Here is a 143,262-nt window from a genome sequence, read left to right on the forward strand (position 1 = left end):
TAAATAAATAAATAAATAAATAAATAAAAATAGGGCTAGGGGTATAGCTCTGAGCTAGAATGCCCCTGGGTTTCACCCCCAGTACCACAAATAAGTAAATAAATAAAAATAGGGCTGGGAGCCGGGTGTGGTGGCACACGCTTGTAATCTTAGCATTTGGGAGGCTGAGACAGGAGGACTGCAGTTCAAGGACAGCCTCAGCTACTTAGTGAGTCCCTTTGCAACTCAGTGAGACCCTGTTTCAAAATAAAAAAATAGGGCTGGAGGTGTAGCTCAGAGGTAGAATGCCCCTGGGTTTCATCCCCAATAACTAACACACACACACACACACACACACACACACACACACACACTCACATTCACATTCCACCTTCAAGATACTTATTCTCCTGACTTCTGGGTGGTGCTCTCAGCTGGGAGCTGGGAAGCAAAGGCTGAGAAGGATGGTCTTGGCTCCTCAGAGCTGCTGTTGGGTTCCAGAGAAAGATCTCAATTGGCTAGAACGAGCAAATGTCAGTGTCTTCCGGCCTGGGCCTAGCAACCGGCCTAGTGTCATTTCTGCCTGCTGCCTTCTTCCTTCCTTCCCGTCCCATCCCTTTCTCTTTTCTTATGCTGGAGGCCAACGCCAAAGCCTCATGCGTGCTGGGCAAGTCCTCTTCCACCGACTGCCTGTGCAGCTGCCGGGCTCTGTACCAGTACAATGTGATGAAAGGCTCTTGAGATTTTATTCCTCTTCTCAAAGAGGTGAGAGGGGAGAAGGCAAGAGAGCCAACCTCCCTGAGCAAAAGTTAGCTCTTCCTTTTATTACAGGCTTACAGTTGAGGCCGGGTCGTTAAATCACTGTCTCTGGGTAAGGAGTAGAGCAAATGCTTTAGGAGATAAGTTGTTTCTGGGAGTTTTGCAGATGGGCAGAGGTTGCTGCCTTCAGCTCCCTCCTTACGCAGAGCAACCCAAAAGTACAGTAAAACAGGAGGACACGGCAAAGGGGCACGGGAGCCGCTGTCCTGAGTGTCCTCAGGAAAGGCCGTCTTCTGCCACAGCAGGCAAGAAGCCGTAAGTCCGGAAGCCAATGTTGTTTAGACTTACGACAGCTTCCCACACGCAATCTTTGGCTGTATTCTTTTGGTCACAAAATCTAGATTCCAAGCGAGGGGCCCCCACTGACGGCAGAGTGTCAAAGACTCGGCTTCCCTTCCTGTGCAAATGCTTGTGATACATGGCATGTTACTCCCCTGGGCGTACCTTGGCTCGTCTCAGATTGAGACCAATTAGAAGTTAGTCTGGTGGAGGAGTCAGGAAGTAATTAAATAAACACTCAAATAAATTCCAAATTATGCCATCATTCAAGTAAATAAAATTATAGCTATAAAAATGCCAAGAAAGGAATGAGAAGAATTATGCATGTGTGCATGTGTGTATGTGTGGTACTGGGGATTGAGCTCAGGGGCATTCTACCTATGAGCTGTACCCCCAGCCTATTTTATTTTATTTGCAGTACTGGGGATGGAACCCAGGGGCATTCTACCTCCAACCTATACCCCCAACCCTATTTTTTATTCTTTATTTTGAAAGAGGGTCTCGAGCTAGGCGTGGTGGCACATGCTTGTAATCCTAGCATTCAGGAGGCAGAGATGGAAGATTATGGTTTGCGGACCTCACACCTGTGATCCTCCTGTCTCAGCCTCCCAAATTTGGGATTACAAGCATGAGACCCTGTTTCAAAATAAAGACTAAAAAATAGGGCTGGGGTATAGCTTGGAGGTAAAATGCTCCTGGTTTCTATTCCCAGTGCTGCAAAAATAAAAAAAAAAAAAAAAAAAAAAAAAAAAAAAAGAAAGAAAAAAAAGAAAGGAAGAAAGAAAGGGTGGTGGTGCATGCTTGTAACCCCAGCATTTGGGAGGCGGAGACAGAAAGATCTGGGTTTGCCAACAGCCTCAGCTACTTACTGAGGCCCTTTGCAATTCAGTGAGACTCTGTTTCAAAATAAAGAATAGAAAATAGGGCTGGGGGTGTTGCACAGAAGTAGAATCCCTCCTGGGTATCATCCCTAGTACAGAAAAAAAAAAAAAAAGAGGGTCTCACTAAGTTGCAAAGGGTCTCACTAAGTAGCTGAGGCTGTCAGCGAACCACGATCTTCCTGTTTCAGCCTCTCAAATGCTAGAATTACAAGTGTGCACCACCGCACCCAGCTTATTTTATTTTATTTTGAAACAGAGTCTTGTTAGGTTGATGAGAGTCTCACTACTTGCTGAGGCTGTCCTCGAACCTGCAGTCCTCTGTTTCAGCCTCCCAAGTACTGGGATTACAGGCATGTGCCACCACACCCATCTGAGAATTTAAAGGGTAATTTAGCTCAGTGTGGGCTGAGCTTTTGTTGAAGGGGAAGCTTCTTTGAGGAAGTGATGTTTCAGGTAAAGACTATGAAGATAAAAGGAGGCACTGAGCAGAGGAGATGGGCAGGTGAGTGGGAAAGGGTTCTAGAAAGCAGAAATAGTACGTGCACAGCTTCTGGGGTGAAAGGAGTTAGCATGTCGGGCGTGGTGGGCACGCTTGTCATCCCTGCGCTTGGGAGGCGGAGACAGGAGGATCGGGCAGGTTTGAAGCCAGCCGCGCGCTGGCTTAGGAGACCCGTTTCCAAAATGAAAATGTAAAAATAGGTCTGGGAGTGTAGCCCGGAGGTAGAAGGGCTTCCAGGAACCCCAGTACCACCAAAAAAAAAAAAATTAAAAATTAAAAAAAAAGGAGTTAGCATGTCAGAAAAGAAAAAGAAGTTGGGTGTGGTGGTGTGTGCCTGTAATTCCAGTATTTGAGAGGCTGAGACAGGAGGATTGCAGTTTGGAGGCGAGCCTCAGCTATTTAGCAAGACTCTAAGCAAATTAGACCCTGTTTCAAAATAAAAAGTAAAAGCCGGGCGTGGTGGCGCACGTTTGTAATCCCAGCCTTAGGGAGGCTGAGACCTGAGATAGCCTCAGCTACTTAGTGAGGCCCTCTGCAACTCAGTGAGACCCTGTTTGAAAATAAAGACTAAAAAACAGGGCAGGAGGTGTAGCTCGGAGGTCCAATGCCCCTGAGTTTCATCTCCAGACCCGCAAAAAAAATAAAATAGAGTTGGGGTGTGGCACAAAGGTAGAACACCCCTGGGTTTCTAGTAATCCCTAGTAATGCATGCATACACACACACACACACACACACACACACACACACACACACACACACAAAGCAAAAAAAGATTACACAAGTGTGGCGGTACATGCCAGTAATTTCAGTATTTGGGAGAGTGAGACAGGAGGACTACAGCCTCAGTAATTATTGAGGACCTCAGCACTTAGTGAGGCCCTGTTTCAACAATAAAAAATGAAATAAGGCTGGGGGGTGTAACTCAGAGGTAAAATGCCCCTGAGTTCAATCCCCAGAACAGCAACAACAAAAAAGAGGGGGGGACAGCAGAGGGAGAGGAGGAAAAGGAAAAGAAAGAGGAACTTACAGGGCATCGTAGGCCATGCCAAGGACTTTCATGACTTTTATCCTGAGGGTAAAAGAAAGCTCCTGAAATATTTGTAAACAAGAGGGTGACACAATCTAATTTGTGTCTTTTTTTGGTATGTTTGTGGTAGTGGGAGTGGAACCCAGGGGCCTTCTACCTCTGGGCTACACCCCCAGCCCTATTTTATTTTTTATTTGGAAACAAGGTCTCACTAAGTTGCTGAGCGTCTCAATTGCTGAGGTTGACTTCAAACCTGCCATCTTCCTGTCTCAGCCTCCTCCCAAGCACTGGGATTACAGGCGTGCACCACACACTCTTGCTAATGTATGCTTTGAAAAGCTCTCTCAGGTTGCATTGAGGGGACCCAGTAGAGATGCACAGAAACTACTTAGGCTACTGCAGGAGAGTGGACGGTCGCTTTGGAGTCAGATGGTATCAGAGGAGATGAAAAGAGAAGGTTTAGGATGTTCTGGAGTTAAAACTGACAGGGCTTAAAGACAGAGTGGATATGGGGAAAAGGGACCAACGTGTTTTGGTCGCCCATGGCTACAAACAATCATAGCATGTAATGGCTTAAAACAGCAATCGTGTTTTTATTTACTCACAGCTGTGCAGTCTGAGCATATCTGCTCCACCCACCAGCTAGGTGACACAAACATCTCAGCTGGGATTCTTGCTGTCAGCTCTGCTGCTTGGTTCTCCATTGGTTAGAGAGCAGTGTCAGGCTGGTCACATTTACATGGTGGCTCTCCTCCCTGCCAGGTGCAAAAACAGAAACTGCCAGTTTTGTCACCTTCTATTAGTTGAAGAAAATCAAAGTCCAGCCAGACTGGAAAGGGGAACCACAAGGGCATGAAGATTAGATGTGGTCCACTGAGGAAGGCCAAATTCGGTCTCCTATACAGGCGCCTGGGTCTTTAGTTTTGTACTTGGATGGATGGGTGTGGTGCTGCTCATGGGAATGGAAGCATGGGTGTGGGGTCCATGTTCCTCCACTTAAAAAGAAATCACTCAGCCGGGCGTGGTGGCGCATGCTTGTGATCCCAGTACTTGGGAGGCTGAGACAGGAGGATCGCAGGCTCATAGCCAGCCTCAGCTACTTAGTGAGACTCTGTAATTTAGTGAGACCCTGTTTCAAAATAAAAAATAAAATGGGTTGGGGGTGTAGCTTGGAGATAGAATGCCCCTGGGTTCCATTCCCAGTATCACAAAAAAGAAAGAAAGAAAGAAAGAAAGAAAGAAAGAAAGAAAGAAAGAAAGAGAGAAATCACTCAAGCCAGGCGTGGTGGTGCACTCTTGTAATCCCAGCGCTTGGGAGCCTGAGACAGGAGGATCACACAGGTTCGAAGCCAGCCTCAGCTACTTAGTGAGGCTCTCAGCAGCTTTGTGAGACCCTGTTTCCAAATAAAATATAAAATAGGTCTGGGAATATAGCCTGGAGGTAGAAAAGTCCCATAGGCTCCATCCCCAATACCACCAAAAAAAAAAAAAAAAAATCACTCAAAGAATGGTGATTACATGTCAAGTCTCTCTTCCTCAGAGTAGCATTCACTAATCTCTCCTCCTGGGTTAAATCTGTTACTGGGTTTCTGTGTCCCTACTGTCTCCCCCTTTGACCTTTTGAGGAACATTGTCTAGAGCTTTGCTTCTCCACTAGACATCTGCTCTGGGATCCTTGGGGCTGGGTCTCACTTGTACTCTAATCTGTATCCCAAAAGTTCGGCCTGCCTGGCACATAGAAAGTTCTCAAACTTGGCTATATCTGGGCATGGTGGCACACACCTGAAGTCCCAATACTTGGGAGGCTGAGTCAGGATTGCAGGTTTGAGGCCTGCCTCAGCAACTTAGACCCTGTTTCAAAAAAAAAATTTTTTTTAACAAAAAGCTGGGAGTATAGCTTATAGGTAGAATGTGTCTATGTATGTTCAATTCCCAGCAACAAAAACAAAACAAACAAAAATACATTGCTGAATTGAATCTAATGTCCACTTTGTTTTTTCCAAGTGAAAATTATCATGGCCAGTTAGGTTCATGCAAATACCATAAATTGTATTGTATTGTATTGTATTGTATTGTTTTTTCTTTTGTTACTTTTGCAGTGCTGGAGATTGAACCCAGTGAGATTCTATCTCCAAGTTACTCCCCAGCCCTATTTTTTATTTTGAAACAGGGTCTCATTAAGTTGCAGAGGGCATCACTAAGTAGCTGAGGCTGGTTGCAAACTTGTGATCCTATCTCAGCCTCCCAAGTACTGGGATTTCAGGCCTGTGCCACCATTTCCAACATGAATTGTATTTTTATTTTTATATTTATTTATTTATATTTATTTTATTTTTTATTTTTGCAGTACTAGGGGTGGAACCCAGGGACATTCTACCCCTGAGCTACATCCCCAGCCCAATTTTTTATTCTTTATTTGAAACAGGGACTCTGAGTTGCGGAAGACCTCACTAAGTAGCTGAGGCTGGCTGAGAACTATTATCCTCCTGTTTTAGCCTCCTGAATGCTGGGATTACAAGTGTGCACCACCAATGCCCAGCTTATTTATTTATTTATTTATTTATTTATTTATTTATTTATTTATTTTTGTGGTGCTGGGGATTGAACCTCTGAGCTATACCTCCTGCCCTATTTTTTATTCCATATTTTGAAACAGGGTCTCACTAAATTGTAGAGAGCCTCACTAAGTAGCTGAGGCTGGTCCCAAACCCGGATCCTCCTGTCTCAGCCTCTAAGTACTGTGATTACAAGTGTGGGCCACCACACCTGGCTTATGAATTGTATTTTTATTTTTATTTTTATTTTTTTGGTGGTACTGGGGGTGGAACCCAGAGGCTTTCTACCTCTGGGCTATACTCCCAGACCTATTTTATATTTTATTTGGAAACAGGGTCTCAATACGTTTCTGAGAGCCTCACTAAGTAGCTGAGGCTGGCTTCAAAGCTACGGGATCCTCCTGTCTCAGCCTCCCAAGCGCGGGGATTACAAGCGTATGCCACCACGCCTGGCATGAATTGTATTTTTAAATGAAGATGTTCCCAAATATGGGCGACTGGGAATAAAGTGAGCAAGGAATGGGTATTATACTGGATATCTCTTTTTTTCTCTCTTTTCTACCACTGAGTTATACCCCCAAAACCCTTTTTTTTCCCCACAGTATTGGGGATTGAACCCAGAGGTATTCTACCTCTGAACTACACCCCCAGCCCTTTTTTGTTGTTGTTGTTGTTGTTATTGTTTTTAAATAGGGTCTCTGGGTTGTTGAGAGCCTAGTCAGGTTGCTGAGGCTGGTCTTGAACCTGCAGACCTCTTGTCTCAGCCTCCCAAGTATTGGAATTAAAGGCATGTGTCACCACACCTGGCTTCTCCAACCCTTTTTATTTTTTATTTTGAAACAGGGTCTCATGATATTGTTTAGGCTGGCCTTGAACCTGCAATCCTCCTGTCTCAGCCTTCTAAACCCTGGGATTACAGGTGCATGCCACCATGCCTGGCTCCTAATGTTAACTGTAGTTCTTTTTTTTTTTTTTTCTTTTTCTTTTCTATGTGGTACTGGGGGTTGAACCCAGGGCATTCTACCTGTGAGCTATACCCCCAGCCCTATTTTTATTTTTAAATTTTGAAACAGGGTTTCACTAAATTGCAGAGGGCCTAGCTACATTGCTGAGGCTGGCTGTGTACCTGCAATCCTTTTGTCTCAGTTCCCAGGTACTGGGATTACAGGTGTGTATCTCCATGCCCAGCTTTAACTGTAGCCTCAGTCTGTAGATTGGCTGGGCTATGCTGCAGCTACCTTTATGTGATAGAAAATATGAGATCCACGACAGAGCAATGCTATGTACTGTTCTAAACACAAACAACCCCACTGATAGATGGGGGAACCTGGAGCACAGGTCAACAGCTTCTCTAGTCCCGTGGTTCTTCTTGTGGTCCTGGCGAAGCAACTCAGGGACGTTCTACCCCCAGGCCGCACCCCCAGCCCTTACTTTTATTTGGAACAGAATCTCACTAGGTTGATTAGTCTCAGTACTTGCTGAGGCTGTCCTCAAGCCTCGATCCTCCTGTCTCACCCCCACCCCCGTACTGGGATTACGAGCGTGCACCACCACGCGCGGCTGTTCCGGTGGTCCTAAGGGAGTCAAGCATGCGCAGTGCCCAAGGATGCCGAGGCAGAGATGAAAGAAAAAAAAAAAAAGGCCGTTCCTTTTACATAAAACCATTTAATGTTTTTCTTTGTTAAAATACACTTGACTAGATGCATCAGATCAGGTGACCAGATTTTTCAAGATCCTTACCCCGCCAGGCGCTGGTTTCATGGTCATCCCTGACTCTGGTCACAGGACACTCACATCTTTAATTCCAAATACTGAGTGTGATGTGAGTGACGTAATCAACATGAACACATGGGTACAGGGAGCTGGTGGCCACTGCGTGAGGGATCGACGATGCAGGCTCGAAAAGTACGATATATAGTCACTTGGCTCTTTCCAAAAGTAAATATGACACTAAGCTGACACCTTGAGTGAGTCCAAAGTAAATACAAGTTGCGAGCTCCCGGGAGGTGCAGCGCATGCAGAGAGGACGGGCTTGGACTAGCGGCCACCTCACCGCAGCTGCTGGAAGCCCAGCGCTCCCCGGGTGCAAGCTGCGCGTGCGCACGGAGCCCACGAGCGCGGGGCTGCCCGCCTGTCCCCCGGCTGCGGAGCTCTAAGAGTTAACAACAGAAAGCAAGGCAGTGTTATTTCTTACTCTGTGAGGCCTGGAGCTGATCGAGGAAGCACTGGCGTTTTCCCGGTTTGAGCAGAGGAACCCCGGGCTGTGAACCTGGTGGCGTGGCCCCGCCAAGTCGCACCATGGTTCTGTGCTGGGGGTTTTCCTCCCCTCCTCCTCCCCTGACCAAGTGGGGCAGGACAGCGTCCTCGTTTGAATGCCATCTGCGCGAGCCCAAGCCCGCTTTCTTAGCCTCACTACCAACATGTCTCCAGTCTGCAATAACGTTCCAAGCAACAGTCCTGAGCCCTGTGCCAAGTTATGACAGCATGAACAGCCTTACCTCAAGAGCTTATATACCAGCAGGAAATCTTCCAAAGGATGTAGGCAAGAGGAAAAAGCTTATTTTACCACCATGCGGAGTACCCATCTAAAATATAACCAAGGAAATTAGAGCTTAATATTATTCCGGATACAAGCAAATAGATTAAACTATCCTTCCGCCAAGAGTAACTATGGTTCCCTTGAGAAAAGGATGTTGTGGTTTATTAGTAGTAAACAAAATGCCATCAATGCTATAAAGTGTGACAATGAGTGGAGTTATATTGCGTCTATCTGGTATCATCACAGATAAGCCATTGCTACCACAACGTCCACAAAATGTTTGACTGTGTTATTCATGGGGATCTAGAGCAGGATCTTTTAACTTGTCAAATTGGTTTCATCATACCCCCCCTTTTTTTACAGTACTAGGAATTAAACCCAGGGCTGCATGAATGCTAGGGAAGTGCTCAACCACTGAGCTCCAAACCCAACCCTTCTGAGATAGAATCTCACCGAGTTGCCCAGTTGTTGTAGTTGGCCTCTCACTTTTGATCCTCCTGCCTCAGCCTCCTGAGTGGATGGAGACGTCCACTAGACAGCACCCAGCTATGACCCATTTTCTAGCAGAGGTAGCTAGGGAGAGGAGAGCTTTGATTTGTGTGTCTAAGAATGTTCTATGCCAGAGCTAGGAATGGTGATGCATACCTGTAATCCCAGTACTTGGGAGATGAAGACAGGAGGATCATGGATTTGAGGCCGGCCTCAGCAATTTAGCAAGGTCCTCAGCAACTTAATGAGAACCGCTTTAGGTTTGCAGATGTAGCTCAGAGGTAGCTCAGCAAGACGCTCAACAACTTATGGAGACCCTGTTTCAAAATAAAATAGTAACAGAGGTAGAATGCCCCTGGGCTCAATCCCTAGTACCACAATAAAGTAAAAACAAAGAAATAAACAAACAAAAACAAACTTTCGATGGTGGGCCTCGTGGCACACGCCAATAATCCCAGTATTCGGGAGGGTGAGACAAGAGAATAGCAGGTTCAAGGCCAGCCTCAGCAAGTCAGCAAGACCCTTAACAACCTATGGAGACCCTGTTTCGAAATAAAAAAGTAACATCCCTGGGGCTGGGTGTGGTGGTGCATGTCATCCTAGTACTTGGGAGGCTGAGATGGGAGGATCCACATTCACAGCCAGCCTCAGCTACTTAGTGAGGCCTGTTTCAAAATAAAGAATCAAAAAATAAAACAGGGCTGGGGGTGTAGATCGGAGGTAAAATGCTCCTGGGTTCGATCCCCAGTACTGCAAAGGGGGAAAAAAAAATAACCTTGGTGTGGTGGGGCATGCTTTTAATACCAGTACTTGGGAGGCTGGGGCAGAAGTATCACATGTTCAAGGTCAGCCTCAGCAATTAGTGAGGCTCGCATCAACGCAGCAAGACTGTTACAAAATAAAAACAGGGATAAGGGTAGAGCTCAGACATAGAATGCCCCTGAGTTCAATCCTTAGTACTAAAAAATTAAAAATTAAAAAGGTAGAAAGTGCTGGGGATATATGTTGAAGGTAGAATGCCCCTGGGTTCAATTCCCAGTACCAAACAAAACACTTTCCATAATTGTTTACGGGCACAGTTTTTTTTCTGGGGGTTCTGGGAATTGAACCCAGAGGCATCCTACTGTGAGCTACACCCCAGCCTTTCTCTTTTATCTTTTTTAGTTTGAAACAGGGTCTCAGTAAGTTGCTGAGACTAGCCTTGAACTTGCCTCCCAAGTACTGGGATGACTGCAGGGGTGCGCTGGCGAGGACAGAGGCTTCCTTGAGAAAGACTCCGCTTTGCCAGTCCGGCTAGAACCACCTGAGAAGCGAGGGTGATCTCTCACTTCCACTTGATCATCAGCCTACCGACCTGCTCTACCCTGGTCTACCATCCTCTCCAGGCCAAGGTTCTCATTCATAAAAACAAAGGTAATATATCTCCACGCAGTTATGGGGTATCATTGGTTAAAAATAAAGTATGCGAGCCCTGCTGCCCTGCAGGCACTCGATGAGTGCTGAGTGTATGAAAAGGCCTCTCGTCACAAACAGTATGCTCTGGGCCACACGAGACGACTGCTGGGCCAACGCCAGCTCCTGCGGGCAAAGAGGCTCCTCCCCTCCCATCCCTAGGCGGGCTGGCGTGCCTCCTCTTGGATCTGACCCCTGTGCCTCTGTGGCTGCAGCACCCAGCTCAAGAGTGGTGATACCGGGGCAACGACAGGACACTCCCTGGGCTCGTGGAGGGACTGGGGCATCTACGCTAAGCAGGAGAAATCCATGCTGCGTTTCACTTTCTCCCTCGGCCGTTTCCTGCTGCTGTGCGCTGCCTCACAGTCCAACAGTTTTCGAGTTCTGAACCCTCTACGAGGGAGACAAGGAAACGATAGACCCTCAAAGTAGGCAGTTTGCTAATGCTCCTGACTGAACAGGAATTGGGATAATAGGAAACTACTGGCTAAATAGTTTAAATATTTCCACATTCCCCCTAGACAATGGGAAGCTAGTAGGCATATGTTCCAAAGGCTGGATGCTGGAGGAGGTGATGACTAATGAGGGAGAGGTGTCGTTTTTGGTAGACATCATAAATAACAGAAAGCTGCTTTGGCTAAGCTTAGGAATGCCTGGTAATGAAACTTCAATGAAGGAGAAGAGGAGGAAGAAAGTGTGGCTCTGCTTTGGGATGCCTGCGGCTACAATCACAGAGGCAGGGTGCACATGGGGCAGGGTGAGTGAAATGCTTTGCCATCACCCAGCCTGGACGAGCCGTTCATGCCGGGGCCACTCTCTGGGAAGGACTCCATGATGACAAGTCTGGCTCCATGCTGGAGCTCCTTCAACTCTGCCCAACAAGGTTAGCGAGTAGTAAAGTGTTCACCGTTTCCTGATTTTGTATTATAAAATGGAAGTAGGAACATAAATAATAACATGTAACAAAACCCCAACCCTGTGCAGACCATCCTTCTCAGCCGCCTCTGCGGAGGCCGATAATTTTGGAAAGTTTTTCACAGTTTTCAAGCTTCAGCGACTCTGCTTTCTGTTTCAATCGTTCATCTCTGTATAATCCTGCCAAATTTGTTAACTCCGACTCTGAAAGATAAAAGAGGCAACCAATTCATCAAGAGAGTTGAGCTCTTTTGTTTCATTTCAATATTTCTGGAATCAAAATGCCTTTTATTTTAATGCTTCTTCTTTCCTGTAACCCTCCCCACCCACCCCCACCCCCGGTACTGGGGATGGAACAAAGGGGCATTCTAGCTCTGAGCCATACCCCCAGCCCTATTTTTTTATTCTTTATTATTATTATTAATTTATTAATTTATTATTTTTTTTGGTGGTACTGGGGTTCCTGGAAGCCCTTCTACCTCTGGGCTACACTCCCAGACCTATTTTTACATTTTTATTTGGAAACAGGGTCTCCTAAGCCAGTGCACACGGCTGGCTTCGAACCTGCGCAATCCTCCTGTCTCTGCCTCCCAAGCGTGGGGATTACAAGCGTGCGCCACCACGCCCGGCTTTATTCTTTATTTTGAAACAGGGTCTCACTGAGTTGTAAGGGCCTCACTAAGTAGCTCAGGCTGGCTGCGAACCTGGATCCTCCTGTCTCAGCCTCCCAAATGCTGGGATTACAAGCATGCGCCACTACACCCAGCTTCCTTCCTGCAAATTTAAGCAACATTGACTCATTTATTCAAGAAACACATATTAGCTCCTACACCAGGTGCCGAGGATTAAAGGACTACAGTCTCTGCTCTCTATTATAAAAGCACTGGCCTTAGTTTTTACCAATAAAACATTTGGCACCAGATTTAGGAAACAGGCACGTGTGCAGTAAGAGGAGACTGTCGCCGTCTTCCTACCAATGGTATTCAGATGGCAATTGGAGAGACCAGAGTCCAACTGCCCATTCCTGTCATCTGCAGCAAAGACAGCTGCTTGTTCTTTCCCTGGCACGGCTGGATCGTCACTCACAGGGGACACAGGCCTACCTCTGCGGGCGAGCGCCCTGCGAGGCCAGCCTGCGGGCGGCTCTTCATTCCCTCCCCGTGTACGGTCCCCGACTCAAAGGCCAAGGCAGCTGAGCTCTTTTACAAGTGAAGTCATCTGGAACTGGTGATCTTTGTCTCCTTGACTAAATGAATTTCATTTTATTTTCTCTCTGTGGTAGAGAAGGTCATTCTATTTTTAACTAGAATATAATCTCTGCCGTACTTCCAGACCCCATGGTGGCCTGGCTGCCTTGATTTTTATTCTTTTGTGAGGCTTCATAGCTGTTCTGAGGAGGAACGCCTCAAGAGCACCTTCAGAGGTGTGTTGCATATTAACAGGACGACACGCTTGGCTGGCCCGGGACTTCCCGGACCTCCAACAGCAAGCAGCTAAGCCACGTTTAAAGGAACACACTTGTGAAAATGCTGTTTTAATAATTTTGAAAGCCGGGCGTGGTGGCGCACGCTTGTAATCCCAGCATTTGGGAGGCTGAGACTGGAGGATCGTGGTTCGTGGACAGCCTCAGCTACCTAATGAGGCCCTTTGCAACTCAGTGAGACCCTGTTTCAAAATAAGAATAAGCCAGGTGTGGTGGCGCACGCTTCTAATCCCTGTGCTTGGGAGGTGGAGACAGAAGGATCACGCTGGTTCGGAGCCAGCTGCGCTGGTTTAAGAGACCATGTTTCCATATTAAAAAAAGCATAAAAATAGGTCTGGGAGTGTAGCCCGTGGGAGTGTAGCTGGAGGTAGAAGGGCTTCCAGGAACCCCAGTACCACCAAAAAAAAAAAAAAAAAAAAAGGCTGGGGGTATAGCTCAGAAGTAGAATGCCCCTGGGTTCTATTTTTTTTTTTAAATATGCATTCCCATTCTTAATTATCTTGCTTACAGATTTTGTTTTTCTTGGTGGAATGGGAGGCACCTGTCTGATTAATTAGCAAACTGCCTGAAAACAGGAATTAATATTTAGCCAGGAAGAACAATGGGCAATGCTTTCTGAATAAGTTTCTATCAACACAAAACACTATCTAGCATTTCTGTGCACAATGATTCTATTTACACCGGGTAAGACCCAAAGTGCAATTAAGTGCAGGACTCCAGGGTGAGGGTGGACATGCATGAAAACCCTCCTTCTACAATGGGCTGCGGAGCCTGGGCTCCAGCCCAGCCGCGCTTGGCGAGCAGCAGGTCCCCAGGCCCCTGAACAATGTGCTCCCCCACGGTGAGGGTGTCCGCAGTGCCTGCTGGCCAGGGCTCGCCTTGGCACAGTCCTCGGCGCAGGTGATGGGCTGGGTGGAAGGTCATGTGCTTCACCCAACTGGAAAGTCTCTGCTCCTGAGTCCTGTCTAGGGTTCAGCACCAACTCCATTTCTCAGGCTTCTATGGCCTGTGGGAAATAAAGCCTCCGTGAAATCAGTCTACGCCTTTGGTCCTTTAGCATAACACCAGTAACTGGAACAGATTCTGTGGCTTTACTTCTTGTGGAAATAACTCATTGCCTTAGGTTGTTTGTTTGTTTGTTCTTTTGTTTACTGATATTTTCTAAATGTTTCATTCTCCTGGGGTCTCAAATCCAGAAAACATTAAAGGCTACTAGTTCAGGCTGGGCGTGGTGGCCCATGCTTGTAATCCCAGCATTCAGGAGGCAGAGACTGGAGGATCACAGCCTCAGCTACTTAGCCCCTTCGCAACTCAGCGAGACCCTGTTTCAAAATAAAGAATAAAAAAATAGGACTGGGGTTGTAGCTTGGAGGTACAATGCCCCTGGGTTCCATCCCCAGTATCGCAAAATAAAATAAAATAAAATAAAATAAAGGCTATTAATTCATAATATTTTCTATATTGAAGACCACTATAATGAGCTAATGAAAGATAACTGCATATGTATGAATGCTTTTCTCAAAACATCACATTGAGTAGAGCATGGTGGCACACGTTTGGAATCCCAAGACTTGGAGGGCTAAGACAGTAGGATCGCAGGTTCAAGGTCAGCCTCAGCAATTTAGTGAAAGCTCAGCAACTTAATGAGGCTATGTTTCAAAATAAAAAATAAAAGGGACTGGTGGTGTAACTAGAAGGTAGAATGCCCCTGGTTTCAATCCCAGTACCCAAACAAAAACATGAAACAATAACAAAACACATCAAAGTGCTTCTCATAAAGCTACTGAAACCAGGTCCAAGAATCCTTCTCCAGAGCAATGGCCCTACACGTGGTTTCAAGGAACTGTCCCTATACCCCACTACCACACTTAGAGAACTTCTCTCGAAACTGCCAACGGATCCTTTCACCCTTCAATAAGCAAAGGGTCAATTCAAAGAACTCGTTATTTTTGACAAGTTCTGTTACTCTTCAGTAACTTTTAAGGAACTGAAAGGTATCTTTGGAGGGGCAGGATCAAGAGAACACCTTTTCTTCCTAACATTCTCTTGCCTCGGACACTAGTGTAACAGATAGACAGAGCACTGAGCCTTGAAGGTAAAGGGACTCCAGCAGACTGTCAAGAGAGGCAAGGCCCAGCCTTTCCCAAGAACACTCTGAACAAGAGCTCAGATGGGAGTGTGACAGCTGGGAGGCCCCACAAATGCCCACTCCCCTGATGATCCAGCCCAGGGGGTGCGCTCTCCAGCCTACGGCACAGGCTTTGTGAAGCCCGACCTGTCCAGAGTCAGCATTCACTGCTTCGTGCCACCCACACCACCTTCCCAGGAGGAAGAGTCTGTCCCCAAGCCCGGGCCTCAGCTGCTACTACTCTCTCTGCCAACCTGCTCAAGGTATGAAGAAGGCTGCCGCACCACTCAGGCCAGGGCCCTGGCCAGCCCCACTAGGCCAGGCGGCGGTTCCCACCCAGCCTCAGGTTTATTATGCAAATGCAGCTGTGAAGGCGTAAAGGAGTACACAGGACAATTAGTGTTCGGTGTCACAGTAAGGAATTATTTATAAAATTCATACAGACTAAGCATTCTAAGGAAGAATAGAGAAAAGAAATAAACAAAATATTTAAAAAGACAATGGCTAACTTTGATTAAAACATTTCCATTCGGAATTTTGCCAAGAGCGAACTTTGTTCTCAAGTGGGTTTATTTTTACAGCCTCCACGTGCTAAATTTAACCTTGTTGGCTGCATTTGCTTCTGGACTCAGAGGGCAGATGCTGCCTCTTCTCAAATGGCACTCAGGTGGCACGGAGGCTCCATACGGCCATTGTACTTACGAGCCAGAAATAGGATCCTAAGGGGTCTGTGCTATTAACCCGTCAGGCCCCATGAGTGTGTGTATCACGCTTACTTAATAGATTTTATTTATTTATTTATTTATTTATTTATTTATTTATTTATTTTGGTGGTATTGGGGTTCCTGGAAGCCCTTCTACCTCCGGGCTACACTCCCAGACCTATTTTTACATTTTCATTTTTGGAAACAGGGTCTCCTAAGCCAGCGCGCGCGGCTGGCTTCGAACCTGCGCGATCCTCCTGTCTCTGCCTCCCAAGCGCGGGGATTACAAGCGTGCGCCACCACGCCCAGCAACTTAATAGATTTTACTTGTACTTGAAAGTGCCAAAGCTCTGACACCAGACCTTGTGTGGGTGGGAAGCTTAAAAGACCCTTCAGTGCAATTCTTACTGTGAGCTCTTCCCATAGCGCTAACATCTTGTTTTTGTTGTTGTTAGAACTGGGGATTGAACCCAGAGGCCTTCTACCTCTAGGCCACACCACCAGACCTATTTTATTTTATATTTGGAAAAAGAGTCTCACTAAGTTGCTGAGAGCCTCACTAAGTAGCTGAGGCTGGCTGCAAACCTAGATCCTCCTGTCTCAGCCTCCCACCACCATGCCTGGCTTGGAGCTAACAATCTTAATGCCAGAGAGAGGGTGTGTGTGTGTGTGTGTGTGTGTGTGTGTGTGTGTGTGTGTGTGTGTGTGTGTACAGGATACGGTGCACATGTGTATGTGTGTTTGAAGATATGAAATACAGGTTTTCACCCATTTCTTGCAGAGAGCAACAGATTCAAAACTTTCCCAATACCCAGAACAAAGGAGATGTTTAGGACATTATACTGTGGCTGTCACCTAATTTGGATCCATATGTGTACCCTCTTTTAGCCTAAGGCCTTTATCTTGTTCCAAAATTCTTTCCTGAGTGTGTGTGTGTGTGTGTGTGTGTGTGTGTGTGTGTGTGTGTTGAACCCAGGGTGTTGTACCTCTAAGATACACCCCCAGCCCTATTTTATTTTTTATCTTGAAACAGGGTCTCACTAACTTGTTGAAGCTGGCCTCAAACATGTGATCCTTCTGTCTTAGCCTCCCAAGTACTGGGATTACAGATGTGTGCCACAGTGCCCAGTTTTTATTTTACTTTGAAACGGGGTCTCATTAAGTTGCTGAGGCTGGGCTTGAACCTGGGATCCTCCTGTCTTAGCCTCCCAAGTACCGGGATTACAGGTCTGAGCCAACTGCTGGCTAACACTGCACGTTAATTCATCATCCTCAGCATATGCATTGCTTTCCAGCCCTGAGAAGCTTCTCTTCTCTAAAGACATTTGTTAAGCACCTGTCTGAAGCAAGGACTGTGCCAGCAGCCCAGGACATAAAATTAGTAATGAACGGTCTTATTTTCAGAAAGGAGCAGTCCTGCAGGGGAGACTAACAGGCACCTATGGAACACTAGTACTGTGTGATCAGTATCATGCTAGCAAGAAGAACAAAATGCTTTAAGAACACAGAGGTAGAACAGATTAACTTAGGGGTAGAACTGGGAATATGCAATAGGTCAGCAAGGATGTAGCATTACTCTGACCAAAGAACTAATTTTATCAGATACTGTTAGACGTTTAATAATACCCAGTAATAAGATTTAAAAGATGAATTAGAGTTTGCTTTGAAAAAAATCAACCAAACCCAAGTTTTACTAAGATGCAATTACTGATGGTATGTGTGTGTGTGCGTGTGTGTGTGTGTGTGTGTGTGTGTGTGTGTGTTAGAATAAAAAGTGAAGCCAGGCATGGTGGCGCACGCTTGTAATCCCTGTGCTTAGGAGGCTGAGACAGGAGGATTGCATGGGTTCAAAGCCAGCCTCAGCTACTTAGTGAGGCTCTCAGCAGCTTTGTGAGACCCTGTTTCCAAATAAAATATAAAACAGGTCTGGGAGTGTAGCCTGGGGGTAGAAAGCCCCTGGGTTCCACCCCCAGTACCACAAAAAAAAAAAAAAAAAAGAAAAAGGAAAGGAAAAGAAAAAAAAGTGAAGCTATTGGAGGGACAGGGCTACCTCTGCTGCCACACTTCCTAATAACAACTGCTATTGTAAGCCAAGTGGCAGACTCCGTCATCTCCACTGTCTCTAGACAAAAAGAGAGTGGAGACTTGCTCAACACTCATCCTATTTTTGTTTGTTTTTGCAGTACTAGGGAATGAACTCAGGGGCATTTTACCTCTGAGCTACACCTTCTGACCTATTTTTTTTAATTATTATTATTTATTATTATTATTATTATTATTATTATTATTATTAATTATTTACTTTTTTTGTGGTACTGGGGGTGGAATCCAGGGGCTTTTTTCTACCTCTGGGCTATACTCCCAGACCTTTTTTATACTTTATTTGGAAAGAGGGACTCACTAAGTTACCGAGAGCCTCACTAAGTAGGTGAGGCTGGCTTCGAACCTGTGTGATCCTCCTGTCTCAGCTTCCCAAGCACTGAGATTACAAGCGTGTACCACCATGCACCGGCTGACCTATTTTTATTTTGAAATAGGGTCTCACTAGGTTGATGAGAGAGTCTTATACTTGCTGAATCTGTCCTTAAACCTGCAATCCTGCCAGGTATGGCAGCGCACGCTTATAATCCCTGTGCTTGGGAGGTGGAGACAGGAGGATTGCGCAGGTTCGAAGCCAGCCACGCTGGCTTAAGAGACCCTCTTTCCAAATAAAAATATAAAATAGGTCTGGGAGTGTAGCCCAGAGGTAGAAGGGTTTCCAGGAACCCCAGTACCACAAAAAAATAAAAAATAAAAAATAAAATAAAACCTGTGATCCTTCTCCTGCCTCAGCCCCCCAAGTATTGGGTGGAATTATAGGTAGGTCACAGAGTCTTACTAAACTGCTGAGGCTGTTCTCGAACCTGGGATGCTCCTGTCTCAGCCTCCCAAGTACTGGGATTACAAGCGTGCGCCACCACGCCTGGCTGACCTATTTTTATTTTGAAATAGGGTCTCACTAGGTTGATGAGAGTCTTCCTACTTGCTAAATCTGTCCTTAAACCACCATCACATTCATCCTATTGAAGAGGCAGGCCATGGGGGTCACTTGTTCTGTGTGGCCACAGCCAACAAACATGAAGGTAGGGGACACCTGACTCACGGCAACCTGTAAACTCTTTTTTTCGTGGTACTGCGGATGCAACCCAAAGGCCTTCTACCTCCAGGTTACACCCCCAGACCTATTTTATTTTTTTAATCTGGAAACAGGGTCTTGATAAGTTGCTCAGGCTGACTTTGAACCTGTGATCCTCCTGTTTCTGCCTCCCAAGTACTGGGACTGCAAGCATCTGCCACCAAACCTGGCTACCTGTGAACTTTTGGTTTGGCTAAAAAGCTAGGCTGGCTTCATCTGCTTACCCACTAGGGAATGTGAAATTTAGAAGTTATAGACAAACCAGCTGTCACCATGAGCGTCACCAGGAGGCTGTGATGGAGAAGGGGCGGTGACCGATGGGCACTGGGAGGTTAGGAGAGCAACATGGAGGGCACTAATTGCAAGAGCCCACACCAAAGCACAGGCATGAAGGGATGCTGGAGGGGACAGAGGGAGGGAAGGGGAAGAAATGGAGTGCAGCAGTTGGGCAGAGAGAGGCAGAGACCCACAGTGAGACAGACAGGCAGGCAGGCAACAAGCGCTACCTAAGTTCCCACAATTTCCAAGTCCTGGCCATATTACACTGTAAATAAATTTCCCCCCTTTTTTTGTAATATCCTGAATGGGCTTCTGTTCTCTACCTCTGTTCATATAAACACATATGATCTGAACAAAGAGAGAGGAAGGATGGCGCCGCTAGGGACGCCTCAAGCTGGGCGCCATGTCAAAGCCCTTTCCATAGCATCTTACTTTGCTGTTTCTCCTTCCAACAACTCGTCTGGATGTAATCGATGTAGTCCTTCTCTATTGTCTTCTCTAGGTCATGCAAAGAAGCTCCTCTGTAGGCCTTGTCAAAGTTTTTATCCACAAAGTAAGGCACCTGCAGGTTCTGGGTTTCTCTAGAAATGGTGTAGCCCAAGGACCTGAAAGAGAGAGGACCAGAGAACTTGTAATTTCTGGCAATATCACTCTTAGGTCTGGCTTCTCGAACACCATCATCACTATCACCTCTTCACTATTCAGATAAAGGTACCTTTTATTTAAATGATACTGGAGCCGGGCGTGGTGGTGCACGCTTGTAATCCCCGCGCTTGGGAGGCGGAGACAGGAGGATCGCGCAGGTTCGAAGCCAGCCGCGCTGGTGTAAGAGACCCTGTTTCAAAAATATAAAAAATAGGTCTGGGAGTGTAGCCCGGAGGTAGAAGGGCTTCCAGGAACCCCAGTACCACCAAAAAGAAAAAGAAAAATAAATTAAAAAAAATAAATGATACTGGGGCCGGGCGTGGTGGCGCATGCTAGTAATCCCTGCGCTTGGGAGGTGGAGACAGGAGGACCATGCCGGTTCGAAGCCAGCCATGCTGGCTTAAGAGACCCTGTTTCCAAATTTAAAAAAAAGTATAAAAATAGGTCTGGGAGTGTAGCCCGGAGGTAGAAGGGTTTCCAGGAACCCCAATACCACCAAAAAAAAAAAAAAAAAAAGATACTGGGGCTTGAACCAAGGGGTGTTCTACCTCTGAGCTACACCCCAGCCCTATTTTATTTATTTATTTTTTAAAATAGGGTCACTAAGTTGTAGAGGGCACCGCTAAATAGCTGAGGCTGGCCACAAACCTGTGATCCTCCTGTCTCAGCCTTCCACAGACTGAGATTAGCGTGTGCCACCACGCCCAGCCTCAGATATCATTTTCTATTATACCCAAACATTTATTTCCCTGGCAAAGTAGTTATCAGAAAGTCGTCACCCTCAGTCACTACATGAGCAAGTTCATACTGTGAATTCAGCTTTAGTATATTATTTTCTTCAAGGATTCATCTTGCTGATATTGTTCTCTATGTGAAAAGGAGAATGCTGAATGCTCAAGAAAACAATTTGTGCATTGTGTAGGACTTAAAATGGTTCTTGAAAAATCGGGCAAAGTTTAATGTTAGTTGTAGCCAGGCGTGGTGGCCCACACCTGTAATCTCAGTACTTGGGAAGTTGAAACAGGAGGAGCTACAGGTTCAAGACAAGTCTCAGCAATTAGTGAGATTCTCAGCAACCTAGAAAGACCCTGTTTAAAAAACAAAAAATAAGCCAGGCGAGGTTGTACATACTTATAATCCCACTACTTGGGAGGCTGAGATAGAAGCATCACAGCTCCTCAACCAGCCTCAGCTACTTAATGAAGGCCTCTGCAACTTAGTTAGACCCTGTTACAAAATAAAAACCAACAAGCCAGCGCAGATTGTAATCCCAGTATTTGGAAGGTTGAGACTGGAAGGATCTCAGGTTCGCGGCCAGCCTCAGCTATTTAGTGAGGCTCTCTGCAACTTAATGAGACCCTGTTTCAAAATAAAGAATAGCCGGGCATGGTGGCATGCTTGTAATCCCTGTGCTTGGGAGGCGGAGACAGGAGGATCACGCAGGTTCAAAGCCAGCTGTGCTGGCTTAAGAGACCCTGTTTCCAAATAAAAAAGTATAAAAATAGATCTGGGAGCGTAACCCGGAGGTAGAAGGGTTTCCAGGAACCCCAGGACCACCAAAAAAATAAATAAATAAAGAATAAAATATAGCCAGGCGTGGTGTCACACACTTGTAATCCCAGTACTTGGGAGGCTGAGACAAGAGGATCGCAGGTTCGCAGACAGCGTCAGCCACTTAGTGAGGCCCCCTGCAACTTAGTGAGGACCTGTCTCAGAATAAAGAATAGCTGGGCATGGTAGCGCACACTTGTAATCCCAGTATTTGGGAGGCTGAGACAGGAAGATGGTGTAGGTTCGAAGCCAGCCTCAGTTACTTAGTGAGGCTCTCAGCAACCTAGTGAAAAAACCCTGTTTCCAAATAAGATATAAAATAGGTCTGGGAGTATAGCCTGGAGACAGAAAGCCCCTAGGTTCCATCCCCAGTACCCCCCCACACTATATATGTGTATATATATTTATGTATATATGTATATATAAAATCTGACACTAGCCAGGTGTGGTGGTGCATGCTTGTAATCCCCGCGCTTGGGAGGCTGAGACAGGAGGATCGGACATGTTCGAAGCCAGCCTCAGCTACTTAGTGAGGCTCTCAGCAACTTAGTGAGACCCTGTTTCCAAATAAAATATAAAAATAGGTCTGGGAGTATAGCCCAGAGGTAGAAAGCCTCTAGGTTCCACACCCAGTACCACAAAAAAAAAAAAAAAATCTGACACCCAGAAACTCTGAATATCTGGGTTGGCTAAACTCTAATCATAAGCAAATATAGGAGGAAGCTCAAATTCAAGTTAAAGCAATGTATAAAAATCAGTGCATTCGCCGGGCGTGGTGGCGCACACTTGTAATCCCCGCGCTTGGGAGGCTGAGACAGGAGGATCGCGCAGGTTCGAAGCCAGCCGCGTGTGCTGGCTTAGGAGACCCTGTTTCCAAATTAAAAAAATGTAAAAATAGGTCTGGGAGTGTAGCCCGGAGATAGAAGGGCTTCCAGGAACCCCAGTACCACCAAAAAAAAAAAAAAAAAAAAAAAAAAAAATCAGTGCATTCTATCTCTGAGCTATACTCTCAGCTCTATTTTTTATTCTTTTTTATTTTATTTTATTTTATTTTTTTTGCAGTACTGGGGATGGAACCCAGGGACATTCTACCACCAAACTATACCCCCAGCTCAATTCTATATATTGAAACAAGGTCTTACTAAGTTTTGGAGGGCCTCACTAAGTAGCTGAGGCTATCTATGGACTTGATCCTCCTGTCTCAGCCTTCCAAGTATTGGGATTACAAACATGTTTTATTTAATATTTAGTATTTTGAAATAGGGTCTTGCTAAATTGCCAAGGCTGGAAATGAACTTGTGATCCTCCTGTCTCAGCCTTGCAAGTACTGGTATTACAAGTGTGTACTCCACATCCAGCCCTATTTTATTCTAAAACACAGTCTCACTAAGTTGCGGAGAGCCTCACTAAGTTGCTGAAGCTGGCTATGAATTTGCAAACTTCCTGTCTCAGCCTCTCAAGTACTGGGATTACAGGCATTCACCACCATACCTGGCTTTGCATTTTTTGTTTTGTTCTGTTTTGTTTTGGGTACTGGGGATGGAACCAGGGGTATTCTATCTCCAAGCTACATCCCTAGCCTTATTTTTAATTCTTTATTTTGAAACAGGGTCTCACTAAGTTTTGGAGGGCTTCTCTAAGTAGCTGAGGCTGGCTGTGAGCCTGCGATCCTCCTGTCTCAACCTCCCAAGTACTGAGATTACAAGCATGAACCACCGCGCCAGGCTTGCAGTTTTTTTAAACTGAAAATAATCACGAGGTCTCAGTTACTTTTCTCCCAAGTTGCTGAGGTCTAGTTGCCTTTAGCATCCTTTCTAATTCTACCATGATGAGATAATGATTTACTTTGAACCCTTCATTCTTCAGAAACCAGTGTTGCTGTTCTGAAGCTGACCAGATGATGTCACTGTAGAACAAAGCAATCCATCTTCTGAGGCTCACAGGAGACTGCCTACAGTATTTTTGAGACTCTGCTATTACTACTTTGGCTATTCCTTTAAACATAAAATCAATGCTTTCTATAGTGAAAGGTGAAATGAAATGTTACTAATATATCAGCAAAACATTCAAGTCTTTCGTCTTCCAGGTTGTTATTAAGAGATTTATTAAGTATTTGACTTACGATTTATAGAAGAGACTGTATGGGGGATTAGCAGCCAGCAGCTGAGTAATAACAGATATAATCACAATCACAAGAACTGGGAGTAACTGAATAAATGCGGAATATGTTGTCTAAAAAAGAAAAGAAACATTTAGTGTGACTATTCTTTATCAACATAAAGCTTACTGAAAGCACAAATGCAAAGAAAACCCACAGGAAATACAAGTTAGCAGGGCATGGCACAGGCGGGACTGAAAAGCCAAGGCTTTTCTGGGAAGGCTGTACCTGCAGCTAAGAAGTACCAAATGGCTGTTATTCTCCCTGCTGAGGAGGCTGAAGGAGGCCTCATCACACCTGGACCGAAACCCAGGAACCTCCTGCAGTCCACTTTACCAAGACTGATGAAGCAGACATTACCAGGTAAGTCTGCGCAGCCTCTGACTCCCACAGGGTGGGGCTAGGGGACCTGTTAGTGTCATCAGCTCTCTTGCCTTGGCCACAGCTGACGGGACTGAAGGCCAGCTAACTCTAGCAGGGATAACCATGTTCTCCCTCCTTGGGAATTTGGGGCTGAGGCTTATCACCCTTCACCACTAGGCCATCATTTGAAAAAATGACACAAACTCTCAGACACTGAAAATTAGCCATTTGCAAAGGGAAGCAGAACAAGCTAGACTGCTTTAAAAAAGACAAGACAGAGGCAGAGTGGGAGGAAAACTGGAGGCAATCTGGCCCCAAAGTCATGGTGAGCAGAGCTGCCTGGGAGCCGGGCAGCACCCAATTCCTGGCTCTTGTGTGTCAGGAGGCCCAGCTATGCTCCTGGCCCTGGAGCTTCATGAGACACCCTTGGTCACTTACCTTGAAACCCCTTTTAGTTCTGAGGGTTTATTTTTATTTTTTGGCAGTACTGGAGATTGAACCTAGGGGCACTTTATCACTGAGATGTATCCCTATCTCTCTCTCTCTTTATTTCAGTATTGTGGATAGAACCCAGGGGCATTCTACCTCCAAGCTAAATCCCCAGCCCCATTTTTTATTCTATTTTGAAATAGGGTCTACACCCCAAACACTATTTTTCATTATTTGGAAACAGTCTTGCAAGGTTGATGAGAGTCTCACTACTTGCTGAGACTGTCCTTGAACCTTCAGAATCCTCCTGTTTCAGCCTCCCAAGTACTGGGGTTACAAGCGTGCGCTACCATGCCTAGAAACATATCTCAAGTTTAACTTCTAGGACTTGGCCATGCACCAAAAAGTCAGGCCCACACCACTGTGTATGAACAGAGGCCCTCCCTCCTCCCCAGCCACCTGAGGTTTAGCTGCTTCTTCTTCCTTTCGAGTCTGCGTCCTCTCATGTCGGTGTCTCCGGCGGTAATAATGAGTGTCATCTGTCACATTTGAAAACATATGAATATTTCCTGGAAAAAAAAGAAAAGACACACTTAGTAGGAGATATGACACGCACTCCTGCCTTCCCTCATTCAATGTTCTAGGTCCCAACAAGGATTTTCAAGGACAGAATATTGCTCTATTTTATCTAATTAGAAACGGAAGACAGTAGGGAAGCCAAGAGAGCCAGCTCAGATGGATGGACTGAGCCAGGAGCACACTTGTAATCCCCGCACTTGGGAGGCTGAGACAGGAGGATCGCACAGGTTTGAAGCCAGCCTCAGCTACTGAGTGAGGCTCTCAGCAACTTAGTGAGACCCTGTTTCCAAATAAAATATAAAATAGGTCTGGGAGTATAGCCCGGAGGTAGAAAGCCTCTGGATTCCACCCCCAGTACTACAAAATAAATAAATAAATAAATAGTCCTTTTAGTCAGGCGTGGTGGCTCATCTTGGGAAGCTGAGATAGGAGGATCACAGGTTTGATTACGGCCTTAGCAAAGAGTGACACTTCCATCAACCTAGAGACCTTCTTCCAAAAGAAAAATAACAAATAGGGCTAGGGATTTAGTTTGGAGGTAGAATGCCCTCCTAGTGCTACAATAAACAAACACATAAAAGTAATAACCAGTCTTTTTTGTATGTGTGGTAGTGGGGATTGAACCCGGGTGCATTCTACCTCTGAGCTACAACCCTAGTCCTATTTTATTATTTACTTTGAAACAGGGTCTCACTAAGTTGCTGATGGCCTGCTAGGCTGCTGAGGCTGGCCTTGAACCTGCGATCCTACTGTTTCAACCTCCCATGTACTAAGATTATAGGCAAGTGCCACAATGTCTGGCTCTCAATAGTCCTTTGATATTAGTGAGGGAGGGACCTCTGAAAGGCTTGAGAGAGAACATTTGGGCTGTGAATCCTACCTGGCATGTTCATGTCTGCTTCCGAGCCCAATACCAGATTGTGTTACTTTTATCTTTAGTAGCAACTTGTAAAATTCAATTTCTAGGACTGGGGGCATACCTCAGAGGCAGAGCACTTGCCTTGGAATGTGCTAAACACACACACAGGCGCGAGAGAGAGCTAGGATTAAACCTAGGGGTATTCTACCTCTGGCTACACCCCTAGTCCTATTTTATTTTTTTTATTTGGAAATAGAGTCTCACTAAGTTGCTGAGGCTGGCTTAAAATGTGTGATTCTCTTGTTTCAGTCTCCCAAGTACTGAGATTATAGGAATGCTGATAATCACGCCTAGCGAATTATTCCAATTTCTTTTTTTTTTTTTTGCAGGTCTGGGGATGGAACCCAGGGGCATTTGACCTCTGAGCTACAGCCCCTGCCCTATTTTTTATTCTTTATTTTGAAACCGGGTCTCACTGAGTTGCCGAGGACCTCACTAAGTAGCTGAGGCTGTCCGTGAACTGCGATCCTCCAGGTCTCAGCCTCCTGAATGCTGGGATTACAAGCGCGTGCCACCACGCCCGGCCAAATTATTCCAATTTCTAACTCTCTAGAGACTTCGTTCCTCTTTCCCTTCCTTCCTTCTTTCTCAGGGGCATTCTAACTCTGAGCTATACTCCCAGCCATATATTTTATTTTTTTGGTGATACTAGGGATTGAAACCAGGAGCATTCGACCTCCGACCTTTTTTTTCGACCTTTTTTTTTTTTTTTAATCTTGAAACAGGGTATCATTAGGTTGCTGAGAGTCAGACTACTTGTTGAGGCTATCCTCAAATCTGCGATCCTCTTATCTCAGCCTCCCAAGTACTAGGATTACAAGTGTATGACACCACACCTAGATTGATTGATTTTTTTTTGGGGGGGTGGTGGTACTGGGGTTCCTGGAAGCCCTTCTACCTCCGGGCTACACTCCCAGACCTATTTTTACATTTTTATTTGGAAACAGGGTCTCCTAAGCCAGCACTCGCGGCTGGCTTCGAACCTGCGTGATCCTCCTGTCTCTGCCTCCCAAGCGCGGGGATTACAAGCGTGCGCCACCACGCCCGGCTTTGATATATTTATATTTATTGCGGTACAGGGGACGGAACTCAGCAGCATTCTACCCCCAACCTACACCCCTAGCCCCATATTTTATTCTTTATTCTGAAATAGCATCTCACTGAATTGCAAAGGACCTCACTAAGTAGCTGAGGCTGTCCATGAACCACAATCCTCCCAAATGCTGGGATTACAAATGTGTGCCACCATGCCCAGCTCCTAGCTTTATTTTTAATGTGAAACAGGGTCTCACTAAATTGCTGAGGGCCTTTTTAAATTACTAAGGCTGGCTTTAAACTTGTGATTTTCTGTCTCAGCCTCCCAAGTACTGAAGATTATAGGCAGGTACCACCATGCCTGGCTTGGTACTTTTTTAAAGTTTTTGTTTTATTTTAACTTACAACATAAAATTGGATGTTCATTGGTCAATTAATTAATTATTTAGTGTGTGGTACTGGGGATTGAGCCCCAGAGAATTCTACTTCTGAGCTACTCCTCCAGCCCTACTTTATTTTTATTTTGAAACAGGGTCTTGCTAGATTGATGAGTCTTACTATTTGCTGAGACTGTTCTCCAACCTACGATCCTCTTGTCTCAGCCTCCCAAAGTACTAGGATTATAGTCATACATCGCCATACCCAGCTTATTTATTTTTGAGAGGGTCTCACTATTGCCCTGGCTAGTTTTGAACTTGTGTATTCAAGTGATCCTTCTACCTCAGCCTCCTGAGTAGCTGAGATTATAGTCATATGCCACCAGGACTGGCCCAGGGGAGATTTTTCTAACTTTTTTTTTTTGGGTGATGGAACCCAAGGGCATTCTATCTCTGAGCTATACTCCAGCCCTTTTTATTTTTTTTTGTTTTTGAAACAAGTTCTTGCTAGTCTGCTGGGAGTCTCTTCTACATTGCTGAGGCTGTTTTTGAACCTTTGATTCTTCTGTCTCATCTTCCCAAGTACTGAAATTACAGGCTTGCACCACCACACCCAGCTCTAACTTATCTTTTATAACTGCTATTTTGTAATAAAGATAACAAGCATTTTTTTTCCCTGCGGTACTGGGGATGGAACCCAGCGGTTTCTACCTTGAACTACACCCCCAGCCCTATTTTTTATTCTTTATTTTGAAACAGGGTCTCATTGAGTTGCAAAGGGCCTCACTAAGTAGCTGAGGCTAGCTGCAAACCATAATCCTCCTGTTTCAGCCTCCCAAATGCTGGGATTACAAGTGTGCGCCACCATGCCCGGCTGGCGTGTGTGTGTGTGTGTGTGTGTGTGTGTGTGTGTGTGTGCGTGTTTGTGTGTGTGTACTGGGAATTAAACCCAGGGGCATTTTCTGACTCTGTCCTACACCCCCAGCCCATTTTATTTTTTATTTTGAAACTGGATCTAAGTTTCTGATGGTCTCCCTAAGATGCTGAGGCTTGGCCTCAAACCTATGATACTCCTGCCTCCGCCTCTGAAATACAAGGGTTATAGCATGACTCACCTCATCCAACTATAACAGGACTTTGCTATTGATTGATAAAGTACTTAATATCTAATCTTCACAGCAACCTTGTGAAGTAGATATTATTATCAGTTCTATTTTTTTTGTACTTGGGGTTGAACCCAGGTACATTTTACCTTTAAACTATTTTTAAAATTGTATCAGTGACATTCTTTTATGTAAGGAATTAAGATGATAGCTGGGCATGGTGGTGCACACCTGTACTTGTAATCTCAGTACTTGGGAGGCTGAGACAGGAGGATCACAGGGTTTTCGCTAGCCTCAGCAACTGATGAGGCTCTCCACAACTTAGTGAGACTCTGTTTCAAAATAAAGAATAAAAAAATCAGGCTGGGGATGGAGCTCAGAGGTAGAATGCCCCTGGATTCAATCCCTGGTAACACAGACACAGAAACTAAGATGAGAAAAATCAAATTATTTGATTAAAATTATTCACAGCTAAACCAGGTGCAGTGGCACCTATAATTCCAGCAACTCAGAAGGCCAAGGCAGGAGGATTGAAAATTGTAGGCCAGCCTGGGCAACTTAGACCCTATTTCAAAATAAAAATAAAGCCAGATTGGTGGTACATGCATGTAATCTCAGTACTTAGGAGGCCAAGACAGGAGGATCATAGGTTTGAAGCCAGCATCAGCAACTTAGTGAGGCTCTTAGAAATTAAGGAGATCACATTTCCAAACAAGAAATAAAATAGGGCTAGGAGCTATAGCTCAGAGGCAGAAAGTCCCTGGGCTCAATTCCCAACACCACAAAAACAAAACAAACAAATAAATAAAACTGGGGACGTATGTCAGTGGTAAAACACTCCTAGGTTCAATCCCCAATATTGCCAAAACAAAAACAAAAATTATGCTTAGCTAGAGTCTGGAGACCTGCCTAAACTCCTATTCAACTAATTTAAAATTTCTGCAGTTTCTACCAACCGACTGTCCCTCTATATTCAAACCCTTAAATAGGAGCTTGCTGAGTAGCATATAACCTTGGAGCTAGATGTGGTGGCGGACGCCTATAATCCCAGTAGCTGGGAGACTGAAAAAGGAGGATCCCAGGTTCATGGCCAGACTCAGCTACTTAGTGAGGTCCTCTGCAACCTGTTTCAAAATAAAAAAATTAGCATGGGCATGGTGGTACATGCTTGTAATCCCAGCATTCAGGAGGCTGAGAGAGGCGGATCACAGTTCGAGGAGAGTCTCAACTATTTATTGAGGCCCTTTGCAACTCAATGAGACCCTGTTTCAAAATAAAGAATAAAAAATAGGACTGGGGTGTGGCTTGAAGGTAGAATCCCCCTGGGTTCCATCCCCAGGACACACACACACACACACACACACACACACACACACACAAATTAGCCGGGCGTGGTGATGCACGCTTGTAATCCCTGCACTTGGGAGGCTGAATTTGTAACTCTCCTGCCTCAGCGCTGACTTCCCAGTAGCTAGGATTACAGAATATGCCACTGCACAGGTTTGAAGCCAGCCTCAGCTACTTAGTGAGATTCTCAGCAACTTAGTAAGACCCTGTTTCCGAGCTGGGTGTGGTGGTGCACGCTTGCCATCCCAGTGCTTAGGAGGCTGAAACAGGAGGATCATGTAGGTTCGAAGCCAGCCTCAGCTACTTAGTGAGGCTCTCAGCAACTTAGTGAGACCCAGTTTCCAGATAAAGTATAAAATAAGACTGGGAGTATAGCCTGGAGGCAGAAAAGCCCCTGGGTACTACCCCAAGTACAATCAAAATAAATAAATAAATACAAATTTTAAAAATTAAAAATTAAAAGTAAGGCTGGGGTGTAGCTCAGAGGAAGAATGTCCCTGGGTTCAATCCGCAGGTACAGCAAAAATACAAAAAGAATAATAACTTTGGGATACTCACCTGTAGGGAAATGTCCTCCAAAGAAGACATTGAATAGCTCTTCTGGAGTGATGTCGGCTTCAAAGTCCCTGTAATAATGATAAGGTCTGGCCCGAGGTGCAGCAAAGGTCACCTGCTCATCTCCGTATTCATCATAGCGGAGCCTCTTGTTAGGATTGCTCAGGACCGCAAAGGCATTTCCTATTGCTACAACCAACAAGAAGCACATGAGCACAGCCTTTGCTGTGGCTGAGAGTGATCGCAGCAGCAGTGACAAGGAGCCTAGAATAAACTGAAGCTAGACGACGTCACAGGGACCAAGGAGAGGTTCTTGGGCTGAGAAGTTCCCCAGATGTTTGCCTTGGAGATTTCCCATAATCCATTTTGGTAAGCTAGAAACAACACTGGAATCAAACAAACTAAAAATTACTGCCTAAGAGAGTTCATTCCTAATCAAAAGTTCTTGAAACTGGGTGCAATGGCTACTGGGCTGAGGCAGGGTTACAAATTCAGGATCAGCCTGGGCAACTCAATGTGACCCTTTCTTGAAGATATAATAAAAAATTTTAAATAGGGCTGGAAGGCTGGGTATGGTTGAAGACGCTTGTAATCCCAGTACTTGGAGGCTGAGAGGAGGATTGCAGGTTCATGGCCAGCCTCAGCAATAGCAAGACCCTCTGCAATTTTGTGAAATCCTGTTTCAAACTAAAAAATGAAAAGGGCTAAGGATATAGCTAAAAGCTAGAACACCTCTGGGTTCAATCCCTAGTTTCAAAACAATAAGTTTGGAGGCTGGGCGTGGTAATGCACACCTGTAATCTAAGTACTTGGGAGGATGGAAGGTTTAAGGCTAGTCTCAGCAATTTAGCAAGGCCCTCAGCAACTATGTGAGACCCTGTTTCAAAATAAAATAAAATAGCTGGGCGTGGTGGTGCACGCTTATAATCCCTGCGCTTGGGAGGCTGAGACAGGAGCATTGCACGGGTTCGAAGCCAGCCTCAGCTACTTAATGAGGCTTTCAGCAACTTAGTGAGACCCTGTTTCCAAATAAAATATAAAAAAGGTCTGGGAGTATAGCCCAGAGGTAGAAAGCCTCTGGGTTCCACCCCCAGTACCACCAAAAAACAAACAAAAAACAAACCCAAAATAAAATAAAATAGGGTTGGGGGTGTAGCACAGAGACAAAGTGCCCCTAGGTTCAATCCCAATATCAAAAAATAAATAAATAATTTTTTTTTGTGGTTCTGGGGGTGGAACCCAGAGGCTTTCTACCTCCGGGCTATACTCCCAGACCCATTTTATTTGGAAACAGGGTCTCACTAAGTTGCTAAGAGCCTCACTAAATAACTGAGGCTGGCTTCGAACCTGTGCGATCCTCCTGTCTCAGCCTCCCAAGCGCAAGGATTACAAGCGTGTGCTACCACGCCCAGCTAAATTAATTAATTTTTTAAAAAGGGCTGGGGTGTGGCTCTGTGGTAGAGAGAGCACTTGCCTAGCATGTGAAAGAAAGAAAAAAAAAGAAAGGAAGGAAGGGAAGAAAGGAAAAAAAGAAGCCAAATCTTTGTTTTTATTTATTTATTTATTTTGCAGGTCTGCAGCCAGGCGTGGTGGCGCACGCTTGTAATCCCAGCGCTTGGGAGCCTGAGACAGGAGGATCATGCAGGTTCGAAGCCAGCCTCAGCTACTTAGTGAGGCTCTCAGCAACTTAGTGAGGCTCTCAGCAACTTAGTGAGACCCTGTTTCCAAATAAAATATAAAAATAGGTCTGGGAGTATAGCCCGGAGGTAGAAAGCCTCTGGGTTCCACCCCCAGTACCACCAAAAAAAAAAAAAAAAAAGTATTTTGCAGGTCTGGGGATGAAACCCAGGGGCATTCGACCTCCGTAAACCCCCTGCCCTATTTTTTATTCTTTATTTTGAAACCAGGTCTCACTGAGTTGCAGAGGGCCTCACTAAGTAGCTGAGGCTGTCTGCGAACCGTGATCCTCCAGTCTCAGTCTCCTGAATGCTGGGATTACAAGCGTGCGCCACCATGCCCAGCTCAGCTCAAATTTTTGTTTTTAAAAGAAATCAAGGTTGCTGGTCAATCCCAGTACTTGGGAGGCTGAGACATGAGGATCACAGGTTTGAGGATAGCCTCAGCAACTTAGTGAGGCTCTTAACAATCTAGTGAGACTGCTTCAAAACAAAACCATTAAAAGTGGGGTTTGAGGAGCCGGGTGTGGTGGTGCATGCTTGTAATCCCAATACTTGGGAGGCTAAGACAGGAAGATTGTAGGTTTATGGACAGCCTCAGCTATTTAGTTAGGCCCTCTGCAACTTAGTCAGACCCTGTTTCAAAATAGAGAATAAAAACATAGGGCTGGGGGGTGTAGCCCAGAGGTAGAATGCCCCTGGGTTCTATCCCCAGTACAATACACACACACACACACACACACACACTCAAAATCAGGGTTAAGTAGATAAAGGCAGGAGAAAATTATGCTGATAATTACTATTTAACAGTTGTAGCAAGGAAAAAACTCTGTTTACGGCCTTATAAAGTAAACGCAAGGAAGGCTGAAAACATTTGGTTATGACCAGCCATCATCACCAGGACACGATTAAGCATTAAATCAAAACCAGACCTTTGAAAGCATCCGTTGCTCCGGGAGCACAGTTCTTGTCAGGATGAAACTTCAGTGCAAGTTTTCTGTAAGCTTTCTTAAGCTCTTCGTCACTGGCATTTCGAGAAACTCCCAGAATTTCATAGTAATTTCTGCATTTCTTGATCCTAGAAAAAAAAAATCAGAAATAATGAATGCCTACAAAGGCTCCTTTTATACAATTAGCTGCAAAATAATTTATCAATTCCTCAATTTGTGAAACCCAAACAACTTTTTTTTTTTTTTTTTGTGTGTGTGTGTGTGGTACCAGGGCTGGAACTCAGGGGAATTCTACCTCCAAGCTATATCTCCAGCCCTAGTTTGAATTTTTTATTTTGAAACAGGGTCCTCACTAAGTTGTGGAGGGCCTCACTAAGTAATTGAGGTTGGCTGTGAACCTGTGATCCTCCTGTCTCAGCCTCCCAAGTACTGGAATTATAAGTGTGCGCCACCACACCTGGCTTCCAAACAACCTTTAAAGAAAATTAGTTTAGCCATCACAAAGCACTCAATTTGTGTAATTGAAGCTTCCCGCTGTTATCTGGAATTGGTGGCAAAGCTCAGCTTTGTGTAGTGTTTTCTAAAGTATATTAAAATAAAAAAGAAACTATTGCTACAAAAAAAATTAGTGAGTCCATTTAATGAAACATTAAAATAATCTGGGCAAGCCGGGCGTGGTGGCGCACGCTTGTAATCCCAGCATTTGGGAGGCTGAGACCAGAGGATCATGGTTTGCGGACAGCCTCAGCTACTTAGTGAAGCCCTCTGCAACTCAGTGAGACCTGGTTTCAAAATAAAGAATAAAAAATAGGGCAGGGGGTGTAGCTCAGAGGTTGAATGCCCCTGGGTTCCATCACCAGACCTGCAGGAAAAAAAAAAAAAAATCAGCTGGGTATGGTGGCACATCTTGTAACCCAGTACTTGGCAGGCTGAGACAGGAGGATCGCAGGTTCATGGCCATCCTCAGCTACTTAGTGAGGACTTCTGCAACTTAGTGAGACCTTGTTTCAAAATAAAAAATCAGAGTAGGGATGTAGCTCAGAGGTAGAATGACCCTGGGTTCAATCCCCAGCACCACAAAAAGAAAGAAAGAAAGAAAGAAAGAAAGAAAGAAAGAAAGAAAGAAAGAAAGAAAGAATATTACAGCCCTCCAACCTAGACTTTAATGCTTCTTTCTCTGTCTCTGTTTTATTTTATTTATTTTTGTGGGTCTGGGAATGGAACCCAGAGGCATTTGACCTCCGAGCTACACTCCCTGCCCTGTTTGTGGGTTTTTTTTTTTTGCAGGTCTGGGGATGGAACCCAGGGGCATTAGACCTCCAAGCTACACACCCTGCCCTATTTTTTTTATTCTTTGTTTTGAAACTGGGTCTCACTGAGTTGCAGAGGGTCTCACTAAGTAGCTGAGGCTGTCTGTGAACTGCAATCCTCCGGTCTCAGCCTCCCAAATGCTGGGATTACAAGCGTGTGCCACCACACCCGGCTTCTCTGTCTCTCTTATTTTTTTAAATTTACTTGGCACTGTGGATTAAACCCAGGGGCATTCTCTCTCTAAGCTATATCCCTAGACTATTTATTTATTTATTAGATTGAACCCAGGGCATTCTACCTCTGAGCTACACTCCCAGCCTTATTTTATTTTTATTTTATTTGTCTGGGGATGGAACCCAGGGGCACTTGATCTTCAAGCTACACCTCATCCTATTTTTTATTCTGTTATACATATATATATATATATATATATATATATATATATATATATATAATTTTTTTTTTTTTGTGGTACCGGGGTTCCTGGAAACCCTTCTACCTCTGGGCTACACTCCCAGACACCTATTTTTTGTATTTTTATTTGGAAACAGGATCTCTTAATCCAGCAAGGCTGGCTTTGAACCTGTGTGATCCTCCTATCTCCGCCTCCCAAGCACAGGGATTACAAGTGTGCGCCACCACTCCCGGCTTATTCTGTATTTTGAAACAGGGCCTCACTAAGTTGCAGAGGGCCTCACTAAGTAGCCGAGGCTGTCTGCGAACCGAGATCCTCTGGTCTCAGCCTCCCAAATGCTGGGATTACAAACATGTGCCACCACGCCCAGCCTATTTTTTTTTTTTTTTGAAATAGATCTCACTAAGTTGTGGAGCACCTAAGTGGCTGAGGCTGGGGGTGAACCTGTGATCCTCCTGTCTCAGACTTCCCAGTATTGGGATTATAGGTGCGCACCATCATGCCTGGCTCTTAATATATTTCAAAGTACTTATACATCTACTGTTTTCTTCTTTCTATATTACTTTAAATGGGTAAAAGAAGGATGCCAATCCTCAATGAAGGCTCAGGTTAAGATCTGAACTATAGCACAGCAAAGCTAGAAAGAACAACTTACTACTCTATTTGGAATTTTTTCTTTCTCATTTTCCTTATTGCTTTTTAAAACTGTGTTTATAAAAAGTTAATATATACACACAGAAGATACAGTCAACATTAAGTCAGGTGTGGTGGTGCACGCTTGTAATCCTAGTACCCAGGAGGCTAAGTCAGGAGGATCGCAGATTTGCAGCCAGCCTCAGATACTTGATGAGGCCTTCTGCAACTCAGTGAGCCCCTGTTTCAGAATAAATAATAAAATAGGGCTGGGGGTGCAGCTTGGAGATAGAATGCTCCTGGATTCCATTCCTAGTACCACACATACACAAAAAAAGAAAATATAGCCAACAGTACTAAAGTCCATATAATAAAAAAATCTTACTGCTTCCTCATTCCCACCTCAGGGACAACCACCATTAGAAGTCTGTGGCCTGGAGTGGAGGCACAGGCCTGCAATCCCAGTACTTAGAAGGGTGAGACAGGAGGACTGCAATTTTAAGGCCAACCCCAGCCCTGTTTTCGTTTTCTTAATTTGAAACAGGGCCTAAGTTGCTGAGAGCCTAAGTTGCTGAAGCTGTCCTTGAACCCGGGATCCTCCTATCTCTGCCTCTCAAGTACTGAGATGAGAGGTGTGAGCTACTATGCTTGGCTCTTTTGCTGTGTGTGTGTGTGGTGGGGGGGGGGTACTGGGGATGGAACCCAGGGACATTCTACCTCCGAGCTACACTCCCAGCCCTATTTTTTATTCTTTATTTTGAAACAGGTCTCACTAAGTTGCAGAGGGCCTAAGTAGCTGAGGTTGTCCGCAAACTGCAATCCTCTGGTCTCAGCCTCCCGAATGCTGGGATTACAAGAGTGCAAGAGTGTGCCACCACAACCGGCCACCTTCAGCCCTATTTTAATCTTTTATTTTGAAACAGGATCTCACTAACTTGCAAATGGCCTAAGTTGCTGAGCCTGGCCACGAACCTGCAATCCTCCTGTCTCTGCCTCTCAAGTACTGGGATTACAAGAGTGCCCTACCATGCCCCGCTATCTTGCTGGTTTTTAAGCTAATAATTAATTTTGGAAACTGATCCATAACATTAGAGATGTGAAGAAGTATAGAGTAAGAGTTTAGACTAGATAACAGTTTAGACTAGAATGGGAATTCTGCACTTTTTGATCTCATAATTGTGTGTGTGCGTGCATGTGTGTGTTATAGGGGATTGAACTTAAGAGTGGTCTACCTCCAAGCTATACCCTAGCCTCTTCTGTGTGTGGGGGCTGGGGGGGCAGGGTCTCCCTAGGTTGCTGAGAGTCCCGCTATGTTGCTGAGGCTTGAAATCCTCCTGTCTCAGCCTCTAAAGTACTGGGATTATAGGCATGTGCCACCACATCTGGTTTCAGAAATCTTTTTGTGTATGTGTGTGTGTGGTACTGGACATGGAACCCAGGAGCATTCTACTTCCGAGCTACACCCCTAGCCCTATTTTTTAGTATTTTTATTTTTTAAATAGGGTCTCACTGAGTTGTGAAGTGCCCTGCTAAGTACCTGAGGCTGTCTGTGAACCATGATCCTCTGGTCTCAGCTTCCCAAATGCTGGGATTACAAGTGTGCGCCACCACACCCGGCTCATAAATCTTTTATACTCGTAAAAATTAATAAAAATCCTGAAAGAGCTTTTGTTTTAGCAGTTATATCTACCAATATTTAATATAATAAAAAATTAAAAACAGTGATGTCAGGCGCAATGGTGCACGACTATAATCATGCTATTCAGGCAACTGAGGCAGGAGGATTGCAAGTTCAAGGCCAGCCTGGGCAATCATCAAGACCTTGTCCCAAAAGTGCCTCAAAATTTTTCATTTTGGAGAAAATAAGCTGGGTATGGTGGTGCATGCTTGTAATCCCGTTACTTGAAGGCTGAGACAGGAGGATCACAGTTTGTGGCCAGCCTCAGCTACTTAATGAAGTCCTCCACAACTTAGTGAGACTCTATTTAAAAAAAAAAAATTAGGCTGGGGATGAAGCTTTGTAGGTAGAATGTCCCTGGGTTCAATCCCAAGTACAGCAAAAAGATAGATATATAGATGATAGATAGATAGATAGATAGATAGATAGATAGATAGATAGATAGGATGGAGATACAGCTCAGTGGTAAAGGACACCTGGTTTCAATCCCCAATACAAAAAAAAAAAAAAAAATTAAAAAACAAGCTGAATGTGGTGAAGCACTCCCATAACCCAGTACTTGGAAGTCTGAGACAAGAGGCTAGCAGGTTGAAGGCCAACCTCAGCAATTTAGTAAGACCCCATTTCCAAATAAAATGTAAACACGGCTGGAGGTATAGCTCAGAAGTAGAATGCTCCTGGTTTCAATCTCCAGTAAAAAAAAAAAAAAAATAGAAATAAAAAACGAAAAAGAAAAGCCGGGCATAGCTCAGCAAGTTGTGAGACCTTATCAGCCTAGTGAGACCTTATTTCAAAATTGAAATACTTTCAAAATAAAAATAAAGAGAGTGGGGCATGGTGGTGCACACTTGTGATCTTACTTTGGGAGGCTGAGACAGGGAGATCTCAAGTTCATGAGCATCTTCAGCAATTTACTGAGACCCTCTGCAACTTAGTGAGACCCTATTTCAAAATAAAAAATAAAAGCCAGGCTTGGTCGTGTATGCCCAAATCCCAGTATTTGGGAGGCCGAAACAGAAAGATCGCAACTTGAAGTCAACTTCAGCAACTCAGCAAGGATCACAGGAACTTAGTGAAACTCTGTTTCCAAATAAAAAAGAAAAATAGGGCTTGAGGGTAAGTAGCATGCCCCTGAGGGTAAGTAGCATGCCCCTGAGTTCAACCCTCAGTACCACAAAAACACAAAACAAAACAAAAAAACCAAAAAAACCCAGCATCTTAGCGAGGCCTTCCAAACTTAATGAGACTCTGTTTCCAAATAAGAAATAAAACCTGCCGGGAGTGGTGGTGCACGCTTGTAATCCCCGCGCTTGGGAGGCGGAGACAGGAGGATCGCACAGGTTCGAAGCCAGCCATGCTGGCTTAAGAGACCCTGTTTCCAAATTTAAAAAGTATAAAAATAGGTCTGGGAGTGTAGCCCAGAGGTAGAAGGGCTTCCAGGAACCCCAGTACCACCAAAAAAAAAAAAAAAAAGAAAGAAAGAAAGAAAACCTGGTTGGGGGTATAACTTGGAGGTAGAATGCCTCTGGGTTCAATCCCCAGTACCAAAAATAAATAAAATAAAATAAAATAAAATAGGACTAGGGATATGGCTCTGAAGTACAATGCCCCAGGGCTCAATCCCCAGTATCAAACACACACACACACACACACACACACACACACACACACACACACAGAGAGAAAAACAGAGCAATGATGTGATTATGCCATGTAGGCTTTCAAAAACTTCACTCTTGAGTCAACCGTGGTGGCGCATGCCTCTAATCCGGGAATTTAGAAGGCTGAGCCAGGAAGATGACAGGTTCAAGAGTAGCCTCAGCATTTTAGACTCTCAGTGACCTAGCAAGACCCTGTGTCAAAATAAAAAGGGCTGGGAGTGTAACTTGGAGGTGGAATGCCCCAGGGTTTAATCTCCAATACTCCCCCACCAAAAAAAGAAAAAAAGAATTATCATTATATAGGGTTAGCCAGGCCTGGTGGCACACACTTGTAATCCCAGTACTTGAGAGGCTGAGACAAGAGAATCTACTTAGTGAGGTCCTTTGCAATTCAGTGAGATACTGTTTCAAAATAAAGACTAAAAAGCCAGGTGTGGTGGCACACACTTGTAATCCCAGTACTTGAGAGGCTTTTCTGACTTTTTAATTATAGCCATCTTAGTGGGTATGAAGTTGTACGGTACCTCATTATAGTTATGTGTGTGTGTGTCTGTCTGTTTGTGTTCAGTACTGTAGACTGAGCCCAGGAGCTTTTTACCTCTGAGCTACATCCCTACCCCTATTTATTTATTTATTTATTTATTTATTTATTTATTTATTTATTGGACTGAACCCAGGGGTATCCTACCTCCAAGATACAACCTCAGCCCTATCTTATTTTTTACAGTACTGGGAATTGAATCCAGGGGCATTCTACCTCCAAGTTATACCTCTAGCCCTAGTTTTAATTTTTTATTTTGAAAAAGGGTCTTACTAAATTGCAAAGGACCTCACTAAGTAGATTCTCCTGTCTCAGCCTCCCAAGTACTGGGATTACAAGTGTGCACCACCACACCCAGCTTCATTTATTTATTTATTTATTGAAGCATTGGGGATTGAACCCAGAGGCATTCTACCTCTTGGCTACATCCTCAGCCCTACTTTTTTTTTCTTTTTTCTTTTTGAGGTACTAGAGATTGAATCTAGGGGCACTCTACCTCTGAGCTACACCCCCAGCCCAATTTTTTTATTCTTTATTTTGAAACAGGGTCTCATAAGTTGCAGAGGGCCTCACTAAGTAGCTGAGGCTGGCTGCAAACCTGTGATCCTCCTGTCTCAGCCTCCCAAGTACTGGGATTGCAAGCGTGCGCCACCATGCCCAGCTCTCCTTGCCTTTCTTGGAGCTGAAGCAGGTGGGAGACAGAGACTGGAGGATCATAGGCTCTAGATAGCTTGGGAAATTTAGTAAGACCTATTTCAAAATAAAAGATAAGGCTAGGCGTGGTAGTGCACACCTATGATCCCAGTACTTGGGAGGCTGAGATAGGAGGATCCCAGGTTCAAGTACAGCCTCAGCAAATAGTGAGATTGTCATCAAACTAGTGAGACCCAAAATAAAAATAAAATAGGGCTAGGGTGTAGCTCAAAGGTAGAGTGCCCCTGGGTTCAATCTCCATTATCACTAAATAAATAAATAAATAAATAATAAATAAATAAAGGGTTAAAGGTATAGCTCAGAGCTAGAATGCCCTTGGATCCAATTTCTATGACCACACACACACTGATAGCTCATATTTTATCCTACTACTCTACTTTTATCCAGTCTTCTTCCTGAGGTCAAGTTTATTTTCTTTACAAGTAAAACTACTGTTTCAATAATAATAATGATGACAATGATGATGATATAGTACATCCTCTGGGTGCAGCATCTGTCCAAGCGCTTCACACAAAACTGCTTTTATTCCCACCATATGCTTACCTTTGTACCCCAAGCAGCTGTTCCTCGGTGTAAGTGGAGCTCCCCTCACCCTGCCGGGTCTGACTCCGCTCATTCTCACACTTCTTTTCCTTTTGTGCCTTCATGCAGTTACAGCAACCACAGGGGCCATGACTCTCAGGAGGTCTGTCTTCTGGGTATTTGTTTCTTCTAACTGCGTCAATGTAAGCTGCAAAGCAACAGCCCTTCTGATAGGCCTCCACCTGACCCTGCAAATTAACTTTGCTATCTGCCTTGACTCTCTGGAAGGCTGCTTGAAGGAATGAACAGGTATTAAGAATAGGCTTAGGCTGGGCGTGGTGGCGCATGCTTGCAGTCCCCGCGCTTGGGAGGCAGAGACAGGAGGATAGCGCAGGTTCGAAGCCAGCCTTGCTGGCTTAAGAGACCCTGTTTCCAAATAAAAATATAAAAAAATAGGTGTCTGAGAGTGTAGCATGGAGGTAGAAGGGTTTCCAGGAACTCTAGTACCACCACCAAAAAAAAAAAAAAAATAGGCTTAGGACATCATGGTGTGTGTGTGTGTGTGTGTGTGTGTGTGTGTGTGTGTGTGTGTGTTACTAGGAATTGAACCCAAGACTTTGTGCATGCTAGGCAAGCATTCTACCATTGAGCTTGCCAAGCATGCACAGCTGAATAAACATCTGAAAAAAACTATTATGTAAAATATAAGAAGCACCCAAGAAAAACTTATAAATGCTAGAAACATGGAGCACAGTAAATCCATCCTACTTACTGTACTCACAGCAAATAATCTCGACTTAGAGACAGAAAAGGACCTGCAGTGACATCTTCCCAAAACCCCACCTTTAGTGTGCAGCATGGGGAAAGTGTCTTTGTGTTCCATGGTCAGAAGTGACAGTGCTCATAAAATAATACTTTTTGTTGCAATGCCTCCTACTTCTAAGACTTAAAAGGGAAAGGTATACAGTTCTTTTAAACTAACATTTATAGAATGAACATATACCAAGACACTTGTCTGGATAGATCAGAAGGATGCTAAGACTTGCTCCTAACCACAAAGAGATTACAGCTTAATAGGGGAGGATTCAATAAATCAGCCTGCAGAATGTAAAGAGGGTTACATGCAATCCAGTCAAGGAGGGCAAATGATGCATGCCTTACCTGGAGAATCTGGGAAAGACTTTAAAAACATCTTTCGCAAGCTTAACATCTCTCAGTGTCTACCCACTGCTCCTTGGCACTCTTCCTATATCAGCCTAGCTAACTCCAACGCATCCTTCATATTATCGTATGTAACACTTTCTCCATGAAGCCTCCTGCTGGGTGCCTTGTCAGTGTGCTCCCTGGACCCCAACCTTGCTGTGTTAGTACAGGACTTGCTGGCCCTGTTTTGTAATTAGCTGATAACCCATCAAACTCTCTGTGGACTGACAGTTCTGTGGGCTCATGTCTGTCTAATCTCTGCTGCAGGTTTAACATAAGAGGGGCACTAAAAGGTATTGGATCAATGCTTTCTGCCTGACTATAGGATGGAAATCGGTCCTGATGCGGACCGAGGGGCCAGATCAAACCCGGACTGAGCGTCACGCGGCCCAGTTCGGTGGAGTTACAGATACCGGCTGGGTAAGCAATCCGCGGGAGGCTGCAGCACCCGCGGGCCCCCAGCTGCCCCGCGTAGGAGGGGCCGGGCGGCCAGCCAGGGCGGGGCGGGCCGGGGCGGGGCCGGGGTGACAAATGGTCGCGCTCCAGCTGGAGCCGCCGTCGGGGTTTCCAGATGCTGGCCTCTGCCGGGGCGGTCCTCCACCACACCGAAGCCTGCACGGGCTCAGCATCTTCACAGGCCTGCACCCTTCGCCTCGGGCGCAGGAGCTCAGCCCTTCTCAGGCTCCTTCAGGAGCCGGGTCCCGATCCTCCGGACGCTGCCTTACCCCACCCTGCGGCCAGGATCCGTACCTTGGGTCCATCGCTCGCCGCTGCCCAGAGTGGCCGCCATATCTGTTGCGGTCAGCAGTCAGCCGCGCGTCCTCGGCGCCCCAGGCTGAAAGAGAAGGGGCGCGGCGCGCGGAGCACGCCGGTCATTGTAGTTGAGGCTGCGGGGCTGCGGCCGGACTACAGCTCCCAGCAGGCCGCGCGGCCGGGAGGGCTCCGCCCCCGGGCTGCGGTTGCCACTCCTCCAGTGCAGCGAGCCGGCAGGACCCTGGGGCCTGGAGGGGTGCCCGTGCTGCTCTGCCACAAAGGGCTGCGCACGTTCCAGGCTAGAGGGTGACAGTGTGACCCGGAGAGGGTTTCACCTAGAGTTTCAACCTAGAGGGTGACAATTTGACAGTTTCTCCTCAGGGTTGTCCTTTTAAATACACACCAATGCCTGTCCTGTGCGAAATCTGTGATAGGCCCCAGAGATTCAGAAATGGTTTTGGGGATTCCGAATCCAGCTCTGAGAAGCTTAGGAGCCACAAAGTTAGAAAAATGAGGTAGAAGCGGGCGTGGTGGCACACGCCTGTAATTTCAGTACAGAATTTATCTACTGTAATTTCAGTACAGAAGGATCACAGGTTCGAATACAGCACACAGTCATTTAGCAAGATTCTGTTGCAAAGTTAGAACATAAAGTAGGTCTAGGGGTGTCGCTCAGAGGTAGAACGCCTTTGGGTTCAATCTCCAGCACGAAGGAAGGAAAAAGAAAGGAAGGGAGAAGAGAGAGGGAAAAAGAGAAAGAAGAGAGGAGAAAAGAAAGAAAAAAAGAGGCCGGGCGTGGTGGCGCACGCTTGTAATCCCCGCGCTTGGCAGGCAGAGACAGGAGGATCGCGCAGGTTCTAAGCCAGCCGCGCGGGCTGGCTTTGGAGACCCTGTTTCCAAATAAAAATGTAAAAATAGGTCTGGGAGTGTAGCCCTGAGGTAGAAGGGCTTCCAAGAACCCCAGTACCAAAAAAAAAAAAAAGAAAGAAAGAAAGGTAGGTAAGGTAGAGCCATGTGCTGTGTTGCATGCCTCTGGTCCCAGTTACTCTGGAGGCTGAGGGGGGAAGATCCCTTGAATCCAGGAACTGGAGACTAGCAAGACGTAGCAAGACGACTGTATTAAAAAAAAAAAAAAAAAAAAAAAAAAAAAAAGCCGGGCGTGGTGACACACGCTTGTAATCCCCGCGCTTGGGAGGCTGAGACAGGAGGATCACACAGGTTTGAAGCCAGCCTCAGCTACTTAGTGAGGCTCTCAGCAACTTAGACCCTGTTTCCAAATAAAGTATAAAATAGGTTTGGGAGTGTAGCCTGGAAATAGAAAAACTCCAGGGTTCCACCCCCAGTAACACACACACACACACACCCCTCTTTTAGGGTTAGAGGGAAGTCTGGTTATGCCTCTCCAGCCCAGCTGCTCAGGCATAGGAGGAACCACCAGGAGTGAGAGGTAAAGAAAAAAGAAAAAGGAGATAGGTTTCCATTTCCATGATCTATACTGTTCTGTTCCATGACTCTTCTACCACTTTTCTGTTTCATCCCAGTCATTTCCTTTGCCCATCCCTTTTCTTTTTCTTTTTTATATTTGTTATGGTACTGCATCCAGGGGCATTCTACCTCTGAGCTACACCTCCATCTCCCCCACACACACCTTTTTTTCCTTATTTTGAAACAGGTCTTACTAAGTTGCTGAGACTGGCTGCGAACCTGCGATCCTTCTGTCTCAGCCTCCCAAGTACTGGGATTACAAGTGTGTACCACCATGCCTGGCCATTTCTTTCTTTTCTGTAGGACCAGAACTAAGAAGTTAGTGAAAAGAAAATGAAAAACTATTTCTATGTCTGCCCCATTTTGTAAGGAGTCTAGCAAAGAATAAAAGCAACTCATTGACCCCATTCCCAGGTGAATGGCTATGGTGGCTTCATTCCCTGACTCATGCATGCAGGAAGATGTGGGTGGTTGTGATTGCCAATGATTAGGTTTACACAAGGGCAAAAATGATTATGCTCATCTTCAAACAAAAAATTACCTGAAGCCGGCCGTGGTGGCGCATGCATGTAATCCCAGCACTTGGGAGGCTGAGACAGGAGGATCGTGCAGGTTCAAAGCCTGCCTCAGCTATTTAGTGAGACCCTGTTTCCAAATAAAATATAAAATAGGTCTGGAAGTGTAGCCTGGAGGTAGAAGGCCCCTAGATTTCATCCTCAGCAACACACACACACACACACACACACACACACACACACACACACAAAATTACCTGAAAAAAGTTACTCAGAACTAGAATTTACTCAGATCTTACCCCAAATGACAAGGTCAATTATGATATCAATCAGTAGAAACTTAGGCTGTTGAGGGAATGGGGTGGCTGTGGGGATGTATAGCTCTGGACACAAAGCCCAGAAGGCATGCAGTTCTCTTTCTTGCAGTAAGAGCCCTGCTATTAGTGAGGTCATTTTCACTTGGCCTTTCCATGGGAAAAGCACTGGTCTAGAAGTTAGATATGGGTTATAGTTGGGGTTTTGCCAGAAATCATTGTGTGACTTTGACCAACTCCCTTCTTCTTTGACCCAAGTCTTCTCACCTATAAGATGACAAAGTTCGATTGGTAGTGTTATTTTTTTTTTTTTCAGTGCTGGGTATTTAACCCAGGGCCTCATATTATAATCTAGGTAAGCTCTGTACCACTAAGCTATATCCCTGGGCTCCCCAGGTGCTGGGGATTCAACCCAGCAGTGCTCTACCTCTGAACCATACTCCCAGTCTTATTTTATTTTTTTATTTGGAAACAGGGTTTTGCTAAGTAGCTGAGTGCCTCACTAAGTTCCTGAGGCTGGCTTTGAACTTGCAATCCTCCTGTCTCAGCTCCCAAATACTGGAATTACAGGTGTACACCACTGTGCCTAGCTCCCAGCCCTTTATTTTCATTTTTATTTTTTTAGGTACTGGGGATGGAACCCAGGAGCATTCTACCTCTGAGCTACACCCCCAGCCCTATTTTAGTCTTTATTTTGAGATAAGGTCTCATTAAGTTGTGGAGGGCCTCATTAAGTAGCTAAGGCTGGCAACAAGCCTGTAATCCTCCTGTCTCAGCCTCTCAAGTACTGGGATTACAAGTGTACACCACCATGCCCAACATCTTGTGTGTGTGTGGGGGGGGTACTGGGGATGGAACCCAGTGGCATTCTACCTCCAAGCTACACCTCCAGCCCTATTTTTAATTCTTTATTTTGAAACAGGGTCTCACTGAGTCGCAAAGGGCCTCACTAAGTAGCTGAGGCTGCCTGTAAACCGTGATCCTCCTGTCTCAGCCTCCCGAATGCTGGGGTTACAAGCATGTGCCACCACACCTGGCCTTTTTTTTCTTTTTCATTATTTTGAGATAGGATCTTAGTAATTTTCTCAGGCTGGTCTCAGCCCTGATATCCTCCTACCCCAGCCTCCTAAGTAGCTGGGGTTACAAGTGTGTGCCACTGTGCACAACTGAGATACCATTTTGGGGATTTTGACATTGCAAAGTAGAGGTGGTATGAACTGGATATGTGATCTGGCCCTGGATATGTCTAACTAGATCCCCATGCTCATATATGTGGCAATCCTTACTGCAAGTATGACAGGATGCATAACAATACCAAAAAGGACTGCGAGCTGCTTTTCCCTGCACTGTAGTCTCTGCATCCAGCTGCCAAAGCTGGTGATCTTCCCCCTCTTTCCAAAAGAGCAGAGGACAGCAAAAGTGAACCAGTATGAGGGTTGTCTATCATAATCAGATAGATTGTTATACTCTTAAATTTGAGAGGCAAGGGAGGTAACAAAACCATGGGATGTCTCAAAGGCCCAGCTCTGGGGCTGTGAACCTAAGACTAACCCATTTATTCCAGGCAGCAGTGTGATTAGAAAAGAGTAGATCCTAGCCAGGATTACATACTTGTAATCCCAGTACTTGAGAGACTGAGACAGGAAGATTGCAGGTTTGAGGACAGCGTCAGCAAGTATTGAGAATTTCATTAACCTAGTGAGACCCTGTTTCAAAAAAAAAAAAGGGCGGGGGAGCCTGGGTATGTAGCTTGTAGGAAGAAGTTACTGGGCTCAACCCCCAGTGCTCTCCCGGACACATACAAAAAGACTAAATCCTGAAGGAGCTACTCGTGGTCTGTGGCTGAGGGACCTTTCATCAGATGTTGTACATAATAGGGAAGTTTTTCTGGTTTGGGGAGGGTAGACAGCCTGCTCCAGGACATGGTCAGCTGGGGTGGGGTGCTCCTTGTAGCCCAAGAGCACAGGGCTCAGGTCTGCAGGTACGCAGAGATGTTTGAGAGTCGGGAAGCCAGAAGCTGACAGGAGGGGCTGGATTGAGAAGGAATGCCATGAATTATTAGAAGCAGAGTTCAGGTTGGCTGGGCAAGGTTGGGCATGGTCGTACATTTTCATAATCTTATTTATGTATGTAGCCAAGGCAGGAGGATTGTCTGAAGCCAGCCTGGGCAACTTAACAAGACCCTGCCTCAAAATAAAAAAAAAAATAAAAGGACTGAGATGTAGCTCAGTGGTAGAGCACTTGCCTAGCATGCACAAGGTTCTGGTTTTAATCTCCAGTTCTGGGGGAAAAAAAAAAAAAGGCATCCATTAAACCCAGGAAAGAGCCTGGCATGGTGGCGCACGCTTGTAATCCCAGCATTCGGAAGGCTGAGACCGGAGGATCGCAGTTCATGGACAGCCTCAGCTACTTAGCGAGCCCCTCTACAACTCAATGAGACCCTGTCTCAAACTAAAGAATAAAAAAATAAAATGAAATAAATCAGGCTACAGGTGTAGCTCAGAGATAGAATGCCCCTGGGTTCCATTCCCAGTGCTTGGAAAAAAAAAAAAAAAAAACAGGAAAGAACTAATAAACAGATCCAGAAAAGTTTTTCAATAGAGGCACCAAGAATTTAGTAGGACTAGCCTGGCTTTGAGGAATTCTGTGCCAGCCTTAAGACAAGAGTGCCTGAAACCAGGTTTCTATCAGTTTTCTCTACTTAAATTTTTAAAAATACCTGTTGAACGTAGTGAGTTTTGGCTGGTGATACTCAGATTAAGGGCTTCCCTATCCAGGTCTGAAAGAAAGATACTGAACAAATATGATCCTCCTGTGTAATGGGGTCTGTGTGCCTGCCGTGTTGCTTGCCTTCCCATAGATGGGGAAGAAATGGGAAGACCCTCCACACAAGCCCACCCCATGCCACCTGTTCCTGCCTTAGGACCCTGTAGTTCTGTGTAGAAAAGGGAGGAAGTTGTCTTATAAATGGACACCATCCTGTTGTCTAGACATCAAGGAAGAGACGAGGGCTCAGGAAAGCTGCAAGGATAGCAGAAGGCTGCGCTCGGATTTCCTGTCAGAGGTGGGGTCCTGTATTTACATAAATAGTGGAATGCCCCCAGAACCCCCTCAAGAGGAGAACTCAAGAGGAGAATTAATCTCTAACCCCTTCCCAAAGGATAAAGTTACTTAGCAACCAGAAAATCACCTCGGCTAACGTGGTACTACAGTGTCAGCAGCAGGCGAAGAGCCTTTCAGTCTCAAAGATGTTAATACCAGTTCCCCCTCTTACCCCACATATAAATACCTTATGACTAACAGCTCATATTTGCAGGACATTGTCCAGAGTTAAGGGGAAATTTGTGGCCTTGTAATGGAGACATCAACTGAGTTACCTAGAGTGAAACCCATGCTCTTGACCTGAATAGTCCAGTTTGCTAAGCAGCTGAACAAAGTGCCCAGGGAAGTCAGAATAATAGCGACATCAAACAGAACCCGGGACTTCTAGACATTGTTATGTCACCTGGAGGGTTCTATCCCGATGACAGAGTTTTGCACTGGAACTAGAAAGTTGATGCCTTTTGTGGGTATGTGTATATGATACTGGGGTAGAACCCAGGGGCATTCTATCTCTGAGCTACACCCCCAGACCTATTTTTTTTTTTTTTTGGTGGTACTGGGGTTCCTGGAAGCCCTTCTACCTCCGGGCTACACTCCCAGACCTATTTTTTATATTTTTTTATTTGGAAACAGGGTCTCTTAAGCCAGCGAGGCTGGCTTCAAACCAGCATGATCCTCCTGTCTCTACCTCCCAAGCGTGGGGATTACAAGCGTGCACCACCACACCTGGCTCCCAGACCTATTTTATTTATTTATCTATTTTTATTTTGAAACAGGGTCTCACTAAGTTGCAGAAGACCTCACCAAGTTGCCGAGGCCAGCCATGAACCTGAGATCCTCCTGTGTCAGTCTCCCAAGTACTGGGATTACAAATGTGCACTGCCATACCTGGATAAACCATGTGTCTTTTTTTTTTTTTTTCGGGTCTGGGGATGGAACCCAGAGGCATTGGACCTCCGAGCTACACCCCCTGCCCTATTTTCTATTCTTTATTTTGAAACAGGGTCTCACTGAGTTGTGGAGGGCCTCACTAAGTAGCTGAGGCTGTCGTTGAACCACGATCCTCCAGTCTCAGCGTCCACCATGCCCGGCTAGCCACGTGCCTTTCGCAGTGTAGTTTAAGTCAAATGACTATTTTTGTGTGTGTGTATGTGTGGTACTGGGGATGGAACCCAGGGGCTTTCTACCTCTGGGCTATACTCCCAGACTTATTTTATACTTTATTTGGAAACAGGGTCTCACTAAGTTGATGAGAGCATCACTAAGTAGCCGAGGCTACCTTTGAACCTGCGTGATCTTTCTGTCTCAGCCTCCCAAGTACCGGGATTATGAACTTGTGCCACCACGCCTGGCTTGAATTATTTTTAAATACAATAGTATTTCTATGTAGGTTGGATACTCTGGGAAATACGACTCTGAGATGCTGAGATTTGCACACCAAAGGTTTATTGATGAGTGCCTCCGGCAACAAAGCTGTGAGGAGTAAGGAAAGCGGGATGGGGGGGATTGAGGCAAGGGGTCCAGTTCTTCACCCCACCCTCACCCCAACTACCAGTCATCAGCCAGCCTAGACCCTTTAGTAGCCAACACTCCCCACAGCTGGGAAAAAACACCTGCTCCTGCAGTGGACCTGGTTGTGCTGCTTCAGACTCTGCTGCATTTGCCAATGAGTAATGTTAAGTCCCAACTATCTCCACATTTGTTATTTCCTCTTACCTACCCAGCAGCCTGTGAGATACACAAGGCCAGGTGGACATCATTCTCCTCTGTTAACACCCAGAAAAAGGAAGTCCAGAGAATGTCAAAGCCTTGCCCGAGCCACCTGGGGCTTCCTGCTGGCCCCACCCACAGGGATCTCTACTCACAGATTGCATTCAGTTCTTCTTACATCTAGAGTTTATGTAACTACGGAGCTGTCAGAGGAGCTAGGGAAGGCCCAGAAGTCCACCCATCTATTTTTTTGGTGGTGGCGATTGAATCTAGGGCCTTGTATATGCTAAGCAGGTGCTCTACCACTAAGATACACCCCCAGTCACCTCATTTTGGGGGGGGGGGTACTGAGCATAGACCCCAGGGGCATTCTACCTCTGAGCTACTCCCCCAGCTCTCTTTACTTTTTTTTCATTTTACAGGTGTGTGTGTGTGTGTGTGTGTGTGTGTGTGTGTGTGTGTTTACTGGGGATTGAACCCCCAGGAGCATTCTACCTCCAGCCCAGTTTTTTAAATTTTATTTAGAATAGGGTCTTGCTAGGTTGATGAAAGTCTCACTACATTGCTGTAGTGGTAGTACACAAATCTCAGTACTTGGGAGGCTGAGACCGGAGGATAGCAGGTTTGAGCCAGCCTCAACAACTTAGTGAGGCCCTTAGCAACTTAGTAAGATCCTGTTTCAAAATAAAAATATAGCGCCGGGCGTGGTGGCGCACGCTTGTAATCCCCGCGCTTGGGAGGCGGAGACAGGAGGATCGCGCAGGTTCGAAGCCAGCCGCGCGCGCTGGCTTAGGAGACCCTCTTTCTAAATAAAAATATAAAAATAGGTCTGGGAGTGTAGCCCAGAGGTAGAAGGGCTTCCAGGAACCCCAGTACCACCAAAAAAATAATAATAATAAATAAATAAATAAAATAAAAATATAAGCTGGGCATGGTGGTGCATGCTCACTTGGGAGGTTGAGACAGGAGGATCACAGGTTGGAGGACAGCCTCAGCAAGTCGTGAGATTCTCATCAACCTAGTGAGACCCTGTTTCAAACTAAAAATAAAATTGGGCTGGGGATGTAGCTCAGAGGTAGAATACCCCTGGATTTAATCCCTAGTACCAAAAAAAAAAAAAAAAAAAAAAACCAGCTAGGCATGGTGGGCACACTTGCACCAGCTTCAGCAATTTAGTTAGGCAATTCACAACTTAGTGAGACCCTGTTTCAAAATAAAAGAATAAAATAGGGCTCTACCTCTGAGCTATACCCCTAACCCCATTTTATTTTGAAACAGGGTCTTGCTAGGTTGTTGAGAGTCTCACCAAGTTGCTGAGGCTGGTCCTCCTATCTCAGCCTCCCAAGTGCTGAGATCACAAGTGTGTGTCACCATACTCATCTCACATTAACAGATTGATTGATTGATTGATTGATTTTGCGGGTCTGAGGATGGAACCCCTCCGGTCTCAGCCTCCCGAATGCTGGAATTACAAGCGTGCGCCACCACGCCGGGCTTAATAGTTTTAAGAAAGACAGGGAAAATGAAACTGTTTGTCCTGGACTTCCTTTCTCTTATCACTTTGTGAAGTCTAAGCCAGACGAAAATAGCATATTGCTGCAGGGTGAGTAAGCTATGTTCCCCCTGTGTTCTAAACTACCAAGTAGCAGATGATGATAAAAGTAAACGCTCCCTAGAGACACACAGATGACTCTGCCCTAGGTTTTTCCCAACAGAGATTCATTTCCAAACCAATGTCATGATAGACATCCTGAGAAAACACAGATTTTCTTTCTTTTCCTTCAATTTATTTATTTATTTATTTATTTATTTATTTATTTATTGTGTGTGTGTGTGTGTGTTACCAAAGATTGAATCCAGGAGTGTTCTACAGCCAAGCTACACCCCCAGGCATATTTTTTTATTTTATTTTTTGCAGTACTAAAGATGGAACCCAGGGGTATTCTACCTGAGCTACACTCCCCATCCTGTTTTTAAGTCTTTATTTTGAAACAAGGTCTCACTAAGTAGCTGAGGCTGGCAGTGGATCTGGGATCCTCCTGTCTTAGCTTCCCAAATACTGGGATTACAGGCATGAACCACCACACCCAGCCTTTTTTATTTTTATTTTGAAATAGGGTCTCTCTCTCTCTCTCTCTCTCTCTCTCTCTCTCTCTCTCTTTGGTGGTACTGGGGTTCCTGGAAACCCTCTACCTCCGGGCTACACTCCCAGACCTATTTTATAGTTTTTATTTGGAAACAGGATCTCTTACACCAGCGCGGCTGGCTTCGAACCTGCGTGATCCTCCTGTCTCCGCCTCCCAAGCGTGGGGATTACAAGCGTGCACCACCATGCCTGGCTGAAATAGGGTCTCTGTGATCCTCCTATCTCTCAGTCTTCCAAATACTGGAATTGCAGGCCTGTACCCCCACTCTCTCCTCTTCTCTTCTCTTCTCTTCTCTTCTCTTCTCTTCTCTTCTCTTCTCTTCTCTCCTCTCCTCTCCTCCTCCTCCTCCTCCTTCTTCTTTCTCCCTCTCTCTCTCTCTCTCTCTCTCTCTCTCTCTCTCTCTCTCTCTCTCTCTCTCTCCCCCCCCTCCCTCCCTTCCTCTCTCCCTTTCTCTCTGTCTCTGGTATTAGGGATGGAACTCAGGAACATTATACTTCTGAATTATACCCTAAGACCTAGCTTATTCTTTTTGAAACAGGGTCTCACAAAGTTGCAGAGGGTGCCCAAGAACCTGCGATCCTCCTGTCTCAGCCTCCCAAGTACTGGGATTACAAATGTGCACACCACACTCAGCTTCTTCTTTCTTCTTAAATGACTTCACAATATATCCGCAATCTTTTCTTCTATTTCTAGGACACAAATATAACAGCTGTATAGGGTAAACTTGGTGGGTTTTATTCCACAATGAGGACCAAAGTGATACCTGTCCACCCTCGGTCAGGCCCAGGTCACCAATGTCCTCCGTTTTATCCAGCTCTTACCACTGAAGTTCCCTGGTTAAAATGGGTTGTGTTTCCCATGTTCACTCTGTAGATTTACTGATGACCAGTCACTGCTTCAAGCCTCTTGTTTCTCTTATAGATATGGTTGGTCAGTTACCTCAACTCTACTTAATAACCCAGGTGAACAGAGGCCGACCTGGCCCAAAGTCCCCTTTCCCTTCCGAGTTCCTCAAGGAGCTACCCACAGGGCAGACACATGCATTCATGCCTGGCCTAGGAAAGAAGACCCAAATCTGCTAGAACATTCTGTCAGAAGGGGCGCAAGATTAGCCAGGCCTGGCGGCACACACCTGTAATCCCGGTATTTAGGAGGCCAAGACTGGAGGATCACAGGTTTTAAGAGCAGCCTCAGCAACTTAACACGAGTCTCAGCAACCTAGTAAGACCCTTTCAAAATAAAGAATAAAGAGGGCTGGGGGCTAGCTCAGAATTAGACTGCCCCGGGATTCAAACCACAGTACCAAAAGGAGAAGAAAAAGATGTGCGTAAGAGCCAGGCACGGTGGCACACACCTGTAATCCTGGTACTTGGGAGGCTGAAACAGGAGGATCACAATTTTGAGGCTAGCCTCAGCAATTTAGTGAGATCTTTTAGCAACTTCAGTGAGACCCTGTTTCAAAATAAAAACAAGACTGGGGTATATCTTGGAGGTAGAATGCCCCAGGGTTCAATCCCTGAAATTAAATAAATAAATAAATGTGTGTATTGTGCAAGGAAGCGCCTGGGGATGTAGCTCAGTGGTAGAATGTTTGCCCAGCACGCACAACTAGTTCAGTCCCCAAGATGAGGAAATAAAAGAGAAAAGATGCGTGGTGCTGGTACTGTGTCTATAATACCACTTACTCAGGCCGAGGCAAGAGGATCACACATTCAAGACCAGTTTGGGCTACTTAGTAAGGCCCTGTTTCAAAATAAAAAGGGCTGGGGTGCGGCTCAGTGCTAGAACGCTTGCCTACCCTGTGTGAGGCTCTGGGTTTGATCCCCAACACTACACAAATAAAGAAATGTGCCGGGCATGGTGGCGCACGCTTGTAATCCCCGCGCTTGAGAGGCAGAGACAGGAGGATCGCGCAGGTTCGAAGCCAGCCTCAGCTACTTAGTGAGGCTCTCAGCAACTCAGTGGGACCCTGTTTCCAAATAAAATATTAAAAAGGTCTGGGAGTATAGCCCGGAGGTAGAAAGCCCCTGGGTTCCACCCCCAGTACCACCAAAAAAAAAAAAAAAAAAGAAAGAAAGGAAGGAAGAAAGAAAGAAAGAAAGAAAGAAGGAAAGAAAGAAACGTGCATTAGAATGTAGACCTTAAAAACAACTAGACTGCAGACCAGAAATAATTTTAATGCAAGTAGAAAGGATTGGTCCATCCCATCGTCTTCCTCTTGCTCTACAGACCCGTTTCCTATGACTCTGGGAGGGCGGGAGGAGCAGGCCCTATTTCTAGAGTGGCTGTCCTTGTAGGAAGGAGTCTCTCCTGCTGGAAGCCTGCTCCCAGGTCTGGAGGAGCACCAGAGTCCTTTAGACTGGGAGCAGACATGAAACAAGAAAATAATTTATGTGTGGTATGTTGCATCCACCAATCCCCTCTCTTCCTCACAGTCACGGGCAGCTGTGTCATCCTTGAATCCATGGGGACCCAATGTCACTTTTAAAGAACCTGCAAAATAAAAAGTAAAAAAAAAAAAAAAAAAAGTGAAGAGTGAACTGCTTGGGAGAGGCAGAGTAGGGAAGAGGGGAGAAGAGCCTGAGTTTTTTTGTTTTGTTTTGGTGGTACTGGGGTTCCCAGAAGGCCTTCTACCTCCGGGCTACACTCCCACACCTATCTTATGTTTTATTTGGAAACCGGGTCTCACTAAGTTGCTGAGAGCCTCACCAAGTAGCTGAGGCTGGCTTCGAACCTGTGCGATCCTCCTGTCTCAGCCTCCCAAGCGCGGGGATTACAAGCGTGCGCCGCCACGCCCGGCGAGCCTGAGTTTTGAAAGTATCTCCTTCCTGGCTAACACAGCAGAGGCTGAGTTTAGGAGCAGGAGCAGAGAAGGCGAATTTGGGAAAGGAAGGAAGGAGAAAGCACCTTCTCTGCCGAGGGGACTTTGCTGTTGTTCGTGTTGACATTCTTCATGGAGATGAGGGTGATGCTGTCTTTTTTTCCATCGGCCGTGGAGCAGCTGCGGTGGAAAGGGAGTCTGGGTTACAAAAAGGACAAAGGAGCGCAAAAGGGGAAACTGTGTGTGTGTAGTAACCTCAGACCTTTTGTTTAAAATAATTTATAGAAACCAGGTGTGATGGCACACACCTATAATTCCAGTACTTGGGAGTCTAAGGCAGGAGGATCAGGATTCGTGGCCAGTCTCAGTTACTTAGTGAGGAAATCCGAAACTTAGCAAGACCCTGTTTTAAAATAAAGGATAGACTTCCGGGAAGATGGCGACGGAGAAAAGCGGGGCTTACGAGCCCCGCTAACAACCAATCTCTATTACCACAAAATCAGCGCCTTTCATAGCCAGAAAACACCATCAGCAGAGAAACAAAAAATGTAATTTCAAGGGACAGAGAAAAAGAGGGCTGGAAAAACGAGACACCAGAAACCAGACCGCAGTGCTGCAGCCGGAGCCGCAGCGTGAAGCGGCGGGCACCATTTTCCCTTGCAGCACCAGGCTCCAGAGAGGAAGGGAACTCATAACTCAGCTCAGAGCCACAGAGGAGATACGCCGGCCTCACGGCCGAGGACGCAGTAACAGTGCCTTATTGCCGGCGGCAGCGGCGAGCTCACCAGACGGCACCAGACCAACGCACTCAACAGCCCACCAGGCTCCAGAGAGGAGCAGTGGACAGCGAGCCAAGGTGAGCGGCTGCGGATCAGCCGGGAGGAATTTGGCAGATTTCTCGGCACAGGGAGCATCTAAAACTCCCAGTGGCTGGGCTCAGCACACCCTGCAGGGACTCAGAACGGAGCTCAAAAACAGAAAAGAAATACTCCAGCCTCACGGCCGAGGGCGTGGCAGCAGCGTCATATTGCCACTGGAGGCAGCAGCAACGAATTCACCGAGTACACGACAGCTCCATCTGTGCACTCAACAACAATGAGTCAAATTGTGGCCTCTAGAGGAGAAATCCCAGTACTGTACTCCCAGGGACTTGATCCAGTGGGGGAGTGGTGGTGGCAGAGATATCACACCATAGGAGAACACTAATCTGGCACGCCCCCATGGTCTAAAGCAGCCTCCATTGACTCCCAGGGTCTGAGACTCTGTGATACAACCCAGTAAAGGAGTTGTGGGAACTGAGATACCATAGACTCGAGATCCAGAGCACCTTAAGTGAAGTCGTAGTGACCCAGGGAAGAATCCAGAGAAGGCACAAACTTCCGAAATCATGGGAAAGAGGCATAACAATGGAGCACTGAATGCCCACAACCCCACAACATCAGAACCTGATAAAACAGAAATTCAGAGATTTCTACAAGATCAAATCAGGAAAATAACTGTAGAAATAATAGAGGTGTTTTGAAAAGAATTCAAAGAGAGCCAAAGAGAGATAAAGGATGCAATTAATGAAATAAAGGCCTCAATTCAAAGTACAAACAACCGATTAGACCACATGGAGAATAGAATCTCGCCTAGAAGATGATCATTCAAAAAATGAACGCATAGTTTCTAATTTAGAAAAAAAAAATCCGACAGCAGGAATCTGACATTGAAGAAATATGGGCCCATTTTAAGAGAACTAACCTAAGAATAATTGGAATAGAGGAGAGAAAAGAAGGTGAAACCAAAGGGATCAACAATTCAAGGAAGTAATAGCAGAAAATTTTCCAAACGTAGAGCAAGAGGTCGATACACAGGTCCAGGAAACTTATAGAACTCCCTTTAGAGAGGATCAGAGAAGAGGATCCCCACGCCACATAATTGTCAAAATGACCAATGTGGAAGCCAAGCAGAGAATCTTAAAGGCAACAAAAACATAGGGCCAAGTGACATTCAGAGGCAAACCAATTCGAATCACTCCAGACTTCCCAAACCAAGTCATGAGAGCCAGAAGGGCTTGGAGTAACATATTCCAAAATCTGAAAGAAAACAACTTCCAGTCAAAAATTTCCTACCCAGCAAAACTTTCTATCAAATTAGATAGGAAAATAAGAAGCTTCCATGACAAACAGAAACTGAAGGAATTTATGTCTTCAAAATCAGCGCTTGAGAAAATACTCAAAGAGATTAACTACAAAGAAGAAATAGGTAACACACACCAGAACCAGAGAAACAAGATTTTCCATCCAACAGACAACTAAGATTGGTTATCTGTGGAGATTCATTATTTATGTTAGTCTTTTACCTATCTCTAAATTGTATTGTTTGCTTTTATTGTTGCTAATTTTTAGGATTTCTAGTTGGAATATTAATATACCTTCAGATATAGCATTTGGAAATATTTTATCCCATTCTATCAGTAACTTTTAACTCTGTTTACATTGTCTTTGGATATTATATATATATATATATATATATATATATATATATATATATATATATATATAGTGGTACTGGGGTTCCCGGAAGCCCTTCTACCTCCGGGCTACACTCCCAGAACTATTTTTACATTTTTTTATTTGGAAACAGGGTCTCCTAAGCCAGCGCGCGTGGCTGGCTTTGAACCTGCGTGATCCTCCTGTCTCTGCCTCCCAAGCACGGGAATTACAAGCGTGCGCCACCACGCCCGGCTATTTTTTTTATTTTTTAGGGAGTTTATTTACCCTTTTGTTGCCTGTGCCATTGAAATCATATCCAAGAAATCACTGCCAATTTCAATGTTGTGAGGTTTTATAACCCAGATTTTCTTCTAAAAGTTTATAGTATTAAGATATATATTTAGCTCTTTTATCTATTTTGAGTTAATATTTGTATATGTGTTAGGTAAGGGTCCAATTTTATTCTTTTTCATGTAATTATTATTTTTCAACAATATTTAGTTAAAAGATTAGTATTTCCTCCACCAAATGTTCGTGGAAACCTTGTCAAAAATAACTTGACAATATATGGTAGAATTTATCTCTAGGCTTTTATTTAACTCAAATGGTTTATATATCTGCCTTTATAAGAGTACTACACTGTTTCAATTATTGTAGCTTTATATGGTTTGAACTCAAAAAATATACATCTTCTAGTTTTGTTCTTCTTCGAGATTGTTTTGGGTATCTAGAGTCCATATTCCATATCAGGATAGATTTTTTCTGAAAAATAAATAAATAAATGTATGATAGTTTCACCTAAAAAAAAAGAAAAAAAAATATTCTCTGGTAAGAAAGAAAGCAAAAAGAAATATTGAAATGTTATCTTTAAGTCATCAAAAGCTTGGTATCAAACAAATGAAACTGTTCTGTGAGATTATCATCGTTAATATTGGATAAATTGCTATAATACTAGATGTCAACCACTAAGCCAAGCATGGGAAGGAGGGATGGGGAGGGAACGGGGTGGGGATTGGGTAGGGGCTAACTGGGCGATGTGTGCATATATGTCTACAAAAGTATTTTCTTTATACCATTATGATGTATGAATACCTTGCACCAATAAAAAAACAAATTAAAAAAATAAAAAATAAAATAAAATAATATAAAGGATAAAAAGAAAAAAATTGAGCTAGGGTGTAGCTCAGAGGTAGTGTGCGCCTGGTTCAATCCCCAGCAACACCACAAAATAAATAAATAAATAAATAAATAAATAAATAAATAAATAATATGGCTGGGGGTGTGGCTTGGAAGTAGAATACCCCTAGGTTCATTCTCCAGTAACACTTAACACACACACACACACACACACACACACACACATACACACACACACACACACACACACACACACGAAAAAATATCTATATTTAGGTGGTGCACCATAGTAGAATGACAGTTGTATTTTGAAGCCCCCAAAACTTGCGTTTAAACTTTGCTTTTACTACCTGCTACTTGTTTGCTCTTGACCAACTTACAACTTCTCTTAAGCCTCAATGTTTTCAATATATAAAATGAAGTCACAGCCTGGTACGGTGGCTCACGCTTGTAATCCCAGCATTTGGGAGGCTGAGACAGGAGGATCCGGGTTTGAGGACAGCCTCAGCTACTTAGGCTCTTTGCAACTCAGTGACACCCTGTTTCAAAATAAAGAATAAAAACTAGGGCTGGGGATATATCTTGGAGGTAGAATGACCCTGGGTTCCATCCCCAATACTGAAAAATAAATAAAATAAAATAAAATGAAGTCACATCTACCTTGAAGAACTGCTCTAAGAATTTGTGATAATAGCCGGGCGTAGTGGTGCACACTTGTGATCCTAGCGCTTAGGAGGCTGAGACAGGAGAATCGCATGGATTCAAAGCCAGCTTCAGGTACTTAGCGAGGCTCGCAGCAACTTAGTGAGACCCTGTTCCAAATAAAATATAAAATAGGTCTGGGAGTATAGACCAAAGGTAGAAAAGCCCCTAGGTCCCACCCCCAGTACCACATAAATTTTTTTTATAATATTGCAAGTTATATATCATCATGCATAGCACATAGTAGGGATTCAATAAGGGGTTTCTAAGCTTAGTGGAGAGGTAATAGAATAGAATCTGCATTCTGGGATGGACATGTGGTGCATGCTTATAATCTCAGTACTGGGGAGGCTGAAACAGGAGATCACAGATTCACAGCCAGCCTCAGCTACTTGGTGAGGTCCTCTGCAATTTCATGAGACCCTGTTTCAAAATAAAGAATTTAAAAAAAAAAAAAACAGGGCTGGTTTGTAGCTCAGAGGTAGAATGCCCCTGAGTTCAGTCCCCAATAATGAAAAATAATCTGCATCCCTAACTTAGCAAGACCCTGTTACAAAATAAAAAATAAAAAGGGCTGGGGGGTATAGCTCAGAGGTAGAATGCCCCTGGGTCCAATATCTAGTACATAAAAAAGAAAATATAAGAGGAAGAAATCTGCATTCTCACACTTGTCATGGAGGGGTTACAGCAGCTTCACCCTGGGGCTGAGGAGTTCCAACCCATCCATTGTCACCTGACTGTCTCCTTTCAGATCTGCCCACCCCTGCCTCTGGTGTTGGTGGAGGCTACAGGATTGTGGTGTGTGTGTGTGTGTGTGTGTGTGTGTGTGTGTGTAGGCAATAAATGTTGCTTTCCTCTTGGAGTGAAGGAATGGGGGTGTCAGAAGATGCCTCTCTTGGGCTGCTGACAGTCTTACCTTTCAGATAGCCCCGAGCTCCCTGGTTTCTGGGGATCTGTGAAAACCCAAGGGCACAGACTAGGGTCACAGGCTGTAACTCAGAAGCCCAGCCTTCCCCTCACAGCCCACCCGAAGGCAGCTCCCCGCTCATCAGGGTGCTTGTGTGCCATTCCCTCCCCCAGCCTGGTCCCCAGCAGGGGAAGACGGTACCTTCAGACTCCTTGTTCTTCCGGCACTTAAACCTTAGACTAACCACGCTGACCAGGATGATCACCACAACCACCAGGATGACAATGAAGCTGATGACACCTGAACAGGGAAGAGATCAGGGTGAGGGGAGGCAGGGAAGGGGTGAGCGGGACCGCAGGAGCCCTGAATTCCCTTCCAGGCCAAGGGCTCTACAGACAGGCTCTGGGAATGGAGTGAATTGCCCTTCTCTGCTGAACAAATGCACTGCGGCCCCTGGGCAGCTGCACCCTCTGTAAGATGCGGGAGCCCAGCAGAGCCAAGAAGAGCTGGCTGGAGGGCCAGGGCCTTTCCGTCAGGGCCTCCCACACCAGCCAGCCCTCCGGGAGCAAATGGGTGAGATCTGAACCCGTGCTCCCAGACCCAGAGTCCAGGTCAATTGCAGGGGTGCGGCCCCCTCCCACAGCACAGCCCACCTCCTCACCAAAGGCGGCCACGGTGAGCACTGTCTCTGATGTGGGGCTGGGCAGGATGCTCAAGTCTTCCCTCATCCTCGGGCTTGTGGTGATTGGGTTAGGAGAAGCCTTTTGAGATGTTTCTGAAAGGCAGTGGGGTTTGCATCAGTGAAGGGCCTACCAGAGACCACTAGTCTCCCTTCTGCTCCTCCCAGGAAAGAGTGCGCACCCTACAAAAAGGATTTCCTCCCTGCCACTCTGCCCAGTGGCCCTGTGAGGTGTGGGGTCATCTGAAGGGCACTGCTCATGTTCCAGAGGACTCTGGAGGTCCTGATGTTTCAGCCCTCGGAGCCTTAATGCTGCGGAGTCAGGAGCCAGGCAGGGCTAGGCAGAGTTGTCTGTGTTTTGGCAAGGGCTGGATGGGAGGGAAGGAGGCCCCATGCTTATCTTCGGGTATATCCCACAAGCCAGGCCAGTTAAGGGGCACGGGCCCGGCCCTCCTAAAAAGTGGTATGTCCTCCTTCCTTCCCCTGTTCAACTCTTTGTATTTGAGGCACAACTACTGCTCGGTGTTCTCGTCTCCCCTCACCTCCCTCCCAAACAAGTCTGGGAGAGTAAAACACCTGAGAACCAAGGGGTAGCTTGAGAAGCGGGGCACAGATGCCTCCCTCCTCATTTTGTGTTGTTCTGGTACTGGGGATGGAACCTAGGAGCCTTCTACCTCTGGACTATAACCCACACCTATTTTATTTAGAGGGTCTCTCTAAGTTGCTGAGAGCCTCACTAAGTTGCTGAGGCTGGCTTCCAACCTGGGATCCTCCAGTCACAGCCTCCCAAGTACTAGGATTCCAAGCGTGCACCACCACACCTGGCTCATCCCTCCTCCTCATTGTGAGCATACAGGGCATACCTTCCCTTTTGCTGCCGTGACTGCCGCCGCCTTCACCACTGCTACGGGGAGCATCCGTGCCTGCTCCTGAAACAGGTGGCCATGATGGAGGGCGCCCGCCCTCCCCGCCTGCTGTGAGAGGCCAAGCCCCCCCCCTTTCCTGCCTCCCTGCCCCTTCCCCATTCTCCCTCCCCTTTACACCTTTTTCCATTCCAAGCTCAGGCTCCTTTTGCCTTCTTGGTGACCAGGCCCAATTTCCTGTTGCTACTCCTTTCCAACCCTCATTATTTCCTGAACCAGCACCCTGCTGATGCAGCACCTGACCTCAAGACCCCCCGCTCCTGGGTCTCCTGAGGAGGGGAGGAGGGACACCTCCCAGACACAGCTCAGGGTCCCTCACACCCTGTCCCCACCCTGGGTACTCACCAAGTCCCAACGTGTATTTCTGAGGCTGAGACTGAGTCTGGCCCAGCAAGGACGGCGAGTACCCATCCAGGGTGCCCGGCTTGAGCGTTACAGGCTTCCTGGGTCCCGGGGGGCCCTGCGAGGCCTTCTGTGGAGCTGCTGTGGGTTAGGAAGCATGCGTGGCCTGCTCAACACCTCAGCCGGCGTTGGTGCAGAGAGGGCCCTTGGCCCCAGAGTGCCCTCTCTTCGCTGCCTTCACTTCCAGAAGGGCCATTTTCTGGCCCACCTTTGGGCCTTTGCCCTTGATGTTCATTCTGCCTGGAACATGACCCACAACCCTCCACCCCATAACCCACACCTGCTCATCTATCTCCTTCTCAGGCTTGGCTTTGGAGGCCCATCGCTCTGGGAACCATCCCAAGTTCAAAGTGGCTGACGTTTGCCTTGTCTTCCCAGCACCTTCTACTCCTGCTGTGAGACCCCTCCCCTGCTTTGTAATTGCCACTGTGAGGTCCTGTCGGCTTGCCCCCCAGGTCTACACTCTTCTTAGAGCAGACTGTGTCTGGTTCTTCCCTGGGTAGCATTTGCAGGCTCAATGGCAGAGTACCTGGGGTGCTGATGCTAGGCGGAAGCTTTGGGCTGCCAGGCTCTGAGAAAGACTTTTCTCCTGCAAGGACAGAGGCAGATGGGTGGTTAGAGATGGAGCATGTTTGGTGGCACCTTGCCCCCTGGCCCACCAAGAAAACTTAGGCTTCCAGCAGTATGAAAGGATGGTGGGAAGAGGCTGGCCCCTGGGGACACACTCACTCACCTGTGTTGGGAGAAGTTGGCTCTATCACCAGACTCAGACTACTGAAGGCTCCTGCAACAGACCATCTGAGGCTGAAGTGTCTGCTACCTCCTATGGCTCTGTCCCCCTCTTTTTTTCCCTCTATCTGGTATTTTATGGTCTTTCTCCTTGCTGCTCCCATCCCAACCACTCATTCCTCTCTCTCTTTCTTTGCTTTCTCTTTCCTTCCTTCCTTCCTTTCTTTTCTTCTTTCTTTCATACTGGGGATTGAACCCAGGGGCTTTCTAACTCCGGGCTATACTCCCAGACCTATTTTATATTTTATTTGGAAACAGGGTCTCACTATGATGCTGAGAACCTCACTAAGTAGCTGAGGCTGGCTTCAAACCTGTACAGTCCTCCTGTCTCAGCCTCCCAAGTACTGGGACTAAAAGCATGCACCACCACACCTGGCTCATTTTCCCCTCTTTCAAGCCATGCTAGATTGGGCCAGGCTGGGAAAAAAAAATCCCATAGTAAACTCAGTTTTAGATGAGCTCCCGAGAACTCTGGCCCCAGCCCCCTGAAGTCATGTTTAACACGCCTCTTGTACCCTTCCTGTGCTCATTAACCCAAATGCTGGAGTAGCCCCTGGGAGTTGTCTTACCCCGAGAGGTCTGGGTTATCGTGGGCTGGGAGTTGTGACCTGCAAGAGAAAGTAAAGCATATAGACCGGCTTGGAACCTGCTGCAGCAGAGCCCATAGAGGACCCAGGCCTTTTGGCCCAGGCCCCCATGCCTGAAGGTAGGCACGCTTGGCAGAGGGCCAAAGGATGTAGGCTCTCGCTCGTTGGAGCTGGCTTCCTCTGAGACTGTGACTCCATTGCAACACCACCGCTACGTCACCGTTCAGAGTCCCAGAGTCCTTTCCTGTCTTCCCGTCTCTCTCATCCAAGTGCATCACCAGCCTGACACAAGGTCAGGGGAAGTTCTTGTTTATTGTTTTTACTGCACTGGGGATTGAACCCAGGGTCCAGGTAAGTGCACTACCACTGAGCCACATCCCAGCCCAGGGCTAGGGTCATTCTACACTGGTGACAGGTCCAAAGGCAGAGGACCAATGACTTGCCGAAACTGGACAAGGACCCAGGACTAATGTTCATCCTATGCTGATGCTGGGTGATTCATTTTCCCCTGTGAAGATGATCATCCTGGCCCTGCCCTGAGGGGAGGGGAAGGAAAGATGGGAAGGTAAATAAAGTGGGTGTAGGGCTTGAAGAGGGCTGTTTCTGCCTTGCCCAGTGGGGGCAGGGTCTGCACAGAAGCAAGTCCTGAGGCCTGTCCGGAAGCACAGGGAGCCCTCAAAGGACCTAGCTAGCAGTCTGCTCACACAGCAGCTCCGGAAATGGTCATCACTGACCCAGCCCAGAGAGGAGTCGGTTACCAGGAGTCCCCAGAGCCCTTGGCAGGCATTTTGTATGTGCACGTGTGTGTCTGTGGGTGTCTACGCAGCTGTGTGTGCGTTTGTGTGCCCCTGTGGTGTCCCGCTGTGCATGTGGGACCTCAAAGGTCAGGCTGGGTTTGCTCACTTTCCACAATGAAGTCATTCTTGAAACCTGTGAACAATGTGAAAGGAAAGCAGCGTGGGGAAGTGGAGCCGCCCAGCCGGGTTCCCGTCCCTGCTCAGGCTGGGGCTGCAGCCCGTCGCCCTGCTGCCCGGGCCTGGTGCTCAGAGTGGCCGGGTGCCAGGGCCAGGCAGCAGGGGCAGCCTGCTGGTTTGTTTATTTTCCTTAACCACTGCCTTCCTCTATGTGACTGTCACTTGGATAGTGTAGAATCAACTGTGTCTGACTCCCAGCTGGCCCAGACCCTGTGCCGCACCTTTCCAGCTCTCTCTCTCTAACAGCCCCATTCCCTTGTGGGTAGAGGGTCCAGAAAGGAGTTAAAAGTTGTAGGAACCCAGGATAAAGAGAACCTTTTCTGAACCAGGCATGGTGGCACACACTTGTAATCCCAGCATTTGGGAGGCTAAGACCGGAGGATTGCATTTTAAGGGCAGCCTCAACTGCGTAGTGAGGCCCTCTGCAATGCAGTGAAGACCCTGTTTCAAAATAAAGAATAAAAGGTCGCGCATGGTGGCGCACGCTTGTAATCCCAGCGCTTAGGAGGCTGAGACAAGAGGATCGCACAGGTTCGAAGCCAGCCTCAGCTACCTAGTGAGGCTCTCAGCAACTTAGTGAGACCCTGTTTCCAAATAAAGTATAAAATAGGTCTGGGAGTATAGCCTGGAGGTAGAAAAAGGCCCTACCAGTTACTGATCCAGCACATTTTATAGGCCATCTAAGTGCTATGAGGGGTAGAAAGGCAAATATTAGCAGCTTGGGAGGAGTCCAAAGTCACCAGCTTCAAGCTTTATTCCCTGCCTTCTCTGTCTCCAGCTTCGTCTTTCTCCCCTAACTTGTCACCTATAAAGATTCTTCTGGCCGGGCATGGTGGCGCACGCCTGCAATCCCCGCGCTTGGGAGGCGGAGACAGGAGGATCGCGCAGGTTCGAAGCCAGCCGTGCTGGCATAAGAGACCCTGTTTCAAAAATATAAAAAATAGGTCTGGGAGTGTAGCCCGGAGGAAGAAGGGCTTCCAGGAACCCCAGTACAACCAAAAAAAAAAAAAAAAAGATTCTTCTGTAAGTAGGGGAAGCACTTTTTTGTGGTGCTGAGGATTGAACCCAGGGGTGTTCTATCTCCAAGCTACACACCCAGCCCTATTTTATTTATTATTTGGAAACAGAGTCTTGCTAAGTTTCTGTGAGCCTTGCTAAATGGTGGAAGCTGGCTTTGAACCGGAGACCTCCTGTCTCAGTCTCTCAAGTATTGGGACTACAGGCTTGCACCACCACGCCTGGCCGGAAGCATCTCTTTCTGCAGGTCAGGTACCTCTGACCACTGGCATGTAGACACCCAAAGAACTCTGGCCACAGGAATCTCTGATTTTTCTGGTCTCTATTCCCTAATCCCTCCTTGTTTCATTTCCTTCCAGGCTGTCCCCCTCCCCTGACCCTCTGTCTTTCCCAGAAACATAGTTTTATAGTTAAAATCATGGGTAGTACAGTCTGATGGGCTGGGTCTGACTTGGTCCTCAGTTATCTATCATCTATCTATCTATCTATCTATCTATCTATCTATCATCTATCATCTATTTCTTTTATCTTGTGATACTGGGGATGGAATCTAGGGGCAGTCTACCTCTGAGCTTTACTCCCAGCCCTATTTTTTTTTTTTTTTTTTTGTCTTGAAACAGGGTCCCACTAAGTTGCTGAGACTGGCCATGAACCTGTTATCCTCCTGTCTTAGCCTTAGCCTTCCAGGTACTGGGATTACAAGCATGTGCCACCATGCCCAGCTATTTTTCTCTTCTTTAAAATGCAAGTGAACTGAGCATGCTTGTAATCCCAGTGTTTGGGAGGCTGAGACAGGAGAATTCCAGGCTTAAGGTCAACCTTAATAAGTAGTGAGACTCTCATTTAACCTAGTGAGACCCTGTTTCAAAATACAATAGCGCTGGGGTATAGCTTGGCAGTAGGTAGGGCTCATATGCCTACATGAGCGAGGCCCTAGGCTCAGCCTCCATTGCAAATAAATAAAGCAGATATTAGGACCTCATAGATTATGAGGAAAAGAAAATGCCTATAGTCCCTTGTGGTGGTGCAGATCTATAATCCTAGCTCCTTAGGAGGCTGAGGCAGGAGGATCACAAGTTCAAGGTCAACTGGATAGCTTAGTGAGACCCTGTTTCAAATTAAAAATTAGAAGGAGATTGGGCGTGGTGGCGCACACTTGTAATCCCAGCATTTGGGAAGCTGAGACCAGAGGATCGTGGTTCGTGGACAGCCTCAGCTGCTTGGCGAGGCCCTTTGCAACTCATTGAGACCCTGTTTAAAAAAAAAAAAAAAAAAAAACTAACTAAAAAACAAGACTGGGAGTGTAGCCTGGAGTCAGAATGCCCCGGGTTCCATCCCCAGTACCAGAAAAAAAATTAAAAAAAAAAAAAGGGCTGGAGATGTGGCTCAGTGGTAGAGTGCCCTGGGTTCTATTTCCCCCCCACACACACACAAAGTATATATCAGCATATACTACATTTAGCATGGAACCTGACTGCTCAATCAATGCTAGACATTTTAATTTGGGGTGGGGGGTACTGAAAATTGAACTCAAAAGCATTCTACCTTCTAGCTATACCCCAACCCTATTTTATTTTTTTGAAACAGGGCCTAGCTAGGCTGATGAGAGTCTCACTGCGTGCCGAAGCCGTCCTCAAACCTGTGATCCTCCTGTCTAAGCCTCCCAAGTAATCACAAGGATTACAGTCATGTACCACCACGCCCGGCTGACATTTTAATTTTTGCACCTTTTCTCAAACCCTCCAAGTCTCTTCCCTGACTTCTTCCATCATGCTCCGGTTGGGAGCCTGGATATGCTCAAAAGGATTCCTCAGTCCACCAAAACGAAGGGCAAGGGTGCTAGCGGCTAGGCAGAGTGCACCCAGGCCTGGGGCAGCTGTGGCTCGAGCCTGGGGGCCTGGAACAGGGCTCGGGGGAACTCCCTGAAGTTTCCCCCACAGCCTCACAGTGCTCAGCCATCAACTCTACCATCTATTATGTGCAGGACGGGAGGGCTGGTCAGAGTCTGACCGCAGCCACTGGGCTTTCAGAGGAACGTCCAGCCTCCCCAGGAGGCACCCCGGCCCCACCACCCCACTGCCAAGCAGGGCCAGCCCTTCCCCGTCGCACACTCATCTCTTGCTTGCTTTCTGCTGCACTGAGCTCGCTGACGCTGCCTCACAAATCTCCCAGCGGGCTTGGAAGCTGGGGGATTGGCCAAAGGGAAGTCACTGCCCTGTGAGTCAGAGTGTCCTGGACTTCTCACGGTTCCCAGCAACTGCTCCGTAATTACAGGGCCCTCGGCAGCTGCTCCATGACTCCTGGCTGGCAGAGCCCCGTCGTCTCCCTGGAGGTCATCTCGTCCAGCCTCCTGGGTGAGAAGGCTGTACCTATCCTCCTTGCTAAATAGTCTCCAGTATCTAACCTGGTATAGCTTAAAGTTAGCATTTAGAATTCCCAGGCTGTTACTCCTCACAGGAAAGAAGAATAAAGGTCACCTGTAGATTCCCAAGGCACAAACTACTTTGTGCTAGAACATGGCACCCAGGCCAGCGGGAGCGGGTCAATGGGGCAGCCGTAGGCGTCTCCTGCCCACGCACCCTCTGGAAGGAACTCTCCAGCCCCAGGCTCACACCAAGCCAGCCGCTGCCTACATTTCAGGGGGCCTGCCTCTGTGAGGGACCCGGCTCACCCTGGAAAATTCCCCACAAATGGGTTTAAGAGTCTCTGTTCTACCCCTGCCCGGTAATGACCACCCCCAGTCTGCCAGAACCCTTTTAGGGATAGAGTCTGGAACTTCCCTCCCTCGGGCAGAGCCCTGGGTGAGGGGTATGTGTGATATGTGTCCTGAAGGAGGGACAGGCAGGAATTGCTGAAGGACAACAGCGGGCACCCCTTACCTTGGAGGAACTGCAAGCCGAGGATCGCCCAACACAGCATCGTGGCTCCGATGGTCCCCATGTCAGCTGGGCGTGTGGCCGGGCGGCTGCTCCGCGGTGGCTCTGTCCATAGTGGAGAAGAGAGAGGGAGTGCTGGGCTGGGGGCGGGGGGGCGGCTCTCCAGGAGTTTCCTGTCAAAGAATAGAAGGAAACAGATTGGGCCTGGCTCCAGGGGCCCTGCTCAGCTCGCAGCCCAGATGAGGATGTGAGGCTGAGCAGCAGCCGCTGTGTGTCCTGGCCAGTGCAGCTCTAGTCTCCCCTAGTTGCCGTGCACAGTGAGCATCCCCACCTTCCCCTCCCGGGGCCTCCGGTTCCCCACCACCACCACCACCACCTACAGGTTCCCCTGGAGTCCACTGTTTCAGACCAGGTTTCTTCTCTTGGGATTAAGCCCAAAACTCAGCCCACCAGCCACCCATGCTCTGTAGACTCTGAATTCTCCACATTCCTCTCCCTCCTTAGGGCTCCCAATGCAGATGGGAAGTCCAGCATCTTCCAGGGAGGCCTTACAAACATTACTAAGAGAAAAACAAGAGTACCACATTCCAGGCGTCCCTCCCTCTACCCCCAACCCTGAGTTCCAGCTGCACCCTGTTCTTAGCCTACATCCTGCACTCAACTGCCTCCCATGAATCTCTCCTGCGGACGACAGGTCAGCGTGGTTATTTTTCCAGTATCCTTAGAACTTAGAACCTGGTACAATGCCTGATGCCTGCCATATAGCAGTTCCTCAGCACATCTTTTTTTTTTTTTTTTTTTTTTTTTTTGTACTGTGGATGGAACCCAGGGGCATTCTACCTCTGAATTACACCCCTGAGCCCTATTTTTTTATTTTTTTTTGGTGGTACTGGGGTTCCTGGAAAGCCTCTACCTCCGGGCTACACTCCCAGACCTATTTTATACTTTTATTTGGAAACAGGGTCTCTTAAGCCAGCAAGGCTGGCTTCGAACCTGTGCGATCCTCCTGACTCCGCCTCCCAAGCACGAGGATTACAAGCATGCGCCACCGTGCTGGGCTTTATTTTTTACTTTGAAACAGGGTCTCACTGAGTTGCAAAGGGCCTCACTAAGTAGCTGAGGCTGTCCACGAGACACGATCCTCCTGTTCCAGGCTCCCAAATGCTGGGATTACAAGCCTGCGCCACCACAACCGGCAGCACATCTTCTTCTTTTTTCCCTGGTGGTAGTGGCACTGAGGATGGAACCCAGGGGCATTCTACCTCTGAGCCATACCCCCAACCTAATTTTATTATTTATTTATTTATTTATTTATTTACGTCACTGGGGATGGAAGCCAGGGGCATTCTACCTCCAAGATATACCCCCAGCCCTATTTTTTATTCTTAATTTTGAAACAGGGTCTCACCAAATTCCAAAGGGCCTCGCTAAGTAGCTGAGGCTATCCTCAAACCATGATCATCCCATCTCAGCCTCCCAAATGCTGGGATTACAAGCATGTGCCACCACGCCTGGCTCTATTTTTTATTTCTGAAATAGGGTCTTGCTAAGTTGCTGAAGGCCTCACTAAGTTGCTAAGGCTGGCCTCAAACCTCCAATCCTCCTATCTCAGCCTTCCAAGAACTAGAATTACAAAGGTGCATCACTACGCCCAACTCTACTTACTGACCTCTGAAATGGGGTCTTGCTAGATTGCTGAGATTCTTGCTAAATTGACGAGGCTGGTCAGGAACCTGCAACTCTCCTCTCCCAGCCTTCCAAGTACTGGAAGTACAGGCATGTGCCACCTGCCCAGCTTCTTTAGCGCATCTTTATTGAACTAAACTAAAAAAAATTAGGAGCATGGGATAAACCCCATCACAAAACAATAAATTAAATTAAAGCAGAGAAATAGTGTACACAGTTTACATATTAATATATCAGCCCAGGAACTGCAGTACATGCCTATAATCCCGTCTACTTGTGAGGCTAAGTTAGGAGAATCACAAGTTCAAGGTCAGCCTGGGCAATTTAGTGAGACCCTATTTCAAAAGATCACTCCTCTAATCCTAGTATTTGGAAGATGGGAAGATCACAGGTTTGAGGTCAGCCATAGCAATTTAGTGAGACACTCAGCAACTTACCAAGACTGTTTCAAAATAAAAAATAAAAAAGAATTGGAGAAAGCCAGTGTGGTAGCACACGCTTGTAATCCCAGTACTTGGGAGGCTGAGACAGGAGGATCATAGGTTCCAGGACAGCCTCAGCAAATAGTGAGACTCTCATTAACCTAATGAGACCCTGTTTCAAAATAAAAAATAAAAATAGGGCTGAGGGTGTAGCTCAGAGGTAGAAAGTCCCTGGGTTCAATCCCCAGTATCAAAAAAAAAAAAAAAAAGAGAGACCAAGAGAAAGAATTGGGGGTAAAATATGTAATTTATAGGGAAATAGATGAAACTAGAGAACATTATGCTAAGTGAGATTAGTCAGTCACAAAAAGTAAAATATCAGATGCTCTTCCTAAGATGTGAAAGCTAGGGAATAAAAGGGTCATAAGGAAGAACTCTAGGCAAAGAAGGAGAAACCACAGATGAGCAAAAAAGGTGACCTAACTGAGGTGGATGGGACAGGGAAGGAGGGACATTCCCCAATGTACATGATGTACATTCAAAACATCAAAGTCAATCACTAAGCCAAACTTGAGGAGGGAGGGGGAGAGAATGGGGTGAAAATTAGGTAAGGGCTAACTGAGTGATGTGTGCATGTATGCTTCCCCCATCCTGTACTCCACTAAGATATATGACTACAGTGCACCAATAAAAAATAAAAAAAAGGATTGGGGGGCCGGACATGGTGAGACACTCCTGTAATCTCAATACTTGGGAAGCTAAGACAGGATTGCAGGTTCCAGGCCAGCCTCAGCAACTTAGGCTCTTAGTAACTAGAGAAACCCTATTTCCAAAGAAAAAATAAAAAGGGCTAGGGGTGTAGCCCAGAGGTAGAATGCTTTCAGGTTCATTCCCCACCACAAAAAAACAATAATAAATAAAAAATAAATGGTGGGAAGTAACTTGGGCCTTACTATGTAGCAGAGGCTAGCCACAAACCTGGGATCCTCCTGTCTCTGCCTCCCAAGTACTGAGATTACCAGCATGTACCACCACACTAGGTTTAATAAATAAATAAATAATTATATTATATATTATATATAATTTTAAATATATTTTTGTTTTTTGCCCCTTCTTGAAATGTAACAAATATTATATTTTGAAGCAACCACAAATGTATATAAAATTTGAAAGTACATTATACAAAACTTTTTTCCCTGAACCAGTTAGTAATAAATTATCAGCCTGGTGTGGAAACCTATGCCTATAATCCCAGTACTTGGGAGGCTAAGATAGGAGGATCATAAGTTCACAGCCAATCTCAGAAATTTAGCAAGGCTTTCAGCAACTTAGCGAGTCCTTGTTTCCAAATAAAAAATTTTAAAAATAGGTCTGGGGGTATATCTCAGAGGTAGAATACTCCTGGGCTCAATCCCCATTAACACGGGGAGGGGGGGGGATATGAACAAATCTGGTGGGGCCACCAATCAGCCCACAGTAGCCAGCTTTCTTGACTAAAGTTTATACTTTTTTTCTTTGTAATTAGTGGGTGTTTTGTGGGGAGAGACTTAGAAACTATGTAAATAATTTCATTCCTCATCAAATTTTCAACTTATTTTATTTATTTATTTATTTATTTATTCATTTATTCATTTATTTATTTATTTGTGGTACTGGGGTTCCAGGAAACCCTTCTACCTCTGGGCTATACTCCCAGACCTATTTTATACTTTTTAAAATTTGGAAACAGGGTCTCTTAAGCCAGCACAGCTGGCTTCAAACCTGCGCAATCCTTCTGTCTCTGCCTCCCAAGCGATTACATGTGTACGCCACCATGCCCGGCTTATTTATTTATTTTTGCAGTTCTGGGGATGGAACCCAGGGGCACTGTACCTCCAAGCTACACCCCCAGCCCTATTTTTTAGTCTTTTATTTATTTATTTATTTTGGTGGTACTGGGGGTGGAACCTAGGGCCTTTTCTACCTCCAGGCTATACTTCCAGACCTATTTTTTAATACTTTATTTGGAAACAGGGTCTCACTAAGTAAGTTGGGCCTTACTATGTAGCAGAGGCTAGCCACAAACCTGGGATCCTCCTGTCTCTGCCTCCCAAGTACTGAGATTACCAGCATGTACCACCACACTAGGTTTAATAAATAAATAAATAATTATATTATATATTATATATAATAATATATATAATTATATATATAATATAATTATATATATATAATAGCTGAGGCTGTCCGTGAACCATGATCCTTTGATCTCAGCCCAGAATGCTGGGATTACAAGCATGCACCACCACTCCCGGCGTATTTATTTTTTATTTATATCTTTATGGAGTCATGTATTCCAATTTAATCAGTGGGCTATAATGCATTATAGTCATGCAATTCAAATGGCCCCCATTTTGGCCACCAGGACCCCTTTGATCTGGTTTCTGAGTTGTTGGGGTTTTTTTGTTTTGTTTTGTTTTGTTTTTTTCAGCACTGGGGATGAAACCCAGAGGCATTCTATCTCCAAGCGACACCCCTAGCCCTGTTTTTTATTATTTATTTTGAAACAGGGTCTCACTGAGTTGCACAGGGCCTCACTTAGCTGAGGCTGTCTGCAAACCGCTATCCTCCTGTCTCAGCCTCCCAAATGCTGTGATTACAAGTGTGTGCCACCACACCTGGCTTTCTGAGTCCTTTTAAGATGGTTCCATCATGTTTTGAGCACTTCTTTCTAGCATAATAAGATAGTCCAAGTATATCTTGTACTTGACCTGCCCCAGCCCTGGAATCAGCTATTTCTCCAAGAAATACTAATTTCTTTTACTTGCAAATGATGTCTAGAGACAGAGATCTGAAGAGCGTAACCTCAACTACTCAGGAGGCTGAAGCAGGAGGATCACCACTTCAAAGACAGCCTGGGTAATTAGCAGGACTCTGTCTCAAAATAAAAATTAAAGCCGGGCGTGGTGGCGCACGCTTGTAATCCCCGCGCTTGGGAGGCAGAAACAGGAGGATCGGCGCAGGTTCGAAGCTAGCCCCGCGCGCTGGCTTAGGAGACCCTGTTTCCAAATAAAAATGCAAAAATAGGTCTGGGAGTGTAGCCCGGAGGTAGAAGGGCTTCCAGGAACCCCAGTACCACCAAAAAAAAAAAATAAAAAAAAAATAAAAAGGCCTAAGGAGTTCAGTGATAAAGTGCCCCTGGGTTCAGGCTTCAGTACTGTAAAACAAAAGCAAACAGCCAGGCATTGTGGTGCACACCTCTGATCCCAGTACTTGAAAGTCTGAAACAAGAGGACTGCAGGTTCATTGTCAGCCTCTGAAACTTAGCGAGACCCTCAACAACTTACTGTTTCAAAATAAAAAATAAATAAATAAACAGGGCTAGGGATGCATCTTGGAGGCAGAAAGTCCCTTGGCTAAATAACCAGTGCCACAAGAACAGACAAATAGCAGCAGCTGCCAAAAACTGAGGTCTGGGTGGTAGCCGTGCTCACGGGGTGGCAGGTGTGCTCCCTGGTACGCAGGGGTAGCTTCTCCAAGGCTCTTCTCTGAAATCTGGCTCACATACCCTTAAAATGTTTACTTTTGATCACTTTCCCTCTAGTAACCGAGTAACTCTGTCACTACCCCTTATCTCCAGGGTGCCTTTCACACCCCACTCAGGCTCTGACAGACCTTCCACCACCATATGGATACCTGACTTACCTCATTGAAAGTGTAGATTCAGCCAGGCATGGTGGCGCACGCTTGTAATCCCAGCATTTGGGAGGCTGAGATAGGAGGATCGTGGTTCAAGGACAGCCTCAGCTACTTAGTGAGGCCCTTTGAAACTCAGTGAGACCCTGTTTCAAAATAAAGAATAAAAAATAAGGCTGGGGGGTAGAGCTCGGAGGAAGAATTCCCTTGGGTTCCATCCCCAGACTACACACATCAAAAAAAAAAAGTGTAAAATTCAGTGGTTTTCTTTTCTTTCTCTTTTTTCTTTTTCTTTTTCTTTTTTCCCTTTTTTCTTTATTTTTTATTTGTGTGTGTGTGTGTGTGTGTGTGTGTGTGTGTGTGTGTGTGTGTGTGTTACTGGGGATGGAACCCAGGGGCATTCTATCTCTGAGCTACACCCCCCAGCCCTATTTTTTATTCTTTATTTTGAAACAGGGTCTCACTGAGTTGCAAAGGGCCTCACTAAGTAGTAGCTAAGGCTGTCTGCGAATCGTGATCCTCCTGTTTCAGCCCCTCAAATGCTGGGCTTACAAGCGTGTGCCACCACACCCACTGGTGGTTTTAGTACATTCAGACAGTTATGCAATCATCACATCTAAGATCAATTTTAGAATGTTTTTATTATCCCAAAAAGAATCTCTACACCCCTTATAGATTTATAACTATAAATCTATAGTTTTATAAGTAGTCTAGAAGTGGAGAGTGGTTGCGGTAGCCCCGGCTCATGGGGTTCGCCTAGTGGCCCAGAGCTTGAGAGGAGCCCAGAAAGTCAATGGGTTCTCAGACCTCTGCGGAGTCTGAGTTGGCAATCCTCTGGCTGCTCAGGATGTCCCCATAAACTCCTGTCCTTTGGCTCCATCTACAGACTCCCAAAGGTGACTTACTTCAGTAAGGACAGGGAGAGGGATACAGAGCAGTTCCTGCCCTGTCTTCCTTAGGCCGACAAAGCCATTTCTGTCCTCCCTGGGGAGTTGGAAAGGAGAAGTGACTCCAATTTCCAGGGCGCATCAGGGGCCCCCAGTCCCAAGGAGTAAGGTGAAGAGGGTCCCAGAGTCTTCATCTTTGATTCCAGAATTTAAGCCTCAAAAGCCAGGGCTTTTGTTTTCTATGAAATCAGAGCAGACTGAGCTGAGTGTGGTGGTGCACACCTGAAATCCCAGGACTTGGGAGGCTGAGACAGGAGGATCACAGGTTTGTGGACAGCCTCAGCAACATAGCCAAGACTCTCAGCAACCAAGTGAGACCTTGTTTCAAAACAAAAAAATTAAAAAGGGCTGAGGGTGTAGCTCAGAGGTAAAATACTCCTGGGACAGAGAAAGAGAAAGAGGGAGGGAGAGAGAGACAGAGACAGAGACAGAGAGAGAGAGTGCTGCTTGTACTCTCAGTGCTTGAGAGGTTGAGACAAGAGACTCAGATTCTGTGGGCACTGTGAGTTCTGACTGTGAGGCCTGGCTGGAGGAGGTCAAGAACAAAAGAACTTCTGAAAAGGCAGAAAAATGCCTCTAATACCCACCCCCCACCCCCCACCCCCGCCACCACTAGCCCATAAATTTATCTGCCCTGCCCTGGCCACTGTCAAGCTTACCAATCGGAGAAATACATGACTGCTTTGCTCTCCTAACACCCTTTAAAAAGCCCCTAATCAGGCCGGGCGTGGTGGTGCACCCTTGTAATCCTTGAGCTTGGGAGGAGGAGACAGGAAGATCGCGCAGGTTGGAAGCCAGCCGGTTTAAGAGACCCTGTTTCAAAATATTTAAAAAAAAAAAAAATAGGGCCGGGCGTGGTGGCACACGCTTGTAATCCCCACGCTTAGGAGGCAGAGACAGGAGGATCACACTGGTTCGAAGCCAGCCGCGCTGGCTTAAGAGACCGTTTCCAAATAAAAAAATAAAATAGGTCTGGGAGTGTAGCCCGGAGGTAGAAGGGTTTCCAGGAACCCCAGTACCACCAAAAAAAATAATAATGATAATAAAATAAAATAGGTCCTGGGGTAGAGCTCAGAGGTAGAATGCCCCTTAGTTGGATCCCCAACGCCAGGAAAAAACAAAACAAACGAACAAAAAGTAACAAAGTACAAAATGGATAGAACTGGGGATTGGGCTGCAGATGTTTAGAGATTTATTACATTTATAATATATAAGCAGTGTATGATAATCTACACTTTCCACTGTGTTTGAGAAAAAGTTCAAAGGACAATAACTTCAGGAAACTGGTGGGGGTGGTCTTGCTGTGGACGCACAGGGAGGAGGGCTGACGGGGCTGGGCTCTGATGGAGGAGGAGTGGGCAGGCAGGTTGCTCCTAACGCTGGCAGGCAGTAGGAACGGCGCTGCCAAGGAGGAAGATCAAGGTACTGAGTTAAGGGTTGGACAGGGTAGCCCAGATATTCCCGGAAGTGCAAGCGCGGGAAAGAGCAGTTAAGATGTGTGCAGAGGGTGTGTGCCCGGGGAGACGTGGCAGCTCGGGGTAGGGGCTGAGCGGGGGAAGCCAGATCTCCCTTGCCCAGCTGGCCTCCGGTACCGAGGGAGACTTGCACCAATCCCGGACAATGCACCAGGTAGACTCTTGCTCCCCTTCCTGCCAGGCTGCCCTGACCCCGGCAGGGGCCCGGGGCTCCCCAGCCCTGGGTTTCCCTTCCTCCTGTGCTTCCGGAGCTGCTTTCCTGTCACCTGCCTGGGAGCCCTGTGGCCAGGCCCAGCCAGCTCAGAGAGGGGCTGTGAGTATTGGGCTTTCCATGTGCAAAGGGACACATGTGGAGATGGGATGGAGTGGACAGTGTAACCGAGGGACCTTTCCTGGGCCTCAACTGCCTACCAATGGGGAGGGCCAGGCTGAGGGCTCAGGGATGGGGGCGCCCATCCTCTAAGGCAGGATGGTCCTGCTGGGGAGGAGGAGCCAGGGAGAAAAGGTTTCTCAGCTTGTGATGCCCTCACTAACGCTAAGGTTACAGTTTTAAGATTTGCTTCCTTCTCTGTGATCACCCCACTTCCACTCCCATCCAGCAGAGTGGAGACAGACAGAGGTAGGGATCGTTGTCCCCGCTTTTTGGAGGAGGACATGGGGACGCTGACAGTGGAAGATTGGCACAGGGGCTTCTCAGCCACTCTTGGCAGAACCTGGAATCCTCATTGGGCACTGCCCCTTTCCAGACCCCCAGAACTTGATCCTGAGGCCGAGGGCAGGGGCAGAGTGAAGGGATGAGGCATCCGCCCCCACCTCACCCCAAGCTTCTGGGGTTCTTGTCCCCTCTTCCTGTTCCCCCTCCCCAGGGTGCTACCTTTCTGCCCTCCAGTGATTCCAGAGTAGGGCGCCTTGGAGGCTGGACAATGATTCCCTTTTTCTAGGACTTTAAGAAGCAGCTGAGCTGGGCGTGGTGGGCACGCTTGTAATCCCAGCATTCGGGAGGCTGAGACCGGAGGATCACAGTTCACTGACAGCCTCAGCTATTTAGCGAGGCCCTTAGGAACTCAGTGAGACCCTGTTTCAAAAATAAAAAAGACCTTGAAAAAATATGGCTGGAGCCGGGCGTCGTGGCGCACGCTTGTAATCCCCGCTCTTAGGAGGCTGAGACAGGAGGATCACACAGGTTCGAAGCCAGCCTCAGCTACTTGGTGAGGCTCTCAGCAACTTAGTGAGACCCTGTTTCCAAATAAAATATAAAATAGGTCTGGGAGTATAGCCCGGAGGTAGAAAACCTCTGGGTTCTACCCCCAGTACCACACACACACACACACACACACACACACACACACACACTATATATATATATATATATATATATATATATATATATATATATATGGCTGGGGGATTATCTCAGAGGTAGAATGCCCCTGGGTTCCATCCCCAGTACTGGGGAAAAAAAAAAAAAGCAGCTGCTCTCTGTCCCCTGCTCAAGATGCTGACCTAGGACACAGGATCTATTTAGGAATCTTGCTGGAGACCTGGGAAGAGGGGGCAATGGGAGGGGACTTTGTGGCCAAATTAACAGCCCAAGTATAATGAAGTCCATGTATTTGCCCCTTTCTGAAGGACTTTAACTCCCTGTTATTCTGTTTCTTTGTCTGTTTTTCTTCTCTTTTCCTCTGTGTCTTTTTTCTGTATCTCTCTTTTTTCTTTTCTTTTCTTTTTTTCTTCTCTTTTTTAATTTTTTTAATTATTTATTTATTTATTTATTTATTTGGTGGTACTGGGGTTCCTGAAAGCCCTTCTTCCACCGGGCTACACTCCCAGACCTATTTTATATTTTTGAAACAGGGTCTCTTACGCCAGCGCGGCTGGCTTCGAACCTGCGCGATCCTCCTGTCTCCGCCTCCCAAGTGCGGGGATTACAAGCGTGCGCCACCACGCCCGGCTCTTTTTTTATTTTTTAATGAAGCTTATCTTCTTTAAGCATATTCCTAAGCATATTCCTAAGCGCTGGCTTAGGAGACCCTGTTTCCAAATTAAAATGTAAAAATAGGTCTGGGAGTGTATCCCAGAGGTAGAAGGGCTTCCAGGAACCCCAGTACCACCAAAAAAAAAAAAAGAAAAAGATTCAACATCTTTTTCTTTTCTTTTTTTTTTTTTTGCTGGTCTGGGGGTGGAACCCAGGAGCATTCTACCTCTGAGCTACCCCCCCTGCCCTACTTTTTATTCTTTTACTTTTGAAACCGGGTCTCACTGAGTAGCGAAGGGCGTCACTAAGTAGCTGAGGCTGTCCGCGAACCATGATCCTCTGGTCTCAGCCTTCTGAATGCTGGGATTCAAGCGTGTGCCACCACGCCTGGATTTCTTTTCTTTTTGTGCAGTACTGGGGATTGAACCCAGGGACATTCTACCTTTGAGCTACACTCCTAGCCCTATTTTTTTTTTTTTTTTTTTTTTTTTTTTGGTGGTACTGGGGTTCCCGGAAGCTCTTCTACCTCTGGGCTACACTCCCAGACCTATTTTTATATTTTTATTTGGAAACAGGGTCTCTTAAGACAGTGAGGCTGGCTTCAAACCAGCACGATCCTCCTGTCTCTGCCTCCCAAGCACGGGGATTATAAGCGCACGCCACCACACCCAGCTCCTATTTTTTATTTTAAAACAAGGTCTCACTAAGTTGCGGAGAGACTCGCTAAGTAGCTAAGGCTGGCCGTGAACCTGCGATCCTCCTATCTCAACCTCCCAAGTACTGGGCTTACAAGCGTGGCCACCATGCCTAGCTTTCTTTGTCTTTTATTCTCTCTGTTGCTGTGCATGTGTTCAGCTCTACACTTCTGTTTCTATTTTTTTCTCTCTCCCTCTCTACTGTCTTTGTCTCTGATTCTGTCTCTCCCTGGGGCCCTCTGTCTCTGTTTTCTTTGGGTATCCATCTCTCTATTTTGGTCTTTTTCCATGTGTACACACCCATGTTATCCTCTCTCTTTGCCACTCCCTCCCAGGTTGGCCCCTCTCCCTCGCCTTCTCCAGCTGTGAACAGTTCCTTGGAGCAGGAGCCCCAGAGGCAGCTCCCAGAGATGTGGGCCGGAGTCTGGGAGCCACCTCGAGGGGACGGGCTGCCGCCGCTCACCATCATTGTGGCTGTCTTTGTCCTGCTGGCAGTCTGTATCGTGGTGGCTGTCCACTTTGGCCCAAGGCTGCACCAGGGACATGCCACTCTCCCCACAGAGCCACCAGCCCCAAAGCCAGAGGATGGCATCTATCTCATTCACTGGCGGCTGCTGGGCCCCCAGGACAGTCACAAAGAGGCCCAGCAGGGGCCTCTGGCTCCTGACTCTGGCCCTGCTCCAGATGGGCCTGGGCCCACCATCCACGAAGTCACTTATCTGTAAGAGGAAGATTTGGAAAGTTCAACTGACCTGGCTCAAAACCAGAAACTGGACTGAGAATTAGAGCAAAAGCACATGGGAGCCTGGGCATCAGAGCTGCAGAAGGGCCCCCTGGACTCAGCCGGAGCGGCCCTCTTAGGTTGTGGAGAGGGCCCTGTTGCAGACAGGAGGCAAGTGAAGAGCTCAGAGGCCTGCACAGAGACCTGCTGAGGGATTCCCATGCCCAAGACCATCTTGACAAAGTTACACTGTCCCCAGGAACCTCCAGACCCAGAACTTCCTTTTCCAAGCCTCCTCTCTCCTTGCACACCTGAACCTCCTTCCTCTTTGTTGTAAAGCGAATCCAGCATGGAAGATTCCATCACTCACCCCACCCAAGCAGGACTGTCAGAGGCCCCATGGACCCCTCAGAATCCTGTGAAAGCCCAGCCACAGAGAGCTGAGGCACAGAACCATGGCTGCCTTCTCTGAGAGGTGGAGGACTGAAGGAAGGAGTATCTGTCACCTGTCACCCACCAGAGGGCAGCCCTTCAGCTGTCAGGGCCTAAGCCTTGTTGACAACCTCAAAGTCTTTGGAAACCCCTGAATATCATTTATAGTTCAAAGATTGGCTTTGAATGATTCAGTCTCGCCTTATCAGGATATGATGGAGGGGGTTGGGGGCTCTCATTACCTCGCTCTTTCTGTGTGTATGGGCCTGCTAGAACGAGCCTAGAATTTACCACAAGACACCTCCTAGCTGGGTGCTGTGACGCATGTCAGGTATCTCAGCAACTCAGGAGGCTGAGTCAGGAAGACTGAAAGTTTGAGGCTGGGTGTGGTGGCACATGCCTGTTAATCCCAGTACTTGGGAGGCTGAGACAGGAATATCACAGGTTTGAGACTAGCCTCATAAGCTTAGCAAGACTCTCTCCAACCTAGTAAGACCCTATTTCAAAACAAAAATAAAAGGGGCTGGGGTTGTAGCTCAGAGGTAGATTGCCCCTTGATTCAATCTCCAAGAAAGAACAAGAGAGAGAAAGAAAGAAAGAAAGAAAGAAAGAAAGAAAGAATGAATGAATGAATTTGAGGCCAGCTTGGGCAACTTAGGGAGATTCTGTCTCAAAATAAACAATAAAATAGGGCTAGGGATATAGCTCAGAGGTAAAATGTCCCTAGGTTCAATTCCCAGTATAGTGAGTGAATGAATGAATGAATGAATAAATGAGCTGGGGAAGGCATTGAGCAGGGCATGTAGCTCAGTGGTAGAACACCTTTGGGTTCAATTCCCAGTACTGAAAAAAAAAAGAAGAAGAAGAAAAACCACCCAGTTGGGTGTGGCAGTACACACCTGTAATCCCAGCATTTGGGAAGCTAAAACAGGAGGATTGCAGATTAGAGGCCAGACTCAGCAACTTAATGAGGCCCTCTGTAACTTAGTGAGACTCTGTTTAAAAATAAAAAATAAAATAAAACAGGGAAGATGGAGCCATGCATGGTGGCTCACACTTGCATTCCTAGTACTTGGAAGGCTGAGACAGGAAGATCACAGGTTCATGGCCAATTTCAGGAACTTAGTGAGGCCCTCTGCAACTTAGTGAGACCCTGTTTCAAAATAAAAAATAAGAGCCAGGTGTGGTAGTGCACGTTGTAATCTCAGTACTTGGTAGGCTAAGAAAGAAGGATCCAGGTTCGTAGTCAGCCTCAGCTACTTAGTGAGGCCATCCGCAACTTAGACCCTGTTTTGAAATAAAGAATAAAAAATTGGGCTGGAGTTGTAGCTCAGAGGTAGAATGCCCACAGGTTCCATTCCCAGAACCACAAAAAACAAAAACAAAAAACTGGGCATGGTGATACATGCTTATAATCCTACTACTTGGGAGACTGAGACAGGAGGCTACAGGTTCACAGCCAGCCTCAGCTACTCAGTGAGGCTCTCCCCAACTTAATGGGACCCTGTTTCAAAATAAAGAATAAAAAATAGGGCTGGGGGTATAACTCAGTGGTAGAATGTGCCTGGGTTCAATCCTTGGTACTACAAAATAAATAAGTAAATATAAATAAAATAGGGCTTGTACTGTAGTTTAAAAAAAAAAATCCAGATCTAGAACTTTCTAGCTGGTGAATAAACAGGAAAGGAAAAAGAGCTCCAGGCAACTTGTCTGTGAAGGAATAAGTATAGAGGGTACCCCTCCCTGTAGGGGGAGAACAGAAGGAAATCGGGGGTGGGGGGGGTCAGGAAGATGTTAGCAGAGGCCAGGAAGACAAAACTGGTCCTCCTGGTGACTCGCTGGAAAGGCACCCTTTCCCCTGACACTTTAAGAACCTCACTCATGCAGACAGACATTTATAGAGAGACCTCTGTTGCTTAACCTAAGGAATTTTTTAGGGTAATCAACCCTGAGGTCCTGCTCAGTGAAACCCCAACAGTCAGGGAGGCACAGAAATAGCTGAACATGGAGTGGAGCAGAGGTGGGGTGCCAGGTATTTGAAGGACAGGCTTGCCTCCTATGGGACTGAGAGGAGCTATGCTGTGCACTCACATGAGTGTGTATGTGTGTGTGTGTGTGTGTGTGTGTGTGTGTGTGTGCGCGCGCGCGCACTCGCACGCAATACTGGGGACTGAACACAGGGGCATCCTACTGCTGAGCTACACCTCCAGCCCTTTTTTTATTTTTTATTTTAGTTTTGTGGAACTGAGGACTGAACCCAGGGGCATTCTACCTCCGAACTACATCACCAGCCTGATTTTTTATTTATTATTTTGAAACAGGGTCTCATTGAATTGCAGAGGGCCTCAATAGGTAGCTGAGGCTGGCCAAGAAGCTACAGTCTGCCTGTCAGCCTCCCAAGTATTGGGATTACAAGCATGCACCACTACACCCTGCTTTATTTTTATTTTATTTTATTTTATTATTATTATTATTATTATTATTATTATTATTATTATTATTTTGGTGGTACTGGGGTTCCTGGAAGCCCTTCTACCTCCAGGATACACTCCCACAGGCTACACTCCCAGACCTATTTTATATATTTTTTATTTGGAAACAGGGTCTCTTAAGCCAGCGGGGCTGGCTCCGAACCAGCGCGATCCTCCTGTCTCCGCCTCCCAAGCGCAGGGATTACAAGCGTGCGCCACCACGCCCGGCTATTTTTATTTTAAAACATGGTCTTGGAGCCAGGCGTGTTGGCACATGCCTGTATACCCAGTTCTTGAGTGGCTAAGACTGGAAGATCACAGGTTTGAAGCCAGTGGTAACTTAGCAAGACCCTATTTTGAAATTAAAAATAAAATAGAGCCGGTGTGATGGCTCACACTTGTAATCCCAGTACATGAGAGGTTGAGACAGGAGGATTGCAGGTTCACGGTTAGCCTCAGCTACTTAGTGAGGCCCTCTGCAACTTAGTGAGACGTTTCAAATTTAAGAATAAAAAATAGGGCTGGGGGTGTAGCTTGGAGGTAGAATGCCCCTTGGTTCCATCCCCAGTACTGCAAAAAATAAAAGAATAAATAAAAGAATAGCTGGGCGTGGTGGCACATGCTTGTAATCCCAGCATTTAGGAGGCTGATACAGAAGGATCGCAGTTCTCAGCCAGCCTCAGCTGCTTAGTGAGGTCCTTTGCAACTCAGTGAGACCCTGTTTCAAACTTAAGAATAAAAAGTAGGGCTGGGTGTAGCTGAGAGGTAGAGTGCCCCAGGGTTCCATCCCCAGTATCAGAAAAAAATAAAATAAAATAAATAAAATAATATAGGGCTAGAGGTGTAGCTTAGAGGTAGAGTGCTTCTGGATTCAATCCCCAGCACCACAAAAAGTAAATAAGTTAACTAAGTTAACTAAATAAAATACCTGGTGTGATGGCACACACTTGCAATCCCAGTACTGGGAGGCTGAGACAGGAGGATTGCAGATTTGCAGCTAGCTCAGCAACTTAGTAAGGCCCTCCACAACTTAGTGAGACCCTGTTTAAAAAAAAAAAAAAATAGAGCTAGGTATGTAGCTCATAGGTAAAATGTCTCAGGGTTCCATCTTCAGTATCAAAAAATAAAATAAAATAAAATAGGGCTGTCTTAAGAGACCCTGTTTCCAAATAAAATATTAAAAAATAGGTCTGAGAGTGTAGCCCGGAGGTAGAAGAGTTCTATCTCCAGTACCACTCAAAAAAAAAAAAAAAAAAAGGATAAAAAATAGGGCTGGAAGTGCAGCTCAGAGGTAGAATGCCTCTTGGGTCCATCTCCAGTACCACACAAAAATAAATAAATAAATAAATAAATAAATAAATAAATAAATACAAAAAAATCGAGCTGGGAGTATAGCTCGGAGGTAGAATGCCCTTGGCTGCAATAAATAAATAAATAAATATAAAAAGACAAAAAAAAAATAGGGCTGGGGGTGCTGGCGGTATAGGTTGGAGGTAGAACGCCTCTGGGTTCCATCCCTGGTACGGCAAAAAAAAAAAAAAAAAAAAAAAAAGCGTTGGAGGTGTAGCTTAATTGCAGGGTTCTCTAGGTTCAATCTTTGGTGCTATGTAAAAAAGAAGAAAGAGAAGGGAGAAAGGCAGGAGAGAAACCCAGGCAGCACATAGTCTCTTCCCTAAGTCAGGGTAGAGTCAGACTTTGAACCTGGGCCCATCAGACCCAGCTGGGAGCTGAGGGGAGGAGCAATGCCAAGCTGGGAGGCCTTTGTTTCTGGGCTGGTTTCTGGGGTGACTGTGAGAGATCTGAGGGCAAGGTGACCAGGATGGCGGAGGAGGGGAAGTTTCCCTCTAGGCTCCTGCCTGGAGCATTTCTCCAGAGCAATGCACACTCAGAAATACCTACTGAGCTCTGTGACAGAAAGGTGGAGGGAGGGAGGGAGTCCATTGGGCTAGGGGACTAGAAGAGATGAGATGCAAGCTATACCTCTAAGCCTTTTTATTTTTTATTTTGAAACATGGTCTCACTAAGTTGCTGAGGCTGGCCTTGAACCTGTGATCCTCCTCCCAAGGACCTTCCAGGACATGCAATCCTGTCTCAGCCTCCCAAAAACTGTGATCACAGGCATGGGTCTCCACGCCCGGCTCCCCGTCCTGATCCTTTTGCAGGGATCTGGAGACATTCATTCAGAGGCCCCTGGTCTTGAGAGTGGCCCCTTGCCCAGGATGCAGCTGCATACCACTCAAGGCCCCTGTGTGCTGCTCGGCCCCTGCCCGCCAAGCCACACTGAGACACTGACACGGCAGGTGTGGGGGACGGTACTGCCCGACTCTAAGCCCTCCATCCAACTGTGGGCTCTGTCCAGATTGAAATGGCACCCATCCCCCAACTCCCCTGCAGGGGGATGAAGTGGGATACAAGGAAGCACACATGTGCAAGCAGATTTGGACACAGTGGGTAATACATGACAATCTCTTTTATCTGTCAGAGTCTAGTAGCAAAAGATGACACGCTCACATTGGGTAATCTGAGGAGTATTTTTATTTTAATTTAATTCATTTATTTTTGTGGTACTATGAATTGAAACCAGAGTCATTCTACCTCCAAAACTGCACCTCCCAGCTTGATTTTATTTCTTATTTGGAAACAGGATCTCACTAGGTTGCTGAGAGCCTCACAAAGTTGCCATGGCTGGTTTTGAACCTGCGATCCTCCTGTCTCAGCCTCCCAAGTCCTGGGATTACAAGCATATGCTACCATGCCCAGCTCTGAGGAGTGTTATTTCTTTATTTCTTTATTTTGGTGGTACTGGGGTTCCTGGAAACCCTTCTATCTCCGGGATATACTCCCAGACCTACTTTTTATATATTTTTTTATTTGGAAACAGGGTCTCTTAAGCCAGTGATGCTGGCTTCAAACCAGCGCAATCCTCCTGTCTCCGCCTCCCAAGCACGGGGATTACAAGCGTGCGCCACCACCCGGCTCTGAGGAGTGTTTGTAAAAAGGATTATTAAAAAGACTATTGAGAAAGGGAAGGATATAAGGAAACCACAAGAGAGAGTGCTCCAGTACAGAGCCAAGACCACTGTAGGGGAAGGGGGGGGGGGCAGTGCCAGAAACCTGGGGGTGGACAGGTTTATTAAGAAGGTCACTGGCAGGAGAGCCCACAGTGACCGTAGTACTGCTGTGAGGATCCTGGGGGGCAAACACCTCAAGCTCGCCCTCCTCCTCTCTTCATTCTCCTGCTGGAGCTCCCCATGGACCAAACACAAGCAGAAGCCCAAACACAGGGGAGTTCGCTGACACCATCCAGAAAGGTCAGCGCCCCGGGCAGAGAAGGCCTGGAGGGTCCAATGAAGCCACCTGGAATTTCAAGTTTATGAAAGACTAACTCACGTGTGTCGTCCTCACAACAGCCCTGTGAGGTGGGGCAACAATTATAATCACATTTCACGAATGAGGAGACAGGCTCAGAGAGAGGAAGTGGCTTGCCCAAGCATATAGAATTCATCTGGAGACGTCAAGTCCAGGGCCCTTCTCCTCCCTGTGGCAGGAAATGTCTCTGCTGGACATCCACCTGCTGAAGAAAGCCCCCAACCCAGTGTTTGGGATCACTGGAGGCACAGGCAAGCTGACCTCAGAAGTCTGTGCGGAGTGGCAGAGGCTGTTCCATACCGCTGATGAGGAGCTTGGGCTCCTGGGACAGTGTGGAGGAATGGGGCACCACGGGGGTCCCTGAGCTGCTCACAGGAACCTCCTCCCTTTCCTCCTGTCGCAGGTGCCGGAGAACCTCCTGTGACAGTGAGAAGCTGCTCCCCTCTGCAGGTTCTAAAATGAGGACATGGGAGAGAGGGTGAGGACCTTATGCACCCCTACTAGAACACACCCAAAGGGGCTACTGGGAGGCATCACCCCTCCCCACCCACCCTGCAGCTGCTGGGAGTCATGGAAGCCTTGAGCCACAAGTGCTCTTAGGGGTGATGGAATGCCACCCTCTTGCTTTTAGAGATTGATGCTCAGAACAGGCAGAGACCTGTCCAAGGTCTCCTAGAGAGGGCATGGCGGGTCTCCTAGCGAGGGCATGGCAGAGCCGAGGCTGCAGGCTTGCTCTTTTGTGCCAGGGATTCTCTGCTCCCTGCAGCACCCCTAGACAAATGAGGGACTCCTAGAAGCCAGCTCTTCAGGTTCCACCCATGATCCATAAACCAAAGACCACTGAGAGCAATCTAGGGGCCCCAGGTGATGCTGAGACCTCTCCCAGGGCTGTACCTCCCTGACCACTCAGGAAAGCCCAGGAATGGTACTGCCATCTGTCCTCTCACTCTGCCCGCTACCCCGGGACCCTGGAGACTTCCTGTCCTCCAGCTTATCAAGTCCTCACCCTGGTAGACAATGAGGCGGCAGTTGTTTTGAGACTCAGGGTCATCTGCCAGGATGCCCGCAAGTGTCTGGCAGAAGAGTTTGGCCTGCTCAAGTCGATCCTCCCGACTAAAGCCAGCTCTGCCATCCTGCGACATGGCAAACAAGGTCTGCAAGGGGGTGGCGTACTCCAGGACACAGGTGCCTGCCTGGAAGGGGTGGGGGAAGACCAGATTGAGCAGGGTCCTGGCAGACAGACTCTGGACCACATGTGGCACTGTGGGCTGAGACTCTGTCCCTAGATCTGCAGAGGCGGCGTCCTGGGAGGTGACCACCCTGACCAGGGTCTATGCTGTCTCATCTGCCTTCGCCCTGACATCTCCCTCCTGAAGTCAGGGCGAGGCTGGGCAAAATTTACCCTTCACAAATCCTTCTCCCAAGATCTCAAGATGAGGCCTCCAGCATTAGGCTGTCAACTGCTCCAGCTGAAAACCAACACTGGGGGTCTGGACTTCAGCTGTGGTCAGGGTTTCCCCAGGCCCACAGGAAATCTTTGCACAGCCTTCATCAAGGGCAGCTTGCTGGCTAAGCATGGCATCTTCAAGCTGAAATTGTGTACTTTCTCACTGTGCTCTGAACCTCAGTTCCCTCCTTTGTAAGGTAGGCATCAGAACGGTCCCTAACCCGCAGGGTGCTGGAGAGGACTCAACAGGGCGGTCATACGATGCAGCCAGAACGGCATCTGGCATGCAGTCAGTGCTCAGTAAGTGCCACGTGTCATCATTATTCAGATCTGAACCCTGCTGAGCTCTGGGACCGAGGGGAAACTGAGGCTCAGAGAAGGGCCTTGCATTTTTACCAGTGCTTGTCAGGGCTCAGGGTTCTGGGAGCCCTGATCCCACCCAGGGACCCGCATCTCCCTGCGCCCTCACCGGCTGCCCATTCTCCAGAAGCTCATAGACGCTGTTGGAGTAAACCCGACCCTTGATGCCGGCACGGTCAGAGATCTGCTGGGGCAGCATATGCAGGAAGCGAATGTTGGGGTCGGCCACACTCAGGTCATCGGGCACCCCGCAGTCCAATGGGAAGAGGATGCACAGCCGTCGGCTCCCTGCGCCCCGCAGCATGTTGTTGTGGAGCTGATTATAAATCCGGATCCGAGCCCAGAGTCCTGGGTTAAGGCAGTCCAATGAGTCATTCCTGTTAACCCTTCTCCCCCCAATCCAGGACTGAGACCCAGGCCACTGCCCCCCCCCAGTGTGGGGTACAAGAGAAACGAGGGAATAGCCTGCTCTCACTGTACAGGAGGCAGAACTCAGGGACCCTCTGCTGCCCCCACCACCCTCTTCTCCTTTTTCTTCCTTTCCCAGATTTCTGTGCCAACCACCCCTTCCCACCATAGCTTTGGGGGCTCTGGGAGATGAACAGAGCCCTGGGAGGTGCTGTTTCTAGTATCCCCAGGCGTCTCTAGCTCCAGAACCACTCCCTAGCAGAAGCCCAGGTCAAAGGAAGGCAGCGACAAGGTGTGGACGACCGCAGCCGTGGCCCCAGCCCGCGGACTGATACGCACAGCTCCCCAGAGTGGGCAAGGGCCCGGCTCCCGACAGGCCTGAGTCCAATCCTGTTTCCACCTCCCACTAATCTCTTAGAATCACTGTTCTTGTCTCCAGAATAGGGATGCTGGCTATCCCTTCCTCACAGAATATGAATAAAAAGAAAAAAGGCACGTGAGAGGCACCGGGAACGGGGTGGCTATTTATCAAAAACATTCACAGATGACCTTGGGCAGGTCGCTGAATGGCTTTCAGACCCGTGTTCCTTATTGCCAGCCAGGCAAAGTAATAACATACTTCATGCTGATGGGGATGCTTTGGGAATACAGTAATTTGGTAGATCGGAAAATGCTTTGAAAGCCAGACGTGGTGGCTCACACTATAATCCCAGTACTTGGGAGGTTGAGACAGGAGAATCAAAGGTTTAAGGTCAGCCTCAGCAACTTAGTGAGGCCTTTCACAACTTAGTGAGACCCTGTTTCAAAATAAACAATAAAGGCAGGGCGTGGTGGCACGCGCTTGTAATCCCAGCATTCGGGAGGCAGAGACCAGAGGATCTGAGGATCTTTTGAGGACAGCCTCAGCTACTTAGCAAGGCCCTTCACAACTCAGTGAGACCTTGTTTCAAAAAATAAAAAGACTAAAAAGAAATAGGGTAGGGGGTGTAACTCAGAGGTAGAATGCCCCAGGGTTGCATCCCCAGTACCGCAAATAATAATAAGAATAAAGAATAAAAAATAAAAGCCGGATGTGGTGGTGCACGCTTGTAATCTCAGCATTCAGGAGGCTGAGACAGGAGGATTGTGGTTAGCGGACAGCCTCAGCTACTTAGTGAGGCCCTGTGCAACTGTGAGACCCTGTTTCACAATAAGGAATATAAAATAGGCCTGGGGATGTACATCAGAGGTAGAATGCCCCTGGATTCCATCCCCAGTACCAAAATATATATATATGGTGTATCTCAGAGATAGAATGTCCCTGAGTTTAATCCCCAATACCACATACACACACACACACACACACACACACACACACACACACACACACAAATAAATAAATAAAAAGCTTTGAAAAGTATACAAGTTCCAGAAACACAGAGGCTATGTACCTTTTTCTCTGTTTGTTTGTTTGGTACTGGGGATTGAACTTAGGGGTTTTTACCATTGACCTACACCCCCAATTCTTTATTTATTTTTTATTGTATGTTATGTGTGTATGTGTGTGTGTGTGTGTGTGTGTGTGTGTGTGTGTGTGTGTTACTGGGAACTTAACCTAGGGGAATATAGCTCTACCTCTGAGCTATACCCCCAACCCAATTTTATATGTATGTATGTATGTATGTATGTATGTATGTATTTTTGTGGTACCAGGGTTGGAACCCAGAGGCATTGTACTTCCAAGCTATACCCCAGTCCTATTTTTTATGCTTTATTATTTGAAACAGGGTCTCAATGAGTTGCAAAAGGCCTCACTAAGTAGCTGAAGCTGGCTTTGAACTGCAATCCTCCTGTCTCAGCCTCCCAAATGCTGAGATTACAAGTGTGTGCCACCATGCCTGGCTGCCAATTTTATTTTTATATTAATTAATTAATTTATTTATTTTTGTAGTAGTGGGAATTGAACCCAGGGGCATTCTATACTCAGCCTATTTTTTATTTGAAACAGGGTCTTGCTAAGTTACTGAAAGCCTCACTAAATTGCTGAAGCTGATCTAGAACCTGCAATCCTCCCATCTCAGCCTTTCAAGTAATGAGGCTATGTACCATATTGTCTTGAAATGGGGGCATAGAGAGCCAGGCATGGTGGTATATGCATGCAATCCCAGTACTTGGGAAGCTAAGAGCATCACAGTTCGCGGCCAGCCTCAGCTACTTAGTGAGGCCCTCAGCAACTTAGTGAGACCCTGTTTTAAAATAAAGAATAAAAAACAGGACTGGGGGTATAGCTTGGAGGTACAATGCCCCTGGGTTCAACCCCAAGTCCCACAAAAATAAAAAAGAAAGGAAAGAAGGAAGAAAGAAATGGGGACACAGAGGGTGGCCCACCTGGCAAAATCAACCTCAAGTACCCGATGTAATATGACCATGCCAGTCCGTGGGCAACATTGAAGTTCCTTTTCTCACAGACTGCAGAGATTTCAGCTGGGGCCAGGCTCTGTGGACAGCAGGATGGGGCTGAAGGGCCTCCATGATGGGCTCCCAGAGCCCCCTCCTCCAAGAAGCTTTCCCAACCTGTTGGCAACTTGCTCCCTTCTCTGCTGCCTCTGAACCCACCATCCCAGGACATCACACCCCACTCCTAGAACTCCAACCTTTAATCTCATCCCACTTCAGTAATGAGCTCAAGCAGGTCCCAGCATCCACAGGACGGGTTGGCCAGACCTTCTCTCTCCCTGTGCATCATACCTGGAGGCCCAGGAGGATGTTCAGGGCCTGCGAGAGGCCCAAGAGGGCAAGCATCCAACTGACGGGCAGGCCAGTGGTGTTTGGGAGGTAGTAGTAGAAATAGCAGGAGAGCAGCAGCACAGCCCCATGGCGGATGGGGCAGCCCAGGCAGGCCCGCATAGCCTTCCAGTAGCTACCCTGGTACCTGCAGAGAACAGCCCAGCTCAGCCAGATAAGGCCCAGGAGGGGCAGAGCCAGGAGTCAAGGGAGTGATGCGTGTGGATACCAATCGCCAGGAGGATTGCAAGGACTCACCTGGAGTGGATGTGGCACAGTTCCTCAGCCAGACAGCAGACCCCCTTGAACACCAGTCCCAGCTGCAGGGAGGCCAGGTGGAACACCAGGCACCGGAGGGTGTGGTCTGGCGGCTCCCCCAGACCCCAAAGGGCCACCAGGCAGGCCCCCAGCAGGCCCAAGGCCATGTACTGAGCCCGGAGACCCCTGGGACGCGGGATGGATGGATGCAGGCTAGAGTATGGCATCTGTGGACACCAAGAAACCAAGGGCTGTGCTGTTGTCGCTCTCCTGCCCCCAGGCACCCCTCCAGTTTCCCCTGCCCAGGTACCCAGCCATTCCCACAGGCTCCCCTTGGAGACCCCGCTAGCCTGGGCACACGCCATCCACAGGTCCTGTCCAGGAGAGACTTGACGAAACAGAGCAGGGCCCGCACATGCACAAGCCCTGAGCCCCAGTGGGGCCACCAGGATGTGGAGAAAGAACGTGAAGATCCCAGGCCCCGACCAGAAGTATTTTGTGCCACTCAACCCCCCCCCCCCCCCAGGGACTCTTGGGGACCCAGACTCTCCTCTCCCCCAAATGCACCCCAGGGAAAACCTTAGCAAAGAGGAACACCAGAGGTCGGGGTGGGGGCAGCCTTTAGGACTCATCTCTGGGGCCCAGGACCCTAGCCTTGGGCTCTGGCTGGACTGCTCCTGAGTCTCCCTACCTTCCACCTCCTGGAAACAGGTTGCTCCGGGAAGATGATGGGCACTGAGGTCCCGGGTCCCAGAAAAATGGCTACCAGCAGCCAAGGAAATCAAGGAAACCTCTCTGGGTATGGTCTAAAAGTGAAACATTAAAAAAAACTGAAGCTTTCTCAGCAATACCTCAGGCCTGGCACCCGCCAGACCACAGCGTTAGATGCTAAAGAGCAGGGTATTTCCTGTTCTCAGAAAGGGAGGAAGGGCCATGCCCCCGAAGCCTTGAGGGTAGGAGTAAGACTGGAGAAAGCCCCTCGATTGCCTTGCTAACCTCAATCTGAGGGTGTTCAGAAAGTTACTCACTCAGCTGGGCGTGGTGGCGCACGTTTGCAATCCCAGTATTTGGGAGGCTGAGACAGGAGGATCAGCTACTTACTGAGGCCCTTTGCAACTCAGTGAGACCCTGTTTCAAAATAAAGAATTAAAAAATAGGGCCAGGAGTGGTGGTGCACGTTTGTAATTCTCCAATTCATAGGAGGCTGAGACTGGAGGATCGCGGTTTGCAGACAGCCTCAGATACTGAGTGAGGCCCTCTGTAACTCAGTGAGACCCTGTTTCAAAATAAAGAATAAAGCCGGGCGTGGTGGCGCACGCTTGTAATCCCCGCGCTTGGGAGGCAGAGACAGGAGGATCGCGCAGGTTCGAAGCCAGCCGCGCGTGCTGGCTTAGGAGACCCTGTTTCCAAATAAAAATGTAAAAATAGGTCTGGGAGTGTAGTCCGGAGATAGAAGGGCTTCCAGGAACCCCAGTACCACCAAAAAAAAAAAAAAAAGAATAAAAAAAAAAAAATAGGACAGAGGATGTAGCTCAGAGGTCGAATGCCCCTGGGTTCCATCTCCAGACCCGCAAAAATAAATAAATAAATAAATAGCCTGAGGGTGTAGCTCGGAGGTAGAATGCCCCTGGGTTCCATTCCCAGTACCGCAAAAAAGAATAAAAAGAAAGTCACTCACTCACCTGCAGCCACAACCCTGTACACCAGGTGCCCTGCAAGCCCCCAGGATCTCAAACACTTACCAGGACTCCAGGCAAGTACCCGAGACAACAAGTCCCCAGGAGAGGCAGCCCAGCTAATGGTTGATGTGTATTTCTAGACATACATCCTCTTTTCTTAGTACTGGGATGTCAGAAGGGGCGGGAGAAGTTATTTCCTGTAATCACCGCCTTTTTAACAAAGGGCCTGCCAGCTGCAGAAGAGGAGTGTTTGGGCTCTGCTAGAAAGTGGCCACGCCCACAACTTCATAGAGCACTCAGAATGGCCCGCGATAATGGTAATGCCACTGCTTTGTTGCAGCCAAGGGCTGCGTAGTTCTTCCAGCCACCTTCCAGGTAGCTATGATTGAACCCCTGTTCTATAGAAGGGTAACCTGAGGCCCAGAGGGTAAGTGAAGGAGTGAGGACTTGCAGCCTGGGGTAGCTCAAAGCCCACCTGTCTCTGTGCTTTGATTTCTCGAGCAGGTTTGGAAGGTGCTAGGACCAAGCTTCATGCCGGTTTCTCTTAGCATAGGGAACAGCTCTGGGCACTGCCTGACAAATTGCTGTGCAGATTAGAAGACAGGACAGGGCATGAGGGCGGGGACCAAGGAGATGAGGAAGTTCGTGGATGTCTCCCAGAAGCAATCTGGTTTCCTGGAAACTCTCTGATTTCTGAAAATGATTTCCTAAGATAGCGGGAATTCCCTACACTTTTGTCTTTGGTTCACATAAAAGCTTGGAAAGACAGATGACAAAATGCTGACAGTGTTGACTCCATGCAGTAGGAATCTGGGTGGTTTTATTTATTTCCCCCCCTTTTTTGTGGTATTGGGGATAGAACCCAGGGACATTCCACCTCCAAGCTACACCCCAGCATTTGAGAGGCTGAAACAGGAGGTTCATGGTTCAAGAACAACCTCAGCTACTACTTAGTGAGGTCTTTTGCAACTCAGTGAGACCCTGTTCCCAAATAAAGAATAAAAAATAGGGCTGGTGTAGCTTGTAGGTAGAATGCCCTGGTTTTCATCACCAGTACCACAATAAATAAATTAATTAATTAATAAGTTCTGTCCTATTTTTCTATCTTTGTAATAATAAAATTGCTTAAGCGTACAGCAAAAAAGAGGAGTTCAGGCTATTGTTTTCTACACATAGCTAAGAACAAGAACCCGCAGCTACCTCTCACTGTAACAGTTTTGGCACCCATGTGAGACTCTCTATCTTTGGAGCCAACAGTGGTTCCAGCTGATGGTGGTTCTAGTACCACTGCACCCCAAAAGGTATGTACCTTCCTGGAGCAATAAGGAGTTCCCCCAGAATGACCATGAACATTCAGCGTCTGGGAGGCAATTCTGGTGCATGGGGACTGCCCTGGCGAAGAACTAGCCTGTGTTTGAATCCCTTCTAGGAAGTAACCCCTTTAAATAGTGTAGGGGGACAAGAAGGGACTTTGAACCTCCTCCCAGCTTACTAAAGAGGCTTAGTGGCCACCAGTCGCAACCTGGGATTCTAACCCTTCGGGGGATGGATCCTCGCAGCCTATTGCCCACATACAGGAAGCAGGGCCAGTGCTCCCTTATTGAGGCTTCAGGAAACCCACTATTGTCTTGTCAGGTCCAAATGAGTGCCCATCCATTCTGCCCCCATCAAAGATGGGAAACTCTTTTTAAAAGCCCTGTAAAAAGTTAAATCTGAAAAATGCCCATAGCACACCTCCAGAAAACCCCAAAACAGAGGAGATGCCAGCCACCACCCATTGCTAAACGGCAGTGAGTCTCCCACTGCAGCTGCGGCTGGGGACAGGTGGTAGGGAGATAAGCCAGACTAGCCCGCTTGCTTATGGCCATAGCACCTTGGAAGTGTTATCATTAGCAACCGCAGTCAGTAAACAGACACAGCCCCCCACCATTCACGGGTTGGTCTGTAAACCCTGGCAGCCCCGAACTCCTAGAGGCCTGAGTGCTGGAGTGTGAATTTTGTGTTTAGAAGCCTGATTGGCTAAGAGTCTAAACTCTGCCTCTGAGAGCTCTAGGCGGCTAAGAAAGCCAAACTGTCCCAGGCATAGCTCCAGCAGCTTGGAATTCTCAGAGTCCTATCACCACCAGGTTAGCCTAAACTGCTTCTGAGAGTCAGAATGATCTTCTGTGGCCTGGGGTTCTCAGGGTCCTATTGCTGCCAGATTCGCCTCCAATTAGCTCTGCCCATATGCATATGCTGTTAATGGCACCCTGTACAAAAGTTTCTGTTTGTGGCTATCTCTAATTTATTGGCAAATTTAGGCTTCTATTCCCACCAAAGTTGTGGCACATTTCAGGGAGGCAAATTAATGAGAGCATTTTTTTTTTGTAGTACTGGGGTTCTTGGAAGCCCTTCTACCTCTGGGCTATACTCTCAGACCTATTTTATACTTTTTTTATATTTGGAAACAGGGTCTCTTAAACCAGCGCGGCTGGCTTCGAACCTGCGCGATCCTCGTCTCCACCTCCCAAGCGCGGGATTACAAGCGTGCGCCACCACACCTGGCCTAATGAGAGCATTTTTGAGAACTGAGGTATTTTCTTAGTTATAGAGAACCTCATCAAGATAGAGGACAAGCCACAGGCAGGGAGAGATGAGGCGGGGCACAGACGAGAGTGGCAAAGTCTCGAGCCCGTAGAGACCCTTCTGGTGGACAGTGAGCCCACTCTCACCACGTCCACGCACACAGGCACCCAGCTGGATGCCCCTAGCTGGGTCACTCTGTTTCACAGGGTACAAGGAAGGAGAATGACCTTCTGTGCACTCTCCAATTGAAATGGGGGTTTCTTGAGAGAAAACCCGGCGAGTTCTTGTCTACGGTGAGCAAAGAATGACACCCGCAGACCTCAGGAAGGGGAGTAAAAGGTTTATTGGAAGCAGCAGGGAATGGGGGGAGGGTGGCTAAACACCCCCGAAGGGGCTGGAACTCTGGGTCCAGCAGCTGCCTTCAGGACAATACTTGAGAGTAGCCCAAGCCGAATTGCCTTCAGGTGCAGGCTGCTTTCTTCCAGAGTCCGCACGATCTGCCAGAGGGGAATAGAGAAAAGTGGCCGAGTAGCTGCCTTCAGGGTCACTACCTGAGTGTCGCCCGAGCCAAGTGCCCATCAGTTGCAAACTACTTTCTCCCAGAGTCCACGCGATCTGCCAGAAAAGAGGTACAGGTCACCCCTAGGGGCCTGTCCAGCCATGATGTCCAGCAGAGTCGACCGAGCCACATGCCCTCAGATGCACTCTGCCTTCTCTCAAGGCCAACGACCTGCGAGAGAGAGAGAGAGAGAGAGAGAGAGAGAGAGAGAGAGAGAGAGAGAGGCCGACCAGCTCCCCAAAAGGGGAGGGGGTCCCGAGCGGGAAAGTCCCCACCTTTGCCATCCAACTGTCCTTGCCTGACCGCTTGCAAGTTCGCTTTTGGTTAGGGTGACTTTGGGATTCCAAGGAGAATTTGCATAGGGCATTTGCAAGTCTTTTAAAGGGTCTCCTTTCAGGAATGCCAGACTTGCTCGGTGGGTTTGTTGATTAGGAAACTCAGGATGGCTTTGTGAAGCTCTGGCCTTCTTATCTCCTGAGCCTTTGGAGTTTCAGGCATTTGTCGCCCCTCAGGAAACTCAGGAAATTAACTTTTTTCTACCAAGGCCTTTCCCTATCTGCCTATTTCCTTTCTACCTCCTCACAATCACACCCTCTCTCTCTTAGAGGGGATCCCAGCAATCCAAAGTGAAAGCCAGATCTCCACTCACATGCGTTCTCCAAAATTAGGAAAGAAAGTTCTCTTTTTTTTTCTTTACTCAAGTATGGCCGCAGTACTGGCTGAGGGGTGGGTGGGTAGAAAAGCAGACCAGGTAGCCCCAGCAAAGCAACTGAGAGGGCTAGAAGGAATATTTCCCCTGACTGCAGTGTGAGGGAGGGGGAGTTTAGAGTTCAATCTCCATAAGCCATTTTTTTTTTTTTTTACTGGCTGAGCGTAAAGAAATTAAAAGTGACCTTAGTAGTTATACCACTGATCCAAACAATAGGTGCAGGCATTCAGATTGTCCAATTCTTTACCTGGTAGAAGAGGAGGCCATCCTCAGAGACAAAACTCCAAAAACTGGTGCCGGAGTCAGACAAATTTAATCTAAAATCATTTCTGCAGGCTGCTAATTCAGTTTATAATAATAGGGTCTTGGAAAGGGAGAAACTAAAGGACAAACGCCATAAAAGAATTCTGGCCTAGCACTAATCCCACAAAAGCCTGGGCTCAAGTCTGTTTTAAGTGTGGAGAACAAGGACATCTCTGGTGCGAATGCACTCAGTCACAAGGCTAGAAAGGCCCTCCGAGGCCCTGCCCACGGTGCAAGGGGGGCCACTAAAAGTCTGAGCACCCCCAGGTCCCTCTGGGTCCCAGATTCAGGTTCCCAGTGATGAGTTCCAGGGCCATTTCTTCAGGCTCCCACCACCTGAGTTAAGACTAAAGAGCCTTAGGCAATCACGGTGAGGGCTCAGACTGTCCAGTTCTTTGTAGACACTGAGGCCAAGTTTAAGGCGTTACCCTTCTCTCCTGGCCCAAGATCCAAACATAGCTATAGTTGGGCATATCAGGCTAACCCTTAAAATGTTTCTTTACTCAGTATTTAACCTGCTCCTGGGGTGACTTCCAATTCTCCCATTTCTTAGTTATACTAGAGACTCCCGCTACTCCATTAAAAAGGAAATATGATGTAAAAATAATCAAACAAACTTAGGTACAAGCCTCTCCCTTGGTCTTATTTAAAGTTGGTATGTTTTGTCTCTTCCTTCAAGAAAAGCCCCAAAAAGAAGAAAAAAAACTTACACTGTTTGTTTCCCTTTTTGCTGGCTAAACTAAGACAAGGTGCTGATCGAGATTTTTTTTTTTTTTATCTTAACTAATCCTAGCTAAAATGTAAACTCCTAAACCAGCCATGGTGGCGCACGCTTGTAATCCCTGTGCTTGGGAGGCTGAGACAGGAGGATCACACAGGTTTGAAGCCAGCCTCAGCTATTTAGTGAGGCTCTCAGCAACTTAGTGAGACCCTGTTTCAAAAAAATATATAAAATAGGTCTGGGAGTATAACCCAGAGGTAGAAGAGCCTCTGAGTTCCATCCCCAGTACCATACTAAATAAATAAATAAATAAATAAATAAATAAATAAATAAATAAATAAAATGTAAACTCCTAAAATGTAAAACTTGGACCTCTGTGAGATGTGATTGAATACAATGCATTCAATCATTGCCTTTAAAGTTCTTTTTTTCTTTGGCAGGATTAATGTTTTAAGACACTGTGGTGCTTATCTGATGTCTTAGTTTTCTGTGATAATCTATAATACAGTTATTAAGTTACGTGATCAAATGCAATATATATTCATTTTGCAGGATTAATGTTTTAAGGCGCTAGTGATGCTTACCTGATGTCTTAATTTTCTATGGTAATCTATAATTCACATATCAAGTTGGGTAAATATAAAATGTAATGCTTTAAAATGCTCTTAACCTCATAAGGTTTAAAGTAACACTTAAGTCTTTAAATGGGTTTCTAAATTGTTGGTATAAAAACATTGTAAAATGGTATTATTTGGGGTTAGCTCATATGTAGGAAAAGCATTTGTGGGATGTTTATTTGCATATGTGATAAAGATGGTTTATATAAAATTAGTTAAAAAGACAGTAAGTGTCTATTATGCCTCTTTTAAGACCTCTAAAGGCAATTCTACTCATACTTAAAATTATGTTGTTAAGTTTGTCTTCAACAGAGTTAAAACCATCAAGTTCCAGATGATGCTCCAGATGGAACCTAAAACATTTATCGAAGCCCCTTGGACAGCCATAAACTCAAGATACTCACCCATCTGACTCCCTCAAAGCCAAGCTACGTACATGCACCCTAAAGCTGGGGCCCCACTTCATCCCTTCTCAGCATTGAAGAAGTTAACAATCAATTTTGACGTCTTTATTCCTTTGCTATGGGTGCATGAAATTAGTAAAAAAAAAAAATGGGAGATTTATGGGGATTGAGCTTATATTGATTGTTAATAAGAGTTGTAAAAAAAAAAAAAAACCTATGTTTACATTTGGCCTGACAGGTGTCAGGAAGTTAATAGAAAGAGGGGGGGAATGTGCCGGTACCGTGAAATGACTTCAAAATGTATTTGAAAATAGCTTTGGTATTTGTGCCAGTATTGGGAAATGGCTTCAAATGTATTTGAAAATAAGTTTGGTGTTAGAAAGCCAGAGCTTGGGTGTGGACAGGCACTCAGACTGAAGGGACCCTGCAGAGTTCCCAGCACCAAGGAGATGAACAGGGATAGTCAAGGGTCTTTTACATCGTAAAGACAAGCAAAAATTCCTCAAGGATGTGGGGGGATGCCACAAGCCCTCAAGAGATCCCAGACTCCGATAATAAATTAACACATTTTGGGGTGTAACAAAAGGCTTGGGGTCTGTACCAGAGACAGGGCAGGCCTACAGGAAGGAATCCCCACATCAAAAGACCTGCCCTGAGGAGAAGGGGCAGATCTAGTTGGGTCAGAAGATTATTGATATAAAGCTGTTCTGTATCCTAAAAAACTTCAGTGACTTATTTTCAAGTCACTCCACTATGTCACTCTCTATGACATAGTGCTTTAATCTAAGTTCTGTCATATTTTTCTATCTTTGTAATAATAAAATTGCTTAAGCATAAAAAAATGTAAAAATAGGTCTGGGAGTGTAGCCCAGAGGTAGAAGGGCTTCCAGGAACCCCAGTACCACCAAAAAAAAAAAAAAAAAAAGGCTTAAGCATACAGAAAAAAAACCAAAAATAAATAAAAAATAAAAAATAGGGCAGGGGGTGTAGCTCAGAGGTAAAATGTCCCTGGGTCCCATCCCCAGACCCATAAAAAAAAATGCACAATTCAGTATGTGTATGTGTGTGCACATATGCATGCACATGTATGTTACTGGAGACTGAACCTAGGGGCATTCTATCTTAAAGCTATACCCTCAACCCTTTTATTTTTTGTTTTGAAACAGGGTCTTACTAGGTTCCTAAGAATCTCACAGTGTTGCTGAGCCTGGTCTCTACCTGCAATCCTCCTGTATCAAACTCCCAAGTACTTGGATTCAGGTATGCGCCACCAGTAGCTTTATTTCTACTTTTTTTTTTTTTTTTTTTTTTTTTTAGGGCCTGGGGATGGAACCCAGGGGCATTCGACCTCCAAGCTACACCTTCTGCCCTATCTTTTATTCTTTTATTTTGAAACCGGGTCTCATTGAGTTGCAGAGGGCCTCATTAAGTAGCTGAGGCTGTCTGCGAACTGTGATCCCACCTCTTACATTTTCACCATCTCCCCATAAAGCTATCAAATTCTGACTCTGTCAATGGATTATTACTGATGAGATTAAAGCCCCCAGGATCCAGTCACTTTCCCAGGGCCCCCTCTGAACGGTGCGACACTGGGGACTAAGTCTTCAACCATGATTCTTTGAGGAACATTCCAGACCCAAACTGTAAAAATAACTTCTTTTTTTTTGGGGGGGGGTACTGGGGTTTCTGTAAATCCTTCTACCTCTGGGCTAACTCTCAGACCTATTCTAAACTTTTTTATTTGGAAACAGGGTCTCTTGAAGCAGCGAGGCTGGCTTCAACCTGCGCGATCCTCCTGTCTCCACCTCCCAAGCTCAGGGATTGCAAGCCTGCGCCACCATACCCAGCTAAAAATACCTTCTTTTTTTGTGTGTGGTACTCGGGGGTGGAACCCAGGGGCTTTCTACCTCCGGGCTATACCCCCAACCCTCTTTTCTTTTCTTTTCTTTTTATTTTTTACTGATGCATTGTATTTATACATTATGATGGGTAAAACACTTGTATAGGCATAATGCACACATGACCAAGCCAGCCCCCACCAAGTCCCCACACCACCCCCTCCCCAGCCCTCCCTCCCATGCTTGGTTCAGTGGTTGACTATGATATGAATGAGTACATCGTGTGCTTTAAAGAGTTTCCTTATTCCCCCCTCCCATCCCCACAGTTAGGTTGTCTTCTTTGCTCCTCTATAGGATCTCCTTTTTTTAAATCATTTTTATTTTTTGGTGGTACTGGGGTTCCTGGAAACCCTTCTAGCTCCAGGCTACACTCCCAGACCCATTTTTATATTTTTATTTGGAAACAGGGTCTCTTAAGCCAGCAAGGCTGGCTTCGAACCTGCGCGATCTTCCTGTCTCTACCTCCCAAGTGAGGAGATTACAAGCGTGCCCCACCACTCCCGACCTAGGATGTCCTTTTTAACCTGTAATTCCTCCTATGACCCATTTCACCTTAGCTTTCACATACTAGGAAAAGCATCCAATTTCTAACTTTTTTGCAACTGCAATTGTTTTTTTTTTTATGGCTGACTAAAATTCCATTGTGTACATATCCCACAGTTTTGTAATCCATTCATCTGTTGATGGACATCTTGGCTGGTTCCATAGTTTGGCTATGAATTGTGCAGCTATGAACACAGATACACATGCATTAGCTTGGTAGTTTGGTTTCCTTTCTTTTGAGTAGACACCCAGAAGTGGTATTGCTGCATCAAATGGTAGATTTGTTCCCATTCTTCTGAGGATTCTCCATACTGTTTTCCAAAGTGGTTGCACTAATTTGCAATCCCACCAACAATGTCTTAGAGTTCCCACTTCTCCACATCTGCACCAGCATCTGTTGTTGTTTGTGTTTTGAATGATTGCCATTCTAGTTGGAGTTAGGTGGAATCTCAGGGTAGTTTTGATTTGCATCTCACTGGTTGCCAATGATGTGGAGCATTTTGTCATGCATTTATTGGCCATTTGAATTTCTTCTTTCATGAACGATTTAGTTCACTTGCCCAGTTTTTTATTGGATTATTTGGTTCTTTAGTGTTGAGTTTCTTGAGTTCTCTGTATATTCTAGATATTAGTCCTCTATCAGAGATATAGGTGGCAAAAATCTCCCATTCTGTTGGCTCTCGATTGAGGTTCTTGACAGTTTCCTTTGCTGAACAGAAGCTCTTCAGTTTCATGAAATCCCATGTACTGATTTGCCTTTTAATTTGTTGTGCCTTTGGGGTCTTGTTGAGAAAGTGTTTATCTGTGCCTATGTGTTGCAGTGTTGGACCTATGCCCTCTTCAAGGACCTTCAAAGTCACTGGTTTAATTTCCAAGTCTGATCCATCTTGAATTGACTCTTGTACAGGGTGAGAAAGTGGGATTAATTTCCAGTTTTCTGCATATGGTTAACCAGTTTTACCAACACCATTTGTTGAACAGGCTATCTTTTTTCCAGTGTATGCTTTTGGCCCCTTTGTCAAAAATTTATTGCCTAAACCAGGCATGGTGGTGCATGATTGTAATCCCCGCGCTTGGGAGACTGAGACAGGAGGATCGCACAGGTTCGAAGCCAGCCTCAGCTGGCTTAAGAGACCCTGTTTCCAAATAAAATAGAAAATAGGTCTGGGAGTGTAGCCCAGAGGTAGAAGGCCCCTGGGTTCCATCCCCAGTACCACACACACACAAAAAAAAAAAAAAAAAAAAAAAAATCTCTTGGCTGTAAGTGTGTGGACTTGTTTCTGGGTCTTCTATTCTCCTCCATTGGTCTATGTATCTATTTTTGTGCCAGTACCATGCTGTTTTTATTACAGTGGCTTGGTAGTATAGTTTAAAGTCAGGTATTGTGATTCCTCCTGCATTGTTTTTGTTGCTAAGATCTACTTTGGCTATTCTGGGCTTTTTGTTATTCCATATAAATTTAAGGACTGATTTTTCTATGTCTGTGAGGAATGATCTTGGTAGTTTAATGGATATTGCGTTGAATCTGTAGATCACTTTTGGGAGGATAGCCATTTTAATGATATTTATTCTGCCAAGCCATGAACATGGGAAGATCTTTCCATCTTCTAAGATCTTCTTCTACTTCTTTTTTCAACATTTTATAATTTTCTTTGTAGAGATCTTTTACTTCCTTGGTTGTTTATTCCTAAGTATTTTACTTTTTTGTGGGAGATCCTGAGTGGAAGTGCTTTCTGAATTTCTTTTTCAGTGGATTTATGGTTGGTGTACAGAAAAGCTTCTCATTTTTTAAGATTGATTTTGTATCCAGATACTTTGCTGAATTTGTTGATCGGTTCTATAAGCCTTTTGGTTGAGTTTGTTGGGTTTTCTAAATATAGTATCATGTCATCTGCAAATAGTGAAAGTTTGAGTTCTTCTTTTCCTATTTGTACTCCTTTGATTTCCTTTTCATGCCTTATTGCTCTGGCTAGAGTCTCTAGTACTACATTGAAGAGAAGTGGTGATAATAGACATCCTTGTCTCATTCCTGCTTTTAGCGGGAATTCTTGAAATTTTACCCCATTTAATATGATGTTGGTGGTGGGCTTATTGTAGATTGCCTTTATGATGTTGAAATATGTTCCTTCTATTCCAGTTCTCTGCAGTGTTTTTTATCATAAATGGATGTTGAATTTTATCAAATGCTTTTTCAGCGTCTATTGAAATAATCATGTGATTTTTGTCATTGATTCTGTTTATATGATGAATTGCATGGATTGAGTTTCGTATGTTGAACCAGCCTTGCATCCCTGGTCATGGTGTATGATTTTCTTGATGTGGTTTTTGAATGTGTGTTGCTAGTATTTTATTTAGTATTTTTGCATCTAAGTTCATCAAAGATATAGGCCTGTAGTTCTTCTTCCTTGAACAGTCTTTATTCGGTTTGGGTATTAGTGTGATGTTGGCTTCATAGAGTGTATTTGGGAGAGTCCCGTTTTTTTCTGTTTCACAAAATAGTTTGAGGAGTATTGGGGTTTCCTCTTCTATAAAGGTTTTATAGAATTCACTTGGAAAACCATCTGGTCCTGGGCTTTTCTTTGATGGCAGGCTCTTTATTGCTGTTTCAATCTGTTTGTTTGTTATTGGTTGGTTTAAATTTTCTATATCTTCTTGACTCAATTTAGGAAGGTTGTATTTATCTAGAAAGTTTTCAATTTCCCCCAAATTTTCCATTTTGTTGGAGTATAGTTTTTCAAAGTCGTTTCTGATAATCCTCTGGATTTCTACACTGTCAGTAGTAATGTCTCCTTTTTCATCTCTTATCTTCATAATTTGGGTTGATTCTCTTTTTTTTTAATTAGATTTGCTAGTGGTTTGTCTATCTTGTTAATTTTTTCAAGAAACCAGCTTTTGGTTTTGTTGATTTTCTGTATTGTTTTTTTATTCTCTACTTTGTTGATTTCTGCTCTAATTTTAATAATTTCCTGTCTTCTACTGGCTTTGGGGTGAGATTGCTCCTGTTTTTCAAGGGCTTTGAGGTGTGTCATTAGGTTATTTATTTGAAGATTTTCTGTTTTTATTTGAGCACTCAGTACTATAAATTTTCCCCTTAATACTGCCTTCAGAGTGTTCCAGAGGTTTTGATATGTTGTGTCTTTATTTTCGTTTGTTTCTAGAAATTTCTTGATTTCACCTCTTATGTCTTCTATGACCCATTCTTCATTCAGAAGTGTAGTGTTCAGTCTCCACATGTTTATGTTGTTTCTCTGGGCCTTCTTTTTTCTTTCTTTCTTTCTTTCTTTCTTTCTTTCTTTCTTTCTTTCTTTCTTTTCAGGTCTGGGGATGGAACCCAGAGGCATTTGATCTCCGAGCTATACCCCCTGCACTATATTTTATTCTTTATTTTGAAACAAGGTCTGAATGAGTTGCGGAGGGCCTCATTAAGTAGCTGAGGCTGTCCATGAACCACGATCCTCCAATCTCAGCCTCCCAAATGCTGGGATTACAAGTGTGTGCCACTATGCCCAGCTTCTCTGGGTCTTCTTATAAGTGATTTCTAGTTTCATTCCATTATTATCTGAAACAACACAGGGTGTGTTTCATATTTTTAATTTGAAAATTTGAATTTTGAATTTGAAAAGTGTATAACATATTTTTAATTTGCTAGTGCTCATTTTGTGTCCCAGGATGTGGTCTATTTTGGAGACGGTTCCGTGAGCAGCTGAGAAAAATGTAAACTCCGCTGTAGTTGGGTGTATTCTATATGTATCCATCAGGTCCATTTGGTTAATGGTGTTCCTTAGTTCTGAGGCATCTTTACTGACCTTTTGTCATGAAGATCGGTCAAATGTTGTGAGAGGTGTGTTGAAGTCTCCCAGTATTATTGTATTGGGATTTATGTGTAACTTCATGTCACAAATGTGTTTGTTTTATGAAAGTAGCTGCATCTATGTTTGGGGCATAGATGTTGATTATTGTTCTTTCCTCTTGCTGGATTATTCCTTTTACCAGCAAAATATAACCTTCTTTGTCTCTTCTAATGAGTTTGGGATTTTTGTTGTTGTTGTTTTGTTTTTTGTTTGTTTGTTTGTTTTTTTCGGTGGTACTGGGGTTCCTGAAAGCCCTTCTACCTCTGGGCTACACTCCCAGACCTATTTTTTTATATATTTTTTAAATTTGGAAACAGGGTCTCTTAAGCCAGCGCGGCTGGCTTCGAACCTGTGCGATCCTCCTGTCTCCGCCTCCCAAGCGCAGGGATTACAAGCGTGCACCACCACGCCCGGCATGAGTTTGGATATCACTAATAAAAGAAGCGTGTGTCAGAGCATGATCAAGTGTAAGAAAAACCTGGAAAGATGTGTTATTCATCAAAAAGCACTTCTCCATTTCTCTGGCATGTGAGTCGAGGCAGGCACCTCAGAAGAGGAACTGGGTGCCACGGGACCTCTTATTGGTCCTGTGGACACTGGCACTGCATGTTTATTGAAGTGCTTACAGGCCCTGGCACCTCACCATGTCAGGTCACAAAGGGCTGCACTTTGGTGTTTGTTGTTGTTGTTTTGGTCCTGAGGCTTGAACCCAGAGGCATTTTACCTCCAAGCTATACTCTCAGCCCCATTTTATTTTTTATATGGAAACAGAGTCTCACTGGGTTACTGAGAGCCTCACTAAGTTGTGAGAGTGGCTTTGAACCTGCGATCCTCCTATCTCAGCCTCCCAAGCACTGGGCTTACAAGCGTGAGCCACCATGCCCAGTTCAAGGGCTGTACTTTGTAGTCTATAACTGTTAGATGAATTTGGTTCTTATTTCAGATCTCCCCCCACCATAAGCTAAGTCTCCTGAAAGGCCCTGGTCTGACCAATTAAGCTACCATCCCCCTCTGACCGCACCTGGTCACTTACCTAGGAGACCTGCCCCCTCCTGGTACCCTTGCCCAATCAGTGAAAGGGACATTCCCCGCTGACCCCAAGCCAATTACCTGGCCGCACGACCTCCTCCCATGGGACTCTAGCCAATTAGTTCAAAGAGCATTTCTCCTATCCTATTGGCCCCCAATCTGTAACCCCAAGCCCCTATATAACCCTGATCCCAGACATGCTCCCTCTCTTCCCGGATTCTTCTTTCTCTCTCCCCCTCTGTCTGTCTGTCTGTCTGTCTGTGTCTGTTTGTCTGTCTGTCTGTCTCTCTCTCTCTCTCTCTCTCTCTCTTCCTTTCATACTGGCCCCTCCAATAAATCTCTTGGCTACAAGGTGGTCTCTGGTGTGATCAAACTTTGTCCTTTCAATAACACTGCTCCCAAGCAAGACCATTATACTGTCCCTAAAAGCAAAGCCCTGAGCCTGACACTGATTTGACCTCCTTAGGCAGGAAAGTCCTTTTAGGCATCCATTTCCAGGCTAGGGAGGTTTCATTCACACAAAAGATCTCTCTTGGTAAGTAATTTTCCTCTGTAATCAGCTTAAACAGAGTTTCCAAAAATTCCTCAACTGCCTTCACATCAGCACTTGCAGACTCACCACTTGCTGTCTCTCACATTATGTAATGAATCATTTAAACCATCCAGAAGTGGAAGTAATTTCATCATCAGAGTCAAGTCCAGCTTTGCTTGCAGCTCCGCAAGTATTTTGCTTTGGTCATGATCATCATGGTGCGGAGACGTATACACTTCTGTATGTGGTCTTCAACCCTGGACATTAGAAGTGTTACGGTTTGAGCCGGGCGTGGTGGCGCACGCTTGTAATCCCCGCGCTTGGGAGGCAGAGACAGGAGGATCGCGCAGGTTCAAAGCCAGCCGTGCTGGCTTAGGAGACCCTGTTTCCAAATAAAAATATTTTTTAAAAAATAGGTCTGGGAGTGTAGCCCAGAGGTAGAAGGGCTTCCAGGAACCCCAGTACCACCAAAAAAAAAAAAAAAAAAAAGAAGTGTTACGGTTTGAGATGATATGTTATGGTTTGGGGGAAACTGTCCCTGAGGACCCCTGTTAGGGTTCCGGACACAATTTCCCTCAAAACACAAAAAAAACCCCAAACAGAAAAACCACGGGTTCTTGTCCTGAGCTAAGGGTAAATACACATTAGCCCAGACTCTTGCTGAAGATTTAAGGAAGGTTATTAAAAAGATAGAAATACAGAAGACACTTAAAGCCCCATGCCATTCAGAAATGGCACGGGGCGAGGGTCGATTTGAGCGAATTCACCAAAAATCCCGGCATGCTGAGTGTTCTTATCCCAACCAAGTCTGCGGCAGTCCCTTTGGTATGCAGATGTGCTGCCCTACCTCTAGCCCAGGCATCCTGCTCCTCTCCACCCCAGCCAGATCTCTGAGGCAGGGGGGCAGCCCTGTCTCAGGCACAGACCCCACACCTTTTCTTACACTCCCAGATGTGTTAAGTTGCTTATCCGGGATCTGGGATTTAGAAATATAAAAAGGCCCCTTTTCCCTGAAGCCCCTGGCTTTCTTTATTACCAAAGATATATTTTTAAAATTGGAAATCTTTTCCAATACTGGTACATTAATACATAATGCATTTGGACACCTCTTCCCAGTACTGGTACAGGAAGCTTCTCCATTCCTGGCCTCCCTGCATTTCTGTTAGTCAGGTCCCCTTCAGTGAGGCAGATTCCTTAACAGTTTGCATCAAGGTCACAGCCGTGGTGGAATGCCTGACTGGTGAGCAATAATCACCATCATTCTTGTGAGAAATAATTAGATCTTTCCTATCAAAGGAATAGCTTGACTTGGGCTCCATTTTGTAAAACTGCAACTGTGTAGCTTTATGTGTGCCTGTATTTTCTAAAGATAGCATTTTCTGGGAATTTTGAGTGCCAGCTCCTCCCCTAGCATCCTCTTCAACCAATGGCATACCGATTGTAAGGCTCTGTTCCCACCAATAGGAGCACAGCACAGAACACCCCCCAACCCCGCTGAAAATAAAATGCCCAGAAAGTTCTCTCCATGCTGTTCTTGTACACCTGACTTTACTGGTAGCAGGATCCTTTTTTTTGCAAAACATAAAAATTGACCCTGTCAAGCTGCTTTCAAATACGTGTCCTTTTTTTATGATGCCATAAAAATTTCTTTCTTTTTCTTTTTTCTTTTTTTCTTACTGGGGAGTCAACTCAGAGGCATTCTACCTTGGAGCTACACTCCCAGCCCAATTTTATTTCTTATTTGGAAACAGAGTCTCACTAGTTGCTGAGGCTGTTCTCGAACCTGCAATCCTCCTGTCTCAGCCTCCCAAGTACTGGGATTACAGGTGTGCTTCTGACATTAGTATAAATTGCCTTTGAGAAGGAAAGCTTGTTTTGAGGATGTGAATGGATATTATACATACCCTTCCCCCCTGTTGGTACTTGTTTGGAAACAGGGTCTCACCAAGTAGTTGAGAGCCTCACTGAGTTGCTGAAGCTTGGCTTCGAATCTGTGATCCTCATGACTTAGCATCCCAAGTACTGGGATTACTAAGCAACACGTCTAGCTCAAGATTTAAAGGGAAGGACAAAAAGAAAGGGCTAAGTCACAGAAAGATAATGCTTGTTTCCAGGTTTCCAACACAGACTGAAGGCGAGCAGTCTTTTTATTACTATAATACTACATTCACCTGCCCTACTCCTTTACTGTCTTACTAGGGCTTCAACAGAAACCATAACATTTGGGGCGGGGGGTACTGGGAATGGAACCGAGGGGCATTCTACCTCCAAGCTACACCCCAGTCCTATTTTTTATTTTTTATTTTGAAATAGGGTCTCACTAAGTTGCAAAGGGCTTCACTAAGTAGCTGAGGCTATCCACGAATTACGATTCTCCTTACTCAGCCTGCCAAGAACCGAGATTACAAGCGTGCGCCACCACACCCAGCTCTTTTATTTATTTATTTATTTATTTATTTATTTATTTATTTATTTATTTGTGGTACTAGGGGTGGAACCCAGAGGCTTTCTACCTCCGGGCTATACTCCCAGACTTTTTTTAAAAAAATTTGGAAACAGGGTCGTAGCTGAGGCTGGCTTCGAACCTGTGTGATCCTCCTGTCTCAGCCTCCCAAGCGCGGGGATTACAAGCGTGCGCTACCACGCCCGGCTTATTTTTTTATTTTGAAACAGGGTCTTGCTAAGTATCTGGTGCTGTCCTCAAACCTGTGATCCTTCGGTCTCAGCCTCCCAAGTATTGGGATTACAGGCATGCACCACCATACCTGACTTCAGTTTTTCTTTAAAAAATTAATAATAAAAGGGCACTAAGTGCCCACCCATGGCATGGCCACAGGGAGAGCTCCCCAGGCAGCCTTCCCAGCCCCTGCTCCTGAAGGACCTCCAGTTAGTCACTGCTGTTCGGTTGTTGGCTTCTTGGACAGTCTCTATAAGCCTTGACCTTGTTTGATCTCCGCTGTAGCCCCACGGCTGAGACACATCAAATGTTCTTACACTCATGAGTCAGGGGGTCCTGAGCAGTCTCCTCAAATGTCCAAAGGGCTCTGTGGGGCAGACAAGCCTTCCTCTTTGCGACCACAGAAGGCAGAAGTAGAGAGGAGTCAAAGTGAATGTTGAGTTTTGGTTCAAAATCAGGAAAGACGGTCTAATAATTGCCTTGTGAGGGAGCGAGCTGTGGGCGCCAGAGGGGTTTGCAGAAAGCCTGGTGGGCTGTCTGTGAGGAAAGAGCTACGGAATGAATTCCAAATGGGTCCCAGCTTATGAATTCACAAGGTCCCAGGACAGCTGAGCTGTTAAGGAAGTTCTAGGTTATCTTTATGGTGGGGAGGAGAGAGGGATTTTATTTTAATTTTTCCACTTGAGGAACTGGCTTCTGACTCAGGCTGGCTGAGCAGAGTGGGTCAAGTTTAGCGTCCACACTTCCCCATCTCAGCCTGGCTCTCCTCCAGCCTGTGAAAAGCCATGTGACTGGCACTAGTGCCACCTGGTGGTCAGTTAGACTAAGACCAAGACAGCGGTCCAACCGGCTCCCGGCTGTATCCCAGTATGCCTGGCAGAGAGAAGGCTCAGGAAAGAATAAAAGATGCAAATGGGAGAGAGGAGAAGCAGGTGCTGTCTCTCTGAGCCTGGAGACCCACCAGGGGACCAACCAGGGCTGCAGGAGGAGCCAGGCAATTCTTCTACTTGGGGATGTACAAACAGGAAGGTCTCTGCTTGCTCTCTGGCTCGCTCTCCTGCCCTCTTGTCCTTTGCCTGACCTGTGTTCTAGGGGCACCTAGAGTTAAGAGAAGAAGCTATCTGGAAAGAAAGGCTGGAGCTGTTCCTGCATCCGCGTTTAGCCGTGCTCTGGAGCTAGGCTAGAGACTGATGGGCTAGGTTGGAAGCACCTGAGCAATGCTCCTTTCAGAAGAGAACACTGAGGGCGTAGCTCCATGGTAGAACACGTGTGCAGCATGTGTAAGGCTCTGGGTTGGATCCCAGCACAAGAAAGAAAGGAAGGGAGGGATGGAGGAAGGGAGCTGGAGAAGGAATGCTGAGACCCAGAGACGGCAGGAGTCAGCCCCAGTTTTCACAGCCAGGGTGTAGCAAAGGCAAGACTCCCAGCTCCAATGCCTTGAGCCATAGCATTTGATTTTCCAAGACAAGAACACAAAGGAAAGGACTGGCTGGAATGGAGCCTAGAGGAGCAAGCACAGCACCACAGTCTAGTAGGCAGGACCTGTTACCATAACCAGAGATTCCCCAGCACACCCTTTCCTTCCAACCAAAGAGCTAAACCGCAGTCTGGCCCAAGCAGACAGGTGTGTGCGTCCCCAACCAAAGCGCCCAGGAGCCCTTCTCCCAACCACTCTGCGTTATACCATCCCTCCACGTGTAAAGACTGGCTTGCCCCTCAGAGCCTCAGTTTTCTGGTTCACAAGAGATTGTTTGTAGTGCAAGAGAGACTGAAAGTCAAGTACTTAGAATCGCGTTTGGCACACGGTAAATATGCAATAAGAACTACAGCTGCTGTTCGCACTGTTATTCTAGCTAATGCCCAGTTCAAGCCCTTCGCTCCCACTGTCCTCAGAGAAACAGAGACATCCTTGACAGTGGCACCCGATGGCTGGTTTCTCTTACCACTTTCTCAATGGCTGGGCAGGGTGGCCCAGTTGCCTGCACCTGGGTTTCTGCTTTAATTCCTTGAGGTTATACTGAGTTATTTGTCTGGACTGGGCTTGATTTTTCTGATAGATAAAAAATAGAGGCAAGATGTTGCTGGATTTCAAAATGTGTTGTCTCCAGCTGCCCTGGATGGTAGACATAGGACATGAAACCCCCAGCAGAGGAGGACAAGTCTGTGCGGTCACAGAGAAGGAGCCAATACACGGACCCAGGCTCTCCTCAGCACCTTGGGAGGAGGTGTGCCCTAAACCGGCCTGTGGGTTGCAGCCTGAGGGGCACCAGAAGGGCCCACTCCACCCCAATCTTTTTTTTCTTCTATCCCAGCGCTAGCTTGTTCTTGGTATCTCTTTCTCATCCCTGATGCCAGCTCCTAGAGAATGCTTAGCAAATACCTAGAGAGTCTTTCAGTACCTAAGTTTTGTTTTGTTTCGTTTTTGGTGTTGAGAATTGAACCCAGGGGCATTGTACCTTGGAGCTGAACCACTAGCCCTTGCCATAAGGAGCATAGGTTCTGGCTGGCAAAGAAACAGGCAAAATTCCACTTAATAAACGCTGTTCCAGGAGCAAGCCCAGGACTTCAGGACAGCAGGAGAAGGATGACCTTAAAACTCAGTGTGCAGGAAACACAGGAGACGTCATTATTTTATGTCAGGAGGAATGAGAGGCTGTGTACAAGAAGGAAGAGAGTCCTGGTATTCTTTAGGAGCTGCAAGAAGTGCGTTTCCACCATCAAAGCCTAGTTAAACAGGTTCCACTCCCAGGAATTCTGATTCAGCGGTTCCAGGGTGGGGACCTAGACTCCACATAATTACCAAGCTCCACAGTGATTTGGTGCAGGTGAGACTGTGGGTCAACGCCAGGCATTGTTAAAGATGCGTTGCAGGGCCTCTGACCCCACTGCGCTGGCCTAGAGAGATGCAGGCAGGGGAGGCAGCCGAGGGCTGTGGGACCTGGGGGGTCAAATCACCGTGACCTCGCAGCTGCCTAGGACGCAAGCTGGAAGGTGGCGAAGGCACCGCGGGGCGGCGTCGGGACCGAGTCGCAGGTCCAGCCTCGCGTGCGCGGAGCCCAGGCAGGCGCCGCCGCAGCCACGCCCCGCCCCGCCCCTCGGCACCCGCCCCGGCGGCTCCCCTTCCCGGCGTGCCTCGCGCCGGTGAGCTCAGCGGGCGGCGCGGGCCGGGGCCGCTAGGGGGCGCTGCGTTCGGCCGTGCTCCGCGCCGGCGCCTGGGCGAGCCCGGCCCGCTGTGGCTGCGGGCTCAGCGCCCACCCGCGGCGGCGGCGGGCCCCGGCTGCCAGAGCGGCACCGCCTTTTGGCAGGAGCCCCTGGCTGGCTGGCTGGCTGGCTGGATCCGGCTAACGTGTCCGCACTTTTGCACGCTCCTTCCAGACTCATCCTCACACCCACACACTGGCAGACAGGGAACCTGATGTTCATTCGGCCTCTTCCTGAACGCCGCCCTCTCTGAAACACGCAGAGCGAGGGCTCCAGGATCAGTCAGCTCCTACTGTGGCCTTGAAGAAACAATCTTCCAATACAGTTGCCCTTAATCCAAGATGGAAATACTAAGTACTTCATCAGATGGTTGGAAAGGCTAAACTAATCTTTTTCATTACAAAGCAAGGGCTCAATATAACATCAGATGTTTACTTATTTATTGAGGTACTAAGGATTGAACCCAGAAGTGCTCTACCACCGAGATACATCTCCAGCCCTTCTTAAATTTTATTTTAAGACAAGGTCCCTTGCTAAATTGCCGGGACTGGCCTTGAATTTATGATGTTCAATCTCCAATCCCCAGTAACTACTGGGGACTATGATGATCCTCCTTCCTACTGTCCCAGGGACACTGTCCCTGCGCCACTGTGCCCTCCCAGACCTATTTTATATTTTATTTGGAAACAGGGTCTCACCAAGCTGCTGAGAGCCTCACTAAGTAGCTGAGGCTGGCTTCAAACCTATGCGATCCTCCCGTCTCAGCCTCCCAAGCGCTGGGGTTACAAGCGTGCGCCACCACGCCGGGCTTTTTATTTATTCATTTTTAAAGAGATGAGGTCTTGCTTGCTTTATTGTTCAGACTGACCTGGAATGGTGGATTCAATTGATCAAGTGGTTATCCTGCCTCAGTCACTCTAGTAGCTGGTACTACAGGTGACCACCATGCCTGGCCAACGTGTGTGTGTGTGTGTGTGTGTGTGTGTGTGTGTGTGTGCGCGCGTGTGTAGTTACTGGGGATTGGAGATTGAACTCAAAGGTGTTCTACCTCTGAGCCACACTCCCAGCCCTATTTTTATTACTTATTTATTATGCTACTGGAGATTGAACCCAGAGGCATTCTACTTCTGAGCTACAACCCCAGCCCTATTTTTTTATCTTTTGTTTTGAGACAGGGTCTCACTAAATTGCTGAGGCTGGCTTCAAACCTGCAATCCTCCTGTCTCAGCCTCCCAAGTATTGAAATTACAAGCACATACCATCACACCTTGCTTATTTATTTTGAAACAGGCTCTTGCTAGGTTGCTAAGACTATCGCTACATTGTCCAGGCTGTCCCAGAATCTGTGATCCTCCTTTCTCAGGCTCCCAAAGTACTGAGATTGCAGCATGCACCACCATGTCCTGCCAAATCAACTTTTTTATTTGGTCATACAGGGTCTCACTGAGTTGTAAAAAGAAAGCCTCACACAAGTTCAAAGCCAGCCTCAGCTACTTAGTGAGGCTCTCTGCAACTTAGTGAGACCCTATTTCAAAATAAAGAACAAAAAATAGGGTGGGGGTGTAGCTAGGAGGTCAAATGCCTCTGGGTTCTATCCCTAAACCTGAAAAAAAAAAAAAAAAAGCCTCACTAAGTAGTAGTTGAGGCTGTCCTCGAACAGTGAGCCTACTGTGTCAGCCTCCCAAATGCTGGGATTACAAGCATGGGCCACCACGCCCGGCAAAACAGGGTTAATTTTTGAAACAGGGTCTCACTAAGTTGCAGAGGGCCTCACTACATAGCTGAGGCTGGGTGTGAACCTGTCATCCTCTTGTCTCAGTCTTTCAAGTACTGGGATTACAAGTGTGTGCCACCACGCCCGGCTCATTTTCATCTGTAAAGCAAGGATAATAATAGCACTTACCCAGCCAGGTGCAATGGCGCACGCCTGTAATCCTAGTACTTGGGAGGCTGAGATAGGAGAATCACAGATTCATGGCTAGCCTCTGCAATTTAGTGAGACCCTCAGCAATTTAATGAGGCTCTTTCTCAAGAATGAAAAATAAGCCAGGGATGATGGCACATGCTTACAATCCCAGTTTGGGATGCTGAGACAGAAGGATCACAGGTGCCCAGGCAGCCTCAGCTCCTTAGGGAGGCCCTCTGCAACTTAGTGAGACCCTATTTTAAGTAAATAAAATAAGGCTGGAGATGTAGCTTGGAGGTAGAATGCCCCTGGGTTCTATCTCTAGTGGGGGGACGGGGGGATTGCAATCTGACAACCCCATACAGCTGTTATCCAGGATTACAGGTAGATGCAGTTGCTAGATGTGGGACAGGACCCTTCTGGAATGTCACATTTGTCACTGCTGCCATCAGCTGGGAGCTTCCGATGAGTAGGGCCCAAAGACCACTCAAAACAGAAGTTCCTACTATCCCCTCTCCAGGACCTGAGGCCTTCTTTTAAAAGGGAGCCAAATGTATGGATTCTAGCCCTAAAATGAAGACTTCAACTTAGGAGGCTGAGACAGGAGGATCATGTGCTCAAGGCCAGCCTCAGAAATTTAGGCCTTTAGCTGTTTAGTGAGATCATGTGAAAGAAAGAGAGAAAGAGAAGGAAGGAAGGAAGGAAGGAAGGAAGGAAGGAAGGAAGGAAGGAAGGAAAAGAAGGAGCCAGGCATGGTGGCACACACTTGTAATCCCAGCACTTAGGAGGCTGAGACAGGAGGATCACAGTTTGAAGACAGCCCCAGCTACTACTTAGTGAAGCCCTTTGCAACTAATTGAGACTCTGTTTCAAAGTAAAGAATAAAATAGGGCTGGAGATTGTAGCTCAGAGGTGGAATGCCCCTGGGTTCCATCCCCAATACTGCAAAAAAGAAAGAAGGAAAGAAAAAGAAAGAAGAAAGAAGAAAGAAAGAAAGAAAGAAAGAAAGAAAGAAAGAAAGAAAGAAAGAAAGAAAGAAAGAAAGAAAAGAAAGGGCTGGGTGTGGTGGTGCACACTTGTAATCCCAGCATTCTGGAAGCGGAGAACAGAGGATCGTGGTTTCCAGACAGCCAGAGCTATTTAGGGAGGCCCTTCGGAACTCAGTGAGACCCTGTTTCAAAAAAATATAAACAAGCTGGGCATGGTGGCACACACTTGTAATCCCAGCATTCAGGAGGCTGAAACCAGAGAATCGCAGTTTGCGGACAGCCTCAGCTACTTAGTGAGGCCCTCTGCAACATAGTGAGAACCTGTTTCAAAATAAAGAATAAAAAATAGGGGCAGGGTGTGTAGTTCAGAGGTCGAGAGAGAGAGAGAGAGAGAGAGAGAGAGACAGACAGACAGACAGACAGACAGACGATCACTAAAAAATAGGACTGGGTGTGCACCTCGGAGGTAGAATGCCCCAGGATTCCATTCCCAGTACCGCAAAAAAAAAAAAAGAAAGAAAGAAAGAAAGAAAGAGAGAAAGAAAGAAAGAAAGAAAGAGAAAGGAAGGAAGGAAAGAAGGAAGGAAGGAAGATAGATCCGAGTGCAGTAGCACATACCTATAACCCCAGCACTTGGGAGGCTGAGACAGGAAGATTGAAGACTTGAGGACCGCCTCAATAAGTAGTGAGACTCTCAGGAACCTAGAAAGATCCTGTTTCAAAATAAAAATAAGCCTGGCATAGTGCCATATGCTTGTAATCCCAGCATTTGGGAGGCTGAGACAGGAGGATCCGGTTCCCGGCCCGCCTCAGCTACTACTTAGTGAGGTCCTTTGCAACTCAGTGAGACCCTGTTTCAAAATAAATTATTTTTAAAAATAGGTCTGGGGGTGTAGCTTGGAGGTAGAATGCCCCTGGGTTCTATCCCCAACCCACAAAATAATAATAATAATAATAATAATAATAATAATAATAAATAAAATACACAAACCGGGCATGGTGGCGCATGCTTGTAATCCCAGCGCTCAGGAGGCTGAGACAGGAGGATCGATCACACAGGTTCAAAGGCAGCCTCAGCTACTTAGTGAGGCTCTCAGCAATTTAGTGAGACCCTGTTTCCAAATAGAGAATAAAATAGGTCTGGGAGTATATCCCAGAGGTAGAAAAGCCCCTGGGTCCCACCTCCAGTACCACCAAAAAAAAAAAATTAAATTAAATTAAATAGGGCTGGGATGTAGCTCAGAAGTAGAATGCCCTGGGTTCAATCCCCACTGCAATAAATAAATAAACAGCTGGGCGTGGTGGCACACTAATCCCAGTACTTGGGAGGCTGAAACAGGAGGATCATGCAGGTTCAAAGCCAGGCTCAGCTATTTGTGAGCCTCTCAGCAACTTAGTGAGAGCCTGTTTCCAAATAAAATATAAAATAGGTCTGGGAGTATAGCCCAGAGGTAGAAAGCCCCTGGATTTCATCCCAGCACAAAAATAAACAAGTAAATAAACAAACAAACAAATAAATAAATAAATAAATAAATAAAAATTAGGAGTGTAGCTCAGAGGCAGATTGTCCCTTCACCACCAAAAACAAAACAAAACAACAACAAACCTGGACATGGTTGTGCATGGGGGTGCATGCCTGTAATCCTAGCACTGGGAGGCTGAAACTGGAGGCTCTCAAGTTCAAGAAAAGCCTCTGCAATCTAACAAGATTCTGTTTCAAAATAAAAAATAAAGTAGGGCTGGGGGTATAGTGGTGCAGCTGGAAGATAGAAACCCAGTACTTGGGAAGTTGAGACAGGAGGATCGCAAGTTCATGGCCTGCCTCAGCAATTTGGGCCCTTGGCAATTTAGGGAGACCCTGTTTCCAAATTAAAAATCAAATGAGGCTAGGGGTGTAGCCTGGAAGTAGAAGGCCTCTGCTTTCATCCCAGTAGCTCCCCCAAAAAAAATTTTCCCCTAAGATTGGTCATAGAAATCAGAACACTTTTTCCACTAAGCTACCCGTAAAGTCTAAAAATATTACTCTAACCACCCCCAGCACCCCCCCACAGTGTTACAGCTGATCATAAAGAAATTGAGACCCTCTTTCCAGAGGGATCTTGTCTCACATCTAGAAGGAAGAAATGCTACAACCAAGAAGCCAGAAAGAATCTGAATAGCCAGGCATAGTGGCGCACGCTTGTAATCCTAGCATTCGGGAGACTGAGACCAAAGGATCGCGGTTCTTGGACAGCCTCAGCTACTCAGTGAGGCCCTCTACAACTTAATGAGACCCTGTTTCAAAAAAATAAATAAATAAAGAAGAATAAAAAATAGAGCAGGGGGTGGAGCTTGGAAGTCAAATGCCCCTGGGTTCCATCCCCAGCCCCGCAAAAAAAAAAAAAAAAAAAAAAGAATGAATCTGAATAGACAGGCCTTGCTGGTTTTCCCCACTCAGCCTATTTCCACCAACTCCTAAGCCTTTTGCCTAATCACATTCCCACACAGCTGTCCATGTTTGAGTGAACCTAAGCATAATTATTTGTCCAATGAATGAAGAGATGAATGAATGTGCATCTACTGTATTCCAAACATCATGCCTGGGTGTCCATTCTGAAGGCTCCGGTGTCATGTAAAACCATGATTAAGCCGGGTGTGGTGGTGCACACCTGTAATCTCAGAATTTAGGAGACTGAGACAGGAAGATCACAGGTTCTAGGCCATCCACCACAATTAGTGAGACCTTGTTTGAAATTTAAAAAACAAAGGGTTAGCCGGGCATGGTGACACACGCTTGTAATCCCAGCATTCAGAGGCTGAGACAGGAGGATCATGGTTCATGGCCAGCCTAAGCTACTTAGGCCCTCCACAACTTACTGAGACCCTGCTTCAAAAGAAAGAATTTTTAAAAAGGGCAGGAGGGAGGTATAGCTCAGAGGTTGAATGCCCCTCTTGGTTCCATCCCCAGACCTGCAAATAAATAAATAAATTAATTAATTAATTAAAACTAGGGCTGCAGATGTAGCTGGGAGGTCGAATGCCCCTGGGTTCCATCCCCAGACCTGTAAATAAATAAATAAATAAATAAATAAATAAATAAATAAATACTAGGGCTGCAGATGTAGCTGGGAGGTCGAATGCCCCTAGGTTCCATCCCCAGTACCACACACTATATCCATACATATATATATGTTCTTTTTCTCCTATTAATCTGCTCATTACCAGTTTATTTCAGCATACTTAAGGATTCAAAACTTCAGAGGGAAAGTATTACTCAGTTCAATCCTTAGTACCATAAAAAAAGAAAAAAAAACTATGATTAGATACACTTGTGTCCTTTTTCTCCTGTTCATCTGCTTATTACTACTTTATTTCAGCACACTTGAAGATTCAAACCTTCAGAGGGAAATTTGAAACTATATGTCTCACGTGGTTCCCTACCAAGCAGCTGATGTAATTGGGCCTAAGGTGTCAATTGCTGAAGATGCCCCTTTCAGGAACATTTCCATTTCAGATGGGTTGGGGAGGACCCGACTTATCCAGGGCCCCTCCTCCCCAGAGTGGCCTGACTTCCCAGCTGGCTTCAGGGGCAGTGGCTGCCCACACTGATCTTGCTCAGCTGTCCTGTGAGTGTGATGGGCCTCACTTCACCCAGCAATGCCTGGTGCTCACAAAGCGTGATCTGGACACAGCTCTGGGCTCTGGTCATCAAGACAATCAAGAATTCTTTGGTGGAAATGAGAGCAGCTGGCAGGGAGCAGGGACTTTTGAGCTGCAGACCCCAGTGAAAAGGCGACCACAATGACTTCTCTGACTTACAGGATTCATAGGCTTGGGGGGGGGGTGCAGGGGATTGACCCAGGGGCATTCTACCTCTGAGCTACACCCCAAGCCCTTTTTATTTATTATTTGTGTGTGTATATATATGTGTTGTACTGAGGATTGAACTCAGGGGCATTCTACCTCCAAGCTACACCACTCAGACTGATTTTTTATTTTTTTATTTTTTTTATTTTTTTGGTGGTACTGGGGTTCCTGGAAGCCCTTCTACCTCTGGGCTACACTCCCAGACCTATTTTTATATTTTCATTTTGGAAACAGGGTCTCCTAAGCCAGCGCGCGCGGCTGGCTTCGAACCTGCGCGATCCTCCTGTCTCTGCCTCCCAAGCGCGGGGATTACAAGCGTGCGCCACCACTCCCGGCTTATTCTTTATTTTAAAACAGGGTCTCACTAAGTTGCGGAGTGCCTCACTAAGTAGCTGAGGCTGTCCGCAAACCCCGATCCTGTCTCAGCCTCCCAAGTACTGGGATTACAAGCGTGCGCCACCATGCTTGGCTTTCTTATTTTTTTATTTTGAGACAGGGTTACACTAAGCTACTGTTCAGTGCCCTGTGATAAGTCAGGTCCCTCCCCTCCCCCACATCTCCCAGCGGGAACAGGAGGCAGAACCCTGGAAGTCAGAAGCAGAGATATCGTAAGGATCCAGGTGGCTGGAGACTCCAAACATCACGAGACTATAGATGTCCTGAGAGAATCAGCATGCCTATAAAACATAGGTGACTCCGCTGGCCAATCAGGACTATGCGCAACTCTCCAGATGCGTGGTCCATCGGTCCCTTCCCCCACAGGCGGCTGACTCCCTGGAGGGTGCCGGTCTGAATAAAGCATCAGTCTCTGATAACCCGGTTGGTGTTTTTACCTCCCTCCTAAACTCCCTAACTTTATTTTAACTCTATTTTCAACCTTTAACCCTTGAATCTGCGAACCTCCTATCTTAGCTTCCCAAGTACTGGGATTACAGGCATGTGCCACCATATCCAGCCTGAAACCCCTGATCCCCCCCTTTGGTACTGAAGTAATCCTCAGTAAACTTAGGGGCTATCTCCAAGCAGCACCCCCAGCTCTTTTTATTTATTTATTTATTTATTTATTTATTTATTTATTTATTTATTATGAGAGGGGGGCACTGTGGATTGAGCCCAGGGGCATTCTACCTCTGGGCTACCCTCTGAGTTCTATTTTAGTTTTATTTTGAAACAGGGTCTCTCTAGGTTGATGAGAGTTTCACTCTTTGCTGAGGTGTCCTTAAACCTGTGTTCCTACTGTCTCCGCCTCCCAAGTACTAGGATTATAGGCATGCACCACCATGCCTGGCTTAGTTTTTTTTTTTCTGTGTGTGTGTGTGTGTGTGTGTGTGTGTGTGTGTGTGTGTGTGTTACTGGAGATGGAACCACCCAGGGGGTTTCTACCGCTGAGCTACACCTCCAGCTCTATTTTATTATTTTTATTTTTATTTTTATTTTGAAACAGGGTCTCATTAATCTGCAGCAGGCCTAAGTAGCTGAGGCTGGCTGCAAAACAGCAATCGTCCTGTCTTAGCCTCCGAAGTACTGAAATCACAAGCATGCACCACCAGGCCCAGCTTTGTTTTTATTTTGAAACAGGGTCTCAGTAAATTGTTGTGGCTGGCCTTGAACCCGTGATCCTTCAGTCTCAGCCTCCCAAGTACTAGGATTAGAAGTGTGCACCACCATGCCCGGCCTGACCCTCCCAGTCTTGCTTAGGATGTCTCCTTGTGTCTCATAGCCCCTGTACCTACTCCTACCAAAGCTTCAACCTCCTCATCTGTTTACATATCTGTAAAATAAAAATAGCCTCCAAGCCAGGTGTGGTGGCTCACTCTTGTAATCCCAGCCATTGGACTGCAGATTTTTGTTTTTGTTTTTTGGTGGTACTGGGGTTCCTGGAAACCCTTCTACCTCCGGGTTACACTCCCAAGACCTATTTTTATATATTTTTTTAATTTGGAAAAAGGGTCTCTTAAGCCAGCACAGGTGGCTCCGAATCTGCGTGTTCCTCTTGTCTCTGCCTCCCAAGCGCGAGGATTACAAGCGTGCGCCACCACACCCAGCTGGATTGCAGTTTTACAGCCAGCCTGGCTCAGGATTGATTTTAGGGGCGCTCTACCACTGAGCCACACCTCAACCCTCTGTGTGTGTATGTGTTGGGGGAGGGGTTACTATGGATTGAACCCAGAAGCATTCTACTGAGCTACACTCTCAGCCCTATTTATTTTTATTTTTATTGTAGTATTGGATATTGAATTTAGTGCATTCTACCTCTAAGGTACATCCCCAGCCCTGTTTTTTATTCTTTATTTTGAAATATTGTCTCACTAAGTTGGGGAAGGCCCCACAAAGTAGCTGAGGCTGACTGCAAACCGCAATCCTCCTGTCTCAGCCTCTCAAGTACTGGGATTTACAAACCTGTGCTGTTGCTGTTGCTGTTGCTTTAATTTTGAACCCGGGTCTTGCTAGGTTGATGAGAATCTCACTACTTGCTGGGGCTGTCCTAGAACCTGTGATCCTCCTGTCTCAGTCTCCCAAGTACTGGGATTACAAGCCCAGGCCACCACACTGGCCTACCCCCGGTCCTTTTGTTTTTGGAGGCAAGTTCTTGCTAACTTGCCCAGGCTGGACATGGATCTCCAATCCTCCTGCCTTAGCCTTTGGAGTTGTTGGGATTGCAGGTATGTGCCACTGCACCATGCCCAAGAGCACCTTTAAATCAATTTCATTCAGCCAGGCATGGTGGCACATTCCTGTAATCTCAGTACTTAGGAGGCTGAGTCCAGAGAATCACAGGTTCAAGACCAAATCCAGCAATTTAATGAGACTCTTAGCAACCTAGCAAGATCCTGTTTCAAAACGAAATGTAAGAGCCAGGCGTGGTGGCACATGCTTTTAATCCCAGTATTTGGGAGGCTGAGACAGGACGATTGCAGTTTTACAGCCAACTTCAGCTATTTAGTGAGGCTCTCCACAACTTAGTGAGACTGTTTCAAAAATAAAGAATAAGAGTCGACTGTGGTGGCAAACACTGTAATCTCAGCATTTGGGAGGCTGAGACTGGAGGTTCGCAGTTCGAGGACAGCCTCAGCTACTTAGTGAGGCTCTCAGCAACTTAGTGAGACCCTGTTTCCAAATAAAATATAAAATAGGTCTGGGAGTATAGCCCGAAGGTAGAAAGCCTCTGGGTTCCACCCCCAGTACCACCCCCCAAAAAAAAAGTTAAAAAATAAAAATAAAAAATAGAGCTGGGGGTGTAGTTCTGAGATACAATGTTCCTGGGTTCCATCCCCAGTACCAGAAAAAAAAAAAAAAAAGAAAAGAAAAAAGGCTGAGCTCAGAGGTAGAATGCCCCTGAATTCAATTCTCAGTAACACACACACACACACACACACACACACACACACACACACACACACACAAAAAGGGATAAGAGGGTGTCTCAGAGGTGGAATAGCTCTGGGTTCAGTCTGCATTCATTGTATCTTGAGACCCAGGCATGATGCTTTGAACACAGTAAATGCCCACTCATTCATTTACTCAATCATGTGTTCATTCATTGGACAAATCATTATTAATGGATCACCCAATAAAGGCCAGGCATTGAGCAAATGTTCAGGCACATGTTACTAAAAAACAAAAGTGTTGAGTTGGTGGGCATTTCCCAGCCTTTATACTTTGGCTTTTCTCACGTCACAAGTCAGAAAAGTTAAGTTGAAGGAGGTTTAGTAACATTCTCAGAGCTACAGATCTCAGAAGTGGTGTGCCCTGACCACTTCACTCAGTTATCCTTGCTGCCAGGAAGGCATTGTGTTGGCTTCAGGTGGATTTGGAAGGAAAGGCAAAGTATAAAGGCTGGGAAATGCCCACCAACTCAACACTTAACATCAGCAAATAGAGACTGAATCCTACCACTCCACTGAAATAGAGGATGCCCTTACCAAGAGATTTGTATTCTTTCTTTCTTTTCTTTTTAATTGGTACCGGGGATTGAATCCAGGTCATTTTACCTCTGAGCTACACCCTTACCCCTTTTAAATTTTTTTAAATTTGCCAGATGTGGTGGTACACACCTGTAATCCTAGTACTTGGGAGGCTAAGACAGGAGGATCACAGGTTCAATGACAGCCTCAGCAACTCGTGAGACTCTCAGCAACCCAGCAAGACCCTGTTAAAAAAAAAAAAAAAAAAAAAAAAAAAGAGCCGAGCGTGGTGGCGCACGCTTGTAATCCCCGCGCTTGGGAGGCAGAACAGGAGGATCGCGCAGGTTCGAAGCTAGCCTCGCTGGCTTAAGAGACCCTGTTTCCAAATTAAAAAAAAAAAATTTATATGTATATATATATATATATATATAAAGTGTATATATACACACATATATATATACATATATATATATATAAGTGTATTTATACACTCCCAGACCTTATATATATATATAAGGTCTGGGAGTGTAGCCCTAAGGTAGAAGGGCTTCCAGGAACCCCAGTACCACCAAAAAAAAAAGAAAGAAAGAAAGAAAGAAAGAAAGAAAGAACAAAGAAAGAAAGAAAGAAAGAAAGAACAAAGAAAGAAAGAAAGAAAGAAAGAAAGAAAGAAAGAAAGAAAAAAAAAAAAAGAAAATAGGGACGGGGTGTAGCTCAGATTTAGAATGTCCCTGGGTTCTATCTCCAGTGTGTTCAGTCTCTCTCTCTCTCCTTCTCTTCTCTTCTCTCTTCTTCTTCTTCTTCTTCTTCTTCTTCTTCTTCTTCTTCTTCTTCTTCTTCCTCCTTCTTCTTCTTCTTCTTCTTCTTCCTCTCTCTCTCTCTCTCTCTCTCTCTCTCTCTCTCTCTCTCTCTCTCTCTTTCATACACACACACAAACAATATCCCCCAAAGTCTAAAAAGTACTATCACAGAACTTTATATGAGCCCACTGTGTTAAAAAGTTTGAAATAGCAGTGTGTTTGTGTGCGTGTGTGTGTGTGTGTGTGTGTGTGTGTGTGTGTGTGTGTCTGTGTGTCTGTGTGTCTGTGTGTGGTCCTGGAGATTGAACCCAAGGACATTTACCACTAAGCTACACTCCAGCTCTATTCTATTTTTATCTTTAAACAGTTCTTACTAAGTTGCAGAGGGCCTTGCTAAATTGCTGAAGCTGGCTAGGAATCTATGATCCTCCTGTTTCAGCCTCTTAAGTATTAAGATTCCAAGAGTACACCACCATGATTTGCTCAGTAATTATTTACTATTACTACAGTTTACATTTGAGAAAAATAATGTCTAGGTTGGGGGTTGATTCTCAGAAGCAGCCTATATTCTTTTTATTTATTTTTGGTACGTACTGGAGAATTAAAACCAAGGGTATATTCTGTCTCCAAGCTACATCCCCAGCCCTATTTTTTTTTTTTCTTTTTTTGCAGTACCAGGGATGGAACCCAGGGACATTCTACCTCTGAGTGACACCCCCAGCCCTATTTTTTATTCTTTATTTTGAAACAGGGTCTCACTGAGTTGCAAAGGGCCTCATTAAGTAGCTGAGGCTGGCTTCGAACCTGTGGGTCTGAAAAAGGAACCCAAGGCATTCGACCTCCAAGCTAAACCCCCTGCCCTGGCCGGGCGTGGTGGTGCACGCTTGTAATCCCCGCGCTTGGGAGGCAGAGACAGGAGGATCGCGCAGGTTCGAAGCCAGCCGCGCGTGCTGGCTTAAGGAGACCCTGTTTCCAAATAAAAAAATGTAAAAATAGGTCTGGGAGTGTAGCCCGGAGGTAGAAGGGCTTCCAGGAACCCGAGTACCACAAAATAAATAAATAAATAAATAAATAAAAACCCTGCCCTGTTTTTTATTCTTTATTTTGAAACAGGGTCTCACTAAGTTGCAGAGATCCTAACTCTGAGGCTGTCCGCGAACCGCGATCCTCTGGTCTCAGCCTCCCAAATGCTGGGATTACAAGCCTGTGCCACCATGCCCAGCTAGTCTGTTTGTGTGTGTTTGTGTATGTGTGTGTTTTTTTTTTTTTTAACCCAGGGGCTTTTCTACCTTCAGGCTACACTCTCAGACCTATTTTATATTTGGAAACAGGATCTCACTAAGTTGCTGAGAGCCTCACTCAGTACCTGGGGCTGGCTTTGAACCTGTGCAATCCTCCTGTCTCAGCCTCCTAAGCGCTAAGATTACAAGAGTGCACCATCATGTCCGGCTAGTCTTTTAATTTTTGAAACAGGGTCTCACTGAGTTCCAAAGGGCCTAAGTAGCTGAGGCTGTCCGCAAACCTCGATCCTCCAGTCTCAGATTCCCTAATGCTGGGATTACAAGCATATGCCACCATGCCTGGCCCCAGCCCTATTTTTTAATCTTTATTTTTGAAACGGGGTCTCACTAAGTTGCAGAAACCTCACTAAGGAAGTGAGGCTGGACACGAACCTGTAATCTTCCTGTCTCAGCCTCCCTAGTACTGAGATTACAAGCCACCACACCCAGCATATACCCAGGTTTTTCTTCGTTTGTGATACTGGGGATTGACCTGAAGGGCATTCTAACTCTGAGATATACCCACCCCTGTATACCACCAGCTCTTTTTTTTTTTTTTTTTTTGGTGGAACCCAGAGTTTTTTCTACCTCCAGGCTTACTCCCAGACCTATTTTATACTTTATTTGGAAACAGGCTCTCACTAAGTAGCTGAGGCTGTTTGTTTGCTTGTTTGTTTGTTTGTTATAATTTTTTATTGGTGCATTGTGGTCATACATCTCAATGGGATTTAAAAAAATCTTGTGGAGATATACATGCACACATCACCCAATCAGCCCCTACCCAATCCCTAACCCTTCCCTCTCCCTCCCTCCTACCCATGCTTGGCTTCCTGATTGACTTTGATATGTTTACGTATATCATGTGCTTTAAAGAGTTTCCCTTATCCTCCCTCTTATCCCCTCAGATATGTCACCTTCATTGCTCCTCTATAGGGTCCCTTCTTCATCTAGAGTTCCTCCTGTTACCCATTTCTCCCTAATATTTTGCACATTAAGAAAAGGATCTGATTTCTTATTTTTGTGACATTTCACTGTAAATGCCATAATTTTGTTCTCCTTTGTGGCTGGGCAAAATTCCGTTGTGTACATATCGCATAGTTTTGAAATCCACTCATCCGTTGAAGGACATCTTGGCTGGTTCCACAGTTTGGCAATGGTGAGCTGTGCAGCTACGAACATGGTTTTTCATGCACTAGCTTGGTATTTTTGCTTTCATTCTTTTTGGTAGATACCCAGAGGTGGTATTGCTGGATCATGGTAAGTTCGTTTTCCTTCTTCTGAGGATCTTCTATACTGTCCTCCAAAGTGGTTGCACCAACTTGCAATCCCACCAGCAATGTAGTAGAGCTTCTATTTCTCCACACTTATTCCCACTTACTGAAAACCTGAAAGGCAGAAGGTGAGTAACTTTGACAAGATGATCCACTCACAACCAATTTTTTTTAAAATAGAGGTCCCTTGGATCTGGAAATTTGCTGAAAGATTAGGTGAGGCAGCGGCAGTTTCTAGTGCTTCCTGGGCACACAGTTGAAGAAACCCATTGGCCTTTTGCTGTGGAGTAGGTCCCAGTACCAGGCCTGCCGTGCAACAGGCTCCAGACCCGGCCTCACCCTAGGGCAGGCTCCGGGCGCTGAGGTTAGTTTTGAACCTATGCAATCCTCCTGTCTCAGCCTCCCAAGCGCTGGGACTAGAAGTGTGCACCACCACGCCCAGCCACCCCCAGCCCTTTTTTTTATTTTTTATTTTTTGGGTGTGGTACTAGGGATTGGACTCAGGGGTAGTCTACCTCTGAGCTACACCCCCAGCTCTATTTTTTTTTTTCTTTTCTTTCTTTCTTTCTTTCTTTCTTTCTTTCTTTCTTTCTTTCTTTCTTTCTTTCTTTCTTTCTTTCTTTCTTGGTGGTACTGGGGTTCCTGGAAGCCCTTCTACCTCCAGGCTACACTCCCAGACCTATTTTTATATTTTTATTTGGAAACAGGGTCTCTTAAGCCAGAGAGGCTGGCTTCAAACCAGCACTATCCTCCTGTCTCCGCCTCCCAAGCACGGGGATTACAAGCGTGCGCCACCACGCCCAGCTTTTATTCTTTATTTTGAAACAGGGTCTCACTAAGTTGCAGAGGGCCTACCTAAGTAACTGAGGCTGGCCTTGAACTGTGATTATTCTGTCTCAGCCTCCAGAATGCTGGGATTACAGGCATGTACCACCATGCCCAGCCTCTTTTTATTTTTTATTACTTTATTTTGTTTTATTTTGTGGCACTGGGGATTGAACCCAGGAGCACTCTTCCTCTGAGCTACACCCCCAGCCATATTTTATTTTTATTTTATCACTAGGTTGCTGAGAGTCTCACTACTTGCTGAGGCAGTCCTTGAATTTTCAATCTTCCTGTCTCTGCCTCCCAAATACTAGAAATACTGGTGTGGGCCACAATGTCCTGTTTATTTTTTATTTTGAAACAAAGTGTAACTATGTTGCTGAGAATCTCCTCAGGCTGGTCTTGAATCAGTTTCCCTCATATCTCAGCCTCCCAAGTAATGGGATTACAGGCATGTGCCACCATGCCCAGTTTATTTTCCTCTGTGGTACTGGGGATTGAATCCAGTGGTATTCTACCTCCAAGAAACACCCCTCAGCTGAGACTTGGCTATGTTGCTGAGGCTGTTCAAACCTGTGATTCTCCTGTCTCAGACTTTCAGGTACTAGGATTACAGGCATGGTGGCCCATGTAATCCTAGTACTTCGGAGGCTGAGATAGAGTGATGACAGGTTTTCGGCCAGCCTCAGCTACTTAGTGAGGCCCTCTGCAACTTAGTGAGACCCTATTTCAAAATAAAGAATAAAAAATGGGGCTGGAGTGTGACTTGGAGGTAGAAAGCTTTGGGCTCAATCCCCAGTACTGAAAATATAAATAATTAGAATAAATAATGTATTGATATTACTTTTCATTTGGGAAGAAAATAGAAAAAGACTAAAGTTAGGGAGTCAACCCCTCATGTCCTAATGAGAGATTTAAGTTGTGGAGATTCTTCTCCGGGACTTGGGAGGGAGAGACCTGAGAGGGGAAATCGAACAGCTACCTGATGGGCAGCTGCCCTGAACACCGGACAGTTGGCTGATGACCAGCTGTCCTGAAATGAAAGCAACAGCTACCTGATGAGTAGCCGTACTGAAATGTAATTGCCTGATGAGCAACTACCCTGAAATGAACGAATGGACAATTCCTCTGGTGCAACTGACCACTTTATTTTAGACACAAGATTTTTTTATAGTGATTCCCTAGTAGAAAAGTGTAAACACCAAAGAACAATAGTGAGGCATTAAGTGAAAGACAAGTAAATCACCAATCATAAACAAGACAAAAGGAAGGCCTGTGACATCACAGGTCTTGTGATTAGCCCCATGATTACAGGTCTCTAAGATCAGCCCCCCTGATCTTGCGGGTGGGTCCTGGGGGGCAAATTCAGGAAAGACAATGGTCACACCCAGAGTTTTGGAGAATTCCACCTTTCATAGAATCTCCTTTAACTCTTTCAGGAACCTTCCGTTCCTCAGGCTTCGTCCATGTCCTCCATCATTAAGTAGTCACCGTATTCTCAAATTTGAAAGCTGGCCCGGGTGCTGCAGCCTCTACCTGGGTGTTCCTCTTTCCCTGCCCTGTTTTAAGTTCATCTGTTTGGTCGTAACTGTCTACTTTGGGCTCAGCCTTCAGTCTCAGTGGTGGATCCTGGATGCAGAGGGAGGGTGCTGTTCGGTTGGTCTGCAGGCCACAGAAAGGCCACCACTGCCACATGGCAATACTAGAGTCAGAAACCAGGACTGAAGCCGGGCGTGGTGGCGCACACTTGTAATCCCAGCATTTGGGAGGCTGAGACCTGAGGATCGCGGTTCACGGACAGCCTCAGCTACTTAGTGAGGCTCTTTGCAACTCAGTGAGAACCGGTTTCAAAATAAAGAATAAAAAATAGGGCAGGAGGTGTAGCTCGGAGGTTGAATGCCCCCGGGTTCCATCCCCAGACCAGCAAAAAAAACAAACAAACAAAAAAAAAAAAAAACAGGACTGAGCTACAAGTCTCCTGGGGGTAGCCTGATGGCACCCACAGCTTTCTCACTGGCAACCTGGCTTCTCAAAAACAGCCCCCTTCCCAAGTCCCTGGTGCCTGCTTCCCTTTGGCTAACTTCTTCTGGAACCGAGACCTTTTTAAAGGAATGCTTCCAGGGCATCGGTAAAAACAGACCTTTAAGAAGCCCTATGTGGTGGCGCACCCTTGTAATCCCCGCCCTTGGGAAGCTGAGACAGGAGGATCGCACAGGTTCGAAGCCAGCCTCAGCTACTTAGGCTCTCAGCAACTTAGTGAGACCCTGTTTCCAAACAAAATATAAAAAAGGTCTGGGAGTATAGCCTGGAGGTAGAAAGCCTCTGGATTCCACCCCCAGTACCACCAAAAAAAAAAAAAAAGTGATAAGGTTTACAGGAGCTTCCTGCCAAATTCCAATTATTTCCCAGAAGTTGTGCTAAGGTTACATAGTTGTGGGCCCAGAGCATTAAGGCTGGCCGCTTTCTCCTTTAAACAAGATTTCAACCAAAAGCTCAATTTCCCACATGTAGATTAGCGGGAAGTCAGCAGTCACTGTCTGAGTTAGGTATGATTTGCCTAGAGCCTGTCACTCTTTTCTTTTTCCTATTTGAGAAAAGGAAAAGCAACAAGCACGGGGAATATCCTGGGAGTCAATGGCGTGATTTAAGGAACTCCATAAAGACAAATAATTTATCTACTTAATTTTGTTGTTGGTACCCAATCCAGTTTTTTTTATTTTTTATTTTTGGCAGTATTGGGGACTGAATGAACCAATGTATGTCCAAGCTACACCCCAAATATTTTTATTTATTTATTTTTTTGCAATACTGGTGATGCAACCCAGGGGCATTCTACCTCTGAGCTACACTCCCAGCCCTATTTTTCATTCTTTATTTTGAAATTGGTCTCACTAAGTTGCAGAGGGTCTCACTAAGTAGCTGAGGCTGCCATCCTCCTGTCTTAGTTTCCCAAGTAATAGGATTACAAGCATGGGCCACCATGCCTGGCCGATCTTTTTATTTTTTGTTTTGAGACAGGGTCTTGCTAGGTTGCTGAGGCTATCCTTGAACCTGCAATCCTGTCTCAGCCTCCCAAATACTGGGATTACAGGCAAGAGCTACTAGCCCCCTCAGCTTTTCTACCTCCGGGCTATACTCCCAGACCTATTTTATATTTTATTTGGAAACAGGGTCTCACTAAGTTGCAAGAGCCTCATTAAGTAGCTGAAGCTGGCTTTGAACCTGTGCAATCCTCCTGTCTCAGCCTCCCAAGCGCTGGGATTACAAGCATGTGCCACCACGCAGGGATTTTATTCTTTATTTTTATTTTTATTTGTTTATTTATTTTTGCGAGTCTGGGGATGGAACCCAGGGACATTTGACCTCCAAGCTATACCCCCTGCCCTATTTTTTATTCTTTATTTTGAAACCGGGTCTCAATGAGTTGCAGAGGGCCTCACTAAGTAGCTGAGGCTGTCCGCGAACTGTGATCCTCCAGGTCTCAACCTCCCGAATGCTGGGATTACAAGCCTGCGCCACCACGCCCGGCTCTATTTTTTATTTTTAAATAATGTCTCACTGAGTTGCAGAAGGCCTCACTAAGTAGCTGAGGCTGTCCAAGAACTGCAATCCTGTCTCAACCTCCCAAATGCTGAGATTATAAGCGTGCGCCACCACGCCCAATGCCCAGTTTGTGTGTGCTGTATAGAACCCAGGAATAGTTTATCTCTGAGCTATACCACCAGTCCTATTTTTATTGTTTAATTATTTCATTTATTTATTTATTTATTTTTGAGGTACCCAGGGGCATTGCACCTCTGAGCTACACCCCCAACCCCATATTTTAGTCTATTTATTTATTTATTTTTTGCTATACTAGAGATGCAACCCAGGGGCATTCTACCTCCAAGCTCCATCCCCAGAACTATTTTTATTCTTTATTTTGAAACAGGGTCTCACTGAGTTCCAAAGGATCTCACTAAGTAGTAAAGTAAAACCATGCGCCACCACGCCCAGCTTAGTCTTTTTATTTATTTAATTATTTATTTTTTTGAAACAGCATCTCACTGAGTTGGAAGGGCCTCACAAGGGAGCTGAGGCTGTCTGCAAACCACAATCCTCCAGTCTCAGCTTCCCGAATGCTGGGATTACAAGCCTGTGCCACAATGCGCAACTTATTTATTTATATATTTATTTATTTTTGTGGTGCTGAGGACTGAATCCAGGGGCATTCTACCTCTGAGCTACACTCCAACCCTATTTTATTTTTATCAGCCTCCCAAGTACTGGGATTATAGTCATGCACCACCACACCTATTGCTTTTTTTCTTTTCTTTTCTTATTTTCTTTCTTTTTTCTTGTGTCAGTAGGGACTGAACTCAAAGGCATTCTACCTCTGAGCTACACCTCCAGACCTATTTGGAAACAGGGTCTTATTAGGTTGATAGGAGTCACTACTTGCTGAGGTTGTCCTTGAACCTATGATCCTCCTGTCTCAGCCTCTCAAATACTGGAATTACAGGCATTCACCACCATGCCTGGCCAACACACCCGTCTTTTCTATTCATGTTCTAATACACATATAACCAGACATTCATGGAGTTTTAATTTTTATTTATTCATTTGTGGTACTGGTACTTGGGATTCAACCTAGAAATGTTCTATCTCTGAGCTATATTTCCAGCACCCCTCTCCTTTTTGGGGGGAGGGAGGGTAACTGGGATTTGAACCCAAGGGTATTCTATTTCTGAGCTACACCCCCAGTCCTTTTTTATTTTTGAAACAGGATCTCACAACTGAGTGAGACCCTGTTTCGAAATTATAAAGAATAAAAAATTAGAGCTGGGGATATAGCTCAGTGGTAGAATGCTCCTGGGCTCCATCCCCAGTACCACACACACACAAAAAAGTGTGTAAGAAGCGGGGCATGAGCTGGGTGTGGTGCACACACTTGTAATCCCAGCATTTGGGAGGCTGAGACAGGAGGATCGCGGTTTGTGGACAGCCTCAGCTACTTAATGAGGCCCTCTGCAACTTAGTAAGACCCGATTTCAAAATAAAGAATAATAACAGGCAGGGGGTGTAGCTCGGAGGTTGGATGCCCCTCGGTTCCATCCCCAGACCCACAAAAAAAAAAAAAAAAAGTGTGGTGGCACACATTTGTAATATCAGCATTTGGGAGGCTGAGACAGGAAGATCGCATTTCGCGAACAGCCTCAGCTACTTAGTGAGGCCCTTTGCAAATCAGTGAGATCCTTTCTCAAAACAAAGAATAAAAAATAGGGCTGGGGATGAAGCTCGGAGGTAGAATGCCCCTGGCTTCCATCCCCAGTACTGGGAAGAAAAAAAAAGTGTGTGTAAGAGTCAGGTGGTGGCCGGGCGTGGTGGCATACCCTTGTAATACCAGCGCTTGGGAGGCTGAGACAGGAGGATCGTACAGGTTCGAAGCCAGCCTCAGCTACTTAGTGAGGCTCTCAGTAACTTAGTGAGACCCTGTTTCCAAGTAAAATATAAAATAGGTCTGGGAGTATAGCCTGGAGGTAGAAAGCCCCTGGGTGGGTTCCACCCCCCAGTACCACCAAAAAAAAAAAAAAAAAAAAAAAAGTCAGGTGGTGAAGCTAGTCTGTCTGTCTGTCTCTTCTCTTTTCTGCAGGTCTGGGGCATTCGACCTCTGAGCTATACCTCCTGCCCTATTTTTTATTCTTTATTTTGAAACAGGGTCTCATTAAGTTACAGAGGGCTTCACTAAGTAGCTGAGGCTGTCTGTGAACCACAATCCTCCTGTTTCAGCTCCTGAATGCTGGGATTACAAGCGTGCACCACCACGTCCCGCTTTCTCTGTCTCTCTTTTCTCTCTTTTGTATTGGAAACTAACCCAGGAACATTCTACCTCTGAGCTATACCCCTAGCGCTTCTTACTTACTTACTTACTTACTTAGGTATGTATGTATGTATGTATGTATGTATGTATGTATGTATGTATTTTGTGGTACTGGGGATTGAACCCAGGGTAGAATACCTCTGAGCTACATCCCAGCCCTAATTTTGTGTGTGTGTGTGTGTGTGTGTGTGTGTGTGTGTGTGTGTGGTACTGGGGTTCCTGGAAGCCCTTCTACCTCCGGGCTACACTCCCAGGCCTATTTTATACTTTTTAAAATTTGGAAACAGGGTCTCTTAAGCCAGTGTGGCTGGCTTCAAACCTGCGGGATCCTCCTGTCTCCGCCTCCCAAGTGCGTGGATTACAAGTGTGTGCCACCACGCCCAGCCAGCCCAAATTTTTATTCTTTATTTTGAAAGAGGGGCTCACTAAATTGCAGAGGGCCTCACTAAGTAGCTGAGGCTGGCTGTGAACCACGATCCTCCTGTCTCAGCCTCCCAAGTACTGGGATGACTGGCATGTGCCACCACGCTTGGCTTTGTTTTCTCCTCCTCCTCCTTTTTTGGGGGATGGGGTAGTGGGAATGAACCCAAGGACATTCTACCTCAGAGCTACATCCATAGCTCTTTTCATTTTTTGTTTTGAAACAGGGTTTAGCTAAGGAGTCTCACTATACTGTTGGGGCTGTCCTCAAACCTGCAGTCTCCTTGTCTTGGCTTCCCAAGTACTGGAATTTTAAGCGTATACCATCACACTTGGCTAGCTAAGTGTCTTTTTTTTTTAAGCAATTCCTATGAAGTAGGACATGATATAGCACAAACCTCCAACAAGAGAACAAATACTGCTCAGCTGAACCCATGCCAAATTGCACTATATAACAAGATAGAGTGGCTATGTACAATGTAAAATAAAGAACAATTCCTTTAATGAACCACTGGTGTGTGTGTATGTGAGAGAGAGAAAGAGAGACAGAGAGACAGGGAGAAAGAGAGAGAAAGAAAGAGAGACAGAGACAGAGACATCAGGAATTGAACCCAGGGGCGTTATTTCTGAGTTATACCCCCAGCAATATTACTTTATGTTTTATTTTTAAACAGGGTCTCACTAAATTGCTGAGGCTGGCCTCAAACCTGTGATAGTCCTGTCTCAACCTCCCAACTACTGCAATTACAGGTGTGTGCCACCACACCCAGCTCTGAACCATTATTCTGATGTGTGTGTGTGTGTGTGTGTGTGTGTGTGTGTGTGTGTGTGTGTTACTAGGAATTGAACCCAGGGCCCAGGGGCATTCTACCTCAATCTACAGCATCAGCCCATTTTATTTTATCTTATTTTATTTTATTTTTGTGGTACAGGGAATTGAACCCGGGGCATGCTACCTTTGAGCTACAAACCCAATCTGGTGTTTTTTTTTTTTTTTTTTTTTTTTTTTTTTTTTTTTTTTTTTTTTTTTTTTTTTTTTTTTTTTTTTTTTTTTTTTTTTTTTTGGTGGTACTGGGGTTCCTGGAAGCCCTTTTACCTCCGAGCTACACTCCCAGACCTTTCTTTTTTTTAATTTTTTTTATTTGGAAACAGGGTCTCTTAAGCCAGCAAGGCTGGCTCCGAACCAGTGCGATCCTCCTGTCTCTGCCTCACAAGCTTGGGGATTACAAGCGTGCGCCACCACGCCCAGCTTATTTTTCATTTTGAACTAGGGTTTAGCTAAGTTCTGAGGTTGGTCTCAAGCCTGTGATCTTCCTGTCTCAGTCTCCCAAGTACTGGATTACAGGCATGAGCCACCATGCCCAGCTTATTTTTTGTTTTTGGACACCTTTGCCAAGGGAAAATCTTTATGTAGAAGTAGTAGTAGTAGTAGTAGTAGTAGTAGTAGTAGTGGTGGTGGTAGTAGAGATTTTTTTTTCTTTTTTGTAGTACTGAGAATTGAACCCAGGGGCATTCTACCCTCCAGCTACATCACAGCCTTTTTAGGGTCTTGCTAGGTTGCTGAAAGTCTCGCTAAATTACTGAAGCTGTCCCCCAATCTGTGATGCTCCTGTCTCAGCCTCCCAAGTACTGGGGTTACAGGTGTGTGCCACCATGCTAGTGGTATAGGGATTGGATCCAGGAAGATTCTACCTCCAAGCTACAGCCCTAATACCCCCTTTTCTTACAGTACTGGGGATGGAAGCCAGGGACATTGTACCTCTGAGCTACACCCCCCAGCCCTATTTTTTTAGTCCTTTTATTTTTGAAATAGCGTCTCAATGAGTTGTGAAGTACCTTGCTAAGTAGCTGAGGCTGTCCTCGAACCACAATCCTCCAGTCTCTGCCTCTTGAATGTTGGGACTACAAGCATGCACCACCATGCCTGGCCCCTAACCCCTGTTTTGAAAGTTCTCCAGGCCGGGCATGGTGGCGCACGCTTGTAATCCCAGCATTCAGGAGGCTGAGACCAGAGGATCACAGTTTGCAGACAGCCTCACCTGCTTAGTGAGGCCCTCTGCAACTTGCAACTCAGTGAGACCCTGTTTCAAAATAAAGAACAAAAAATAGGGAAGAGGTTGTAGCCAGGAGGTAGAATGCCCGGGGTTACACACACACACACACGCACGCACGCACGCACGCACACACACACACACACACATACACACTATATATATATATATATATATATATATATAGAGAGAGAGAGAGAGAGAGAGGCGGGGGGGGGATACAGTAGGTCTGAAGTGTAGCTCGGGGGTAGAAAGTCCCTGGGTTCCATCCCCAGTACCACAATGAAAAAATAAAAAATCGCCAGGCGTGGTGGCGCATGCTTATAATCCCTGCACTTAGGAGGCTGAGACTGGAGGATCCCGCTGGTTTAAAGCCAGCCTCCCTGGCTTAAGAGACCCTGTTTCAAAAAAAAAAAAAAAAAAAAAAAATATATATATATATATATATATATATATATATATATATATATCTGGGAATGTAACCCAGAGGTAGAAGGGTTTCCAGGAACCCCAGTACCACCAAAAAAAATTAATAAATAATAATAATAATTAAAAAATTAAAAAATTAAAGACTAAAATATGGGGCTGGGGTGTAGCTCAGAGGTACAATGCCCCTGGGTTTTATCCCCAGTACCTCAAAAATAAATAAATAAAATAATTAAACAATAAAAATAGGACTGGTGGTATAGCTCAGAGATAAACTATTCCTGGGTTCTATAAAACACACATACAAACCGGGCATGGTGGCACACGCTTGTAATCTCAGCATTTGGGAGGTTGAGACAGGAGGATTGCGGTTCTTGGACAGCCTCAGTTACTTAGTGAGGCCTTCTGCAACTCAGTGAGACATTGTTTAAAAATAAAGAATAAAATCCCTGCGTGGTGGCACATGCTTATAATCCCAGAGCTTGGGAGGCTGAGGCAAGAGGATCACATAGGTTCGAAGCCAGCCTCGGCTACTTAGTGAGGCTCTCAGTAACTTAGACCCTGTTTCCAAATAAAATAGAAAATAGGTCTGGGAATATAGCCTGGAGGTAGAAAAGCCCCTGGGTTCTATCCCCAGTACCACCAAAAAAAAAAAAAAAAAAAAAATAGGGCTGGGGGGGGGCGTAGCTCAGAGATAGAATGCCCCTGGTTCATTCTCTAGTACCAAAACTAAAACAAAACACACACACACACCCGGTCTTGCTAAGTTGTTGAGGGTCTCACTAAATTCCTGAGGCTGGCCTCAAACCTGTGATTCTCCTATCTCATAGTCTCAAGCACTAGGATTATAAGCATATGCCACCATAACAAGCTTGAACAATTTTTTTGAAAAAAAAATACTATCACAACTGACACAAGAAGAAATAGAATTTTTTTTTTTTTTTTTTTTTTTGGTGGTACTGGGGTTCCTGGAAGCCCTTCTACCTCCGGGCTACACTCCCAGACCTATTTTTACATTTTTATTTGGAAACAGGGTCTCCTAAGCCAGCGCGCGCGGCTGGCTTCGAACCTGCGCGATCCTCCTGTCTCTGCCTCCCAAGCGCGGGGATTACAAGCGTGCGCCACCACGCCCGGCTAGAATATTTAAATAGCCCCATACTTAGTAAAAGAATAAAATTTATAGTGGGACATGGTGGCATATGCCTTTAATCCCAGTAATTGGGAGATAAAGACAAGCAGATGGAAGGTTTTAGAACAGCCCCAGCCAGTGTTTGGGAGGCTGAGACAGGAGGATCACACAGGTTCAAAGCCAGCCTCAGCTACTGAGTGAGGCTCTCAGCAACTTAGTGAGACCCTGTTTCTAATAAAATACAAAAATGGGTCTGGGAGTGTAACCTAGAGGTAGAAAAGCTCCTGGGTTCCACCCCCAGTACCACAAAAAAATATAATAGAACAGCCTCAGCAATTTAGCAAGACCTATAGCAATTTAACAAGATCAAGCTTCAAAATAAAAATGTAAATGAGAGCTAGAGGCCTCTTGAGTACAATCTCCAGTGCCATGGAAATACAGCTGGTCATGGTGGTGCATGCTTATATCCTTGTGCTTGGGAGGCTGAGACAGGAGGATTGCACAGGTTCAAAGCCAGCCTCAGGTACTTACTGAGGCTCTCAGCAACTTAGTGAGAGCCTGTTTCCAAATAAAATATAAAATAAGTCTGGAAATATAGCCTGGAGGTAGAAAAGCTCCTGGGTTCTACTCCCTAGTACCTTACAGACAAAAAAAGAAATACATATATACATACATACATACATACATACATACACATACATACATACATACATATATGGGCTAAGAGCAGAGCTCAGTGATAGAATATCCCTGAGTTCAAATCCCAGTGCCAAAAGAAAAAAGAAAAAGAATTTACTATTAAACTCTCTCCAAAGAATATTCTGGGACCAGATGGCTTCACTGGTGAATTCTATCAAATATTTATTTAAGGAAGAAAAAAAATAACAATCCTACAGAAACTGTTTCAGAACGCAGAGGAGGGAACACTTTCCAATTATGATATGAGGCCAGCATAACCTTGATATGAAAATTTAATAAAGACATTACAAAGAAAGAAAATGTGAACTGGGCGTGATGGCACACACTTGTAATCCCAGTACTAGGAGGCTGAGACAGGAGAATCGCAGGTTCGCAGCCAGCTTAGCAACTTAGTGAGGTATTCCTCAATTTAGGGCAGAATGTCCTTGAGTTCAACCCACAGTACCACAAAAAAAAAAAAAAAGGAAAGAAAAAGAAAACACCGGGGGGGGGGGGGCTACCAAGTGCTATGTGCATGTATGTCACTGTCAATATGATTTACATGATGAGACTATAATTCACCAATAAAAGAATATTAATAAATAAAATATAGTCGGTGTAGTGATGCTTACCTGTAATCCCAGTACTTAGGAATTTGAGAAAGGAGGATCACAGGTTCAAGGCCAGCCTCAGGAATTTAGCTAGGCCCTCTGCAATTTAGTGAGACCTTGTATAAAATAATAATAATAATAAAGAGCCGGCATGGTGGCACACGCTTGTAATCCCAGCATTCAGGAGGCTGAGACCGGAGGATGGCAGTTCATGGACAGCCTCAGCTACTTAGTGAGGCCCTCTGCAACTCAGTGAGACCCTGTTTCAAAATAAAGAATAAAAAATAGCGCAGGAGGTGTAGCTCAGAGGTCGAATGCCCCTGGGTTCCATCCCCAGACCCGCAAAAAAATAAAATAAAATAAAATAAAATAAAATAATAAATAATAAAAATAGGACTGGGATTGTAGCTTGGAAGTAGACTGTCCCTAGGTTCAATCCCAAGTAACATAGACATATGCACACACACACACACACACACACACACACACACAGAGTTGGGGGTGTATCTTGGAGAATGGCCAGGGATTCAATCCCATGTACAAAAAAAAAGGAAGTACATTACCAATAGTATTAATAGTATCATGGATTACATGGGTTAGCTGCACTTTTTTTTGTCTCTTTTGTAATTTATTTATTTTCTTATTGGTATTTGGGATTGAACCTAGGAGTACCCAAATCACTCTACATACTTGGTATTGTACTTGGTATTGAACCCAGGGGCATTCTACCTCTAAGCTACAACTACAACCCTAGCCCTTTATTTACTTTATCTTTCTTTTTTTTTTTTTTTTTTTTGGTGATACTGGGGATGGAACCCTTCTACCTCAGGGCTATACTCCCAGACATATTTTATATTTTATTTGGAAACAGGGTCTCTTAAGCCAGCGAGGCTGGCTTTGAACCTGTGTGATCCTCCTGTCTCCACCTCCCAAGCGCGCACCACCACGCCTGGCTCATTTTTTATTTTTACTTATTTATTTATTTTTAGTGATACTGGGGATGGAACCCTTCTACCTCTGGGCTACACTCCCAGACCTATTTTATGTTTTATTTGGAAACAGGGTCTCTTAAACCAGCGAGGCTGGCTTCGAACCTGCACGACCCTCCTGTCTCTGCCTCCCAAGCACGGGGATTACAAGTGTGTGCCACCATGCCGGACTCTTTATTTACTTTTTAAATTTTTGAAACAGGGTCTTACCAAGTTGCTAAGCTGACCTAAAACATGTGATCCTCCTGTCTCAGCCTCCCAAGTACTAAAATAAAAGGCATAGGCCAATTCCCCTGTCTACACTGAGCCCTTTCTAAAAATCTAAAGTTTTTTTCCTGTGGTACTAGGGATTTTATGGGACATTCTACCTCCAAGCTATATCTCAGCCCTATTTTTAAATATTTATTTGCTTTTGCCGGGCGTGGTGGCGCACGCTTGTAATCCCCGCGCTTGGGAGGCAGAGACAGGAGGATCACGCAGGTTCGAAGCCAGCCGCGCGCGCTGGCTTAGGAGACCCTGTTTCCAAATAAAAATGTAAAAATAGGTCTGGGAGTGTAGCCCGGAGGTAGAAGGGCTTCCAGGAACCCCAGTACCACCAAAAAAAAAAAAAAATATATATATATATATATATATATATATATATATATATATGTATATATATTTGCTTTTTATTTTGGTGGTACTGGGGTTCCTGGAAACTCTTCTACCTCCGGGCTACACTCCCAGACCTATTTTTTTATAATATTTTTATTTGGTAACAGCGTCACTTAAGCCTGCAAGGCTGGCTCGAACCTGTATGATTCTCCTGTTCCGCCTCGCAAGCGCGGGGATTACAAGCATGCGCCACCAAGCCCGGCACTATTTACTTATTTTTATTGGTACGGGAGGGTGAACTCAGGGGATTTCTACTTCTTAGGTATGCCGCCAGCCATCTTTTATTTTTATTTTCATTTTGAAACAAGGTCTCTCTAGGTTGCTGAGTGTCTTACTGCTTGCTGCAGCTGTCCTCAAACCTGGGATCCTAACCAGGCATGGTGGTGCACACTTGTAATCCCAGTACCTGGGAGACTGAGACAGGAGAATCACAGGTTCACAGACAGCCTCGGCTGCTTAGTGAGGCCTTCCACAACTTAGTGAGACCCTGTTTCAAAATAAAGAATTAACGCCGGGCGTGGTGGCACACGCTTGTAATCCCTGCAGTTTCCAAATAAAAAATATAAAATAGGTCTGGGAGTGTAGCCTGGAGGTAGAAGGGCTTCCAGGAACCCCAGTACCACAAAGAAAGAAAGAAAGAAAGAAAGAAAGAAAGAAAGAAAGAAAGAAAGAAAGAAAGAAAGCAAGCGAGCGGGCTGGGGGTGTAGTAAGAGGTCAAATGCCCCTGGGTTCCATCCCCAGACCCGCAAAAATAAATAAATAAGTAAAAAAATAAATAAGTAAAAAATAAATTAGATAAATTGAATTAAATGTTTCTTGGGAAAATTAAAAGGTTTAACAAATAATACCTCTTCCCATGGCAAGGAAAAACAAGAGAAGACTAGGCAGGCAGGTGTTCAGGATCCGGCAAGGCTTTCTCGGGGTCCAAAGGGATGCCCTGAGGGCCCCGGGTACAAAAGATTATATACCTGAGGGAAGGAGGGGAAACCTACTCTCTCGAGTCCCAAAGTCGTGTCCTTGGAACACGTGTCCTTGGTACTTCTGGGGTACCTTCAGATTCCCTTCCAGATGTATTCTAGAAAAAGTTCATGTTCTTTTGTAAGACAAATTGGTCTCAGTACCAATGAAATAATCAAGAAGCACGGCTCTGGAAGCCCGGCATGGTGGCACACACTTGTAACCACAGCATTTGGGAGGCTGAAACAGGAGGATGCAGGTTCGAGGCCAGCCCCAGCTACTTGATGAGGCCCTTTGCAACTCAGTGAGACCCTGTTCCAAAATAAAGAATTAAAAAAAAAAAAAAATAGGGCTGGGAGTGTAGCTGAGAAGTAGAATGCCCCTGCTTTCCATCCTCAGTATCGCAAAAACAAACAAACAAAAAAAACCAAAACATGGCTCTTAAATGGAAGCCTTGATTTTAACACTGTACTCTAGCTATCTCTACTGGCATGACAGAGAATATGGACACCATTGGTTCTGTACATCTTTGCCTTATGACTTAAAGGGACAGCCTTGCCTTTTGCAGAACTGGTAAATGAGATTCCCTATAGTATTGTTAAACCTCCTATCTTCCCTTTTGAGGCCTAATGCAGGTAATAGAACAAAACCCCTGATGTAGTTACCCTAGGAATCTAGACCCCTGACCCCAAGCCTTTTGCCCTTCTCCCAGGAAACTCACAGCCTAACAAAGGCCTCCCAGGGAACTCACAAGTCTAACAAGGGCCTCTCCCACTCCATGCTGGGCTCTTCTGTTTTTCAGATATGTTCTCTATAGGAGGTGGCAGGCCCAAAGGGCCAACCTATTAGAATAGAAGCTCCCTGGGCTGGGATTTAGCTCAGTGGCAAAGGCCTGCTTTGCTGGTACAGCGTTGATCCCTGGTTCCAAAAAAAAAAAAAAAAAAAAAAAAAACAAAGCAGAATAGAGGCTCCCACTTTAAGTAAAATAGTATCTAAAACTTTTTTTCAAATGACCCTAAATGGTATATTACAGAGGGTTTTTTTGTGTGTGTGCATGGTACTGGGGTTTCTGGAAACCCTTCTACCTCCGGGCTACACTCCTAGACCTATTTTTTTAAATATTTTTATTTGGAAACAGGGTCTCTTAAATCAGAGAGGCCGGCTTCGAACCTATGCGATCCTCCTGTCTCTGCCGCCTTCCAAGCTAGGGGATTATAAGCGTGCACCACCACGCCTGGCTATTACAGAGTTTTAATGTTTGACTATTGCAGTTTCTCTACCTCATTCCCATTGGTATTCTACCATTGACAAAAAATTTAGGCAGGAAATCACCTGGGTTGTACTGAGAGATATAGCAAAGCCAGGTAAGCCTATAAATTACAACAAAATGGCTACCATAGATTAAGGCCTCAATGACAATTACACAGCCTTTGGAGAGGTCTCAAAAGGCTTTTATTGAAGACACCACCCTGAGACCTAACTCCCTAAAGGTGCATGCGTTCTGATAAATTCCTCACCAAATTTGCCTCAGACATGAAAAATAGCCTCCTTGGTGTTTTATAACCAAGACCAGGATATACAGGAAAGGAGAGACAGGCCCAACAATCGGCTGCTCTAACAGTCTACTAGCCAACTCCAGGTTGACCCTCCCAGGAGACCCTTCCCCAGGGAACTGCCAGTCACGTTGGAAAGCTGTGCGGACGCTGGTGAAGCAAATGTCTGGAGGAGACAAAGGGCCCCAAGCGCCCTGTCCTCTACGCACAGGCCAGATTCCTGGGGGAGAGACAGGCCGAAGGGACCATGGGTCAGACTCCCCATTACTGGCCCTGGACTAAGAGTGCCCTTCACTTTAGTTGGCTTCCGTGTCAGAGATCACCCTCAAAGGATCGAACCCAGGGCAACCTTGGACCTAGCAAGTAAGACACCAAATGTCCTTTTAAGTTCAGGACCTGCCTAGTCTGTGCTTACTGCTCCGGGAGGCTGAGGCTGAGGCTGAGGCTAATCGTGGTTCGGGGACAGCCTCAGCTACTTAGTAAGGCCCTCCGCAACTTAGTGAGATCCTGTTTCAAAATAAAGAATAAAAATAGGGCAAGGGGTGTTAGTCAGAGTTCGAATGCCCCTGGGTTCCATCCCTAGACCCACCCCCCAAAAAAAAATAGGGCTAGGGTGTAGCATGGAAGGAGAATGCCCCTGGGTTTCATCCCCAGTATGCAACAAACAAACAAACAAAACCACCACCACCAACAACAACAACAAAAAAAAACACAGTACTGACAGCTTTTGCCCTTCTTGGGGCCTTTAGCCACAATACTCCCACACTTAATCCTTGGGCCTTGTCTCCTAATCCTGCTAACAAAGCTTGTTTCTTCCTTACTCCAGGCTACCAA

General features: G+C 46.0%; 4 protein-coding genes across 5 annotated transcripts; 1 reads left to right on the forward strand and 3 right to left on the reverse strand.

Annotated features, from left to right (window-relative positions):
• Positions 1–11,514: 11,514 nt before the first annotated feature.
• On the reverse strand, positions 11,515–42,359 carry DNAJC18 (DnaJ heat shock protein family (Hsp40) member C18; the record flags this gene model as incomplete). Its single annotated transcript, XM_080714807.1, has 8 exons — positions 11,515–11,639; positions 19,637–19,809; positions 23,523–23,632; positions 24,810–24,919; positions 30,269–30,454; positions 32,874–33,019; positions 40,388–40,574; positions 42,320–42,359. The coding sequence occupies 8 exons, from the start codon at positions 42,357–42,359 to the stop codon at positions 11,515–11,517; spliced, it is 1,077 nt and encodes a 358-aa protein (XP_080570933.1).
• Positions 42,360–54,010: 11,651 nt separating this feature from the next.
• ECSCR (endothelial cell surface expressed chemotaxis and apoptosis regulator) lies at positions 54,011–67,950 on the reverse strand (the record flags this gene model as incomplete). Its single annotated transcript, XM_080706576.1, has 11 exons — positions 54,011–54,088; positions 54,503–54,596; positions 59,649–59,685; positions 59,841–59,939; positions 60,301–60,414; positions 61,182–61,247; positions 61,587–61,724; positions 62,173–62,232; positions 62,377–62,427; positions 63,002–63,040; positions 67,890–67,950. The coding sequence occupies 11 exons, from the start codon at positions 67,948–67,950 to the stop codon at positions 54,080–54,082; spliced, it is 768 nt and encodes a 255-aa protein (XP_080562702.1). The 3' UTR covers positions 54,011–54,079.
• Positions 67,951–79,037: 11,087 nt separating this feature from the next.
• Positions 79,038–79,486, forward strand: SMIM33 (small integral membrane protein 33; the record flags this gene model as incomplete). The annotated part of the gene is given in 2 exon segments (XM_080697327.1): positions 79,038–79,080; positions 79,083–79,486. Coding segments are annotated over 2 exon segments (447 nt in total), but the record flags the coding sequence as incomplete, so codon positions are not given.
• Positions 79,487–86,016: 6,530 nt separating this feature from the next.
• Positions 86,017–91,217, reverse strand: STING1 (stimulator of interferon response cGAMP interactor 1; the record flags this gene model as incomplete). Of its 2 annotated transcripts, none has more annotated exons than XM_080712443.1 (6): positions 86,017–86,207; positions 86,761–86,947; positions 87,671–87,909; positions 90,337–90,445; positions 90,697–90,754; positions 90,991–91,217. In XM_080712443.1, 6 exons carry the CDS (start codon positions 91,215–91,217, stop codon positions 86,017–86,019), a joined length of 1,011 nt encoding a protein of 336 aa, XP_080568569.1. The 2 variants fall into 2 exon arrangements, with proteins under 2 accessions (XP_080568569.1, XP_080568568.1); XM_080712442.1 differs by having other exon boundaries at positions 90,697–90,880.
• Positions 91,218–143,262: the final 52,045 nt, after the last annotated feature.

Source organism: Muscardinus avellanarius (assembly GCF_963383645.1).
Source record: "Muscardinus avellanarius genome assembly, chromosome: 1".
Lineage (NCBI taxonomy): Eukaryota > Metazoa > Chordata > Mammalia > Rodentia > Gliridae > Muscardinus > Muscardinus avellanarius.